This window comes from Enhydra lutris, unplaced genomic scaffold, assembly GCF_002288905.1.
Source record: "Enhydra lutris kenyoni isolate GAN:26980312 unplaced genomic scaffold, ASM228890v2 scaffoldscaffold60, whole genome shotgun sequence".
Lineage (NCBI taxonomy): Eukaryota > Metazoa > Chordata > Mammalia > Carnivora > Mustelidae > Enhydra > Enhydra lutris.
The window spans coordinates 243,904-388,082 of record NW_019154144.1 but is presented as its reverse complement, the minus strand read 5'-3'; the positions used below and the strand labels follow the sequence as shown (position 1 = coordinate 388,082).

The following is a 144,179-nucleotide window of genomic DNA, read 5'->3' as shown; positions in this document are numbered from 1 at the left end:
TCGGGTAGACTGTCGGGAAAGGTGTCTCGGGCAGAGAAATCACGTGAGCAAAGGCATGGAGCAAAAACAGCCTGGCCTCTGGGGGAGATGCAGGCAGTTCTGTAGGACTGGAGGACGGGGCTAAGGCTGGGGGAAAGGCGAGGCCAGAGAGATAAATGGGGTTTAGAAGAGTTCTGCTCAATTAAAATAGTATGTGGGCCACATATGTGATTTTAAGTTTCATAGTAGCCATATGTTAAAAATAAAGAAAAAATAAGTGAAAATCATTTTAATAATATATATTTGACAATCTAAAATATTATCATTTCAACATATGATCAGTATAAAATTATCAGTGAGATGTTTTATATTATGTTTTAAGTCATCAGAATCTGCTGGGTATTTTACACTCACCTGCATTGGAAGTGTTTTGTAGCCACGAGGGGGTGGTACCGGGCAGTGGGTGTCTGTATGAGGAGACTATTGGGCGGGATGGGGAGTTGATGTTGTCCTGGGAACAAAGAGGGTCACTTTTGGGTTCTAAGAAAAATCTCGGGCTAGAGTGGGAAGAAGAACCAATTGGGGCAGAATGGTGCTAGACCAGGCGAAAGGAAATGCCCAGAATAAGACACTGTGCAGAAGTATGTCTATGTGAGTGTGTGAGAAAGAGAGAAAGAGAGAGAGAGAGGAAAAGATGCATATGCACATATTTCTTGGGAAATGCACCTCATACCAGAATCAGCAAAATTTCTCATAACAAATGTGGCTGATTTAACCACGTGTGTTTTTTGGTGTTCCATGCAGACAACCTTCTAGTGTTGTGGTAGCAGGCCCCCCCTCCCCAGTCCAGGCAGATGCTCTCTGGGATCTAGCCCCTGGGGCTGCTGGGGGTGGGGTGCTCTGAGATGGGAGCCAGTGTGGGCAGGCAGGAGGTTGGCATGCACCCCCGCCTCTCCTGAGGGCACGGGAAGATCCCAGAACCTCAGGACAGGTGGAACTGTGTCTTCCCAGCCACTTGGGCTTTGCTCTGGGCACCTTCTCTGAGCCTTGGCTTCCTTTTCTCCAAGATGGACATCATAGCTCACCTGACAGGGCTATTTAGAGAAACACATGGGACAATATAGGAAAATGGCCTGGAGCAGAGCCACTGATGGCTGCCACCCAGGGAGTACTTGGGGCTGTCTAGGTCTCATTCTGTCACAGGCTCCTATGCTGTGTCCAGCAATCTTGCTGCCCCTTCTCCTTTTAGTTAATGAATAGTAGTTGGAGGTACTAAATGGACCAGGGACAGCCATCATGCACTTATTTGCAGGAACCCAGAAGTGGGAGTACCCTCCCCTCCCTTCCCTTCCCTCCCCTCCCCCCCTTTCTCCTCTCCTCCCCTTCCTTTCCCTTCCCTCCCCTCCTCCCTTCCCCTCCCCTTCACTTCCCTCTCCTCCCCTCCTCTCTCCTTTCCGTCCCTTCCCTTCCCTTCCCTTCCCTTCCCCTTCTTTTCCTTCCCTTCCTTTCCCAGGATTCTGACTCTCTGCCCCATCTCCCTGTTTCCAGAATCCAGATTCTCCTGCTTCTCAGCATACGCTGGCCTCAGTCTTCTCTGCAGGTGAGCATAATTATAGCCACCTCCTCTAGGGCTATTATGACACAAAATCAGGCCTGTGAAAGCTCTTCGTTGAGCTATCTCAGACCTGACATATCACCAGAGAAAATTACTCTCGGCCTATCCTGTCCTGCAGGGACATCCAGGGCATGATGTCTTGTCTCGGGAGGGCTGAGAGAGCTGCAGGGTGGGGGAGATTCAGAAGAGGGTAGAGAGGCTGCAGGTCTCAGGGAGAGAGCAAGGTGTTGGAATGGTAAGTGCACTTGCGTGTTTGTGGGTGTTGGTATGTTCTGGATGATCAGAAAGCTGCTTTGGTGCGTGCATGGCCATCTTCCTCTGTTCTCTCCTTGGGTTGGGTGGAGCCAGTGATCATTACAGTGCTTGTTGGAAGCATTGTTCTAATCAGGTCTTGGTGCCACACAGGTGCCCCAGACACTCAAGGTAAATAAGGGCCCAAGGAAGCCCTGTCTGAATACAAAATTCTGTCCAGAGAAGTCTTGGAGATGGTCTATTTACATATGTGCCTGTGAGTGTAGGCAGGAAGCAAATTGTAAATCTGCATCAGCTGGGGCCGTAACATGGAGCCCTTGGCCAAGTTGGGTCCTCGTTGCATCCCCAGCGGGCACGTGCATCTGCGGTCTGTTCTCAGGGTTGGCGCACGACCCAGGCTGACCTACTGATACGTAGACACAATCCTGAGAGCCCGTCTGGCTGAGCAGCAGTTCTCTGTGTGGGGAAGCCTGAGGCTTGCCATCCTTTGGGTCAGGGTCAGGTGCAGATTTCAGCACTATAAACAAGGTGACCTTGAGCAAGTCATTGACTTTCTCAACTGCAAAGCAAAGCTGAAAATACTTACTCGTTTTTCTACACAGAAGAGGTACAAAACACAAATGAAAGGATGTGTAAAGTGCTTAGTACACAAAATCTCTAGGTCAGTGTGTGGTACTATTATTATTATCTCTCCCATGAGGGCCTGTTCAAAATGCACTGCAGGACCCCCGAGGAGGAAGTCTGAGATGATTGTGAGAGGGTCATATGAGGGCTGTGCCCTGGCAGGGGTTTCCCATGGTGCACTGGGGCCCAGAGCACCACTTCTGCGTCATACTGGCACACCTGGCCCTAGTTGATGGCCCATGCATCAATCTCAAGCCTCTTGAGACCCCAGGCAAATCCAGGTCACTAAGGCCAAGGAGTCTGGACAACTTGGACTTCCTCCAGCTGCCAGTGGTCTCCAGAGGGCTCCAAGCTGGTGAGTGCAAGTGGTTCGAGATCAAAATGGGAAAGATCACTGATTCCCAAGAGGTGAACATCACCAGGGCAAGCCTACCAATGACCAGGGGCTGGTCCTCTGCCTTGCAGGACTTATATTTTCCTTCAAATTTAATTACACTTGGGAATTCTGACGCACCTTCCCAAGCTCACAATAGGCTAATGCATGAGGCTAGAATAACCGCTTATGGATTTTCAGTGAAAAACCTAATGGTCCAACTGACCAGGTCAACACATGGTTTCCTATTATTAGATGGGCTATGCAGAAAGCAGAATTGTCAGAATTAATAGTATTAGTACCAAAAGGTTATTTAGTGAGCTTAGAGTTGAAGCAAAGGGAGTTGTTTAGATGAATTCAATAATAATGTTAGGACAGATATACTCTTTTCCCTAGAAGATAACCCAGCCAAGGGAATAAGGCAGGGTCAGGTTCTTTCTTGGTCAAACTGCTCTATTTCCAGAGATCAGATTGACACTGCCAACACTGGTCTTGGGAGCATACCTATTCCTAACCTTCCATTATCCATTGGCATTTTGTTTTTTTAGCTCTGGATCACATCCAGTCAGAGTGGGATCCCATAGGCCCAGCATCCATTGATTTTCCGGGTCTCTGTCTGCCTCCATGTTGTGCTGATTGCAGTTTATCTCCACAGAGGTAAACTTTATTCCTTATTTCCAAATGCTTTGGAAAGAGAGGCAGGTGGAGACTAGCCTGGGCATTGGGGGGTGGAGTGTAATGATTCCAGGAGGTCTGTCTGACTTAGAGTGAGATGCCCACCACCTGGGCATGTGGAGGGGCAGTTGAGGGACACTGGGCTCAAGCCTTAGCCCCTGACCAGAGCTGAGTGATGGTGGGAGTGGTGGTCAGACAGATAGATGGGTCAGGTCTGCAGGACAGCAGAGCCACATGACTCACCCAGGAAAGCAAGGCAGAAACCTGGTCCTAAAGCCTGAGCAGGCCAGGCAGGTGGTGAAAGGAGAAAGCAGCAACAGGGTCTTGGCTCTCCTGTCAGCCCCCAGGGCTCACCAGTTACAGAGAGAGCCACAAAGCCAACACCAGGTACCCTGTGCTGTTGGGGACTGGGTCGGGTTGTTCAGGGACTGTGAGGGGTGGACTCTGCCTGCGGATGGGTCTGTGGCCTACAAGGCCCTGGTATGCTCAGCTACATGGTACCAAGGCTGGTAGAAAAGGTTTGGAGAGAGGGTGATGTTGGCAAATGTAGGGAGAACCAATGTGAATCTCGTGGGTCAAGTAAATATTCTCTGATGTGTTTTGGACAGCTATTTGCTAGGTCAAAGTGAGTTGGCGTCCTCCTGGGGATCTTCTCCTCCCTGCCCTAGGCTCCCTTCAGCAGCTTGCTTTAGGGACAGGCCTGTGGCATCTTTCTCAGACTATGAACCACCGCTTGCCACTGTTATCCACAGCACCGTGTCTAAGATTCTGTGCCAGGGCAAGTGGTTACAAGCATTGGCTTTAGAGAGAGATGTGGCTTGAATCCCAGCTCTGCCACCTGCTGGCTATGGAACATTGTGCAAATCAGTTAACCTCTATACCTCCTCAGGTCCTCCTGGGTAAAATAAGAGTATTCATTTTTACCGTATAAGGGCCAGTTCCTGGCCTGAGTCAACTCTCAATCAATCTTTGTTGACTGATAAGTTGAGGTGATGCTTTTAAGGTTCTTAGACAGTGAGTGACAGAGAGTGAATGTTCCACGCTGGGAAGTGGTATTAACATTGTCACGTGTAGGACTGCAGAACTCAGGGCCCAGCCACATAGGTCATGGGTGACCCAAGCCCCCAGACACAACGATTGAGAGGACAGTGCACATCTCCCAGTCCTGGGCCATGTGGCCATGGTGTCAGACCTCAGTCTGCACAAACAGAAGGGAATTTAATGTTGTGATGGTTTGTTGAAAGTGCTTCTGCGTGGTAAACCCCAGCCACCTGGGACAGTGCCTTCTTTCACACCACCCCTTGGATAAGCATGAGCATCTATGGAAGGGCGTGTGCCTTGACTCATTTTTCCCATGCAGCATCTGAATTTGCTCCTGCACAGAAGAGGCCGGAAAGGGTTCTTCTCCCTTGTGGCTAACAGGATAGAAGCATATGTTCTTCTCTTAATGCAGCATTGACAGCCTTAGGAGCATCTGTGACCAGCCATTTCATGTCCTGATGAGGCTTCATCTCTTCTAGGCATGGACATGCATGGAGTCCACACAGAACAGTTCCCAAGATAAAATAAATGGCTGCTGCTTGCCTCTTAAAAGATTTTATTTACTTATTTGATAGAGAGAGACACAGTGATAGAGAGAACACAAGCAGGGGGAGTAGGAGGGGGCAACCAGGCTTCCCCCTGAGCACGCAGCCCTATGTGGGGCTTGATCCCAGGACCCTGGGATCATGACCTGAGCCAAAGGCAGACACTTAATGACTGAGCCACCCAGGTGCCCCTAAAAATAAGTTTATTTATTTAAATAATCTTTACACCCAATGTGGGGCTCAAATTCACAACCCCGAGATCAAGAGATGCATAGTCTACTGACAGATAGACAGCCAGGTGCCCCAAGCTTTCAGTATTCCTACTGATCTTGTGTCTACTCAGTCTGTCAATGATCAACACAAACATAATTTTAGATTTTTCTATTTCTCCTTGCATTCTATCATTTTTTTTTCTCGGTGTAGTTTCAAAGTCTACTATCAGGTTCATACATTTTTAGGTTTGTTATATCCTAACAATGAATCAATTCCTATATCATTACATGGTTACTCTATCCTAGTAATATTCTTTGTTATGAAGTATACTTTGATATTAACATAACTACTCCAGCTTTCTTTTGATGGGTATTAGCATGGTATATCTTTTCTCATTATTTTACTTTTGATCTAATTGGATTTTTATATCTAAAATGGGCTTTCTGTATGTAAAAATTGACAATTAGATAAAAATCTCTGCCTTTCATTTGGGGTGTTAGGCCATTTACATTTAACGTGCATTGAAATGTATTACATTTAATGTGTATTAATATGATTTTGCTATTATTTGTTTTCTATTTTTCCCACCTGTTCTTTATTCTCTTTTTCCATTTTTCTACTTCATACATATATATAATATTTTCAAAGATTTAATTTATTTTTTTGACAAAGACACAGTGAGAGACAGAACACAAACAGGGGGAGTGGGAGAAGGAGAACTGGATTCCTGCAGAGCAGAGAGCCCAGTGTGGGGATCGATCCCAGGACCCTGGGTTCATGACCTGAGCTGAAGGCAGATGCTTAAAGACTGAGCCACCCAGGTGCCCCCTTACTTAACTTTTTGAATTATGGAATACAGTTATAATAATTGTCTTAATATTCTTTTTGGCTAATATTAATGTTTGTGTCAATTCTGGGTGGGTTTTGATTAATTGATTTTCCTTCTCACTGTGGATCATATTTTTCTGCTTTGCTGCATGCCTGGTAATCTCTGACCAGATGTCAGACATTGTAAATTTTTCCTTGTTGTGTGCTGGATATGTTTGTATTACTGTAAGTATTCTCAAGCGTTGTTTTGGAATGTAGTTAAGTTACTGGTAAACAGTTTGGTCCTTTTGAATCTTGCTTTTAAGATCCATTAGGCAGGGTTATGCCTAGTCAAAAGGCAACCATTTTCTCCTACTAAGCAAGACCCTTCAGAATAGTTCACCCAACACCCTGAGAATTGTGGGGTCTTCCAGCTCTGCTGGTGGGAGCAGGTACTACTCCCAGCCTTGTGTAGGTACTGAAAACTATAGTGCCATGAGATTAGTGCTGTTCTCTCTCATCCTTTTGGATAGTTCTTTCCCCAACTTCATGTAGTTTCCTTACATGTATATGTTGATCAATATTCTGAATAGTCAAGGGAATCCTCTGCAGATTTCTGGGTCTTTTCTCTATGAAATTTTCTTCTCTGTGAACTCCTGCAACTTTGGTTTCCCCAGACTTTTAGGTCTGTCTGCTCAACTCAGGAGTCCATAGGGCTCCACTTGGCTTCCCTTCCCTGGGCTATGGTCTCAATATCCTCTCATGGTAGTAATCTGGGGCAGTCATATAGTTTACCTCATTGTTTTTTTTTTCCTGTATTTTGAGGGTTACTGTCCTTTATTGCCCAATATCCGGTATCTTGAAAATTACTGTTTGAAACATTTTATCTTTTAATTTGGGGTAGTGGAAGCAGAAGAGTGGTTTTAGTTGAGAGGGTAGATCTGGTTCTATTCTTCCATCTTGGCTGGAAGCAGAAGTCCCAAGTCTATATTTTGATAAAATAAGTCCAACAAATAGAGATGCACAATAATGCAAGTGTTTTTTTTCTTATAGCCATTGTAATAGTCCTTTACCAGTTACAAATTTATTCAGATTTTATACTTCTCATAAAGTCAAAACTGAGTTTATTTCTGTGCTATCTATTGAAAAAGGATTAACTAGAATATAGTAATTCACACAGGAATTTGTAATATAAGTTATATCAGTCTTGGTTCATTTACTTTTTTTCATTCACTCATTTAACGAATATTGAAACAATTACTAGGTAACTATTGTGTGCCAGGTGCTGTGTAAGTCAAAGGAGATAACAAAACAGGCATGCTTATGGAAGTCACTGCTTTGAGGAAGACAGTCCTGAGAGAAAAATATGTATGATACAGTGAGATTGGTGCTGTGGTGGGCAGGTGAAGAGTGGTTTTGAAGCACATAGAAGGGGGTACAACACTCAGACTGCGTGTGTGTGTGTGTGTGTGTGTATGTGTGTGTGTGCATGTGCGCCCATGCATGTGTCTGTTGGGGGTGGGTGGAAAGGAGCTGGTCCTAAAGGCTACCTGGAGCAAGGGATGCTTGAACTGAGACCAGATCTAATAGTTTATAATCAGAATGATGATGCCCCAACCAGAGTTAGGGGCATGTGTGAAAATCAGGTGATGAGAAAGAATACATAGATTTTCTGGAGACTGCAGCACATTAGTTTGTCTGGAACACAGGGGTCCAAAGGGCTGGGGAGATGGTGGGGAGATGTGAGGCACTTCATGTCATTTACAAAGGAATAACCTTCATGGTGCTTCCTCAGAGAGCAAAAATGGGCTGCGAGAGCTATTGGGCTCATCTGTTTTATAACCTCAGTGTGTCAAATCAAGGAATTTTTAAAAAAATAAAACAGGGGCACCTGGGTGGCTCAGTGGGGTAAGCCTCTGCCTTTGGCTCAGGTCCTGGGATCAAGCCCTGCATCGGGCTCTCTGCTCGGCAGGGAGACCGCTTCCCCCCCGGCCCCCCGCCTGCCTCTCTGCCTACTTGTGATCTCTCTCTCTCTCTCTGTCAAATAAATAAATAAAATCTTAAAAAAAAACCACAACAGAAACCACTCAGAGTATGTCCTCTCCCTCTTACTGCCCCAAAGGAGAAGAACCATTATGATGGCAGAAGGCAGTGCCAAAAACAACACCTAGAGCCAGCTTCATGCTCAGAAGAGAACACTGCACTTCCGCCTTATGGTTTTGGGTTCTTGACATGATTAGAGAACCTTCTCTAGTAGCAAATTATAGAAACGATCCCTAATAGTATAGTCTTAAATCAGGGAATATTTTAACTGAGTCGTAGCTAGTTTCTTTCTGGTCTAGCAGTATCCAGTTGTCTTCTTAGCAAACCCTTGATCATGCTTCAGTGTCCATCCTAATACTAGAAGAAAACCTATGGGTGAATAATTCTGTGATCTTGCTGATGGAGAAAGTCTGTGGAACAAAAAGGTAAAAATATGCAATGACAGGAGTGGAGCTGATTTCACAAATATTCAATACTTCTGTATATGAAAAGTGCTTAAACTAAAATGAAAAGGTAAAAAACCTGATAACTTTTTGGAAGAAATCTTGGTGTTTTCTTTTCTTTTCTTTTTTTTTTTTTTAAAGATTTTATTTATTATTTTTTTGAGAGAAAGAGAGAGAGAGAGAAAGAGAGCATGCAAGCTGGAGGAGGGGCAGAGGAAGAGGGAATCCCAAGCAGACCCTGCACTGAGCACAGAGTTTGAAGAAGGACTTGATCCCATGACCTTGAGATCATGACCAGGAGATCACCACCCATGCTTAACTGACTAAGCCACTCAGGTGCCCCAATCTTGGTGTTTTCTATTATAATTTAAAATGTGTGACTCAGCAGTTGAACTTGTATTAAATTATTCTTCAGAAATACACAAACCAGTGCACCCAGATACACATATGAGTATATTAGCAATAGGACTGTTTGTAGTAGTGGTAGTCGTGGTGGTAGAGAAAACTGGAAACAACCTAAAAATTCCTCTGGAGAGAACTAGCTGAATAAGGTATGCTCCACTTAGATAATAGGATACCACACTGTTTATTTTAAAAAGGTAAATTTATATGCACAGACATAGATGTCAAAGATATAAACAGATATAGATACATATACAGCTATAGATATATAAACTTACACATAAATAGACTATACCCAAGATACACACATAGACATACTCATATTTAGTAAGATACATAGAAGGCAAAAAAAAAAAAAACCAGTCTGCTGGAATAAATGTCAATGATTCTATTAGTTTCCTTTTATTGCTATAACAAATTACTACAAACTTAGTGGCTTATAATGACACAGATTTACTCTCTTTTAGTTCTGGAGGTCAGAAGTCTGAAGTCAGTCTCCCTGGGGCTGAATCAAGGTGTTGGCAAGGCTGGTTCCTTCTGGAGGTTCTAGGGAAGAACACATTTCCTTACCTAACATTTACATTTTCTCCCAAATTCTCCCCCAAATCTATAGCTTCAATTTAATCCAATCCCAATCAAAATTGAAGCAGGAATTTTTAGCAGAGTGTGACAAGATTATTCTAAAATTTATACTGACACGAAAACAACCATGGACACCCAAAACAATGTTGTAAAACAAGAATAAAATCAGAAGGCTAACACTTTGTGATTTCAAGACTTACAAGGGTGTGGAATCAACACATCAACAGATAAAAAGATCAGTGACACAAAATGTAGAGTCAGCATTAGATCCACACAAATATGGACAATTGATTTTTGTCAAAAGTGCAGTGTCAAATCTGTGGAGAAAGGACAGTCTTTTCAATAAGTGTTGCTGGATCAATTGGATAGCCATATGCAAAATATGAACTTCCAACATACTTCTGTTGTATATAAAATTGACTCAAGATGGATCACAGATGTAAAAGCAAAACCTGAAATCTTAAAACTTCTTGGATAGATGAAGAAAATATTTGTCCCTTGGGTTAGGCAAATATTTCTTGATACTGAAGACATGATTCATAAAAGAAATCATTGAAAAATTGGGCTTTCCCAAAATGAAAAATGTCTGGTTTTTGGAAGATACTATTAAGAGAGTGAGAAGACAAGCCACTGACTGAGAGAAAATATTTTTAGAGTATATATGAAAATAGAAAATTTGTATCCAGACTATATAAAGAACCCTCAAAGTTCAATAATAAAGCCACACAATTTTTTAAAGGAATAATTTGAAGAGACACATCACCCAAGAAGACATCAGGTCAAATAAACCCATGAAAAGAAGCTCAATTTTGTTTAGTCAGGAGGGAAACACAAATTAAAATCACAATTAGGTACTACTATGCACTTATTAAGAGGGTAAAAAATTAAAAAAATACAGAATGTCAGGTTTGGAAGGGCCTTTGGGATCCTGGAACTGTATGTGGCAGATCCTTGTGATATATTTTCTCATGGACCCTCATAGCAAAAAAAAGGGGGCTATTAATATTCTTATTTGCAGATGCCAAAATCTAAGCACAGAGCAAATATCAATGGTGTTTCCAAGCTAGTTACCATCATGTCTTCACATTCCTGCTCTCCTACTGAGAACCTCATGCCCATAAAAACTAAAGACTGTTCTACAAGTGTCCCCACCTTGACATATTAAATGATCTTACTTGTTTCAGCCTTGTTCCCACATGCCCTAGTTCTTTAAATTTTTATTTTCCATCTTGCAGATCTTCTGTATTTCCCCACTATTTGAACAAAGATAATCACTGCTCTTATAAAGCCCTGATGAGATTTAGAAGGTGACACCTTTGTTTACACATCTGAGTGACTTGTATCACAGTTTTGAGTTATCATTCAGATGCTCTGGAAAGGAAGATTGATCCAACTACAGATTCCAGTCTCGGCCAAAAATCCCTCTAAAAATATAACAAAGAAAAAAGTAAAAGTACAACAAGGATCTGTTGATGTATAGAGATCTAAGGATGGGCAGTGTAGAAGGGGGGAGGTGAAGTGATCACATTTTAAGAACTAGAAAGCACAAGAATGAATGGTAAGTGATTTAGCAAGTGGAAGACATTTAAACCTGTTGGAGTTAATTGGGGGAGCCAAGAAACAGCCCACTTTACATTGCTGAGTCCCCAAATCTCAGGAACCAGTGGCACCTGCAAATGGGGGTGAAGAGGGAACCAAACCAATAAGGATTTGCTGAAAGCTGTTTGCAGAGCACTTGAGAGGTCGGTCACTTGATGAGCCAGAGGACTTCCCTGCCCCAGTCCTGGTGGAGACAGGAGGCTTATTATCTGACACATGTGTTGACTGGAGGCAATGGGTCAGCCCATAGTCGTGAGACGAGATGCCAGAGTACTTGTAGCCAAGATGTTACCCTCTAGTAGACTATTTGAAAAATCTTTTCTAGAGACTCTAACACACACACAGACATAAAGTTATTGATATTAGTGGCCCCACCAATAGAACAGCCCAATGTAGAAGACTTAGACTGTACAACCCTCAACTTTATGTTGAAAGGTTCTAATTGCTTTTCATCCTCTACTCATAAATACAAGCAAATTTCAATGTACAACTCTGGGTAGATCTTTCATGTTATAATAATGTTTTTTTAAAGCTTCTTAGATGGGTGGATTCATGTTTTTCTTCAGTTAGGAAATTTTTAGCTATCCTTTCTTCAAAAGCATTTCCCCATTTCCTTCTGGAATTCTATTAATTAATTAATTAATTAAGAGAGAGAATGAGCAGGGGGAAGGGCAAAGGGAGAGGGCCAGAGAATTCCAAGTAGACTCATGACCTGAGCCAAAATTAAGAGTTGGATGCTTAACCGACTGAGCCACCCAGACGCCCCTCCTTCTGGAATTCTGTGCAAGTGTTGTGATGCTTGATGGTTTCCCACAGGTCTCTGAGACTCTGATCATTTTTCTTTATTCTTTCTGTTTTCCAGATTGGATAATTTCTGTCATCTTATCTTCAAGTTTACTGATTCCTTCTTCTGCCCTTCATATTTTCTACTGAGGCTTTCATCTTCCAGTTTCAGTTATTTCAATTCTCAAGTCCAGATTTTCCACTTGTTTCTTTCTTTCTTCTTCTTTTTTTTTTAATGAGTTCTGCCTCTTACGTTGGTATTCTATCTTTGATGAATCATTGTAATTATACTTTATTCAATTCTTTAAGTATGACTTTCTTTCTTTGTTTGAATGTATTTATAGTAACTACTTTGTGGTCTTTGTGAAGTTCAACATCTGAACTCCCTCAGAGAAAATGTCTATGGACTGCTTTCCTCTCACCAACCCAAATCTTGTAAATGGCTTACCAGATTCCTTACTCTGCCATTCTGCCTTGTCATAACAATGCAAACACTAAGTTTTATAGCCAAAGTATTTAAAACATTATATTGGGAGGGTTGAAGAAAAGAGGTTGAAATCTATATTCTCAAGGGGGAGTTCAGATGCTAATACCTAAGACTGAAAAATTAAAAAGGAGCTACATGAATATGTTTTTTTAGTGATACAAATATACATATAATTCAGCTAAAAGAATTTAAAATTGTTATAGGGAAGGGGAAGTGGAGCAGGGGGGAATAGGGTATGTCTTCAGCCTCGAAGAAATATATTGATTTAATGAATGGTGTCTCTATCAACTTTGATAAAAATTTTAAAAGGTTTTAAAACTAATATGAAAAAAATTAAACACAATTGAGCCTTTAAGGTCATTCATACCTGAGTTTGAATTTGGCTCCACAACTTGCTAGCTGTGTGACTTTTGTCAAAAACTTAGTATTATTCAGCCTCAATTTCATCTTCTATCACATGTAGATGAGAATTGCTTCAAAGAGTTATGATAATAGCACATACTGTGAGACCAGGCATCAAGTAGTACAAAGGAGAAAACAGCCTCTGTTTTCCTGACTGCAGGTTGGGCTATATGTCCATCACCCTTCTCACTGCCATCCCAGAGCCTTGGAGAATGGATTTTTGTTATCTGTCTAACTAATAGTTAATGTAGGCCAAGTGTGTGAGGCACTGTCTGTCTCAATGACCAGCCTGACTCCATCTGCTTCTGTCTCTCTCTAGAATGTAATCTCCCAAAGGGCAGGGATTAGTCTGTCTTCTTCCAGAGTGCCTGACAATTTGTAGGTAACCAATAAAAGTTGTTGAATGAATCAATGAATCAGGCAGTCTGACAGGGGATTCTATTCTCCAAATAACAAATTTTTAAAAAAGTTTTATTTATTTATTTGACAGAGAGAGACACAGCAAGAGAAGGAACACAAGCAGGGGGAGTGGGAGAGGGAGAAGCAGGCTTCCCACTGAGGAGGGATCCCAATGTGGGGCTTGATCCCAGGACCCCGATCCCCGGATCCTGGGATCATGACCTGAGAGCCAAAGGCAGCCGGCTTAATGACTGAGCCACCCAGGAGCCCCATCTAAATAACAATGTTTTTGTCACCACAGCACAGGCTGCTCTCACCTGAATCTGTGCCACATATGAACAAATAACTTAAGGACAAGATAGCTTATAGGGAACATTCCAGAAGTCTGTCCAAGTACAGGATGCTAGCTTTGGCTTTTTTTTTTTTCTTTGTTACTTAATAGAATTGTATTACCTTCTCCTCAAAGGTTTCAGTTTCTATCCCTGAGACAGTTTTTTTGTTTTGTTTTGTTTTTTGTTTTAATTTTCATGACCCTCATCCTAGTGTTTTATTTTGTGTTGGGTTAGAGTCCAGCACTGAACTCAAGAAACTAACAAATACCTTGTGTTCAATTTAGAGAAAACTCAATATACTAAAATACAGGTTCATAAAAAACGTAAAAATAGGGGGAGGGTTATGAGCCCCTTAAAAAGGTCCTGAACTTGCAAAAGGAATCATCTCTGAATTCTGTTAAAAAGTCATCCCACTGGTATATTTAACCTATCATTCAACTTGTAAAATCTTGACCTGATCACGTGAGGCTATCTAAAGTGAGGTTCATGGAAAGTAGGATGTACTCACATAAATATTTTATGGGAGTATTATTGTTAGTGAACCAGTTGTATCACCCTGATTTCTGCAGCTCTTATTATACACCACTGGAAACTGCTGTTGTAACTTTGAACAGTGTCCTTTAGGTTAAAGAAAGAGAGAAAGGAATACAAGATGAATGGTTTGGGCTCAAGTTGGCTTTTTCCAGGCTGGAGTTTATTGTTTGTTTGCATGAAAATCCATTCTTGTTGGCCAAGAGTTCTCAAAGGCAACTGCCAGGCTGCTGGCACCATCAAAGGATTTTCCCCCCTGGAAGAAAGCCAAAGCATGTGGAATTCCTAAAGGGACCCCTCTCTGGTTGGGTGCCAGGGAGAGAGCCGATGAGAATCTGGCTTAGGTGACCAATCATCACCTGCCCCAGCATCTTCAAGGGGCAGGAAACACTTCTGACCTGCTACTGGTTCAGATCTGCTGGCAAAGATCCATCTACTTGTCCCGTTATCTATAATTTGATGGTGAGAACCCTTGGTCCTGGGTAATCATGGAACAGGGCAAAACCTATTGGCCTGGGGTGGGTGGGTGAGGAAGGGGTGCAAAGTTCTGGTCTTCTTCCAATCTCCACCCAAGAAGGATCAAGTGTAGACCAATCTGATAGCCCTAAAGCTAACTTGCTCCTGTCATCTGCTGGGTCACGGTCTGCCACATCAGCCAAGCTGCCTCCTCCAACCTCAGGACTTGGAGAGAATTACTTAGGTTCTCTGCTCTTCTGTTCCTCTTTGACACTAGAGATAATAATGCCATCCTTTTCTGAGGTTTTGTGGCCAGCGATCTGGGCAGCAGAGTGGCAGAAACTGCTGGCGAGGTCACCTCTGAGCAGGGCTATCTTTGACTTCCATGGGCCCTGGGAACTTTTGCTTTTGTGCGCAAAAAAATTTGGTATAAAGGTGAATATATTAACACATAGTAAAACATTTTTTTGTTCAACCTAGAAGTTCATTTTTTTTTCCTGATGTTAAAAACAATGAAAACATTTTTATGAGTTCCTAAAAGTACTGTGGGTCCTGGATACTGTACCTGCTGTGCTTAATGGAGAAGTTGGCCCTGCCTGTGAAGGGACTCTAAGACACCATATCCCTTTTAGTATATACACTGGAGGTAGCAGCTAAGACCTGGGACTTGGGAGTTAGATGTAGATTTGCAATATGGCTCTGTGGTATACTGGCTGTAGGGGCTTGGCTAAGATGTTTAACCTTACCGAGTCTCACTTCTGCCATCTTAAAATGGAAGAAATGATACTTTCTCTGTAGTTTTGATGTAAGGATTAAACACTTAACATAGTGTTTATCAACTGGGAAATGCTCCATAAATGGATGAAAGCAACGATAAAACACTCCAAATGAGCATTGCTCTTCAAAGTGGAACTCATCAGGGGTTCCTTCTATTCCCTAAAGAAGTGGAAGTGGAACTGAATCCACAGTTCAGGGGGTTATGGGACCATAGCAGAATATACAAGGAGTGGGAGGGCAGGGAGCAGGAAGACTATTAGAAAAGTCAAGAGTTCATCTCATTCCCCATCTTGCTAAATGCTGCCAAAGAAGTGGCCTCAGGTAGCCCCACTGGTTATTTGGGGGACTTTCTGTCTGATTCAGGCAAGGATGGAGCAAGGCAGGATGGACCTAGAACTCCCTGTCTAGTTCTAGATTTGCCAGGATCTCAACAGGTTGCTCTGCCCAAAGCAGGGCTCAGCATAGCATTAGGCATATGACTGTGAGAATAATATTGCAGGCCCATTGGATTAACTAATCCAGTGAAGTGATTATTATAAATAAGACCTAACATTTTATAGGACAGGTTCCAAGTTGATCCATGGTAAAACAAAACAAAGCAAACAAAATCTCTTCTTCCCTAGCTTGAAATTCACGTAAATAAAGATTCAGTTGGGTGCCTACGATCCTTTAAAATGCAAATAACTATAGGAGGTTTAGGGGCTATCAATTATTCACACCTTAAAGGGAATTAATTTAGTGAGCCTGATTTTTCTTCAGCACTTAACTGAGAAATTTGCATTGATACTGAACAGGAGTTTAGATGGGATGAGGAGAAAGAGAGCGAGCATATTTTGTTCCCTTAGCTACTTAGTGGAAGGAAGACTGGAGGTTTTCTGGATTGGGATCTTCCCGAGACCCCAATGTGGAAACACCAGGTAGTACTGGGAACTGAGAGGATATTGGGGTAAATAGTAGGACAGGGAGAAAGAAATAGAGAGAGAGAGGGGGTGGGGGGAAACTTTCTAACTTGTAATTTAAGCAAAATGGTGGAATCAGGGTCCTTAAGTGTTTTATGAAAGAATAAATTGTCATTTCCTTGGATGTAATGTACATTGCAGCCTGGATATTCTTTTCATATGCCGTGGCAAATGTCAGGAAGCAACCTTTTCTCATCTCTCCATCAAATTATATTTTAATAAGTTAGTTTGAAAATACTATACTTCTTAATTGCTTGGTAGAATTTCCATGAGACAGTGTTAAGGGTAGAAAGACACAGATGGCTTGGAATGTTTTTATGTGGCCTTAAAACATTTTCTTTCCAGATAAAAGCATAGTTACATATATGATTTGGACCCATTTTAAGTTTACTTTGCTGTGCTTGGCAGCTGAGTCAGTCTCATACAGAGTGGGAAGGTGTGGACTTTGATGTCAGGGAGATATGGGTTTGAGTCTCAGATCTGCTACTATTAGTGAGTGGCTCTGAGTCTAGTTTTTTTTCAATACTAGGTTTTTGGTTTTTTTTGAACTTGTAACAGAGAAATGGCAACAAAAATACCCATGTCGTAGGATTGTTGTTGAGATGTCTTGAGATAAATCCTACAGTGCACATTTGAAGTCACTCAAAAAATATTAGCTTCCCACTCTTGCTCAGATGTAGTTGGGTAAAAGCTTCGTTGTACTCATCAAGGCCTGAAAGAGATAAAGAACTTTAAAGAAGTTTTGGAAAACCTTTTTACCAGGCAAAAAGGAAACATAAATTCAAGAAGCTCCAAGTTTGGGGCACCTAGGTGGCTCAGTCAATTAAGTGTCCAACTCTTGATTTCGGCTCAGGTCATGATCTCAGGGTCCTGGGATTGAGCCCTGGGCTAGGCTCCCCACTCAGTGGGGAGTCTGCTTGAGAGTCTCTCTCTCCCTTTTCCTCCACTCCCCACCCCTGCCCTGCTCCTACTCACGTGGGTGCTCTCTCTCTCTCACAAATAAAAATAAATAAATCTTAAAAAAAAAAAAAAGAAGCAGCTCCAAGTTTGCTCAGAACTCATATGTGTATAGTATCATTTGAGTTAAAACTCTTGAGAAAAATTCTTCCTTTATCCTCTTATCCCAGCACTTCTTAAACTTTAAGGTGTATAGGAATCACTTGGGAAATACAGACTGAGATTTAGTAGGACTGGGGTTCTAGAAAAGATTCTACTTTTCTAGCAAGCTTCTCGTTGATCAGACCAGCTGTTTCTAGACCCAGTACCTATATCCTCTACTTTTTCATTCCACAAGACCGTTGTACAGTGTTGAGGAGAGTGCCTGGCATGTGGTCAATCTGTCGTTATTAGATAAATGGGAAAATGTATCCTCAATATAGTATTGCTTCCTATCATCCGAAATGGTACAACCACCGATTCTCACCGTCGAGGACATGACGAGTGATGGCTCTCACAGATCCATGATGGGGAGACAGGTCTCCTCAGAGTCAGCCGTGGTCATCTTCCACAGTGAGATGTGAGAGTGTGAGAGTAACAGAGCTGTGGCCTGGCCAGCTGGGTCCCTGGCATGGCCTGGCTTGCAGAGAAGAGCAGAGAAGCTGATCTATAGTTCTGAAGTCTTGGACCAGGCTACATGTCCCTACTGGGGGCACAGCAATCCTCGGCGGAAGTGGAGAAGACATCAAGGGGCCTTTATTCTTTCTTCTAGTGAACTACTGTTTGCTCTCTGCCTGGGTGGATGTCAAGTTAGGCAGCACAGACCGGGGCAGACAGCATCAAAGAGATATGCCCACGAGTTTGCTAAATGTGCAGCTCCCGTCATCCATGGTGTTACCTCTCTGAGGGGACACAGTTGCCCCACATTTCCACATTTGAACCAGAAAGGGGAAAGGTGTGGCATATGTGTTATGGAGAAGACAGGAAAGTGCATCAGAAAGATGATGGACTCTGGGGTCAGTGAGAAGCTGCTTCCAGCCTCAGCTTTGTGGCTGTGAATCCTTGCGTGGCTGTAGGCAGCACGGCAGCTGTCTGAGCTTCAGTCTTCTGATCTGTGAAATGGGGCAGTGCACACATAGCCAGCAGGGTCGTTGTGAGAAATAAAGGAGAGGATGTGTTGTCAGATGGCACCTGAATAAAATGCTGCCTTTAAACTACTATTTATTTATTTATTTAAAAAGGATTTTATTTGTTTATTTGACAGACAGAGATCACAAGTAGGCAGAGAGGGAGGCAGAGAGAGAGAAAGCAGGCTTCCTGCCGAGCAGAGAGCCCGATGCGGGGCCCGATCCCAGGACCCCGGGACCACGACCCGAGCCGAAGGCAGAGGCTCAACCCACTGAGCCACCCAGGTGCCCCTAAACTATTTTTTAAAAGATATATTTATCTGAGAGAGAGAGAGCATGCAGGGGATGAAGGGAGAGAGAGAGAGAGAGAGAGAGAGTCTTAAGCAGACTCTGCATTGAGCACAGAGCCCTAGGAGGGGCTTGATCTCACAACCCTGAGACCGTGACCTGAGCTGAAACTAAATCAGACACTTGACCGACTGAGCCACCCAGCTGCCCCTGAAATGGCACCTTTAATGTTATAGGTTCTGGCTAGTTTCTGGAAGGCAGCATGCACTCAGTCAGGCAAGCCCACTTGGGTTTTCCAGCCCATTTATAATCTGCAATTGCCCGTCAGACACTGCCTTGACTCTTCCACCTAACAGTCCTACACTGCGGCCTCAGGAAGGAGGTCTGGGCCGGACCAGCCCTTTCCTTCTATTGAACCTGCTGCTCTCTTTGCTCCTGGACAGTTACAAGCCTTACAGGATGCGTGAACATCTGTAGCTTAGCAAGCTGAGCCAGTTTGACAGCACTTCTCCATGGTCCTTACCGATGGTCCCTCAACCCTTGCTCTGTCCACACCCTCCTGTTGGCCCCCAAGAAGAGGAAACAAAATGTTTTCCTTCACAACCGGGGAAATCTGAGCCAACCCACCAAGTGACCAACGTGCTGAGTTATTCAACTAGAGAACAGTGTAGGAAAAGATTTTAATGGAAATTGTTGAATATGCTAACACTTAGCATAGAGCTTATGAGCATAAGATTAAGACAGTTTTGTAGACTGTAAATCATTGCGGCAAGTCTAGTAGTGTTTACTGGTTTAGAAGATGTTTTCTGGATTGCTGGTAGTCTCAGGCACGCACAAAAGGGCACCAACCCATTTACCCCGTAGAAATCCATGCACACCCAGGGCACTGGTTAAATGCTAACCAGAATCTGGAAAAAAAAAAAAAAGCTTCAGACTTTACCTTCATATAAAAAAAAGTCACGCATCACCCAGGTTATCCATTATGTTGGATTTCAAAGCCCTCTCCCTGGCTACAATCCTAACAGGGTCAGAGACGTAGGGTTTTGACCGTAATTTTTCATGCGGTGGGGACAACCAGAGAATCACAAGTAAAAATGACTTCTTCCCGCTCTCTTGAATTTCATCTCCTCTGCCTTCATTCTCAGTTTCCAAAGATAAATGTCCCTTATCTCCAGTGAAGCAGGGTAGATCTTCTGCAGACATTCAAATGCAAACGGGAGGAGGGTCACTCCGTCCTGAGGTGAGAACCCCACAGGACATGTAGGCTACTATCATGATATGTTTTCATATATGCTTGACAGACACAGGTAGTGGAAGGACCCAGACCTTCAAATGCTTTGAAAAAGAAGGAGATGTGATCGGGAAACCAGGCGCCTGGCCAGCGGTCTCTGCGAAGCCCGTGCGCAGAGAAGCGAGCTTTGCACGGACCTTGTGAGCAGTGGCAGGCTCAGGCTACAAGGTACCTCCAGATCTGGGAATCTTCCAGACCTCTAGCCTTCTCACACACCCTCACTGCCCAGCAGCCACAGAACTTGACTTTAGGAATTCCTCCCACGCTCACCCCTACCTCCCAATGCCCCTGAGCATTTGGAGGCTGGGGGAGGAGGACGGAGGGATACACACTTGTGAAATAAACATTTTTGGGAAACCTCCAAATTGTTTCAAAATCAGCAGGACACATGAGCCAGCCACAATAGGTTCACTTTCATGTGGATGCTGGAGCAGGCAAGACTTCCAAGTAAAAACTCTGAATGTGAATTTAGCTAGTTTTGGATAAAGACGCCTTTCAGCGTCAATAAACACCGTGAATGCAGCCGTGGTGCAGTTACAACTTAATGAGATGAGGGGAAGTGCACCGGGTCAGGCCTCATCTCCCAGCTTCTGTCATGCTAATCAGCTGGGCAGCCGGCAGCTGAAAAACTGCTGGAATTTTTATTTGCATTTCATTTACTTGGAAGGAAATTGACCCAGATGGTCCACAAAGGCCCTAGAAGGCTGGCAAGCAGTGTGGGGCTGCACACTTCTCAGAGGGCCTGCACTTGTCTGCCCATCCTTCTTTGAGTCTAGGGCATAAAAGATTAAAACAGCGTAAGGGAATTGATTTCATGATTTTTAGATAATTTCCCCAAGATTTCAGAAAGGACCTCAAAAACTAATTTAATCAGCCAGGAGCTCAATAGTAATTAAGAGGAAGAAAAGCCAAGATAATGAAAGAGGTGGTGAGGATTTTTGCTGTTGCTGGTGGGAACCTTTCTTAATTAGGGAAAGTCTAAAATCTAAATGATGTTAAATGGAGACAAGCCTAGGCACAGGGAGCCAGTGGCCGGCGCGACGGTCTGCCCATGATGGATGAACCACGCAGTTCGTCTTCTGCAAAGAGAGCAGTCGGCCCTAGAGGGGTCCGGCTTGGCATTTCAGTGGGTATTTGCCTGAATCGTGAAGGTTGGGACCTCTGGCGGGGTCCAGGGTTTGTCCCCACCCAGTCCCTTCTGAGGGGGCCTCATTCCGTCCGGTGAGACTCCCACCTCATCACGGCTCTGTGATAACGTGGGGTTTGGGAGGCTGTTGGGTCGGGCTGTCTGTGTCCAAATCCGGGCTTTGTTCGCAGCTAGCTGTGTGACTTTGAGGGAGTTAGCCTTTCATTCTGTACCTCGGTGATCTCGGATATAAGATGGAGATAACAGTGGCCTCTCTGTAGGGTCCCTATGCACTGAAACAATGTCAGGCACTGAAAGTGCTTAGCCCGGGGCCAGGAACAGAAGTACAGCTCTTACGATGGTTCCGTGGACATTCTCTTTAGGTCTTGCTTCCTGGATCAATGCAAAATGGGTTGATATAAAAAGACGGTCCCTCTCCATCTGATTTTGGTGCCTGTAGATACCTGGTACTTAGCCGACAGCCAGCAAGTGTTGGTTGGACAAATGCATGAAACATCCAGTGTCAAGGACTAAGTCTATGCTCTGGATGGCACAACAGAGAAGGGGGAAGGAACCAAGGGTTTGTTCCATGGAGCCATGCCCTCTGAACCCACCTACAAGTTCTCGCCCCTCCTTGATCCAGTCTGTCCCAGAACTCCCCACAAATCACAGGAATTCTCTCCCGACAACGGCTAGTCCTTCTCTCCAGTGAATCAGCTCAGGCTTACCCATGTTCTGATTTGATTTTCTGATCGACAGCAAGTAGAGAAAGGATACATGAAGAAATGAGTCGTGTCTTTGAGGATGTCGAACGCATGAACTGAAGTAGAGCGTCTGTCTGAGGGCCAGTGCTAACGCTTGCTTCCCTGACTGTATTTTGGATGTTGTCAGTCCTGGGGGCTCATTCCTAGACAGTTACAGCCATGTGCTTAGTAGCTTTCAAGTTTGCCACTTCCCTCCGATTCTCACCTCTCTATGACCTTCATGGTCACATGCTTTTCACCTCTACCATACCCCTTCCTGCAGGCCCCTGGGCAAGACCCCAGTCCTGGTCTCCCGAAGAGGTTAAGCCTGGTTTGCTTGTCAACTTTATCCCAGAGGTTTTTGGTTTTTTTTTTTTTTGCTTCTAGCTTCTCATCTGCTTCTACTGAAAAGGGCAAGAAAGAGTACCAGGCGTCAGCTCTCATGGAACACATCCTAACTTCTGTCTAAATCTTTATGTTTCGTGTAAATATAAGGGTCTCTTTATAGTGGCAATGAGAAACATTTATTCTACATGAGTGCCAATAAATGGCTCTTCTGGCTAGAAAGAATGTCTGTAGATTGGCTTTCAGTAGCAAACATTATCTCATTGTCTTTCAAACATAAACCAACTTAAACGATCTTATGCAAATCATGGGAGTTTGTTGCAAAGATCTGGGAATGGGCCAGTCATCTCCGGGCTTGGATGCATCTTGCCCTTGGGGATGTGCAGGCTGTTGGAGCTTGAACTTGAGGCCTCTCTCTGCCACTCACCTCTGCTTTTCTCCATTCTTCTCTTGCTCTCTGCACGCTGGCTTTTTCTGTTGTTTTGATGTACAGGATGGAAAATCGCCTCCAGTGGCTGCCAAGTTGATATGTTACAGGCACCCAGAAAGAACTGGAATCTCTTGATTCTAATTCCAAATTCAAGGGAAGGGAGTCTTGCATGGCTCATTTGGGGCAAGCACTCACCTCATCCTCTAGGGAAGGGGTGAGGTCAAAGTGGCTGCCAGAGTTAATGAGTTAATGTTTGCAAGTCACCCTTTAATTAGCACACAAGGAGCATTACAACTAATTGAAAATAAAGGTTCAATTGATTTTATTATTTTTTCAGGATTTTATTTATTTATTTATTTATTTGAGAGAGAGAGCAGAATGGGGGGCTGGAGGGGAAGGAGGGAAGGGCAGAGGGAGAGGGAAAAGCAGACTCCCCATTGAGCAGGGAGCTGGAAACCACAGGAGCTCAATTTCAGGACCATAAGATCATGACCTGAGCCGAAGGCAGATGCTTAACCGACTGAGCCATGCAGGTGCCCTGGAGATACATCCTTTTTCTTGGTGGCCTGCAAGACAAGAAACAGGAGGGTGGTAAGAGGACTTAGTCACTGCCTCCAAAGGACTGAAGGGTTCCAGCTGGGTTGGACATCAAGGCTGGTCAGTGAAGGCATCCTTGTGAGATAGGGACTCATTCAGATAGCAATCCAGGAGTAAGAAGGGACTGTTGGTAGCCCTTTACAATCTCCTCTGTATCTGCCTTCTCCCAGGGAAGTTTGAGGTACATTTGTGGAGCTCTCCTGCAGTTTGCCTTGAATTGGCCCCACACTTACCTAGTGAGCTGCCTAGATGACGTCTTAAGTGGGGTCAAGAGACTTCCCAGCCAGGCTGGGGATGTGGCTGGAGTACCACCAGGAAGTAGGAAGGAAAGTTGGAATGGCTTCTAGAACCACTGACAGAACCCATTTCTCAGTCGTAGGTGCACCAGACACCAAGTGCAGCATGCATGAACAAGTGTGGTACGGGTTTTTCAAGTGGTGAATTGTGGTAAGACCCCAAAGAAGATGTTAGAGGTTCTAAAAGGGACTCCATAGAACTTCATAAGCATTTCACATATCATGTTTCTAAAGAAAGTGGGATTTTTCTTCAAATAAGAGAAGGTCAGGAGGCCTGGTGGCTCAGTCAGTTAAGCATCTGCCTTCAGCTCCGGTCATGATCCCAGGGTCCTGGGATGGAGCCTGCATTGGGCTCTTTGGTCAGTGGGGAGCCTGCTTCTCCCTCCGCCTGCCTGTTCCCCTGCTTGTGATCTCTCTTTGTCAAAGAAATAAAAGTAAAATCTTGAAGAAGAAGAAGGAGAAGGGAAGAAGAAGAAGAAGAAGAAGAAGAAGAAGAAGAAGAAGAAGAAGAAGAAGGTCTACACTTGTTGACAGCCCCAGCCAGGACCTGCAGCTCTGGCAGAGGCCTTTGGAACAAGGGAGCAAAAGGCCAACAACTCAGCAGAGGTCCCCAGCTCTAGTGGAAGCTGCAAAGGATCAAGGTGTCAGGTCTTTTTCCAGAAGTACAAGGACAGCTCCCAGAGAGGAGGATTTGAACTGTGGCTAAAACATACCTCTGCATCGGTGAACTTTACAAAGTCCCAAGTCATCTGTGCTTTTAAAGTTGCCAGGGACCAGCAACTCCAAAAAGGTCTCGGTCAATGTGGAGAGCTGCAGAGACTTTCCTGTCATAGTTATGAAAGTGCATCTGAACATGGGTATGCATGTTGGGGTTAAGAAGCTGCTGAGGTCAGTGGAGGAAGATGTGTAAGGCAGTGAGTCTGGCAAATAGATCCAGATGTGGCAAATAACAGCTGTGTCTTTTACCATGAAAGGCCCTGGGTGGGGGTTGGACCACATGAGAAAACCAGGAGACCTCTTGGACTCTTTCTGTTAATAAAGCCAGTTCTGGGGGAGGAGGACACAAAAGAGGAGGAAAAAAAGGAGGTAGATTTCTTGTAGAAAGCTTGTAGAAAAATACAAGGCTTAGCCATTAGATCCCCACCTCTGGCTGTGGTGGCAGAGGCTACTGCACCAACACAACATCTGCTGGCCTTGAGATTGGGAAGGGCCAGGTCCTAACCGCTGAACAGTGTGTCTCTCAGCCAGTGCTGCAGGGACTAGCAGAGCCTGCCTGTCTGGTATTTTGCTCTGTCCTAGAAGATGGGCTGGGTCTCCAAGGGAGCACAAATTCCCCAAAATCAAGAGTTTGCATAAGGAAAGATGGGGAATGACCTTGGGTTTCAGGATGAGCCACCCTTTTCCTTGTAGAAATTGACTCCACTTAGATGGGCATTCTGACTGTCTTCACTGGGAGCAGTCAGGGCCTCAGACCAATGTGGTGGTTGATGTAGAAGGACGACATGCTTTGTGGTCGTAAAAGATGAAAACCAGGTCACTAAAGTGCAGTCAGGCTTTTCTGTTGTCACCATTGGTTCTTCTAGTAAATTCAAGACCTGGAAAGGCCAGCTGCCCAGAGCGCAGAGGTCTCACATGTTTCTGCGGTCAGCAGTGTATGTGCAGTTACCAGTAGAATTCCTTGGGAAGACTGTATGAGTGATAGATGAGGTATATCCTGATCTACCAGAAAGGGGGGAGATGGTGGCCCTTGCAAGGACTGACCCTAGCTTCTTCCAAGTTCTGTCCCTTTATTGCTGATAGGAGGCTGGCTAGAACTAGGTAGTTCACTGGGATCCCCAGTCGATTGGCCTAGAGACAGAGAAGCAAAAAAACTTCAGCCTACTCCTCTTTTCCAGTACTTTATTCTAGGCAACTCTGCTGCCTGAGCCCTAATTTTATTTACAGGAGTCTCAGTGACTTGAGAAGCAAAGGAGAGTTTTAGGAGAATCCAATCACTATGGCAACAGTGTTTTCTTTGCACGAGTGGGATGTCCTATTTGTTGATGGCATCATCCTTGAGTCTCTTTGTCCCCCACGCTTTTCTAGTTATAGTAGAGAGAAAAAACCAGCAAGATCCAAATGTACAGAGATTCCCACACCTAGCTGGACGAAGACTGAATAGGGTACAGTGTTACCGGAGTCATTTGTCCTGGATTATTTACAAGGGTTTAGTGTTTCAGTGTGTTAAATCCACGAAGTGTTGCCTGGTCACAATATTTGATATGGATAAAGGGGAAAAATTGAGTTTTGTCTGCTTGTTTTATCAGCTAGGAAGGATACCCCAGTTATCCCAGGAGGGGGGTGTGTTTTGGTGTCATGGAGATGGTATTCAGAGACCAGATTGCAATTTGGGTTCTTGGGTACCTTTGCCCCAAGATACTAGATGAGCAGCAGATGTGGTTAAATTGGGGACTTCCTATGGATCGAATGTTTATGTCCTCCTCCAAATTCATATGTTGAAGACTTACACCCCTTCCCTCCTCCCCCCGCCACAAGTGGGTTGGTACTGGGAGGTGAGGTCTTTGGGACATAATTAGAGTAGGTGAGGTCAAAAGGGTGGAGACCCCATGAGTGGGAGTCACTAGAGAGCTTGCTTCCTCTCTGTTCTCTGCCATGTGAGAATACAATGAGACATTGGTGTTCTGCAACTGGGAAGAGAGCTTTCACCAGATTCCTACCTTGCCGGCATCCTGGTCTTAGATTTCAAGCCTCTAGAACGAGGAGTAATAAATTTCTATTTTTTATAAGCCCCCTGCTCTTGTGGGCATTTTTTTTTTTTTATAGCAGCTTGAATGGACCAAGACAGGCCTCTCAAAGGGGTTTGCAGTAGGGGCTATTGGTCTTCTTAATTTATACTGATCAGCTGAAGGCTTAGGCATACCAGTACCCGTGGCACCCATCCTAAATATATCTCTTAACTCTTTGGTCCAGGCCTTCATTTTCTTGTGTATAAAATAAGGTTGCATGACTTTATGGAGGTATTGTTTTGAAGCTTTTACAAAAAAGATAGGGTAAAAAAAAAAAAAGCAGAAAGCACTGGTTTCAGAATCAGACCTGACCCTCAGTACATATTAGTTTTCTTCATTCAGTTCTTTTTTCTGCCTGTCTGCTGTATAGGCATCTTTCTTGCCTTCCTTCCTTCCTCTTTTCTTCCCTGTCTTCCTTCCATAAATATTGAGCTTCATAATATTAACTCTGCTTCCTTCCTCTTCAAATCACTCCTGATTTTCTGCCCTTTCTCCCTTAACTTATTTTATTTTGTCTTGTAGCCAGAAGCCTTTGAAGTTCTTAACATAAAACATAATGGCTCTAATATTCCAGGACCCATTCAGGACAAGGAATATCGAGCCCATGCCAGCTTGTAGAACCTTGTGTGGATTATCTGTAGGACTTTCTGCTTTTTATTGACTGGTGGCAAACTAGAACAAAGACAGGACACAATAGGGATTCTGTGCCTGGAGCGGTCACTATTTATTTATTTATTTATTTATTTATTTATTTATTTATTTATTTCACTTTTCATTTAAAAAGAAGCCACTCCTGCCCAAACGTCCTTATGCTTTAGAAGAAACCCAAGAATCACACTGGATGTGACCATTTTGAAAATACGGGTGATGTAAATAAGTATCTGGGCTTTTTCAATGCCTCTTCAATGTCTCATTTGATGTGGTGATCAGACCTCTTCTTGTTTCTTAACCAGCCCCATCAGATCACCCTTCCTGGGGTGTGTGCCTTTAGAAGCTCCTCTTTTTTTTCTTTTTTTAAAAAGATTTGTTTATTTTAGGGAGAGAAAGAGGATGTGCATGAGCTGGGGATGGGCAGAAGGAGAGGGAGAGAGACAATCCTCAAGCAGACTCCACTTGAGCACAGAGTATGAAATCAAGAGCAGAAATCAAGCATCAGGGGCACCTGGGTGGCTCAGTGGGTTAAGCCTCTGGCTTCAGCTCAGGTCATGATCTCAGGGTCCTGGGATCAAGCCCTGCATCGGGCTCTTTGCTCAGCGGGGAGCCTGCTTCCCCCCAACCCCACCTGCCTCTCTGCCAACTTGTGATCTGTCTCTCTCTGTCAAATAAATAAATAAAATCTTTAAATTAAAAAAAAAAAAAGGAAAGAAATCAAGTGTCAGTCACTTAATTTAAAGCACCCACGCGCCCCTTAGTGGTTCCTTTTTATGCACAAGGTTCAAGGTACTGCCCTTATATATTCCACTGTGGGTAGTGAACCTTGTCAACAGGAGAGGAGCTCTGCATTCTCACCGGGTGACCACCCTTACTTTGTGGGACTAGTATCATTTCCTCTTAGGTATAGCTTTTAAGCTGACCACATGAGGATGGATCTGATGCAAGGTATGTAGGTTTCAGCAAAGGTGCTCGTGATGTTCTTAAAGGCAAGATGACTGGTTAATAATTGCACTGTTAGGCAAATTCACAGCTGCATGACCAACTGTACCCAAAGACCATTAATTACTGGATCCATTCATTCATAATTATTTGTGGAGAATATTGTATTATTTAGGATTCTGTGCTTGCAAACTAGAGAAACTTACTATGGCTAGCTTAGCAAAAGAGGACTTTATTGGATGGCTAGTGAATTAAAGAAAGAATTGGAAAGTTAAACCTCAGGTAAGAAAGGAATCAGGAAAGTGCCAAGGATCTTGCAACAGGAACTAAAGGGCACTATCTTCAGGACTCAGTCCAGGAAATGACTCTGCTTTAACCATTTTCCATTCCATGTCCCTGCTCAGGATTCAGAATCCCCAGAAAGAAAGTCTCAGTTGCCAAGCTTAGATTAGAAAGGGGGCAGGGACAAGGTGATTAATACAGAGGACCACAGAGAATGAGGGAGGATAGTTCTCCTAAGAAAATGTGATGCTATTACCAAAACAACAGAGGGTAGAAAGAAGGCTTTCTAGGTAGGTAAAAACAAAGTCTGCATGGAAGGAAGTTTCCACTGACAAGCCATAAGGCTCTGTCCTTGACCATGACCTGTTCAACCCTACTAATCAGGGCCTTGGATGGAGACAGTAATGGTAGACCTAAAAAAATAGGACATGACCCAAAGCTGAAAGGAGAGCTAATGATACTAATGACTGTGTTGAATAGTGGAAGATATAGGCAAAGTCCTAGATGAATGTCAAACAACTATTCCATGCTGTCTCAAATGCCTATCAACAGTATCTTTATAGTCCCATCAAGACCAGGAATAGTAAGCAAAGGTATATTATTATTCAACACTGTTTTGAAATTTCTGGCCAACACTGTTGGAAAATTGGATACTGCCAACACACTACATTGTACAACTCCAAGGAATATGATTTGTATCAGTCTATGTGAATGGTGCTCTTGGAAATGTGTAATTGTGTCTATGTGTCTGTTCATGGCTGCCCTGGAAACAAAAACACAACTATTGGAAAGGAGAAGGAAAGTTATCATTAGATAGTGTAATTTCCACTTAGAAAATGCAAGAATTGAAAAAAACTATCAAAATTAATAAAATAATGCACCTAGGTGGCATTATAGGTTATATATAAAAAATGAAGTGGGTGGGGGGAGGGGTGAAATAGATGAAGAGGATTAAAAGCACACTTTCCATGAGAAGCTCTAAGTAATATATGGAATTGTTGGATCACTATATTGTACAGCTGAGGCTTATTTCATTAATTATACTAGACTTAAAAAAATAGACAAGTGAGCTGCTGATAGCTAAGGCACAGCATAGTGACTATAGTCAGCAATACTGTATTATATATTTCAGTGTTGCCAACAGACTAGATCTTGAATGTTCTCACCACAAAAAAAAAAAAAAAGAGAGATAATTATGTGGTATTATAGAAGTATTAGCTAATGCTATGGTGGGACTCATATTGCAAGATATGAATGTATTAAATTAACAACCTGTTAAATATCTTAATGTTATGGAGTGTTATATGTCCATCATATTTCAGTAAAAAATAATAAAAGGATTAAAATTGTTTTAATGAAGAGTATTTTTGTACCAAAAATGATAAGAGCATACAATGAGAACAAATCCATTTGTGTTAGAAACAACTTCCTCCCCAACATACACGCACGCACACCTGTAGGTGTAATCTTAACAAGAAACGTGTAGGATTAATCTGGCAAATGATTAACTACAAATCTTTCCCGAGAGATATAAAGGAGAACATGAGCAAATGATGAGAGGCTGTAGACAATATTTGTCTTCGCCCCCCATTCATTTGTTGAAACTTACCCCACCAGTGTGATGGTTTTGGAAGTGGGGACTTCAGGCTAATTAACAAAATTAATTGCTTTAAAGTGAACAATTCAGTGACAACTTGGTACATTTTGTGCAACCATCACTCATAATTCCAAGATGTTTTTCTCACCCCAAAAGAAAGCCCTGTGTCTCTTAAACATTTGCTCCTCATTCCTCCTTCCCTCTAGCCCGCAAAAATCACCAGTCCACTTGCTATCTCTATGGATTTACTTATTCTTGATATTTCATATGAATGGAGTCATACAGTAGATAGCCTCTTATGGCCAAATCACATCCTGTTGTCTGTGTGTGCCACAATTTGTTGATTGATCATCTGTTGGTGGACATCTAGACGGTTTCTCCCTTTGAGCTAGTGTGAATAGTGCTGCTTTGAACTTGTGTGTACATGCATTTGTTCTGAGTATCTGTTTTCTGTCCTTTGAGGTATATACCTAGGAATAGAATTGCTGGGTTATATGTTAATTATATGCTTTTTGAGAAACCACCAAACTGTCTTCCATAGCAGCTGAACCATTTTTTACATTCTCACCAGCAGTGTACAAGCGTTCTAATTTCTCCACATTCCCCCCAACATTTTTGTTATTTTCCACTGTTGTTGTTTTAATTGTAGGCGTCCTGGTGGGTGTGAAGTGGTATACCACTGTGAGTTTGATTTGTAGTTTCCTAATTACTAACGATGTTGAGCATTTTTCCAAATGCTGGTTGGCCATTCATGTATCTTTTTTGAAAAAATGTCTATTCAGAGGCTTTGCTCATATTTCAATCAGGTTGTTTATCTCTTTATTGTTGAATTGTAAGTGTTCTTTATATGTTCTGGATACAAGTCCCTTATCAGATATGTAATTTGTAAGTATTTTCTCCCATTATGTAGATTGTCTTTTTATTTTCTTGATAATGTCTTTTGATGTACAAAGTTTTTTTCATTTTGATGAAGTTCAATTCATTTTTTCTTTTGTTGCATGGACTTTTGTGTCATATCTAAGAATCCATTCCCAAATCCAAGGCCATGAAAGTCTTCTAAGAGTGATGGTTGTCTTTGACTACAGGACTCCACGACAGCTTTTTCAAACCTTCCTTAGGCTCCAAGGCAGTCTACGATGCTTCCATCCTGCCCTTCCCTCCTCTCTCCTTCACTCAGGATCAGATTTGCCTCATGGTCTGATAGCCCTTCCAGCCTTCCCTAACTAACTCCTCAGTGTCTCTCACTTCTTTTAATAATTTCTTGCACATTTAATCCTGTTTTGGTACTGGCTTCTCAGAGGATCCAGACTAAAACAAGATTGAAAGATTTTCCCACTGAAATACTGGGAAATATTGGAAAGTTTGTCAAAATTTACCAAGAGTATTATTCATTTAATTTCTAGGAGTCTGTCTTCAGCAAAACTGGTAATCAGAGATGCCAGCAAAATTTAAGCTAGTGTAGAAGACTGTTCCAAATAATCCTAAATTGTGGTTTAGAGTCTGGCATTCCACTGAACATCTAGCAGTGGCTGGTGTCCTAATCTCCCCCCACATATATTTTGTACACATTGATGTGGTGGGAGGGGTAGTAACTCTTGATGGATTGAGTGCTTTGGTGCCTGGGCCAGATGCTGATGACAGGGAATACGGAAAAAGACATGCTCTTCCTCTCTGCATGAAAGATAGATGCCCTGGCATTTCACAGTGAAGGCTGGACTGGACCATTGCCACCTCCCACTCGATGAGAGCAGGGGTCACCAGCAGCCTGTTGCAGGGGACACTGGCGGTGGTGGTCATGCTGACAACCCTCTCTTAAAGGATTTATGAGTAAACAGACATCCTTCAGGAAGATGAAAAAGGAAAGAATTGGTCCCAACAACGTGTACATCACACCTAGAGCCCCTGGGAGACTTTAAGTATTTTTTTTTAAAGTAATCTTTATACCCAACATGGGGCTCAAATGAACAATCCAGGAATTAAGAGTTGCATGCTCCAGCAACTGAGACAGCCAGGTGTCCCTCCCAGACTTTAAGAGGGGTGCGTGGTTGAGGACCAGTTGATAGGGGCTATGGAGACTCCAGAATGAAGTGATGCTATTAGTTGGCTGCAAATAACAGAAAGCCTGTTCTAGCTGGCTCTGACATCAAGGACACCCCTCACCCTCGAACCTCACCCTGGCCCTGACCCTGGCTTTTTCCTCTCACTTTCTCCCCTTGAAAATGGGTTAACTTGTCCCTAACTATCCGAAAGCTCCCAGCAACTTACCCAGTGCACCCACATAAATAAAGTGAGGAATGGATCACAGAACTGGATCCTGCATATGGTATCTCATTGACAAACTATAGGAAAATAAGCAAGTGGCTGCTCCTTGGCCCATCCAGATTAATAATATCTGCCTTTTCTTATTTAAAAAATATTTTATTTATTCACTTGAGAGAGAGAGAACACAAGCAGGGAGCGAGGCAGAGAGAGAGGCAGACTCCCCACAGAGCTGGGAGCCTGATATGGGGCTTGATCCCAGGACCTGGAGATCATGACCCGAGCCGAAGACAGATGCTTAACTATCTGAGATACCCAGATGCCCCTAATATCTGCCTTTTCTTAGAATGATTTGAGATTATGTGAATATCCAGAAATATTGTTGATAAGCTAACTAATACTATGGATACTACTGTTATACCGAATCTCTAAGTATAAAATGCAGAATTGTAACTATTGTAGGACAAGTCAAGAAAGGGAATAGAGCAGAGATATTTGGAAAATAATCTGCCTTTGGCCAACAGGCAAAGAATATGCTAAGAATCACTATTGTCTGATCCTTATTAAAGTTAGTACACAGCTGTACCCATATACTCATCGGTAGTCAGGAGGAGTGGATTGCCCCATGAGAGATGACTACAATCTTCAATACTTTGTGCTGGGGAAAGACACATACAAGTAAAGGATTCCTTGAGGGTGAAGACCTTCATGGGTCTTCATGGTACAACTGAGGGGAAATAGTTGCCTGGTCCCTTTTAGGTTTGGGGGAGGAGAAGCATTTGAAGGACCTCTATTCTTTCGCCCAGAGAAGTCCAGGGGTGACACAGCTCCCAGTGTGGTACTTACGGTCTTCAACTTTGGCTTCTTCACCATTCTTCTGGCTCTGCCTCCGTCTCTGGGCTATCTCCTCACTGGCTTGAGACTAAATGCCAGAAAGAGATGGGCCTCCCTTTTCTGGATGTTGTCATGCCTCGGATAAAAAAAAAAGAAGAAAGACAGTTTTTTTTCCCTAAGAGTAAAAAAACTCACTCCAGAAGCCCCAGCTGATGTTCCCCTATATTCTGTTGGCCAGAACCGTATCTCAAGGTGCAGTCCTACCCATTGGCTTGCTGAGGGTGGAATTTACTTTCACTTCATTATGTAGGAAAGGGGAGAATTATTGAATAAAAGCAGAGATCTTTTAGGTAAAGTGAAAAATGGATTTAGCATAGGCTATCAATAGAGTTTGATAAATGGCCATTTTTAATGCTACTTCATTTGGGGATTGAAAATATGGGTTCCATTCATGACAATCAGACACCCAAAATAACCTAGATGTATGCTGGGATGATCACATGCTTCTTTAAAATGGTCTGTTTACAGGGCGCCTGGGTGGCTCAGTGGGTTAAAGCCTCTGCCTTCAGCTCAGGTCATGATCCCAGAGTCCTGGGATTGATCCTGCTTCCTCCTCTCTCTCTGCCTGCCTCTCTGCCTACTTGTGATCTCTGTCTGTCAAATAAATAAATAAAACCTTAAAAAAAATGGTCTGTTTATCCCCCACAAAGTAACCAGAGTCACCCTTGCAAAATGTAAATGAGCTCTCATCCCTCCATTGCTCAAAACCTTCTGCTAGCTCTCCATCCATTAGGAATGATATCAATATTAAACATAGTACTGATGATAATTGCTAACATATTTTGCCCACCGGGCCTGCACCATCTGGCTCCGGCCTCCTATCTGAGCCACACTGTCCTCCCTCAATGGTCTTTTTGCTGTTCCCTGAAAATATTAAGCTCATTCCCACCTCGAGAAGTGTGCAATGTCTGTTCTTGCTGCCAGGAATGCTGCTCCTCGCCAAGTTACTTTGCATCGCTTGAACCTTCATGTTGTTCTGGACCATGTCCAGTTGTCCCTCCCTCAGAGGAGGCTTTCCTGACTACCTTCTCTCAAGCAGCCCTTCTCCATCACTCCTCAAACCCCAAACCCTACTTCACTTCTTTAAGTTTTTTTTTTTAATTCCTAAGTATTTTATTATTTTTGGTGAAGTTATAAGTGGGATTGTTTTCTCTTTAAGTATTTTTAATTGAGAAACATATCACATATACAGAAGTGGATGAATGTACGTCTACAATGAAAACAATGGTAAGTGGGTGTCCCTGTGCCCTTTGCAGAGATTAAGGAGTAGAAAATTGCCCAGTACCTCTCATGTTCTTTCTCAGTCACATGCTCCTCTTTCCTTCCCAGAATTATCCCTATCCTGATTTTCACACTAACCCTGCCCTTGCTTTTCTGATGTTTTAATGCCTGTATGTGCATCCCTAATTGTACATTGGATTAGTTTTAAAAAACCAAGTAACAGGTACAAAATTATTTCTTTAAGGAAAAGGCAATATTGTTGTTGTTGGATGAAGGCCCAAAGGAGAAGAAAGTGGTCTCAGATTCCCCGACTTTTCAAGAGCCCAAGCCTTTCTAGAGGGCATCTGGAAGGACTATAGTATGGACCAGGTATTGGGTATCCACGAGGAAAAGGGTCACAAGGACTGGACTGCTCTGTATTTTCTGCTTCTATGTTCACCATGGCCTACCTCCATCTCACTAGTAGATCAAAGCAGAATCCTTCCATCTGATGGAACGAATGTCCTCAGCTGATCCAGACAGCAGAGCACAAACAGACATAGAAGGAATGATGACTCCCCAATTTTTGTCTCTGGCCTGGACTTCTCCCTGAAACTCTAGACATACATATCCACTCACCTAATGACATTTCTGCCTGAATGTGTGATGGGCATGTCAAATTCTATCGGTCCTTGTGTTCCAGTCTTTCTTCTCTTGGAGTCAATCGTAACTCACCATTATTTCCTCTCTTTTATATACTATATCTAATTTTTCAACCAACCCTCTCAGCATTCCCCTAAACTTACAGCCAGAATCTGACCTCCTTTTACCACGTTTCCCACCCCCTCACCACTCAACCTGCCACTAAATCCCTCCTGGATTTTCTCAAAGGGCTTTTAACGTGTAAGTTCCATGAAGGCAAGAGTTGGTCAGCTTTGTTTATTATTTTATCCTCAGATAAATTTGCAGAATTCTTCTCGCTTCTTGGTATCTGTTTTATTGCAAACGACTTTCCTGACCTGGGCAGCTGTCTGGTGCCTGTTAACCCTTGATGTTCTGCTGATGATTGGAGTTAGGTCCATGAATGTGGGAGCTCTGGCTGTGTGCGTGGGCTAGTTGACTTTGAGTCTCGCTCTATAGAGTACTTGGTGGGTCTGTTGTTGAGGAGCCTCCATGGTCAGTATCTTTTTTTTTTTCTTTTTTAAGATTTTATTTATTTATTTGACAGACAGAGATCACAAGTAGGCAGAGAGAGGGGAGAGAGGAGGACGCAGGCTCCCTGCTGAGCAGAGAGCCCAACTTGGGGCTCAATCCCAGGACCCTGGGATCATGACCTGAGCTGAAGTCAGAGGCTTTAACCCACTGAGCCACCCAAGTGCCCCATGGTCAGTATCTTGAATTTTTTCCCTTGGGCTGAAAGATTTCCCAATCTTCTGTCTGGAGCTAAGAGTCTGGCTGCTCATGTTCTAAGAGCGAGATGGCAGAGAATAATTGGCAAGGATGAGGTGGGGAGTGGAGCAGGGCAGTCTCAGCATTCAGCAGGCACCGAGCACATGGTTACCCTCCTGTTTTTCTGATGGCACTGTCTCACATCCTCTTGTGCCAGGTACACTCTTTGGGTACAACCCCCACCCACCCCCATCTTCTTTTATGATTGGGAAGGGAAAATCCCCAGTGGAGTGGGATGATGTGGGGGTCTTGGGACAGCACTACTTCACACATGGTTTCACCTGGCCTCTTTCTTTTGATTCCTCTTCTTCACTCCCAGTCCCAGAGATCCTCGGTGCTTCCAGTCCCTGTGACTTTTGAGAGTTTCATGATATAAAATGAGTAGATTTGGGGACGTAGCTGGCTTAGTTTTTCAACATTTGTTTCTTATCTGTCTGTCCAGTTTACAACTTCTGAATCTTGTTTTTGCTCATTTCCTTTTCCAGATTCTCCAGGGTTATGTTTTAGAAAAATCACTTTACGTGGTTTTAGTGGTGCTTCCAGATTCAGCTGGATGCATGTGCTTACTCCATTGTATTAAACCTAGAACTCCCTCTTCATCTTTTCCATACAGCTGTCAAAACCTTGACATACTATTGTATATTTAAGTGCTCATTTTAAAAATTTTCTCCCTTTAGAGCGGTTACTCTCAAAGACTTGGGCAAAGACTTGGTCCATCATTTTTATTACTATATTGCTAATAACCAATATGTATCAGGGGCTCACTGAATATATTTGAATACTCAAAAGGGCAATTATTAATAGATATTATAGTACATACATGGGGTAGAAAATTATGTGGTTGTGAAAGATGCTTCTACTGAATTTTTAACAATGTGGAAAAACATTATAATAAAATGCTGAGTGATGATCACACTTTACAAATCCAAGTTATGGTATAACTCCAATTTGTTAGGTAGGTAGACGGATAGATGACATGGCTCAAATAGAGTGAATTTTAACAGTGGTTCAGTCTTCCAGGACTATAGCTAACTTTTATTTTCCCTGAAATATTTTCCCATATTAAAAATATTTTCTACAAAAGATATGTATAACTTTATGATCAGAGGAAAGTAAACAAGCAATATTTTTAAAAAATTAACTGCATAAATACTGGTTGGGGATATCTTGCCTTTCAGATTGTAGTACTGCAATCTAATTCTGATATTAACCACCCAGAGTTAGTGAAGACTCAAGGGTTCATCAACAAGACTGCCCTTATTTTAGATGCCAGCTGCAAGTTTGAGGTCCCCAGGCCACCCACGTTTCTGACCACAACTGGCTGTCAATTTGGGGGTTCCCACAATCCCCTCAAGTTTGTTTGATATTTCTCTAGAATAACGCTCAGAACTTGGGAAAGTCCTATGCTTACAATTACAGTTCTATTACAAAGGATACAAATCAGGACCAGTCAAAGATGGGTGAGGCCTTAGAGGGTCCTGAACACAGAGCTTCCATGCCCTCTCCCTGTGGAATCATGATACCTCACCTTCCTGGTGCACTGATGTTCACAAACCAAGAAGTGGTGTTCACCAACCAAGAAACTCACCCGGGCTTCAGTGCACAGAGATTTTATAATGTTCAAAGTTTTCATTGGGATTTCATTACATGAGGCATGATTGATGGAGACATGGGCTACAAGACTGAATTGAGTCTCCAGGCTCCTCGCTGCAGAGGTCCAGGTGGCTCAAGGTCTCAGTCCTCTAGTCATCTGATTGGTCTTTCTGGCAGGAACAGTCCCATCCTGACTTACCTCGTTAACATCAACTCACATGTGGTTGAGGGCCCACCATGAACAACAAGACACTTCTGTCACTGAGGAAATTCCAAGATTTAGAGGCTATCTCCTAGGAACCAGGGTCAATGGCCAAGTCCTTTATTCTACAGCATGAACACATTATGTAAAATCTCTTAGGGTTTTCAGGTCCTCAGTAGAAGTCTGCAACGTGTTATGGCCGCCAAAACCAATAAAAATAACAAAAACAAACTCATTTTTGACCTGCAACATTGGATCTGTCATGTGTTAGTTTGTCGGGGCTGCCATAACAAAGTGCCACAAACTTGGATGCTTAAACAACACACATTTATTTTCTCACAGTTGTGGAGGCTGGAAGCCTGAGATCAAGGTTTTGGCAGAGTTGCTGTCTTCTGAGGCCTCTTCCTGACTTGTAGATGGCCATCTTCTCTCTTGTGTCTTCATGTGGATTTCTCTGTGTCTGTGTCCAAACTTACCCTTCTTAAAAGGATACATATAACATTGGATTAAGGCCCACCTTAGTGGCCTCATTTTAACTAAATCATCTTTTAAAAGCTCTTGTATCTGAAATACGTGCACATTTGGAGGTACTGGGGGTTAAGACTTCAACACATGAACTGGAGGGGAGGGACACAGTTCAGCTCATAACACCCCACCTTCTAACACCTCAAAACTCCTGTCTTCCTCGCATGTAAAATACATTCACCCCATCCCAACAATCCCCAAAGTCAGCCCATTCCAGCATTAACTTGAAGTCCAAAATCTTACCCAAATATCATCTAAATCAGGTGTGGGTGAGACTCAAGAGATGATTCATCCTGAGCTAAAATTCCTCCCTATCTGTGAACTTGTGAAACCAGACAATAAGTTACCTGCTTCCAAAATGCAATGGGGGACAGGCATAAGATAGACATTTCTGTTCCAAGTGGGAAAAGTCAGAAAAAGAATGGGGTCATGGATCCCAAGTAAGTCCAAAACCTAGCAGGGCAAAAACTCCGTTAGATTTTAAGGCTCAGGGACTACCCTCTCTGGCTCCATGGTCTGTCCTCCAGGCCCATTCGGACCATCTTGCTTTTGGGTGGACAAGAGAAGGACAGTGGCCTGGCTCCTCTGGAACTGAATGGATAGTCCTTGCCCTGAGTTTTTTGAATTAAAGATTAATAAAAAAGGATGCCAACAAATCCAAAGATTCCCTCTGTGTTTTACTTCAGCTGCAAGAAGAGAAGAAATTGTCTTTTTATTACAAGGTCATATGACTACCTTGGAGAACAATAAACTAAGAGTCCCAGGTCTCTGAGCTCCAGATGCCCCATCTATGAAAAACTCAAAAGTATCCCAGGAAAAACTAGGGAAGGCAGTAACTTTCCAGAGATATCAATACAGGTTTTATCCCAAGAGGGGATAAAGAGACCACAGTTCTCAGGGAAGCAGAGCTTTTAAATACGGACATGGCCTTGAGGCCATGGTCATGCCCCTCCTGGCTCATCCTGACACCCTTCATCTGGTCATGGGGAGCACACCTGGGGACAGCACGATGAAGGGGCACGAAGCATGGGTGTGATTTCTGCAAGGGAGAGTACAGAGTTAACAGTTCACTTTCTTGGGCTACCTTCCTGACTTCTACTATTTACAGCTTTCCCCAGAGATATATTTTTATTCTATTTTAAAAGCTAGCCTCAGGAAAATAGCTCTGATCTCACAACAATAACCTGTAATGAGTGCTCACCAATAGTTAATTGAATGTGTTCTTCTGGACCGCATTCTCCGCCACATGCACAGAATCACAAGACTGGTGATTGGAAAGAGTTTCCACAAAGTTCCCGTCAGAGTGTGGGCTCCATGATCACACAGATCTCATTCCATTCCGCTGTGTGCTGTGTGACCTTAGAAAGCGACTTGACCTTTGAGTCTCAATTTCCTCACTACATAAATTGAGGCTAACAGTTCAACAAAGATGCTGTATTATTACACTGTCATAGTACCTAGCATCAGTTAGAAGTGAGCTTTCCAGGCACTGAGATACTGTTCTCTGACTTTGAGAACTCTGTTCTGGAAGTCTTGACATTTCTACAAGTCAAATGTAGAACCTCCAAGTGTTCCCTCAGTTCTGCCTTTCTGGGGTGGGGGGGCACTTCATTTTCGCTAACTTCAGACTCCTCAAGCACATCTCACCGGTATGTCTAGAATCTTCTGTCCTGGCTCATTGTGTTGACAGAATTAGTTGGGGGGAAAAATCATCAGAACTGTGTTATTTACGAAGTGGTTTTGACAGTTTGAGTCGTGCTGTCTTCCTATAAAGAAATGGATGGACGGTTTTCCTACTCTTTTTAATTGGAGACTAGAGGAGGATAACAAGGCTAAAGATGAGAGAGAGGAAGAGCAGGCTAAGGTAGATGTAGCTGGAGGCCACTTTTCTGGCTTTTTATTGACAATTCCTCTTTCTCCCTTGCCTCCCCAGCCCTTTAAATGAACACCGTTTGTGTCCATCTTTGCCATAAAAACCCTCACAAGAGAAAGATAGGGCTTTCAAAAGCTGACATTCCTCAATACGCCAAGAAGAAAATCTAAGCTTGTTCCAAGTCTGAAAGTGCATATTGACTAAAAGCAGGACAGTTCACCAGCAGACCTTTGTAAGCAAGAGCAAACACCCAGAGTGTGGAGCGGTGGGCTGGCCTCGGCCGCAGCGTGCAAGGCAGCTCTGTAAGGTGAACAAAACCATCTCTTCGGAAGAAAATTGAGTTCAAGGCGGTAGCTTCCCTCAACATTCATTTCCTCCTTGCATAAAGTTAAAAACAAGCCCCAGCTTCTCTCCAAAAAGCTTGTCTAGCTACGAGCCAGACTTCAAACAGCCCTTAAATGTCCTTTGCCTACACGCCAGATAGTTCAAGGAAGCCGAAAAGTGCCCAGGAGAAGATTTTGTATGGGAACGTTAACTTCCCATTCCATTTGACTTTTGGTCTTTAAAATACAGGTCAAATCAATGAATTTAATGAAGGCCGCGTAGCACAATGGCTTCGCCTTGCATTTTGACCCACATAAAGGGGAGGCAGTCCAGGTCACAAAGCTTTAGCAGAACTTTAAGTGGTTAGTACACAAATGTGACAGAACGTTTAGAATCTCAGAGACTTGCAAGGCCTATTGACAAGCAGTTAAAAGTATTTGAAATAGCTGCATGAATGAACTTTGATAAGGTAACACTATTGTCTTCCGCGGTCTCTTTCTCTTCATAAGAAAACTCCCCCAAAAGAACAAGAGTCCATGAATGTGAAATGTAGTGTCAGTTTTACCGGACTCTGGACGCCTTTCAGCACTGTGGACTTTTTGTGGTGAGTTCATGCTATTTAAAAGTATTCTTCCCTCAGAGTTTCAACTCTTGCAAAGGGTGACGTTTCAGTCAGCTACCCACCCAAGTCTTTTCCAACTGTTTTCATGCCGTGAATAGCTCTTGAAGTCAAGAGGTGAAGATTCATTTCGGTATTTTTGCCTCTTCCTGATGCTTGGATTTTTCGAGAAGGGATGCATCATCGCTCACCGTTTGGCTCGGTGGAGGGGGGTGGCGGGGTTAATAAGCCACGAGGGGGGAAGAGCCATGTTCTTCTGAAGCCCAGAGATGATTCCCTCACACCGAGGGCACAGGCAGGAAGCTCTGTTTTGGAAAACAGCCCATCACCTTTAAACTGGAGAGAGGAAAGTATGCAAAATCTAAGTGTTAAATTCTCAAGAAATGTGTAGGGAAATGGTGGGGGGTCTTTTCAATGATACCCTAGGAAACTGTGTGGGTCAGTCCTTCCATGCCCTTCCCTAGAGGATCCTTTCCAAGGATTCTCTAAACTTGTCCTTATATCTATGTATATTTATATTTTTGGAGATTTTATATATATATATATATATATATATCCAGAACGGATAAACGGATATATAGAGAGGTTTTTTTTTTTTTTAATGAGAAAACATCCATTTTTCCAAGCTGTGTCTGAAATATCAGCCCCCGGGGAGCCCCAGCATTGTGTGAGAGCCTCCTGGGCCCGTCAAGAAGTTGCGCGGAGACAGTGGTGGGACGCGGAAAGTCTACAAAGACCCCGTCTAAAGGGCCATGTGTTGGTTTCACAGGGTTTCATGGTTCTAAGATTGGCTAAATATGCTTTGGGGGGTTTTCTCAGTAAATCTCTATAGATAGATTTTATTGTATTTTACCCTTTTGTCTGTTTTTTTGTGCTTGAAATTTCTCCCTTATTCATTGACCAGTAACTTTCTGTCACCCATCTTTGACTTCTCTCCTTACATCTGCATTTAAGCTGTCATTTACTTCTGCTGTTCCCTCCTCTCAGTATCTGACAGCCAGAGCCTTCATGCGCTTTTATCCCTTTGTGTTTGCATTATGACATAACCTGTGCAAAGTGGCCCGGCTCCCCAATTCTTGTATGTAAAATTTGCAACATTTTTTGAGACGGGTCAGTGCCCATTTTGGGGATCCTTTTCTTTATCTGAGTACCGTGTTAAAACTTTTTGCAGATGTGGCCTATTGAGGAGCAGGCTGCGGCTGCATGCAGAGATGGGGAAAAGAAGAAAAGGCTTTCCTATTCTGCGATTGCCATAGTAACTCAAACATTGCCAGTGTGTTCGCTGGTCCGGCCGGCCGCAGCCTGTGAGCTGGATTTCCTATGCAATCAAGCCCTCTACTGGAGATCATGGCTCGGGCGACACGGGGCTACACAGAGGACAGTGTGCTTGTTAGGCCTGAAATTAAGCATTTCACTTTAAAATAATACCCATTTGTATCCATTTTGTTCAACATAACAACAGCTGCTGTCCCTGGAATGACAGACTTGCCTTTTTCACCAAAGCTTCATATGACATTTATGAATGAGGCCGGTTCCATTCACTTGCAGTTTGAATTCACAGTAGTTATTTTTTGCTGGTTTTTTTTTTCCTTCCCCAGCATATGGGTGAAATTCAACATGATTCAAGTAATTATATACACAGTTCATGAGGAGGAAAAAGCCTGCTTTGTTTGTATCATCTCTTTTAAACTAGTTAGTGGGCTTTAGTCTTTTTTTTTTTTTAAAGAAGGCAAAATATAGGAGATGAATTGGTGCCAACTTTAAAAAATGTTGAAAGCCTTGAAATAGTGAACGATAATGAAAGAAGAGGCGATGTTGTCACTGGGTTTTGTTTATTCGTTTTGGGGTAAACAGCTAAAAACATCAGTCTGAGTTTCTCAGTGGGAAAGGGGCAGAGAAATCCAGGACAGAGCCCTCCCGCTGAAGTCATTAAAAACAACGACAACAACAAAAACAAAAACAAAAAACAAAAAACAAAACCCGACAGCTCTGAATTCTTCTTTTGCTTGCCAAGTGCTGAGTCCAGAAAAATAAAACCGCAAGGTGAAAATGTCTGATTTGGCACAAAAGACCAATTGCCCATCCTTTTTCACAATGCTCCCCAGTTCCACAGTATCACTGGTTTTAAGAGAAAGAATCAGCGTTGTCGCCGCTGACCAGAAAATGCGGTGCGATGCAGACGCGTGAACAACAGCTCTGTCCAGCTCTTCTCCTCCCCCTCCTTCTCCTTCTCCCCCTTCGTTTCCATTCACCACTGGCAGCATCAGTTTTACTAAATCTGGCAGAACATGTCGTGTTTCCTGTCATATCACCGAAAGTCTCCCCTTCCCGGCTGAAAAACTGGCGAAACAATAGGAAATCAGCCGACTCTCAGTTTGCGAATCATTTGGTGAACAGGAACTTGACCCTCTGGGTTGAACCTCACTCAGCAGTGCTCCCTTAACCTGAAAATGAAAAGAACCAGCGAGGATGACTTTCACAGTTGGGGAGTTTCCGTGGCTCTTGACATGTGAAAACATTTAGGGCATTAAAATATTTTTCTCTGGGCACGGAGCTTGGACGAGTAGGTCTACCCTCCGCTCTTTACCCCAGCTGGCAGAAAGTAAGATTGAAAAGCATTCGTTGGTCTGATTTCAGTGGAAACCATCTTCCTTCAAGCCCCACGGTGTGTGTTTTCCAGTCCTTTCGAAGTTACCTGTTTCACAGAAAAGTCATCGTACAGTACAAGTTATAGATTTAGGCAGGAAAACTTTCCTTCCTGAACATGATGGTTTTGATTTTTTCTATCATATTATTAATATATTCGATTGTATATAGATATATACAATTGTATATAACAATTGATTATATAGTAATACATTTTGACAATGATAGGTAATCAAGACTCCACTCATCAGAAGGTAGGGGTGTGTGTGTGTGTGTGTGTGTGTGCGCGCACACACAATATATCCAGACTATAGTAAGTCAGGTAAAGAGTAGAAAATATTCTGTATCTAAAGTATTTAGAGATGAGTTTGACGCATGGTAAGCACCATCATGCACTAATTATTTTTATTATCCTAGTAATTTTATCCATACATATATTCAAAATTCACTTAAAACTAAAATGGATGGTCAACACTTATAAAAAGTAAACTCTCCAATAATTTCTTTACTTAAGAAACAATGGGATTCTGAAATTAATTTTTTAAAAGATTTTATTTATTTATTTGACACACACAGTGAGAGAGGGAATACAAGCAGGGAGAGTGGGAGAGGGAGAAGCAGGCTTCCCGCTGAGCAGGGAGCCAGATGCAGGGCTCCATCCCAGAACCCCAGGATCATGACCTGAGCTGAAGGCAGGCGCTTAATGACTGAGCCACCCAGGCGCCTCCTGAAATTAATTTTTAAACTGCACACACACCAACTGATAGCTATTTATTCAGTCACTCACCCATGTATGCAGAAACTTTATAGACTAATTGTAGCACAGTGCTAGGCAATGAGGCCAAAGATAAAAATAACCCAGAGGCTCCTGAAGCATACACTTCCACGAGGAGACAGTTAAACAAGAAGCCACTTCACAGCAACGTGGCACCAGTGAGTGGAGCGTGTTCAAGGGTAGAGGTAGTGTCTGACCTTGAAGGCAGGAAGAACATCACTCATCTACAACCAGAGCCTAATCACAGCATGGAATTTGGGTCATTGTGGAGGAAGAGAGGACAGCAATGATGGAGAAGAGTATTCTAGGTAGATGAAATCAAACATATGAAAGCATAGCAATCTAGGTCATTCGGAGGTTTTCTAGAAATGAAGTATTCATATAGTTGGAATATTCCTTAGTTTTCCCCCCAAAGTTTTCTGAGTAAGTAAATCATTCATTTAATTTATGTCACAAAGATTTATCAAATGCCTATTTTAAGCAAGTTACTTTGTTACTAGAATAAAAATATTAATCAAAGTATCTGCTCTCCAAAGACTCCCACTCTGCCCTTTTAAGTCCAGTAAGGAAAACATTACATTCTAAAACTAAACAGAAAATGTCTGTAGAATTTTGGTAGCCTGGCTTCCCGGCACTCATTTAAATGGCAGACGATGAACTATGGTCGCTCCTAACCACAGCCTCTCTTTTGCTATCTGCAGTTTGAAAATGTGTTGAGTCCCCAGTGAACCGTCTGCCTCATCTATGTGATTTGAGTATAGGAGTATACTATATACACTGTATATGATGTGTGTGTGTGTGTGTGTGTGTGTGTGTGTGTGTGTATTATACTCCGTGAGTATTAGAGCATCTCTTGGGTAGGGTTTGGGCAAGAGCTTTGGACAGGACCATATTTCTGCAGCTGTGGGGAAGCCTTGGGAACAGTGGTGGGACGGAGCAGTGTCAAAGCCAATGGCAGACTGCTGGCCGGGAGGGGAAGAGCAGCAAGTGATGGGGAGCCTTTCTCGTCCAATTAATTCATCTCTCTGTGTCTGCACTCCTCACATGTCCTGTCCTCCCAGTGTCCCACGCCATCCACTCCCCCACTCACCCATACACACACACACACACACACACACACACACACACACACACCTCATTTCCCTATCCAGATCCTCCTCGGTACTCATGGGTATAGCATAAGCAGTATTTTTGCCAAGCTATTATTGTGTTGTGCTGTGATAGCTTTTGTTAGTTCATACTTTCTTCTGTTAGCCCACCTGGATCAGTCCTGCTCTGCAAGACCCCGGCAGAAGACATCACTTCACACACTTTTAATATCCTATCACCGAAAGCCTTCTCTCCCAACTTGAGTACTGGAGAAGCAATAACTGATCAAACTATTTGAGTCTAATTCTTTCTTGGCAAATTCACTTTAGCTAACAACAAGAATTTGACCTCCTGAATTCAGTGTCATGTAGTGAGTCTTACTCTGTGCTCAGGATGAGTCCAGGCTGTGGGAGGGAGGACTGGACAGGGACTTAGAAAGGTGTAGACATGGTGACATGCTAGCTGACCAGCCTGTGTAGCTCTTACAGAAATTATCATTTATATAATTACTTAATTCCATAATTATCATTTATTTAAAAAATTATTCTTTATTTTTATTTTATTATTTCTTTTTGAGACAGAATGGCTGCACACCTGTGTGGGGTGGGGAGGGGCAGAGGAGAGAGAGAGGGAGGGAGAGAGAGGGAGGGAGGGAGGGAGAGAGAGACTCTTCAGCAGTCTCCATGCCTAGCACTGGGCTTGATCTCATGACCCTGAGCTCAGGACCTGAACCAAAATCCAGAGTCGGATGCTCAACTGATTGAACCACCTGGACGTCACCAGAAATGATCATTTAAATAATGATTTGGGTCGTTCCTTGTGTAATCTCTGTATCCCTCCCTAGAATGTAAGCTCCCTGAGGGAAGATTGTTCTCCAGGGCTGAGCAAAGTGCCAATAAGACCATAATCACTCAGCCAATGTTTGTTAAATGAACGGGTGAAAGGATACAGCAACACAGCAGCTTCAAACCCTCTGGGATCCTTCCAGCAGCCAGATGGCCGCCTCTTACATGCATTGAGATCATCTCTGGACATAACAGCTACTTGCCCAGGCCTTTCTTGGGCTCCCCACAACACCCACTGTAAGAGAAAGACGACGTCTGTATCCATTTCCTATTTGAAGGAGGAAAAATATGGTTTTCCCCACTCTGCCTAATTTCTCGACCCTCTGCAGCACTGTTGCCAGCTGTCCTAAATGGTGATGGGCCAGTGGCTGTGATGTCTGAGGTCGAAGCTCTTTAAAATTTTGACAATTCTGACTCATCTGCATTTTCTTTAGACCAGGGGTTCTCAGTCCTAGCAGCCCATTGCGGTCAACTGGGGGAGCTTTAATAAACTCCTGATACCCCAATTTCTCCCCAGTCTGATTAAATCAGAATCTCAGGCTGGACCCAGAACTCAATATTTTTTAATGTCCTCTAGATGATTCCGATATGTAACAAACTTTGAGAACCTGTTCTCTGGAGGGTTGTCATAAACTCTCCTTACTAGGTTTGAAATTCTAAGACTTTTGTGATCAGAAGAGGAATTTAGGGAGGGGTTTGTTCAGTTTGTACCTTTCCTCCCTGCCATCTCCCAAAGCAGCCATGAATGGGGTGTTGTCTCTCTGACTTGGATTGGCTTTGGGAAGCAAATGATCGTACCTTGTAAAGAGTGGAGCCACTCCTTTGGGATAGAAGCTGGAGGTTTCTGAAACCATGGTGGAGGAAGAAGCCAATGGGGAAGGTAGATGCAAAGGGTAAATTTGGGGGTTGAGGGATATAGCCAGGGAGGCAACAAGATAAGCAGCCACAAGAGAAAGGCTTGTGGGAGACCAGGACACAGAGCTCAGACCTGCCTGGTCTCTGTTGACCAGAGGCAGGTACAATTATAGCCCAGCATACCAGGACCCTCCAGGCTTTGGGTACTAATGAGGTCACTGCAAGAGGAAATGGCTCCTTGCTTCCTACTTGGTGGCATGGGTGTCTGGGCATCAAGGGCAGGAGAGTCTCACCTGGGCTTACAAGTGAGCTATTCTTTCTGAATAGAAACCCTGTCAGCTATCTCTCCCCTCACCCCCCATGCTGCAGACTCTCGACGGCGCCTTCATCAATATGCTGACCCTTGGGGTGCCTGGGTGGCTCAGTCTCTTAAGCGTCTGCCTTCGACTCAGGCCATGATCCCAGGGTCCTGGGATTGAGTCCCGTATGGAGCTCCTTGCTTGGTGGGGAGCCTGCTTCTTCCTCTGCCTGCTGCTTCCCCTGCTTGTGTTCTCTCTGTCAAATAAATGCATAAAAATCTTTTTTAAAAAATATGCTGGCCTTTCATGTGTCATAAAGGCAGGACAGACACAGCAAATGCCAGTGTGGGGACCTTAGCACAGGGTGGTGATTTTCAACCTTGCAGGGGATCTGAGGGTCCACTGCAGTTTGGGGGAACCCTTGCTGAGGGAGGGTTGAGTGGGGAGAGTCCCAGCTCTGTGATCAGGGTCTGGGTTAGATTTCACGTTTACAAGTCTTCCTCTGCCAAGCACAGTGTTGTAATTCCACAGTACCCATTCCACTTAATTGGAGCAAAGTCAAGACACAGACCTTTACTGTGGCTTTCAGGGACCTCCCCCTCCAGTCCCCAAATTCTCCTTTCCATCTCTACAAATTTTACTCTTCTAGGTATCTCATGTAAGTGGAATCGTAAGGTCTTTGTCCTTTTGTAACTGGCTACGTCACTTACACCACGTCCTCAAGGTTTATCCACGTTGTAGCACGTGTCAGACCTTCTTCCCTTTTTAAGGCTGAATCCTATTTGGTTGTATGGATAGACCACATTTTATTTGTTCCTTCCTCCCCAGACACGGGTTGCTTCCACCCTCTGGCTATGGTGAATAGGGCTGCTATGGACGTGGGTGTACCTGTCTTTAAAGTAACAACCTGGAGGAAGCCGGGCCTTCCTCTACTCATCTATGCTTGGTGCCCTGCACCCTACCTGTCCCAGGGCGCAGGGTCTGAGCTGTTACCTACTGTGCACAGCAGCAGGACCTTGAGCCTGGGCAGTCCTCTACTGGCTGCTCCCGGGCGTGGCTCAGCACTGCCTCTTCTCTGGCCTCAGCTCCCGGGTCACCAGGTAACCGGGCCACGGTGCAGAAAGATTGCAGCATTTGCTTGAGCCCCCGATAGACTCCCCAGGTGGGAGGATCCCATAGCAAATTCACACATAGAAGCAGAGGAAAAAAATTCACCCTAACATGATAACTAGATAAGGATGAGGATTCCCTTGTCTTTTTCTTCTTTGCTTCTGCAAAAAGGCACAAAAGGGTTAAACACTTTGCCACGAGATGGGATCAACTTCTCGAATCTGTGCGGGGCTTGATTGTCCTGCCCGCCGCTGTGTGAGGGATGCCCCTGCTCCTTTGTTGATTATAATGGCACATCTTCATTATTGGTCTAATACTTCTTAAAAAAAAAAAAAACAAAACACAAAAAACCCTAATCTTTTTCCCGGTGCCAATGACTGCCACAGTGCGGGGATGTTTTATTTCTCTCCCCTCTGCCCTTGCCTTCGCCCCTTATTGTTGCCATAGTCACGATGGGGCCAGGGCGCGGGTGCAGGGCCGTTTCTGTACTGTACCGCCCCAAGCTTATTGTTTAAATCTGTATTATTCCACTGTTCTGAAGATTTACATTTTTAATGGCTCATTTATGTAATCCCATAAATAAAGTAGCAAAAAAAGCATCCCACACAAATGAGTGAATCAGAGTTTGAAAAAGGCTCCTGAGGCAGGTCAGCGAGGGTCTCAGCTGTGGGGCCTTGATTGGTGTGGCCGGGCTAGCCAGGGTGGCAGTGGGCTTAAGACCACCCAGTCAGCCCCCAAATGGGGCATTACCAAGGAATAGCAGGGTGGTGCTGGAGTTCAATCTCCCCTATTTATCGGAGAACACAGTTCTACCGCAAAATCCATTTTAGTCCGAGACTCATTTACCTTATTGCTTTGACAGCTGCACCTCTCGGCAGAGAAGTTTCTCCGATTAGCTTTTTCCCTCCAAGCAGCTGATGCTGTGTGTTCCCCCCTCCCGCCCCTCCTTCCTTCTTCTGAACCAATATATTCCTGGGGCTGCTAAATTCTCTCTAAAGAGCCTGTGAATTCGAGCACCTGCTTCCAGAATGTATTTGACACACTGAACAGAGATACAGTTTGAACAATTCACTGTTAGGCTTCCCTCCACCGGTTCTCTCTTCCTACTCCCTCCCCTGCCAGTGAAAAGCCTCAGTGAACCTCAGCTCCTTTGGGCAAGTTTGTACTAATTAGGCACAGATGAAGAAAATGGCTCAGATGCACCCGAATGGGCGCACGCCCTACCGTCTTCCTAGTCCTCGCCCAGCTTAGATGCAAAACCGTAAATTAGTTGCTTTTCTCCCACTAGGTGAGCATCGGGGCTCTGGAATATGTGTATTAATCGTCACTATTTTATGCTGTCATGTGAAACGTTTTTGCCCTGGGATGTTATAGCAAAGCAGGACCATGAGTCGGGTCCTCCATCTTCCTCTGTCTATAGCTGCCCTCAGAGGCCCCTGCAAAGACTTGGAGGTCTACGTGCACGATTGTCAACTGTCCATAGCTGAAGGTTTGTAAGTGTCTGGGACTGAGGCTATATTAAAACAGAGGGACGGGTCAGTGCTCTAAATGCACGTGAATTGCAATATCGCCAAATTTAGTAAAAATATAATGGATGAAAACAGTACAGCAAGAAAGCATTCGAGTCCCATTCTCTCAATGACTTGTAAACTTTGCAAAATGGGGATTTTAATCTGCAATCCTCGTCTCGTTGTGGGCAAAAGAAAACCATTTATCTTTTGTATCTTCATAGGGGGAGAAGCACTATGTAAGTCAGAGAAGAATGCTGGGTTTTGCTGTCCATTTTCCCCAACATCGATGGGGAGGCTGGGAGGGAGGAGCCCTGGAACCAGAGCCAGAGGATGTGGCTCGGATCTGCCCTGATCATATTCTTGCCTGGAGCCTGGGGTGAGTCCTCCCATTCCAGCGTGTCCTGAGAAGGTCCAGAGAAGTTGGTGGCACTTCTTTCTGTTCACTGCTGAAACCCCACCACGCAGAATGATGCCTCATGTGTGACACGACACGTGATAGTCATACAGATTGAATGAGTGATGGATGACCCTCACCGAGTCTAACCTCAGTCATCCGTGAATTCTGTCTCTGAGCGCGGTCATGAAAACCTAAGGAACTGAGACACGTGAATACCCCGTACATATACACATTACAGCACACAGAGGACCATTGAGATGGGAAGTATTATTTTCAGTGATGAATGCTTCTGGTAGAATGGGTGGAAGCCAGCCTTTTCACTAGACTTTCTGTCTTTTAGCTCTAGGAAACCTCTAAGCATTACAAATGAGATTACTACCTTTCTTTCAAAGATAGAAGGAAATTCCGTAATGTTTTGACTTTCATAAATAAAGGTGATGCTAATTTTTTTTGGGGGGGGTAACTTCTTTATTGGGGATGGGTTTGCCCTGAATCATCCTCAAGTCCTGTTGGTCCTCTTTGTGACCAACAATGAACAGAGGCTACCATATCTAGAAGAGCTCTGGGCCAAGCTTCACAGTTGCGACACTTCTTAAAACCTTATATTTATGGGGATTGGATTCATGCTCACGATCTCTTTCCAGTGAGTTCTGACTAATAGAACTAAAATATCCAACTCATCCGTACAAGATTAGCATAAACTCAACCTCAAATATAATAGATTGGAAAAATGAATTAGTGCATTGAGGTTGCTGCTATTCCTGGGTATTTCTCTCTTTAATTAATCATGATGACATTGAACCAAGCATTTCTCAAGGATTCGGTGTTGTCAAGGCCACAAGATTATTTCACCTTCTGTTCTTGAGATCAGCTTTTCTCCATGAGGATTTCTTGGACGAAGCAAATCTGTACCAGCCTCATTCCACCTAAACACACCCTCTGGGCCATGGGTATGCCTCATGCTCCCAACACAGCTGCCTGAGCCGCAGAAGAAGCATTATCCACCCTGCAGAACCCACTAGACACCAGGAGCCACTCAATCAGATGTTAAAGCTGTCACATAAACTTGGGCCCAGGTGAGGAACAAACCCTGAGAAGTCACCAGAGCCTGGGGCTTTAGGACTCAGTTTTCCCCACAGATCAATGAAATTAACCCCATCATGCCTCACTTCCTCTCTTATTTCCAAACCAGCCAGGTCATCCATCACCATGAAGAGCCTTATCTCCATAGGGTTCTACAGTCACCTCATGCTGTAGGGCTTTTGACTTTTTTTGCTCCAACCTGCATGAAGGAATACATTTTATATCTATATCTAGTATACACACACACACACACACACACACACACACACACACAAATGAAACATACACAAATGAAAGAATTTACAGAACAATGCTTATCTAAAGTTCATGAGCTATGCTCTTATATTTTCCATTCTATTACATATATTCTCTTTCAATTTTGTTAAAGTTTAATCATGCTGCACTAAACTGATTCATAATTGAAGTCATCTTCTTGTTGTAACTGAAGGCCTGCTTTCTCCTAAGGACACTGCTTTCACTCTATCTCTTGAATGGAAACTTTCTCTTCCCACACTCCTTTTTTACTTTGTCTGGCTCTTTCCCCCCTTTTCCCTCCAACCTCCCAGTGGCTTTGACTTGCATAGGACCAGGCTTTACTTTCCCTTGTACCAGAAGTCCTATCCCTCTCACCTTTTAAGGTCTCAGCTCTGAAGCTTCCCTCTTTTATCTCATGCATCATTAATTTCTCCTTCTGGGCAATTCTCTTTAACGTACAAATATGTGCAGTATCATCGACCTTAAAAAGAAATGATTTGTCTCCATGTTTCTTCCAGCTATAGCCCAACATTTTGGCTTTCCTTTGCGGCGTCCTCAAGTGTTCAGTACTCACCGTCCTTACTTATTTTTGACTCATATTTTCTCCTGAAGTAGCCCCACTCAGCCTTTCCCCTTTACCTGTCCACTGACCGCTGCTCTCACCAAGCTTACTGGTGACCGCCACCATGCCCGAGTCCCCGGTCTAGTCTCCAGTCTCTGGAGAGCAGGCTTGTCACATAATAGGTAATCAAAAATTTCTGTTGGCCGACTGAATGAATGAATGAATGATTACAACTCCCATCCTGTTAGCTTACTGGACTCATGGTTGTGCCTTACAAAAATAGGTGAAATTCAGGCAACTGAACTTGCATGGAGTCATTCACTTCTTATAAGGTTTTGTGTATGCTTAATCCATGTTGGCTTTTTTTTTTTTTTAAGATTTTATTCATTTATTTGACAGACAGAGATCACAAGTAGGCAGAGAGGCAGGCAGAGAGAGGAGGAAGCAGGCTCCCTGCTGAGCAGAGAGCCCAATGTGGGGCTCGATCCTAGGACCCTGGGATCATGACCCCCCCGAGCTGAGGGCAGAGGCTTTAACCTACTGAGCCACCCAGGCGCCCCTCCATGTCGGCTTTTTATATGGAAATTCTTGGTGCTGTGATTTCCCAGCCTTGCAAAATTTGAAAAGCTTTCTTTTTTTCAACTTTTTAACATAAATGCTCAATTTTTCGGATGAAGAAGAACTGCCTGAACACATAACCATGTGTAATTTTATGTTGGGCATCAGGTACACAGATTTGTACTAATTATAATCCAGAGTTTAAGATACACTCATTATTATCCATGCACGGCCTCCTTTAATTGATTAATCAATCAAATTTTAATGATATAGCAATCACTCATGAACCTACCACCCAATGTGGAGGTTATTGCATGCTAATTTGACATATAAATTGTTCCAGTCATGGATTATAAGAGAATAGGAAAAAAGGAAGGAACTAATACTGCCTCTGTTCTTTGTATCACATTCTATGCTGAATACTTTATCTGCATTTTTTAATCCTTGCAGTAACTCCGAGGGGTAAACATTATCCGTATTTTCCAGATTAGAAAAGTGGCTCAGCAAGGTCATTTGTCCAAATTATCATGGGAAGTACTAAAGCTGGAATTCAGAACTAGGTTTGTCCAGCTTCGGTGTAGGCTCTTTTTCTGTCAGCATACTATCCCCTGGTATGGGTTGGTGGGGAGCCATACACAGAAGATGGTTGACATGGATGTCTGCGACCCAGTCTGTTCTATAGCAAAGCTTTGCTGGAGGGGCAGAGGGTAAGAGAGGGAGAAGCAGACTCCCTGCTGCAGGGAGCCCAACTTGGGGCTCAACACCAGGATCCTGAAATCATGACCTGAGCCAAAACAAGAGTTAGACACTTAACTGACTGAGCTACCCAGGTGGCCCCACGGGCCAACTATTTTGTCGAATGATTCCCCATTTGGATTTTTCTGATATTTCTTCATGATCAGATCCAGGTTGCATACTTACGGTAGGACTATTGCAGAAATGCTGTGTCCTCAGTGGGGAGGTACACTGTATTGATTTGTTCCCTGATTGGTAATGTTAACTTTACTTTAAAAAAAAATTATTTATTCATTTGAGAGAAAGAGACAAAGCACAAGCAGGGGGAGAGGCGGAGAAAGAGGGAGAAGCAGACTCTCCACTGAGCTGAGAGCCTGATGTGGGGTTTGATCCCAGGACCCCGAGTTTATGACCTGAGCCAAAGGCAGATGCTTAACTGACTGAGCCACCCAGGTGCCCAGTAATGTTAACTTTGACCTTCACTTCAGGTGGTGAGGCCAGGTTTATCCCCTAGAAATTTAACTGTTCCCTTTTGCACTTAAGCATCTGATGGGGAGATATTTGGAAGGGTGCAAATACACATCTTCTTCAACTTACAATGGGACTACATCCTGATAAACCCACTGGAAGTTGAAAATATTTAAGTGGAAAATGTATTTAATACGCCCAACCTACCGAACATCACAGCTTAGCCTAGTCCACCTTCAATGTGCTCAGAATGCCTACATCAGACAAAATCATCAAACAAAAGGTTATTTCATAATCAAGTACTAACTATCTCCTGTAATTGATTGAGTACTGTACTGAGAGTGGAAAACAGAACGATTGTCTAGGTAAAGAGTGGTGGTCAGTGTGTGGGTCACTGATCCTGGTGGTCACGTGACTGACTGGGGGCTTGGAGTGCTGCTGCCGCCCTCCATCCCAGAGAGGATCAGTGGCCAATCGCTAGCCTGGGAAAGCATCCAAATTCAGAATTCAAAGCATGCTTTTCACGGACTGCATATCGCTTTTGCACCATTAAAGTAAAAAGAAAAAAAAAATAATAATTTGAGCCATTTTAAGTCACGGACAGTTTGTGTCTTTTTTACTCCTGTGACTTTTGCCCACGATTTCAGAATCCACTGATGATTCTTAACCGAACTGCCAATTTGGGATTTTCTAACTCCAGCATTCTTCCTGTGTACTGACATTTTCCGAAGAGCATGGTATACGTATTTTTTAATCCAGTGTTTAAATGACAGAGGTAGTCGATTATTTTAATTCCTCCTGAGTATATCTGAGTACATCCAGCTCCCCCAGCCTCTTGTGAGCCGATTCAGCAACTGAAGGCCTCCCTGAGCCCACCTGGTCCCAAGCCCAACTAAGAAGGACCTTCTCACCCAGTCTCCCAGTTGTGTGATATTGTCATTGTTTGGGGAAGGGTTGCTGTTGAACGGGAACTACCAAATTAAAGGAACACTCCAACCTAATTTAGACTAAAGTGACTTTTATTCTTTCTGTAGTCCAAATATTAAACTCAATCAAAGAATGAAGTCATCACAAAGAATAAACTTCACAGAGTCAAAGAGTTTGTGAAAGGGACAGAATGCTGGGTCCAGAGTTTTTTCCCAACTTAAAAAAATGGGGCATTTATATTGTGAAGTCTATGACTTCGTATTAATTAGTAAGTCATTAGGTAGATGTCATTAATATTTTAAAAAGATGTTTTCCTTTCTCATCTTGCCCTGTTCTTTTCCTCTTCCTTGCGTGCAAAGAGACAATTACAAATACAATCTTGACAAAAGTTACAAGCAAGGAGTGAAATCTACATTTTCTTGCATAAAAGGGCTTCAGAAAATGCAATTGTATTTTTGACACACTTTCATTCCTATTCCAGACATTTCTCGTTCATTAAACAAATACTTTTTAAGAGGTTTGCACTGAGAAGTGGCTATTTAGATTCCCCTCTTTAAAATCGCCAGCCTCCTAAAGCTATTATTTAGCTGACCATGTAGCTAAGTCATTTGAATGATTACTGTAAAACAGGATTTAAGAGGAAAATAAATGAAAGGGGAAAAGTAATTTCGTGATCATTTCAAAGTTCTAAACACACAGGGCTGGGTGCCACGACACAATTATTCTCTCTTGCCTTTTAGACACAGGAAAAGTGGATGGATTTCCTTTGTAAAAGGAGCTCCTTCTAAATCAACAGTCACTGGTCAAAGTAAACACCCGGTTGAAGATTATGTTTGAGAAACTGCTTACAAGTACTGGGAAACATTTACAAAGCAAGGAGCGAGGCTGCAGAGGCAGCGGAAGGCATAAAGGAGTGCGGTGACAAATGTCCAATGTCCTGTTCGTTGCGCCATCGATGGCCGAATCCAGACTCTTCTGCAAGGATGTCCCGTACCTTACCTGTTTTGTGATTCTCCTGAAAAATAATTATTAGGAGCTACTCTGATGGAATCAAATAAGTGCTGTAATCAATAACTAGCAGACAAACACACACAAAACAACGATTCTATTTGTTGGGAAAAACGCAACCCCCTCCTGCTACATTATTCCATTGATGGAAAAACATTTACATCTCCTTTGTTCTGCACTTTTCTGCAGAAATTTTATAATCACTGGACAACTCTATTTCTCTCCTCTCTTAGAAGTGACTCTGAGTGGCTAGACCCCTGTTTTTATTTCATGGCCAAAAAGAAAAAAATCTTTTTCTGTTTTTTTTTTTTTTTTTTTTTGAAACGTTAGTCTATCATACATCAAACCTGTCAAGCTTTTTCATTAAAGTTCATGGTTTTTAAGTTCATTGTAAATAACTCAAATTGATTTTACAAAAGAGGGGAAAAAAAGTCTTGCCCTGATGTTGGGCATTACAAACTGTAATAATATCCCTGTCAAATGGGATTTTTCAAGTGGCTTTCTAAAGAGAGGGTGGAAAAATGGGAGACTAAGCTAAATAAAAATAATTTGAGATTAAAACCAATGTCATACTTTGATTGTGGGTTGACTTATTAGAAGTCTTGAGTTTTTGCAAAATCTGAAAAGAAAGTCCAGTAGCTACATTTATCCAGAGGTTAGATTTCACGGTTTGAGGTCCTTAGGGGTTATTTCGTGAGAGAAATAAGAGAAAAGAGACAAGAAACAAGAGAAAAGAACCGTTTACTTGCTGATAACACTGTAAATTTGTAAAGTAAGCAATCTCTTGGATATTTTTTCCCACAAAGTAGTGGAAAAGGCATCTTCTTTGTTTGTTTAATGGCAGCAATTCATGGCTCAGGATTCAGTTGGGAAGCAGAACCATGAGTTTCTGTTCTGGCATGTAAAGAGTTGGGAACTCATTACTCTTTATAAAAAGAGAAAAAGCTGGGGCACCTGGGTGGCTCAGTGGATTAAGCCGCTGCCTTCGGCTCAGGTCATGATCTCAGGGTCCTGGGATCAAGTCCCGCATCGGGCTCTCTGCTCAGCAGGGTGCCTGCTTCCCTCTCTCTCTCTCTCTCTCTCTGCCTGCCTCTCCATCTACTTGTGATCTCTCTCTGTCAAATAAATAAATAAAATCTTAAAAAAAAAAAAAGAGAAAAAGCTGAACAAACCGAAAATCAGCAATTAATTCTTCTTAGACCTGTTAGAGAACTGAGGTCATGGAGCAAACCATGGCCTCAAATTTGGAGAGAAGACAAGAAGACACAGAGAGTCTCAGCTTTACCACAGCAAAAGGCCAGGAGTAGAAACCTCTGTTAGGACCAATAGCAGAGTAGAAAAACTTAATGTGTTTTTGAAAAATTGCTAAAGACTCTGTGTGGGCACTTATGTGAGATTTAAAACTCAAGGACCCAGTCTTAGGGAAGTACTCATGTTTTTTAGTGTTTACCATCAGGCTATCACAGTGAAGACTGGAGAAAAATCTTGTGCTTCTGTCAGAAGGAGAGGAAAAGTAGCCCTTCCAAAAAATGTCCAGAGTATTTTGTTCTTCTTAAGAAGACCTGCCTCAAGAGTAACTACTTTACCAGAGTCTAACCCAACTGAAGTTTTTCCAGAACCTAACCAGACCGGGGAAAGGGAAATACCCAACTCTAAACTCCCTGGCTATCTGGTGTAACTTTTGAAAACAGAACAAACAAACAAACAAACAAAAAAAAATCCAGAACTAAGTAGCCCTTGTGAATGTCACAGCCCAGGGGCACAGGATCACTGAAAGTCTGAAACATAATCATACAACTATAGAAACTTCCTCTCCCTTCTTAGCTTATCACCACATCAATAGGGTTCCTGTATAATAACAAGAATACTACAGAAAGAATTACAAACCTCAAACCTTATTTAAGGAGTCTCTAGAGATATTCAAAGATAACAGAGGACACAGAAACGACACCAGGAAATTTTAGGAAATTTTAGCCCCAGACACCTACAAGTACAACAAACATGAAACACAATCTCACCCCTAGACAGATAAACGTAAAACCTCACATTAAAAGCCTCAGTTCCTTTTACCCAGTACATTGTGTCTGGCTTTTCAACAAAAAGTTACAAGGCATATTAAAAGATTAAAAGCATAGTTTGGAGAGACAGAGCACACATCTGAACAAGACTCAGCTATGGACAGACATGTTGGAATTACGAGACTGGAAATTTAGAACAACTATGATGAATATGCTTAGGGTGCCAATGGAAATAGTGAACAGTATGTAAGAATGGATGGGTAATATAAGCAGAGAGATCGGAACACTAAGAAGGAATAAAAAAGAAATGCTAGAAATAAAAAGAACACCAAACAGAAATGAAGGATGCCTTTGAAAGGCTCTCATCAGTAGCCTGGACACAGCCATGGAAAGCATAAGTGAGCTTGAAGAAATGTCAGTAGGAACTTTCAAAACTGAAATGTGAAGAGAAAAAAAAGAATAAAAAACATAAAACAGAATATCCAGGAACTGTGGGACAATTCCAAAAGGTGTCACATACTCATAATGGGAATACTAGAAGGAGAAGAGAGAAAGGAACAGAAGAAATATTTGAAGCAATAATGACTGAGAATATTCTGAAATTAATAATAGCACCAAACTGCAGATCCAGGAAACTTTAGAGATATTAGGGAGGATGAACACCAAAAAACCTACACCTAGGCATATCAGATTCAAACTGTGGAAAATCAAAGACAAAGAGAAAACTTCAAAAGAAACCAGAGAAAAAAAAACCTTAGTTTTACAGGTACAAGGATAAGAATTACACTAGACTTCTCTTCAGAAACCATGCAAGCAAGGAGAGAGTAGAGTGAAATATTCAAAGTATTGAAAGAAAGAAAACCCCTACCAACCTAGAATTCTGTATCCAGTAAAATTCTCCTTCAAAAGTGAAGGATGAAAACCTTCTCAAACAAACAAAACTTGAGGGAATTTGTCATCCATAGACCTGCCTTGCAAGATGTTAAAAGAAGTTCTTCAGAGAGAAGGAAAATGATGTAGGTCAGAAACTTGGATCTACATAAAGAAAAGAATGTTAGAGAAGGAATAAATGTGGTAAAATAAAATATTTTGTCTTTTTACTCTTAATTGAACTAACATGTAACAGTATGTTCAAAATACTAATAGCAGGGGCACCTGGGTGGCTCAGTGGGTTAAAGCCTCTGCCTTTGGCTCAGGTCATGATCTCAGGGTCCTGGGATCGAGCCCCACATCTGGCTCTCTGCTCAGCAGGGAGCCTGCTTCCCTTCCCCTCTCTCTACCTGCCTCTCTGCCTACTTGTGATCTCTGTCTGTCAAATGAATAAATAAAATCTTTAAAAAAATACTAATAGCAATAATGTATTCAGTGATTTTGGCTTATGGATTCCAGAAATAAATGACAGCAAAGTTATAAGGGGTGAGGAGAAATTGAGAATACTTTGTTATAATATACTTGCACTACCTTTGAAGTGATATGTTATTTGAAAGTGGATTTAGACTAGTTGTAAATGTATTTTGCAAATTCTAGGACAAACACATAAAAAGGTTAAAAGAAAAGAGGAGGGAGACAAAGATCTAAAATTACTAATATAAATTTCCACCTTAGGAAACTAGAAAAAAGTGGAATTCCACCATTGCAGGGCATTATCACCCAACTGGCACCATACGTGAAGCCACAATTCCTATTTATGCCTTAAAAAAGAAAAGAAAAGAAAAGAAAAGGAGAGAAGAGAAGAGAAGAGAAGAGAAGAGAAGAGAAGAGAAGAGAAACCCAACCAACCAAACAAAAAAACCTTGTAACCACTTTAGCCAAGAACCAGGGACCCCCCCCCCTAGACTTTAAAGATAGGACAGAGGTTAATGTATTTGTAGGAGAAGTAACCAGTGAAAAGATAGATGCAAGAGCAGCTGGCCTTGAGGAACCTGATGTTAATATAAATCTCAAATTTAACGTTTCAAAAACCTAGCTATTAATTGTCAACCCCAAACTCTTTCTGTTCTAGTCTTTTGGATCTCAGCAAATGGCACCACCATTCACCCAACTGCTCATGTTATAATCCTAGAAATCATTCTTGATACTCCTTTTCCCCTCACCTCATACCTAACACATCAGAAAATCTAGTGCTCCCTCCAAATCACATTCAGTCCATATCCATTGTATTATAATGTCGAATATCACTTTCCTCTAACCTTTGACAATCTCCTAACTGGTTTCTCTGTTTCCCCTCTTTATCCTATTGTCCATTCTGTACTTGGCAGACAACGTAGACTTTTAATCTGTAAACAACATAATTTCACTCTCCTATTTAAACCCTTCAATGGTTTCTGTACCCCAGGAGTGAAATACAAACTCCTTACAACTCTGACAAGGCTTGGTGTGATCCATTCGCTGTCTCCCCCTCTTACCTTACCTGCTTCTCTCTTCCCCTTGCTCACTCCATCCACACTGTCCATCCTTCTGTTCCTCCAGCTTCCAAGCACTTTCCTGTCCTGGGGTCTTTGCCCTTGCGTTACTTCTGCCTGGAACCTTCTTCCTTCAGATCTTCAGATGCTGGCTCCTTCTGCACAATCACATCTTAACAAAAACACCACCTTTGGGGGCTCCTGGATGGCTCAGGGTGGCTCCTGGGGCTCAGGGTGGCTCAGTCGGTTGAGCATCTGCTTTTGGCTCAAGTCATGAGGGTCATGGTCTTCAGGCTCCTTGCTCAGCAGGGAGACTGCTTCTCTCCCTCTCCCTCTGCTGCCTCTCCCCTCCCCCCACCTCGGCTGCTTGTGCTCTCTCTCTCTCTCTCTCTCAAATAAATAAATAAAATATATTTTTTAAAATGCCACAAAGATTTTCCCTGATCCTTCTTTCTAAAAATAGCCCTTATACATCCTGATGCTTTATTACTTGGATTTACTGCATTAAAAAAAAACTTATAATTATCTGACATAGTTTTGTTTATTTTTGTCTACTTATTTACAGACCATCTCTCTTTCCTAGAAAGTACATTTCATGAGGACACAGATTACATCTGTTTCGTTTACCATTCTGTCCCCAGCACTTGGAGTAATGACTGACACAGAGCAGTTGCTCTTTATGTTTGTTGAACAAGTGAATAAATGTATGCCATGAATTGATCAATAACCATTACACCTAAAAAATTAATGGAGGCGTTGTCTTCAAAGAGTATGGATAACTTTCTAGATTGTTTTCAGATTGACAGTTTGTTCCTTACTTCTGAGTAGAAGTCCATGGTATGGATATAACACAATATGTTTAACCATTCACTCATTGAAGGACATCTGGGTTCTTTCCTATTGTTGGCTATTATGAATAATGCCACTATAAATATTTTATGAGAATATATAGTCTTTATCTCTGTGGGACAAATGTCCAGAAGTGCAATCACTGGGTTGTATAGTAGTAGCATGTTTAGTGTTTTAAGAAACTGCTAAATTGGGGGGCCTGGGTGGTTCAGTTGATTAAGTGGCTGACTCTTGATTTTTGGCTCAGGTCATGATCTCAGGGTTCTGGGATCAAGCATGTGTCAGCTCTGTGCTCAGTGGGGAGTCTGCTTGAGAATTCTCTCCCTGTCCCTCTGCCCCTTCTTCCACTCACACTCTCTCTCTAAAGTAAATAAATAAATCTTTAAAAAACAAAAATAAAAACAAACAGAAATTGCCAAATTGTTTTCCAAAGTGGGATTTACGTTCCCACCAGCAATGTATTGGTTATCCTTCTATTTCATACCCTGACGGCATTTGGGGCTATTTTTAATTTTAACCATTCTGACAGGTGTACAGTGATATTTCATTGAGGCTTTAATTTGCATTTCCTGCATGGAATGATGTTGAACATTTTTTCATGTGCTTACTGGGCATCTGTCTGTCCCTTTCCTTGAAATGTCTGTTCATATCATTTGCCCATTTTCTAATTTGACTGTTTAGGCTTTTTCCACCTTTGAGTTTTGAGAATTCTTTATGTAATACGGATACTAATCTTTTTTTGGCTATGTGATTTGCAGATATTTTCTCCTAGTTATTAACTTGTGTTTTCAACCTTTAACACAGTCTTTTGTGCCATAAAAGTTTTTGATTTTGATGAAGCCTAACTTACCAATTTTTCATTTAATGGATTGTGCTATCATATAATGTATTTGTATGTTAAGGCTAAAGTCTTAGGATTTTTCATTTTCCATTTGGTCTGTTTTTCATTTCTCTTTGCTTTTAACTACCTCCCTGTGGGTTATTTGAGCATTTTTTAAAAATGCCATTTTGGGGCTGCCTGGGTGGCTCAGTCAATTAAGCATCTGCCTTTGGCTGTTTTTCATTTCTCTTTGCTTTTTACTATCTCCCTGTGGGTTATTTGAGCATTTTTTAAAAATGCCATTTTGGGGCTGCCTGGGTGGCTCAGTCAATTAAGCATCTGCCTTCGGCTCAGGCCATAATCCCAGGGTTCTGGGATCAAGCCCCACATTGGACTTTCTGCTTAGTGAAGAGCCTTTTTCCTCCTCTCCTTTTGCTGTTCCCCCTGCCTTTTCCTTCTCTCAATCTCTCTCTCTCTTTCTCTCACTATCACATAAACAAAATCTTAAAAAAATAATAAAATGCCATTTTGATTTATATAGTATATCTTTTTTGCATAACCTTTTTAGTAGTTGCTCTGGGTCTTACATTATGTATACATAATTTACCAGTCTTCCGATATCATTATTTTACCAGTTCCAGTGAAGTGTCATAACCTTACCTCCTTTACATCCCTTCATTTTTCTCCATTTATAACATAATTATAGTTCTTTTCAGATACTGGGTCCTCTTTCTTTCTTCTGAGTGTATTGGACCCAGTTTGCTTAGGATGAATGTAGACATTTGCTTAGGATGAATGTAGAATATATTGTCTTCAGTTTTCCCCAAAGGAATGATGGTGGAGGGGGAGAAATAGCTTCCCCTCAATGCACAAATGGTATGCTGCAGGGATAGAATCCATTTATAATATAATTGTTTTAAATATTTACTCCACTTGCCTTTAGAACCACATCAGGCAGTATTTAAATTTTTTCTTCAGTCATCACACATAATTTAGAAAACTCAAGAGGAGAGAGAAAATGTAATGTATTTACCCACAATGTTTACTTGTTATGTTATTCCTTGTTCTTATGAAACATTTATGAAGAACTATTCCTTCTTTTAAAATTTCCTTTCTATTTTGAGACCTTAAGTTATTGTTTTAGGGTAGATCTGTTAGCAAGAGATCCTCTTAGTTTTTTAGTTTTTGTTTTTGTCCCCCCTCTGAGAATACTGTGATTTTCCCTTCATTCCTGAAGGATATTTTTGCTGGATATAAGATTCTGGGTTGACTGTTATATTTTTTTTCTCCAGCATCTGAAATATGTGGAAATTCTTCTGGCCTCCACAGTTTCTGATAAGAAATCCACTGTCATTAATTGTTTTACCTTTATAGGGAAGGTGTTGTTTCTCTACAGTTGCTTCAAGGTTTTTTACTAGTCTTTAGATTTCAGAAGTTTGACTATCATGTGTCTGGGTATGGATTTTTTTGTTTTCTTATTTTGGATTCATTCAGCTTCTTGGATCTGTAAGTTTATATCTTTTGCCCAGTTGGGGTGTTTTCGGCCATTATTTCTTCAAGTACTTTTTCACCCCTATCATCTTTCTCCTCTCTTTGTGAAATTCCATTAATTAATTAATTAATTCCCTGAGGCTCTGTTCATTTTCTTTAGTGTTTTCTCTTTGGTGTTTGGATTGGGTGATTTGTATTGTTTTATCTTCCAGTTAGTGGCCTCTTTCTTCTGGCTCCTCTAATCTGCTGTAGAATCCATCTCTTAAGTTTTCAACTTTTTTTGATTTTAATGTATTTTTCTATTTGGTTCTTTATTTATACCTTCTAGTTCTTTGTTGAGATGTTTTATATTTTCATTTGTTATGAGAGTGTTTAAAATGATTTGTTGAAGCATTTTTACAATGATTGCTTTAAAATCTGTAGGATGGTTCTAACACCTATGTTTATCTTGATGTTGGCATCTATTGATTGTCTTTTTCTTTCAGTTTGAGATCTTCCTGGTTCTTGGTATAATGAGGAATTTTTTTTATCAAGAACTAGACATTTCTGGTATTATGAGATTCTGGAATTTATTTAAATCTCATGGTTTAGCTCAGATTGGTAGTTTCCTGGGGGTGGTGATAGTAAAGCAAGGGACAGATGTACTTGGACAAGGGAGAAGGAGGAAGTGTTAGGGGTAAGATACGTTCATTAACTTGACTGTCGTAATGATTTTACAGATGTTTACATAAGTAAAACTTAAAAAGTTTTATACTTTAAGTATATGAAGCTTGTTATATGCCAATTATACCTCAATATAGCTATTTAAAAATGTTATCATGGAACAAAAACTAAAATGAAATAGATACCAAAACTACTTCCTTTGATATTTCCTAGCTGAAAATTTTTCTAACAGGGAATTCTAAGGACTGAAATGCCAAGATTTTGCTTAAATATGATTTTTTTTTTTTTTTGCTTAAATATGATTTTTACTGCTTGTTAGAAAATTCTGCATGACAGTCAAGGTAATGAATATATCCATCACCTCTAACATTTCTGTATTCTGTCTTGTCCACATATATCTGTCCCTCACTTTACCGTCACTACCCCCAGGAAACCACTGATCTGCTTTCTGTCACTATAAGTGTTTACATTTTCTATAATTTTATGTAAATGGAAGCAAGAACTATGTACTCTTTTTTTTTTTTTGGCCTGACTTCTTTGACTTAGCACAATTTTTGAAATTCATTCATCCATGTGATTCATGTTCTAGTGTGAATCAATATTGACTTACTTTAATTGCTGAGTAGTATTCCATTGTGTAGGTCTATCATAATTTGATTATATGTTTATCTTTTGATCCACATTCGAGTTGTTTTTAGTTTCTAGCTAATGCAAACAGAGCTGCTAAGAACGTTCATGAGTAAGTCTTGGTATGGACAGATGACTTTATTTCTCCTGGGTAAAATACCTAAGAATGGAATGATTGGACCATATGGTAAGGGTATGTTTAACTTTTCAAGAACATGTCAAATTGTTTTACAGAGTGGTTGTACAATTTCATATTCCCATGATCAGTGTGTGGTTGCTGTAAGTGCTCCACATCCTCATTTATACTTAATATGGTCAATATTTTTAATTTTAGATTTTTTTAATGTATTGATATCTAATATTTCAGATCTGACCTGTTTGTTGGAAAGATTCTTTCTCCACTGAATTTGTTTTTAAATTCTTTTTTTTTTTTAATTTTATTTATTCATTTATCAGAAACAGAGAGAGGGCACAGCAGGGGGAGCAGCAGGCAGAGGGAAAGGGAGAAGTAGGTTTCCCACTAAGCAAGGAGCCTGATGTGGGGCTCCATCCCAGGACCCTGGGATCATGACCTGAGCCAAAGGCAGAGGCTTAACTGACTGAGCCACCAAGGCAACCCCCAGCAGAATTACTTTAAAAAAAAACAACCCAAAAAACCCAAACTCAGCTATTTTGAAAAAAAGAAAAAAATCATTTTAATTTGCATTTTTTTTTTTTTTTTACCTGTAAGTTGGACACTTTTCATGTGCTTATTGGATGTTTGTATTTTCTGGGAACATACCATCTACTCATAATTTTTTATCATGTTCTTAGTGCATTTCTAATAGTTTTACATTATCTGTTTATATATTACATATTTCCTTTTTGTGTTTATTTTTGAGATTCACACACATATTTTTAAGATTCACTAGATACACGCATATTTTTAGGACTCCTTGAAATGGAAAATTTTGACTTTAAAAAAATTGAAAATGAAAGTATCTGTTTTGTTTTTGTCTTGATGACCAACCACCAGTTGCTTCCCAAATATGGAAAACTGGAATACCAGGAGGCAGGGCAAAAAACATTTTTGAGAAGCAAGTATCATGCTACACGAATACTCTCTACCTTTAAATTTGGCGGACATGAACATGGCTTAGACGATTCTGAGGCCCGGAGTTTGATTGTTCCAATCTGGGCCCAGCATGTGCTTGTCACGTTGGCTTAGCTCTCATTAGAAAATTGTTAGAAATTTGTTAGAATGAGTGAGTGAGGGAATGGCTCATTCTTCATGTAGGATATAGGATAAAAACCAGTCTTGCAGTTTTTCGTTTGTAAATCAGCACCGAGCTTTGAAATACTACCCATCAGACTTACAGGGCTGTAACTTGGAGTAAATAGAGGCTTGTAACTGGGCAGCCTAGACTAGTTTGTCCTCAAGGAACTACACCCGGGGAAGTAATGAGAAAAAAGCATTTAGGAAGGATGCTGGACAACCATTGAGGATGCCTTATACATCTACCTGGTGGAGGAAAATGTCCCTCAGGCATTTCATAAGGATCTTATATGCAGAGTTCATGTTGCACATCGGGAATTCTCCTAAGTCATGAAAAGCAAAAGTGAAAGTTACAGGGCTAGATAGAGCGGAGAAGAGCTCAATTATTAATCATGCTCCCCAATCTGCTTACTATTGGCCTTTTTATGATTATGTCCGGGGCCTCCTGCTGGGATTTAGAGCACGATAACCCAGATCAAAATTACTTGTTTATAAAATTCCTCTGAATTCTGCTTACTATGTTATGTCGGCAGTTTAATGGAGACTAACTCATTTGCTTCCGTCTTTACACGTCCGCGTGGTGTGAGTTCGTGCTTCTTGGCAGTCTTTTCAAGCCTGAGAAGGTGGGCAAACTAGTCGCCTCATTATGGAGCCGCAGGCGAGGCCAGGGCTTATTCCAAGACCTGCTGACATGCCTTTCCAAGGTGGTTGGTGTGAGGGCAGCACGGTCTCCGTGGGTCATAGGATATTAATATATAAGGTACCAACGAGGCCTTGATGCTAAAATTTCTTAACTCCAAAATCTCACTCTTCTTGCAGATGGAAGGAAGGATAGGCTAAATATGAAGTAGCCTAAAATCTTTCCTTCACGTGGGGCTTAGTTTCCCTCCCGTATTCCATCAGCTGCCACTTAGGCATTTAACCAGAGAATTGTTCAGAGTTTCCTCTTGGATTTTGCTGGCTGTTGAAGCTGGCCCACAGGGAATCCCTGGCCAGGCCCGCATTCCTTTGGGTGAGCCTTGTGCAGTCTTCTTGCAGGGAGTACATTGTAACCAATAAAATGAATTAGTTGAATGAGTTCTTTATGCTCTTAAGTTGGGAATCCTTGGCCCATTCTACACCAGGACATCTCAGTCGTGTGTTTTGAAGGAGCTGAATTTGGATCTGGATTGGCAGAAAGTTTTGGAAAGAATATAGGTTTGTAGATTCAGACAGTTGTGGCTTCAGACAGCATTCCTGTCACCTCCCAGCTCTGAGATCTTGGGCAAACTGTCCTATTTCCTTATTTATAAAATGGGCATAATAGCACCTTCTTCATAGGGTTGAGGTGACTGTATGGACACAAGTAAAAGCCCATCTTAAATGTTCTCACTACTTACAAAAAAAGGGCAACTGTGAGGTAATGTGTTAGTTCACCTTATCATAATCATTTCATGATACATACTTAGATCAAATCATCACATTTTACATCTTAAACTGACACAGGGTTATAGTTACTTATGTCTCAGTAAGGCTGGAGGAAAAAAGGCCTAACACATTTGGCCCACAGGTGATACACAATAAGCATTATTGTCCACACAGTTTCAATACAGCCGACCTATCCCTTCTGGTGAGAATACTTTCTTTTTTTTTTTTTTTTTTAAAGATTTTATTTATTTATTCGACAGAGAGAGATCACAAGTAGGCAGAGAGGCAGGCAGAGAGAGAGAGGAGGAAGCAGGCTCCCCGCCAAGCAGAGAGCCCGACGCGGGGCTCGATCCCAGGACCCGGGGATCACGACCTGAGCTGAAGGCAGAGGCTTTAACACTCTGAGCCACCCAGGCGCCCCTGGTGAGAATACTTTCAAGTTTAACACTCCTTAAGGGGGTGTGAGGCTTCACTTCATCAGGAAATTACCTCATGTCATGTTTATTAAACAAGCACTGATTATGGACCAGATACTCTTTATGATCCAAAGACAATGACATGACCTTTAGCCGTGACAGAAATCCTGTAAATATAAAAATATGAGTGCCATGCTAAGTCCCATGGATAATCCATGAAGGAATGACAAATTCTACCAGGAAATCTGAGGCAAATCTGTACCACCTCACCCCACCGGGGCTGGGGGGCAGGGGAAGCACAGGCAAATTCAAAAATCAGACCTGAGGAAGTGTTCTTCAGTATTCAGCCTGCTCTAAGTAAAACCACCCACTCTGGCTCCCCACTGCCATGACGTGTGGGCCATTTGGAAAGACCAACACTGTCAGGTCACTGGCCACAGCCGAGACCATTGCTTTCAGTTCACGTTTCTCAGAGACCAGGCTTTCTGAAACAAGGTAAAACAGAAAATGAATTCTGCTAAGTTGCACTTGTGCTCAAGTCTTGTAGCTTCCTAATGGAAGCATGAGAAGCAGTTCCTAAGACTGAGGCCTAAGCATCTGGTACTTCCCTCTCTACTTACTGCTAAATTAGGGACTCAGTCCAAACAGCCTGGTTCCCAGGTGAGGAAGACATCCCCTGGAGAAGCCACCAGTGAGGGCCCCGGATTCAACTTCTCCACCACCTGTGCTGGTCTGTGGGAGCTCCACAGACCCTCATGCTGGAGGGCAGACAGGACTGAGGCCGAGGAAGCTCTCGGCAGGGCCTGCACGGGAACAGACTCGGGAGGTGGCCGGTGAGTGTCAGATCTCAGGACCAAGAACCTCCAGCAACGTGCACTGTCTGGATGGTGAAAGAACAGATCATTTGCTCCTGACATTTATAGACAGGAAACCACGGCTGCTCTTGATGAAAGTTTTAAAGATTCAAAGAGCTTTCAGAAGTGGAACAATTCCTTTTAAAGGCAAAGTGATTCTGCTGAACACTCGTCCTTGAACATGCTTAAATAAGAAAGGTTCAGCAGGAGTGGGAAGAGAGGTTTCCCTTAAGTATTAGAATGTACTCACTAAAATCATTTTCTTTTATAGAATAATGAACTTGGCAGTTTGCTCTAAACATGGAGAACAAAGACAATTGATACAATCCAACTTTATTTTACTTCATTATAACAAGACTTTTCAAAAACTCATGACTCTATGCTATTTCTAGCGTTTAAATACAAAACGTTCCAAATTTAGCACAAACAGCGTAAGCTAATGCATAAATGGATTTGGATGAAGTCCTGTGAACCAAATTATTCCTTTTTGTATGTTTGAAAGCAAAGTGTGTTGCCATATTGTTGAAAAGTCATAGGATGAGGCCCTGGGGTCTTTGGTGGGGAGGCCGGTGGGTCAAGTGAGAAACCCTGGGGTTTGTCCCTCCTGAGCTTTTAGCTCTGAGCGGACTGAGGGTGTGGCCAGCGGCTTGATGGGCAAAGCCAGTCCTTGGTCTATTCTAGTTTCTCTCATAAACACCCCGAAGCTAACTTTTCGGATGTGCTCTTTTCTAACATTGAGAAAGGGCTTTTCTTGGCTGCCAGGAAGCAGGGAGCAGGCTGTGATGAGTGATTATCTGGAAGCAGCCAGGCATAAGCTTAGATGCTTTGGAAAAATGGGGCGGGGTTGGGGGGGGGCAGAGAGACAGATTCTTCTTCCTTTTGTGGACTGGGGAAGAGGGTACTTGGTGACATTTTCCTGAGTCTGAAAGGAAGAATACAGGTTTGAAAGGTTTGGAATTGTACATTAAAACAGAGACACATCTATATTGGAAAAAAAAAAAGGCGTAAACACACTTTTATTTCAAATTAAGATTTCTGAAACTATACTAGTTGTATTATAGTCTGTAACTAAATAAGACATAGCACTAAAATAATTCAGTTAATTTTAACTTTTGAGGGTTTTAAAAAAAAGCACCACTTAAAACTTACATATTCCCCCCAAAAATTAAATATAGAAAAGTCGTTCTGTAGGAGTGAGTTTGAGAATGCACAAGGAAACAACAGGGCCAATTTTTCAACCTCTGGTTATTGATATGGAACACTAAATTCAAAGCCAGTTTGAGAATTTCCTACATTGCTCACTTACAGGAAAACAAAACAAAGAGTTTCATGGTAAATTTCTAGCCCTTGGAGGGCTAACCTGTTTTCCTGACTGTGGGTTACTGGCCAGATGACTTCTGAATTTTAACTTCATCATCCAAAAAGATAACATACAGGATTTCCAAGGGTTTTATTTTTTTGAGGAAAACTAAGAAATGACCACAATTGTAACACATAAAAAAAAAAAAAGTCGGAACTAGTCGTAACGATGTCTGAAAACTTTTAGTCTTAGATTTATTTTGAAACCAACTTCCAAACAAGAGGGAATGATGGAGCTGAAACTTGCTCCCACACCTTCCGAGCAAGTCCCTTTGGACTCATTTCCTTGTCACCGCAGCCAAGGACCGACTATGAAAGTCACTCCTGGGTGCTTGCTCAAGGCCTGTCCTCAAAGCCTCGCCCACACCTCCCCATCCCCCCAGTACCCCCCAGTCCCAGAGGAGACAGCGCTGGGGGCGGCGGCCGCCTCATCGCTTGGTGGAGCGCTTCTCATACTTCTCCTGGCCGCTGCGCTTCCTGTGCGGGGAGTGGCTGCCCGCGCCCCGGGCCTGGAAGCTGGGCTTGTAGGGGTGGCCTCTGTGCTGCTTCCGGTTCTCTTCTTTCTGGCTCTGGCTTTTCGAGGGTTCCTTGCTGCCCTCTTTTTGCTCAGGGTCTTGCTCTTTATGGGACGGCAGCGTGTTCTTGATTGTGTTAATCAGAAATCTCTTATTTGTACCAGCGAGAGGACACTTCATCCTGGGGAGGAAAAAGAGAGAACATTCTCAAACCGAATCACTTGCTCCAGAGCTGCACCCACCGGTCATGGGTTCCTGCCAAAGAATTCTGTGTCCACAGAATCAAGTTTCTGAATGCGTTCAGCTTTCCTTGCATGCCACCTAGTGTAAACTGTGAGTACAAGGGGGAAAAAGCAAGACACTTGGAATTCTCCAGTCCACCGAGCTGCCCCTTAGCTGAATACTTCACCCCTCTCTTCCTTATTGGGACTAACTTTCCCACCACTATGCCTGTGCAGGTCTTGGCCACAACGTGAAAGAACAGGATCCCTTCTATTTTCTCCCTGAATAATAGATGCCCGATTTGACTATAATCTGCATTTTTGAGCTAAATTGATCGTGGCTTGTTTTTAATTACCAAAGAGTGACAGTGAAGTCCCTCTCTGAGGAACAAAAAAAGTATCTGTTGCCATATCTTGGATGCTGGGGCTCAGTAGAGCAGAAAAAAAAATTATCCAAAGAATCTATGAAAATGCAATAATCACACTTTATCTTTAAAAGAATCTCACTTTCCATATCAGACTTATAGTTTGTGTTCTGTTGGGGGGGGGCACTTCAAGGAGGCCCATGCTCTGGGTCAGTTTCTGTGTAGTATATATTTAAGCAGCTGGTGATTCAAGTTTACCCAAGAGACAGGATGTAACTAATTAAATTATTATTTTGCATGCTTACGTATATACTACAGTATTATTTTTTCTTTTTCAAGTGCATAAAGCTTTCATTTGGGGGAAGAAAACCCCCCACACAGATGAGAACCTGCATATTTCTCTTGACCTTCGGCTGTCTGTTACACGATGGGCTATTTTAGGAGGATACTGACCCCCCCCAAATCATGTCACTCAGAGTGGCTGGCATTAAGCAAAGATGAATGTAGGATTCTAGAATCTCCATTTTTGTGTCAAACTTGGGATAAAAAAGAGAATCCCACACACTACTTTAAAATCAACCCAGCAGCGCCCCCACCAGGGCGATTTTATCGTCTAGGACCCTATCAGTGAAATGTGAGCAGATACTAGCTTCATGGCACTTACAGGGGTCAGACCTGCTCAAGCAATCAGAAATGGCATCGAACCTGGAAGTAAAATATGGAGAAAAAGAAGAGAAAATGTTTCCTGTAGCAAATAAGCAATTCTTGCGCCTCTAGGAACAGAGAAAATCACTGATTTGCACTCGATGTGCAAGCGTGCTTCGGGCTCAGGCCGGGAGAAGTGAGGAGAGAAGGAGCTAGAACAAGGAGAGAAAGGAATGGAGAGAGCAAGGGCAGAGGAGTGTAGTAGGAGCAGCGGGAACATTTAGAGGGGGTAGCGACCCTGGAGTTTTTGTTTTGTTTTTCTTTTAGTACTGGAGTTTAGAAGCCATGGTGAATGAGATGAGGAGTGAAGAAGAAAGGCAGTGACAAAGCTGTGATGTCGTGAGGGCACAACACCATGGAAGTCCCGGGAGCCCTATGGGGCTTCACTTAGCTTCTAGAGAGAGCAACCACTAGACCTAGATTCAGAAGAGTACGGCACACTGATGTCACCAAAGAGCATAATACGGCTGGCCGGTAGGACAGAAGTGCCCCTCTTTGCCAACTGTGGCCCCATGCTTAGCGCAGGAGCAGAATCGTTGGTACGAGTAAGTGGGCCACGTGTGTCTCTCGGCTCTGGGAGGCCGTGTCCAGCCAGCTCCACAAGTATTCTGCGATCTTTTCCCTGGAGTGGGCCAGCTCAGTGCTGGTGAAACTGGTCAGTCCTTCTCTGGATTAGACATATGAGGAAAGGCAAGTACTGCCAGATGGGACAATAATCAAAACAAAACCTTTGGTAACTCCTGGTGAATTCTGCTCTATTTTGCTCTCTTCCAAGGGAGATCACCTTTCCCACCATCCGCTCTCGTGCTGGATGAACAAAGCTCTTCCGCTAGAGACCTGCGGAGTTCCTGCTGAGAGTGGGGGAGTGGGGACCGCCCCGGAGACAGCAAGCGAAAGAGCTGTTCAGAGAATGAGAGGACTTTCTAGAATCAAGCCACAAGAAAAGTGGCCTTTTAACATTAGAGATGGGATTTTTAATGTTGGTTGTGCCTAAGAATCTATTCCAGGTGAGGAGTCAAGGGCAACTGGGAGAGAATTTGGTTCACCTGGCGGCGGTGGGGGCCGCTGAGAGTGACTGCTCCTGAACGTGCCAGGACATGCTTTCAAAATGACAGCGAGCGCGGACTTAACGCTTGTAATGAGTAAGGCAGGGCAGTGAGGTAGAGCGGCGGCTGCGAGCAGATATGGACGTACGAGTAGTTAATGAGTCCATATAGAGAAATTACGAAATCTGCAATGAAAGTATCACAGCGTAAGGAGTCTGACAGAGCTGCCAACATCTGTGGAAACCCGCTGGGAGGGAACTGCTCTAGCCTTCGGCTGGTAACTTATTTTGCTGAACCTCGCAGCTGGGTGTTCCATTGCTATAAACTCATACGACATGGTACTGGCCGAGCATACATGCTCTGAAGCCACACTATCTATCAGATTGAACCCTGAGCATGTTATATAGTCTCCCCATTGCCTCTTATCTGTTAAATGTGGGATCATAACAGTGACTATCTTCATGGAATGCTTGCCGACCAAATGAGTGAGTGCTTAGAATCATACTAATATATAACAAGCACTTGGTACACGTTAGCTCTGGTTTATATCCTGGCTCTCCTCATTAGCTGTGTGACCAAGGGCAAGTTACTTAACTCCCCTGTGCATCAGTTTTCCCCATTTTAAAACAAGGGTAATAGAAGTATCGGCCCAGTGGGAGGATTTATTGAGATAACGCTTAAAGCACTTAGCACAGGCCCCGGCCCATGGTAAATCCTCAGTACATGTTACCGATGGGTTCTACAGTTTCTTATCCACCATTCCAAAACGTTAAAACCTTTGAAAATCAAGTTCTCTATATGATGCTGAAACTCGTTTGGCAGCAAAACCTGGCCTAACCTGACACTGGGCTGTTTATGTCTAGTCTTTATCGCAGTTAGCATAAGCGTATGTGTGGGGGCAGAAATGATAATGTGTTGAACAAGAACCCCTGGGGGCATTCGTAGTACATACTGGGTGTGCTGATGTATCTTTCTAAAATGTGAAATTATCTCAACTTAGAAATTGGAGGGATTCAAGGGTTTTCAACAAGGGATTGTGGACCATTATTATTATATTATTATTCACTCTCTTCATGACAAAGAATATAGATAGCACATCAGTTAATACAGCGGGGACTTCTCCTTGAGAGCAACTCAAGATAACATACTAAAGTCTCAGACGACCTGAGAAAAGAAGCTAATCAAGAACAGAGCAGGCTAGCTGATGTTCCTCAATGAAAAAAATTAAAAACAAACAAAACCTGAGCCATCAGGAAAAAGTTAATGAGATTTTATAGAAATTTTCATAAAAATGGTTAAAATGAAAAAGTGTTAAAATGGTTAAAATTGTTAAAATGAAAAAGCCACCTGACTGGCTCAGTCGGTTAAGCTTCCGATTCTTGGTTTCGGCTCGGGTTCTAGTCTCACGACTGCTGGGATGGAGTCCAGTGGTGAGCTCGCACTCAGTGGGCTTCAGATATCCTCCCCATTTGCTCCCTCTCCTGCTCGCACACATGCGCACTCTCTCCCTCTTATAAATAAATCTTAAAAAAAAAAAAGTTTTGGTGGGATGCCTGGGTGGCTCGGTCATTAAGCATCTGCCTTGAGCTCAGGTCATGATCTCATCGGGCTCCCCACTCAGACAGGAGCCTGCTGCTCCCTTTCCCACTGCCTGCTACTCCCCCTACTTGTGCTTTCTCTCTCTCTGTCAAATAAATAAATAAATAAATTTGTTTAAAAAAAAAAGTTTTGCATTTCCTCATACTGTGTAAGCCCTGTAGATGCTCTTCAAATAGAACACTGAGGGCTGGGGTATGTAGGTGATTTCCGAAGTCTGTCCCAGTTTTAAAATTCTCTGCTTGTATTCTGCCTGTTAACCCTTTAGAAAATTACTCTCCTCTCATTCATCCCATAAGAAAATTCATTTCTGGGCCACCTGGGTAGCTCAGTTGGTTGAGCACCTGACTCTTGATTTCAGCTGGGATCACGGTCTTGGGGTTATAAGATCGAGCCCTGCTTTGGGCTCTGTGCTTGGCGTGCAGTCTGCTTGGGATTCTTTCTCCCTCTTCCTTTACCTCCCCAGCAATAAATAAATATATAAATACATAAAATCTTAAAAAGAAAAAAAAAAAACTCATTTCATCGATGTGTCTTGTTTCTCAGCTCTTTCTTGGTGCCATTTCCCCCCAGACTTGAGATGACATGATAAGCTCACGTTAGGTATGCACCACTCCAGAGCTTTTCATGTCTGCATGGAGGTAAAACCCAGGCCCTAGAGTGAGAGCACAGGCTGGGGCTGCTCAAGGTGCCTGCACTATATAACATCACTAGCTATGTCCCGAGACATGCTGCTGGGGTTGGGGACCCAAGAGGCCACCAGACGGAGCGGCTGCTTCCCTGTCTGCAGCTCTGACCCACACAATGTCAGCTTCCTCACCCTGGCCAGCTGTTTTTATTTTTGGTTTTAGAAAGGTATATTAGCTCATGTGGAAGGAACTGATTTAAGTATAAACAGATACAAAACTCTAAATATAATGAGACCGCTTACAGCTGCACTGGGAGTACTGAGGACAGCACTGTCAGACATAAGATCTGGCATCCTCACTCTGGTAAACTTTAAAAGGCAAGTGCTTTACTTCACTTCCAAAGCTGTCAGCCCAGCTATGGAGGCTTCTGCATGCCCCAGGAGAGGTAGACTTCTGGAGAATCTGCCATTAGAGAGACCTGCAGACTGATTGAGGCTGGGATTGTAAGCTTTTCATCTCTCTCTCTCTCTTTTTGAATGAGTACATGATATAACAGAATGTGTAAAAATAAGGCACTCCTCCTTGCAATTATCATATTTGACTTAGGAAAAACAGTAGACTATAAACAAACTTAGAGAACAGACAAGGAAGAGATATGTAATCTTTTTCTTTCTGGTTTTAATAGTTTTTATCTTTACTGCTGAAGGATAGAAGTAGTAATATCTAGCATGCTACACAGTCAGACCTGCCACTTTTTAAAAAGATGTTATTTATTTTAGAGAGAGAGGTGGGGAGGGGCAGACGGAGACAGAGCATCTCAAGCAGACCTGGCTGAGCTTGGAGCCTGACATGGGGCTCGATCTCAGGACCCTGAGGTCACCAGAGCCGAAACCAAGAGTTGGACACTTAACTGACTGAGCCATCCAGGTGCCCCAGACCTGCCACTTTTGGATTCTAAAATAGTTCCATGAACACGACCCATCAGCTATTGGTACGTGATCACTAGCCAGTGGGAATGATAACATTGCAGACACTGGCTTCCATGAAGTAATCGTCCCATGCCATCACGTTACTGACGTCACCTCGTTCCATTTCTCCAACCATCCAACACTTTATGGGCAGACAAGAGATGAAGAAAAGCAACGTATCTGAGATCCCAAGCTGGTAGGATTGGAATCAGAGGGTCTGATGCCGAGGTCCACCCTCCCAAATCGGGTTTGGAGAGCTGTGTGGAAGCTTGCTCCCACGATCCCTAGGCCTTTGTTTCCCTAACCACAAAAATAAGATTCCTAATTTCCCAAGGCCTGTTGTACTTCACAGATGTCCACACCAAGTACATTTAGAGTGCTTTCTGTCTCTGTCCTAGCCTTGCCCGTGTCAGTGACTCTCCACTTGACACGGCGTACAGATCTGCTTCTTGGTGCCCGTGCCGGGCAGAGCAGTGTTGGCCGCAGGCGTGCCAACAGTCTCTTCACCTGTGGTTTCTTTGCCTCACTGCTCTGGTGACCAGCCACCTGCTTATGCCGCAGCGGGTCTCTGTCTCTCTCTGCTCCTTCTTCCCGATCTAGGATGGTGTCGGGAGGGCATTAGGCTGGGTCCTGCAGTGAAGATAAATCCCAGGCTATCTGTCTACATATTTGTGCTCAGTAGCAGACCTCCAAGAGGAACAGAGAATGTGTGAGGATAAAGCTCAGAAGCAGGTATGTGAATGGTAGTGTCCAGAGAGAGACGACAAGGCCGCTGTCCTTGGCCGCCAGCTCCCTTAGCTGCACACATTATTTCCACGGCGATGTGATGGAGTGCTCACACACGCGGGGCCCTCTGGTTCACTTTCATAACTGGATCTGAAAGGCTGGGGGCAGCTGGGGGCAGCTGGGGGCAGGGAGCACTGACGAGCCTGCAGCCGTCGGACAGTAACACACGGGAGAGAGGTGGTGTGGTACAAGGAGCATTCATCTGGGGACGAGAAAGCAAACGATGATCCATTCAGCAGCAATTAGCTTGCTGGAGTCCTTTGGGGCCCATGTTCTTTAGCTGTAGAGTAAAGGCTTTGCATCTCTGTGGCCCTGAAATTATGCCAAGAGCCTCGTGAGTCAGTCTGAAACGGGAGCCCTTCCTTCCCCGCCTGCCAGTTCCAGCACGCTGTGCTGTGCTTACCTGCTCACTTGTCCATATCCACTGATGGATGAACAACTTGAAGGCCAGATCAGGGAGTCTTCCTTACTGCTGCCTGAGCCTGGCCTCTTAATATATCTACTGGCACTCAGTCAAATGAATTTAAGAAAAAAAAAACTGCATAAAAACTTGAGAAATAACCAACAGCTGATGAGATACAAAGGAAGAACCGCCTGGATGATTCTTCCCCTTTTCACCAGAATGACCACCAACACCAAACAGAAAAGCACCCAAAAAGGCCCTTCTCCTTAAAACTGGGTTTAAAAAAACCCGAAGACTCATTTTCTGTCAAACTTTGTAACTTTTAATACCGTATATAAGCCTTTCCATATATAAGTCTGAGGTTCTGCGAGCGCCGGACTCCAAACTTACATTGAGCTACAGGTCAGCTGGTGTGAGTGAGACTAGAATAAAAACAGCTTTGTGGACAACGAAGCTGGGTGCATTTCTGAAATTTGTGCTTATAAATTCCTTTGTGTTGACGAAAAAGAAGTCATATGGGCCCATACTTCAGCTCCCTTGAGGCCTCTGTCAAGAACAGCTTCTGAAGAGATTCTTTTGCTGAAATACATCCACGGAAGTACAGAGCACCAAATGGTCTCTTTCTTTATAAAATAAAAAATGGCATTCCGTGGCATTTTCTTTAGTTCAGCAATCTCTTTCTGGCAATGGCTCAACTACCTCACTGAGATCTTTTCATGGACTATCGAGGAGGGAAAAAAATGGCACTCTCGTTCTATTTTCAACTTTAAAGCAAATATAAAGTTCTTCTAGATGCTTAGAAAAACACACCGTGGCCCACAAGTAAGCAACAGATTGTCTCCTCCTTTAAGATCTGTCCCAGAAGATGTGTTGATGGGGATGGAACTTGGGACTCCCCTGTCTGAGCGCCCAGCTACCCAAGTACTATGGAGCCTCTGCCCATGGGAGAGGTGTGGGAATGCTTTCAATTCTGCAGAGCAGGCTGGTTCCATTCTTTACAATATGTAGGGACTGTTACGGTGGTTTTCAAATTTGTGTGCACTTTAGAATCACCTGGGTATCTTTTTAAAACCCCAAGCTCAGGCCACACCCCAACTGATAATCAGTGATGGTGGGACAGAGACATTAGTATTTTGGAAGCTTCTCAGATGATTTCAAAAGTGCAGATAAGTTTGGGAACCACTGGATTAGTAGTTACAAGTTTTCATTTATTTACACACGCACGCACACATGCATGCACACTGAAACAGATGGAAAACCAGTTATCTTCCCAGGACGAGCACGATGGGGAAGATGTCTTTGTCTCAGCACCAGGGAGCAGACGCTAGTCATGGCCGTCCTTCAGCCAGACCTGTTTGCGTAGCCCGCGTTGGTCAGGGTGTCCTGAACCAAGAGCTGCTTCAAGGAAGAGGACCTGTGCGAATGTTTGAATAGTAAGCGAACTGGCTGGTTATTCAGATGTGAGTGAGCCTGTCACTTCAAGGAAAACAATTCACAGTTTTTACTGGCAATGATAAAACTTGAATTTTCAAGTGCAAGAAAATTAGACTTTTGGAAAACTGTGCACTTGACCAGTTCCCAACATTTAAAAGGCTTTTCTGATGAGATTAATGGTGGTAGTTACAAATGTATTCCTTTAATATTATATAATGAAATGTGTTAACATTAGGAGGATGACTCCCTGAACCAGCATTTTTGAGATGACCAATGCATGATGTTACAAAATCATGTATGAGGAGAAGATCTGGTCAAAGTGTAAGGTAGATGAAGGGATTTTTATTATAACAGAACATGAAGCGTCTACATTACTAAAAAGAATGTTAAGAAACTACCACTCATTAAGGTTATTTGCAAAGTTTTGATGAAGGATTAAAGAATACCATAAATTTTCGGGAAAGGCTATTGAAATACTTCTTCCTTTTCCAAATATACATTGGTGTGAAGTTGGATTTTCTTCATATACTTTAATCAAAACAACAGGTTGTAGAAGCTTACATGAAACCCCAGGTGTCTTTTATAAGTGGGGATGAGGAGGTTTACAAAAATATTAAAGAGTATCACTTTAACGCAGTATTTTTCCCCCAAAATACAGTTATTTTTATAAAAGTATATCATTCCCTTTAACATGTAATAGGCTTATTATTTTTAAATACATTAATAAATAAATCCTTTAAAACTGCTCACTTTAAATTTCAAATACAGTAAATACTGATAATCCACATAAAAAAGGTTCTTTGTCATTGTCAATAGTTTTAAGTGTGTAAAGGACCCTAAAACCAAAAAGCCAGAGGACTGCCATTACAGGACAATTGAGAAAAATAGCCATGTCAGCAGGAATTCTTACCTGTAGACTAATGGGAACTTGGAAATTTCAGATCCTGTTTTCCCAGGATCCTCCTAAGTTTGGAATGCTTTACTTGGCCTGCCATCTCTTACTCCATCTTCAATAGGCTTCTTCTTCCTTCATGGGAAGAGCTGCCAGTTGTCCCCTAAATAGCCATTCTTCCTTTCTTCTACAGTAAAAGAACCCCCGATATTCATCTGGTACATGACTTCCTGGGGGAAAAAGACTGAATTCCTGACCTTGTAGCTGAGCAGGGTAAAGACATGAAATGAAATTCTGACCAATGGGGTATATGTAGAAATGGTGTAGGCAACTTCTGGGCAGTGCCTTTAAGTGGGAGGAGGGGGCACCTTCCTTCTTTTCTTCCCTTCTGCTGACTGAACTGGGGAAGGAATGGCTGCTACCGTAATAGACCATGTGGAAAAGCATCACACCCTATGGCTGGGAGATGTAGAAAACTGGAAGAGACAACTTTGTGGAACTGCTGACCTTACTGGTATAAAGCCCAATGCGCATATCAGTACTCCCACAAATGGCAAGATGACCTGTGCCCGTGGTAACTCTCTCCAGGGGAAACAGAGCTGACACTGATCAACTAGTTTTTTCACTAGCAGAAAGTTCTATTAAGCCACTAAGTGGCAGAAAGATTGTCAGGATAAATGACTTCCACCGGAGAAATGCCTAGAAGCCACTGATCTCCTTGAACACTCCTAACGCAGCAAGAACCCTGACTGACATGTTCTTATTCCTGGTCAAGCCATGAATTCATGATTTAGCTCCCCACGGATTCTTTCACACACGGTACTGGATTGGACCAGTGGCTATGGTCAACCTGGTCACAGTCCTGCCTTACACTGAACACCTAAGCAGCCTGCCCCTAACCAACTTTGTACCAATTTAATTCACCAGAGTAGAGGCACCTTTAACTCTGTAAAGGACAGAGGGGGACTAGAAAGAAGGTAAGAGCAGATCCAACTAACACTGGCTGCTGCATGACGGGAATCATGTGAATATTTCCAAACATCCTATCTCACCAAATCTGTATGACTATCCTTCCACGAGGAGAGCATTTTATTGAATCTAAGATGATTACATATGTTACATACAGATTGACTCACACTGGATTATTTCATTTTCTATCACTTCATCCATAAATACATCAGAATGAACTTCTGAAAGATAATAGCTTTAAAAAATGAAGTAACATCAAAACCATTATCACACCTAAAAAATCCACATTAATTCCTAAATACCATCAAATACCCCAACTGTTTCCTAAATGTCTTTTTATAGTTACTTTGGATAAGGATCCAAATAAAGTATACATTTTATTTGATGTGCCTCAAATCTATTAATTCATAGGATACCCCTCCTTTTCTCTGCAATTTATTTGTTAAAGAAACTCGGTTGTTTGTCCTGTAGAGTTCCCCACATACAGGATTTTTGTGATTTCATCCCCCTGGTGTCAGTTACCGTGTTCCTCCACCCTCGGTACTTCCTGCAAACTAGTAGTTCTAACTGGAGATCTGATCAGATTTGGGTTCAATCCTTTGACAAGGGTATCTCATAAATGGTGGTGTGTTCTTCCCTGCTGCATCTTTTCGTGGCATGGAGATGGGTCAGTGAGTTCAGATGTGGTCAGCCTGACCTGTCCCAGAACTGTCCCCAGCAACTCCTCATCTGGTCGGGTTAGTGGCCAGTGACCTTTGCCTAGGCCCAGTGTATCCTTAGGGACTGCAAATGAGGACTTTCTTTTTATTTTAAAAGGGATAATTCATACAGAATGGAATTTATCCTTTTAAAGTAACAGGTGCGAAGAGTTTTGACAACTGTACAAAGTCGTGTAATCATCACATTAGTCAAGATGTGAACTGTCTTCTGTCACCCACAGAGTTCTGCAGTAAATCCCTTCCTTCTGTCCCCATTTCCTGGCAACCAAGGATCTGCTTTCTGTCCCTACAGTTCTGGGTTTTCTAGAACACCACGTAAGTAGAAATCTCACACTGTGTAAGGTTTTGTGTCTGGCTTCTTTCCCTTAGCAGGGTGTCCCCGTGTCTACTTCTATTCCTCTTTGTTAAGGAGTAGCACTGAATGTACGGTTAGAACCTCAATTTGTTTATCCAGTCATCAGTTAGTGACATCTGGGTTGTTTCCAGTTTTGAGCTGTCATGAATAAAAGTGCTATGCATGTTACTGTGCAGATTTTTGTGTGGGCTTGTTTTCAATTCCCTGGTAATTGGTTAGAAGAGCTCTCTATGTATAAGAAACAGCCAGCTATTTTTCAAAATGGCTGTACAATTTTCATTTCTGCCAACAATGTGTGAAGGTTCTAATTGTTTTATGTCCTCAGCCTTATTCGGTAGTCAGTCTTTTTAAATTTTAGATATTTTAGTGCCGGTACAGTGGTAACTAACTATGGTTTTAATTTGCATTTTGCTGGTAACCAATGTTTTGAGCATCTCGTCATATGCTGATTGGCCAATCCTACATCATTTTCAGTGAAGTGTTTCTTCAAATCTTTTGTCTATTTTTACATCAGATTGTTTTCTTATTGAGTGGCTAAGAATTCAAATGATGCTCTTATTCTGTAATCCTTGTCCATTTAATAGATGCACTTTTTTTTTTTTATTTTATTTATTTATTTATTTGTCAAAGAGAGAGAGTGAGCGCACAAGCAGCCAGAGTGGCAGGCAGAGGCGGAGGGAGAAGCAGGCTCCCTTCTGAGCAAGGAGCCCAATGCAGGACTCGATCCCAGGACCCTGGGATCATGACTTGAGCCAAAGGCAGCGGCTTAACTGACTAAGCTACCCAGGCATCCTGATGTACTTCTACAACAAAGTTTTTTTCAATAATTATTTGGTAACTCTGAGGTATAATTTGTACAGGGAACAGAATAAATGTTTTATTCTTCTTTTCTATTTGCCAATTTTATAAATAATGATTTGGTTCCATAGCATTCTCCAAAAGGGACCATTAAGCTTCTGTTGAGATTATCATTATGACTTCATAGATTTTAAGTTTTCATGATAACTTTATTCTTCTTGGCAATCAAATTATCCCATCTAGTGGGAGACCTTTCAGGTTGTTTCTTGAGTCTTTCTGACATCAGTTTCTGGCTCCTTTTAACACATTTTCTGCCTGTGTAGGAAGAGTTTGGCCTTACGCACAGAGAGGTCGGGCCTCTAGGAGGTAATCTCAATTCTCAGAGGTAATATCACATCTGACAGACCTGTCTTTGTTCCGGATAGATCTTAAGATGGGTCAGGCCCCACTTGATGGTCTTAGGGTAAGAGCTGACCATGCCTCCTCCCCACTGCCCCCCCCACAAAAAAACCCCAAGCATGTGATTTAGGGTGGGAGCTTTGGGTCATGTGGTCCATGTCAAACTGGAGATTGAGATCAACCATGTGAGCAATTAATCAATTATGCCTAAGTAATGGAATCCCAATAAAAAACTTTGAATACCAAGGCCTGGGTGAGCTTCCCTGATAAGCTGGGTGGGTAATGTATCCTGACTCCACGGGGAGGAGACGACAGAATTTCACGTTTAGAACCCTCGCAGACAATGCCCTTCATGCCTTTACTGGGGCTGATTTTAATCTGTGCTTTCCCTGTAATAAACTGTAACTGTCAGTATCATAGCTTTCTGTGAATTGTATGAATTTGTCAGTGACTTACGGAAGCAGAGGGTACTTTGGGGAATTTCCTGAATTTGCAGCTGGTGTAAGAAGCTAGAGGGGCGCCTGGGTGGCTCAGTGGGTTAAGCCTCTGCCTTTGGCTCAGGTCATGGTCTCAGAGTCCTGGGATCAAGCCCTGCATCAGGCTCTCTGCTCAGCGGGGAGCTTCCCCCTCTTTCTCTGCCTGCCTCTCTGCCTACTTGTGATCTCTATCTCTCTGTCAAATAAATAAATAAAATCTTAAAAAAAAAAAAAAGAAAAGAAAAAGCGAGGGCAGTCTGGGGACTGTGACCTCTAACTTGCTGTCTGGTGAACTCCAGGCACTGCCTCGGATCCGCAATCAGTTATTTTTCTAAGGTTCTTGGTCTTCTTTTAGTGAGAAGTGGTATTTATATATCGCAATCTGGATGCCAGGGGCACTCACTGCTACCAAGTGGGCGGTCATCATTTCTAGCACTTTTCCATGAACAGAGCTGGAAAAAGCTTTCCTTTTTCTTTCTTTCCTTCCTTCCTTTCTTTCTTCCTTTTTTTTTTTTTTTAAGAGAAACTAGCATGGTTTTGTACTGATATTTCCAATTCAAATTTAGGATTATAGGTTTTTACTTTGATTTTATATCTGTGTCTCTTTGACACTGGAGATCAGGGTATTTTTAGCAAATAAACATTTACTTTGTGTTATCCTGTTATATAATAATTTCAGAAAAACATCAGTATTGTTGACAATATGATGACTGAAAACAATTTAGGATTTCTTGTTAGTTCTTTTGGGTACAGAGTCCGATTTCAGCTCACACGAAGAAGTTCCTTTATGTGCGGCTAAGCCATCCACTAAATGGCTTTTTAGGTCTATTTGTTTTGTTTTGCTTGATTTTTAAGGATTTCCTTTTCCCTCTATTTATTTAAGTTTGTTTTATATTTTATGTAAACCATATGCACAGTTCTAAGAGTCAAGTCTACAGAACGAGGTATATTCTGAAGTTACATCTAACTCTAATCACCCACAATCCTCCACCGTAGTAGGTTCTACATTCTAGAACCTACTACGGTGGAGGATTCTGAAGTCAGCATATTTATTGAATGCCTGTGTTATGGCTAAAGTGAATCTTAAAAATGCTTAAGATTAAATTCTTAAGGTTAAATTCCTCCTTTGTTTCTAAACTTTTAAGTCTTAGAGCTCTGTTGTGTGTGTAGAAACTGTAAAGGCAAACTTTAGTTCTACACAACTGAACTTGAAATACTTGCAAGTCGAATTTTAAAAAGAAATTTCCATTGACTAAGGACCATAATTAAAACAGAGATCCTCAAATAATGGACACTGATATCTCTCTCACATGGTGCCTCTGGGCAGTTGGTGCCTCTGGGCAGTTGTCTCCTGGGGTTCTGTGAACAAAGGCTTGACAGCGCTGCTGTAAGGGCTGCTCTCCTGTCCACACTCCCTGCCCTCTCCTTCAGGGTCTCAGAGCCCCCCCCCCAGTGCTGACCCTCAGCAGGGCTCCCACTCTCCTGCTCACCTCTGGGTGATTTCCTCCAAAGTCACAGTTTTATATTCCCTCCATCTGCTAAAGACTTACATATCCACATCTCCAGCCAAGACTTTCTCTTTAATACTGTTTTAAGAAAGATTACTCAAGAACTTACCAACCCATAGGTCCCATAGTTTCTGCTCTCGTTTTCCCACGTTTTGCCTCTTTAAGCAGTTCTTCAATTGCTTTCCTGATGGGGAGAAAAAGAGATTTGAGAGGCAGTCACTCCACCAAATTCTGAAAAATCAGTTCTTTCCACATATATGACCTAGCAGAATGACCAGCTTTTGAAGCATAAAACTTCAAAATTGGGGAGAAATTTTTAAAAGTTAAAACACATGGTTGATAGTTTTGAAATATAAATAACATTAAAAAGAAACTTTTTATATGAAGGGGAAAACACTGAAAATCAGACAAAATGACAAAGCACATCCATATTTAAAATGTTCAAATGCATTATTATTCTAAGAAATAATAATGAACCCAACAAGAATAAGAATGTTTCTGGCCCTTAGTGAGAGAGAAGTGCATACTATTTGCTCTGTTAACGGGGACTGCAGCTGATATAACATTTCCGGAGGACAGTTTGGCAACACGATAAAGAGCCTTCAAAATACCACATACCTGCTGACCTAGAAATTCTACTTTATCTACTTTATAGTGTGCATTGGGTAATTTTTTTAAAAAAGATTTTATTTATTTATTTGACAGAGAGACAGTGAGGGGGGAACACAAACAGGGGGAGTGGGAGAGGAAGAAGCAGGCTCCCTGCTGAGCAGGGAGCCGGATGCGGGGCTCAATCCCAGGACCCTGGGATCATGACCTGAGCTGAAGGCAGATGTTTAATGAATGAGCCACCCAGAAGCCCCGGATGATTTTTTTTTTTAAGATTTTATTTACTTATTTGAGACAGATTGAGAGAGAGAGAGAGAGAAAGAGAGCTGACTCCCTGCTGAGCAGGAAGCCTGATGCAGGACTTCACCCCAAGACCCCGAGATCATGACCTGAGCCAAAGGCTGACACTCAACTGCTCAATCAACTGACCCACCCAAGAGCCCTGGATAATTTTTATTTCAAATTTATTTGTATTATACAGGAAAACATTTGGAGGGGTATTATCAAGATGGTAAGATTTTCTGTGTGATTTTAAAGGTTTTTTTTTTTTTTTCCTGAATGCTTTTCTACATTTTCTATTTTTTCCAGAGTTAATCTGTGCTATTTGTGCCATTTTAAGAAAGATACTGGAAGAAAAAAAAAAAAAAAACTCCAGGAAATGTACTTATCAACCCTATTCTGAGATTTTACCATGTCCAAGGTACCGTGCAAGGTGCTATGGGTAATAGAATAGGAAGATGACCATTCCTGACTTTACTATCACTTATGCTATATAAGTACTAAAGTTAAGAAAAGAGAGGTATGGGGTGTCTGGGTGGCTCAGTGGGTTAAAGCTTCTGCCTTTGGCTCAGATCATGATCCCAGAGTCCTGGGATCGAGTCCCACATTGGGCTCTCTGCTCAGCGGGGAGCCTGATTCCCCCTTTCTCCCTCTCTGCCTGCCTCTCTGCCTACTTGTGATCTCTGTCAAATAAATAAATAAAATCTTAAAAAAAAAAGAAAGAAAAGAGAGGTATGAAGTTAGAAACAAATATAGTCCAAAGACAGAATTATATATCCAATCACAAAATTTTGGAACTGGTAATTATGCATTGATTCTATATAAAAACATTTAATTATGCTATTATAGCACTACTACAGATACAATTTACATAATCCTCCAATGATGTGAACATTCTATGAATATTTCATAATGATTCTCATTTTATCGAAGCAGATAGCTTAAAAAAGCAAGTATTATTTAAAGACTTATAATAAAATATAGCAGTTCTCTGCATCACCCTTCTCTACTCACCAAAAAAATTCAATCTCAACCCTTAAGAAAAATCTGCTTCTCCTGGTATTTACCTCTAATTTCTATTAGTATGCTGTCAAACTATTTCACCACCCTCTTGATCTTCAACAAATCTATTTTTGTATAATTTACACATTTTTCAATAAACTCCCACTAACAGTGAGATCTTAAAAAAAAAAAAAAAGTCTTTTCAGCTGACTCAGCAGCTGGACTCTCTCTGCTCCATCCTGGAGGGCCCACCCGACCATGTCAGCAAAGAACCAAACACTGACCACCTTAGGCACTGTCTGACGCCCTGGTCATGTTCAGTCAGACCGTGTTTCACAGCCCAACTTCCTGGTATCAGGAATAGGTAAGTGCATCTGCTTACCACAGATCATCAGTCCAGGAGGAAGACCCGGACTGCCCCACGGTCCCTCAAGCTGGACTTAGAATCAAACTGACATGAGACAGATTAACAGGAGAAAATCAAATTTAATAGTGTGCATAAGGGGAATCCATAGAGACAAGACATTTCAAAGACAGTGAGGCAATATGAATGAGCTAAGGAGACAGGAAGGACCTGAGGATACAAAGGGGAGGAAGGCATTTAGCAAGAAGATAAGAGGAGAAGTTTGGAAAAACAAGGTTGCTCTATTATGCAGATCAGTTTTGTAGGTAAAGGGGAGTCTTGGTTACCAGCTCTCTGCCTGGTACAGGCTCTTCTTTCCAAAGTAAATTTAGGCAGTTGAGGGGAAGGCAGGGAGTTTTTTCCTGGCATCTGTGAGGTTTTGATGAACTCAAAATGATTTTTACACCAAGTGGCCCATGTTGGGGCAGCCTGCCCTTGGCCTCCCCACATTCTTTCTCCCATCTCTTTACAATAATAATAATAATAATGATAATAAAATATCCTCTTGATGTGATCTGAGGGCCTTGTCTCATCCAGTATTTCATGAAAAATGCATCCTATCTAGTTCCAAAGATCCTTTTTCACCCTCACAGATGTAAGTTAAAAAATCAAAGGGTAAAAATATTCCCAAAACACCTCCTCCCCCTTCCCATCAGTAAGTGTGGTAGTTTCTAAATAAAAGCATGGACCCATCATACTTAGATCCGCCCATACTTAGATCTCTTCTCCTGACGGCAGAAAGTGAAAAAATCTTAAGGGAAAAAGCTTTTTGGGCAGCTCCCCAATTATGAACAAACTGTGTGTCAGTCACAAATAAACTAGAATGCATTTTCCCATAAAATCCATGGTAAAATGTTTCCCTAGCTCTCTTGGACCAGCCCACAAAAGCCCATTTGTGTCATAAGACAGCTGAAATGCTGCACATCTGCAGAAAACAATATTCAGTTTAAGACCTGGCAGAGATCACAAGCCCATATTCTAGGCACCTTCAAGACTTTCATGTTGATTCCCTTTTTTTTTTTTTTTAATTTGACAGAGAGAGAGAGAGAGAGAGAGAGCACAAGCAGGGGGAGTGACAGGGGGAGAGAGAGAGAAGCAGGCTCCCTACAGGCTCTATCCCAGGACCCTGGGACCATGACCCCAGCAGAAGGCAAACGCCCAACCAGCCCAGGCGCCCCAGAAGTTGATGTTTATATAGTTTTGATTTCATGTAAAACCATCTCCAGCACTGTCATTAGCTTTCTCTGCCATGATTTCAGAGATCCGATTTAATAACCACAGTCAAATAGAAGAGAAGGTATAGGTATGAGAAAGGGTGACAAGGTAGAAGGAATTCACTTGTGACAGAAGAGAGGGGCACGCTCAGTCCTTAGCAAGCATGGGAGGTGGGACCCCACTGCCCCACCTGGAGTGTAACCAAATTTGGTATTTGTGATTGGTTTAACACCAAGTAACGTTGGCATGGAGCTTTACTGTTGGCAAAGTGCCATCCTATCTGAACAGGACAACATAGTTATGGCGACTAGTTTACAGTTGAGGATAGTGGTACCCTGCCCAACTTGCCTAAGGCAGCACTGCTAGTGATCCTGGAGGAGGAGTAGGGGAGAGGGGACCAGGGAGGGAGAGAGGGGACAGGGAGAGGGAGGGGGCAGGGGAAAGGAGAGAGGGTGGAGGAGGGAGAAAAATCTGCCAAACAAAATGCCCCTGCACATGTTTAAAGGCTACACGTCCTCTGATCTTTTCCACAAACATTTGCACAGCAAGCCCTGAGGAATCGTTTCCCCTTAATCATTAAAGGCAAAAAATAAAATAAAGGGGGGGAAGGGAGGCCTAACAGAGCTGCCGCTGCGTCTGCACTCACTTGGGAGAACCGGAGAGGCGGAGGAAGGAAGGACTCTGCACTATTTTGTCCTAAGAATGTTGAGCATTTGCTACCACTTCCCACCCCAAATTCTCCTGCCCGAGCTCTGTCTGCAGGGCTTTACTTGCAAACAGGAAAAGAAAGATTCCTAGCAATCGTGCACTCGCTCAGCAATAACAACACCATCTTCAAAATTCAGGGGAGAAGAACGGAAAGTCAGGGAATTCTTTGGGGAACTTACTATGGCCCCTATTATTTCTCCTGGAAATCTGGCTCATGATTCTTGGGTAAGGAAGGAGCAAAGACAGCTTCTACTGCACATTGGCGTAGAGGCTTAAATCCTTAAAGATTATGAAACATCAACCCCAGGAAACAAGGTAGTTATTTAACAAGAGGATGAAATGCAAGTGTCAGCTGCATTAAAATACAGGAAAAGCAAACAGCAGGAGAATACAGAAGGGCTAAGTATTCAGAGAACTTGTGCAAGTAAACAATTATTGAGACACGGTTCAGTTCTGGGTAATTTTTATACTTAGGTTCTTCAACATCCTAAAGGTTTCTTTGTAAAACAAATTTGTTATATTAGGATATACAGTTGGATGCAAACAAGAAGTCCAAGAAAGCCAGCTCATTAAGCAGACTGTTTTCTGGGCACAGGAATCAAACGCAGTAAGTTTTCCACGACCCACGTGTGCCTTGTCTCCGCCCAGTTTTCTGCCCTTGCGGGGCTTCCTCAGCCTGCCTGTTCATTCCATTAGCCAGCTGGTAGGTGCTTAAGGAATGTGAACGGATGATAATAGCAGCTGAAATAGAAGCCAAGTGGGAAGGCAAATCTGGTGCAAAATCATCTTAAAATCCAAAGTCGAGCCAATTAGTTTGAGTTATCTGGGTCTGTGTTTCTTTTTACTCACATAAATCAACCGAGAGTTAACGAACACCATCGGTCTACAGCAAGGGGAGCGAGAAAACCAAGGCAACTGAAATCAAACAACAGAGATTTGAGAGTTGGCAAATTAAATAATGGAGAACAGGAGAAAATGAGATCTTTAAAGGAAGAAAATTGGAAAAGCTAAACATCAAGTAGTTGTTCAAGAAAGACACAGAGGGGGAAAGAAGGACAGAGAGGGTCCGAAGCGGCTTCCGTGGGGTTAACATTGTGCTGTGTGATTGAGGAGCTGGGGACATAGGTGCGTTCACTCTGACAATTTATCAGGCTGTCCACTTAGGATTTGTGCCCTTTTCTGTAGGTATAATTATAATTCCAAAAAAGAAAAAAATTACTAAAAACAAGTTACCTTTGATCAACCAAGAGTACAGTATCTGTCACATGACGGATGGGAAAAGCATCTGAAATAAGTCATGTAAGACAAATGAGGGTCTCGTGTTCAAAAAGCGTAACCTGGTAACAAGCACACAGACTTGGAAAATGGGCAGAAACCAGCGCGGTGGCCTCAGCTGCTGCTGACCAGAAGGCCCCCGCCAGGCCCAGCGTATGGTCAGTGAGGAAGGCCAGCAGCTCATGCCTGAGCTGTCCACATATAGCAAGGCACTAGGCAAAATTTAAAAGCAGCTTTATTAATAGCAACCTCAGTGTCTTCCCATGGAGTGGTAAGTTTTGAAGAAAAAAAAAAATGGAATGATTTACTTGATCTTCAATAAGGATTTGATGTCAGACCACAGAACACTGATAAAAAAAAAAAAAAATACAGGGCCAGATGCCTCAGCTCCCTGCTGGACATCTGCCTTCAGCTCATAATCAGTCAGCACTAACTAGCTGCTGAGTGGACTGGCAGAAACCACACGACAAAGTGTGGGTTCTGTACTGTTCAGTAATAGGTGAAGAAATTCAGGCCATTCTTAATTTCAGAAAACATCTAATTGTTTGGGTTCACCTATCGGCTGTACAGAAAGGTAAGAACATTCAAATTGTGGAGAAGGTTTTTGAAGGTAAAACTCAATAGGAGCACTGAGATCATTTGGGAAATGAAAAGAATTATTTCTGGTAAAAGATGGAAGCCCAAGAAGTTAATTCTGTAGATTATGTTAAGTTTGGCTAACCTCCATCAAGCACATGCTCTGTGACGTGACATGCACAGTGAGTGATGGTGTTCCCTGTGGAGGCTTAGAGTGGGGGCTGTACATCAAATAAAGACTGGTATGGGTACATCAGAAATAAATACTGGATTACCTAGGGAATGTGGGGAGGGAGCCTCAATATTTACTTATAACATATTTAAGATTTATTTATAACATAACAGGGAGAGTTACAAGAAAAGTTCCTTCATTTGTCAAAACAACTTATGCTGATAAAACACCAGAGGTCAATAGGGGAGCACGAATCTGAATCCAGGATTAACGAAACTTGATGGTTTCACGCCAACATTTACCAGAAAATAAGAAGCAGTTTTTTAAGCAATGCTGGAAAAATCAAACACGTGGATTGCTGTTTACTTTGATGATCATAACCCTACAAGGTTGTTATAAGGATGAAATATTTGGATCGAAGTATTCTGATAAGTAGCACAAGACACAGGATAGGTGTTTTTTACTTGACCAGACTCCTAGAGGTCAGGAGACTGGTCTTTTTCACTCTAGTTTTCCCTATGTCTGGCCCATGGTTGGTCCTCAGTTAAGATTTGCAGGATGAACGGGTCCGGGTGAGGATTTAAAGCAAGGATTTAAGAGGAAAAGTGCTGTATGTGTAGCCAAGGAGGAGATGCTGGGGGAGATGGGAGAGACAAGACGAGGATGAGGAAGGCACAGCAGTGAGACCATGTGTCGCAGGGCAAAGAAATGCAATGAAAGGAGCCCATGGCCATGGGCAACTTGAGCCATCTCTGGCGGCAGCCAGACGTGAATAGGAGCTCACCAGCACCGCGGCCGGGGAAGCACGGAGCATCAGGCCGAGGTGGAAAAGCCTAGATGCGGACCTGAGAAGCCGAATCTGCTAAGAATGAGGCACAGCTGGAATCTTTCCCATCAGGATAGACAGCCTCTAGGGCTGCTTGAACATCTCAGCAAGCTTTCCTATTTGGAAAACACTTTTCCCTTTGTGGGCTACCACAGACAAATGACCTTTGTTTGGCTTCCAATATTCTTTTGCGTCATTATGTGAATGGGCAAAGCCCACTTCATTCATCTCTGTTCACGTTCTCTAAACTCCATTTCTTAGCGGAGATGCTAACTGCTCTGAAATAGAAGTACTCAGTGTTGGGAGTCTGAGCAAGTTAACGGAGACCGTGGTGGGGGCTTACTGGCCTGTCTCCCCAAGGCCTTGCCAGGCGAGATGTGGCCGGTGGGATTACCACATTCCTGGGCCTTCGCTTTGTGGGTCCAGAGCCCATGTTGGCTGGGATACCCGGCCCAATGGCAGCCCTGTAGCTGCCACCATGCACACGGTGGAGCTTTGCTCAGGCCCCACACTCTGTCCCAGCCGCTCTGCATGCCAGCCACTTCCTTGTCAGTGGGCTTGTCACCAGCCATCTGGATTACGTGGTACCTTCTCTGCAAGACTCTCCTGATCTCCTGTTTGCTCCATACCAGTAGATGTTACTACCACTCCTTTCTCTTAGGCCCACCAAGGGACCCTATTTCAAAATATTTACAGGTTATAAAACAAGCTAAAAGCTATTAAATAAATATATTCATTCCTCCTACCATTTTAAACATACCTTCATTACAATTAAAATAAAAAAAACATGTGGGGGTGCCTGGGTGGCTCAGTCGTTAAGCGTCTGCCTTCTGCTCAGGTCATGAGCCCAGGGCCCTGGGATTGAGCACTGCCTCCGGCTCCCTGCTCAGCGCGAAGCCTGCTTCTCCCTCTCCCACTCCCCCTGCTTGTGTTCCCTTTCTCGCTGTGTCTCTGTCAAATAAATAAATAATTGTGAAAAGCTATGTTTTTCTAAATGGTTGAAAGTCAGAAAAATACCAGAGATGATAGTATTAACTTATTGCACACACTGATAATTCTGTTTACGAGTTGGTAATATTTGGATAAATACAGAAAGACACTGAAAGATATACATTCATATATTATGTATTTATTCCATAAAATTTATTTTCTTGCCTTGATTTCAGTAAAATCACTATACAGTTAAAATCAAGATTTTTACATAAATTACTTTCTTAAAAGATTTATTTGAGAGAGAGAGAAAGTAAGAGAGAGGGAGAGAGAGCAAGCGAGCACGAGCTGGGAAGGGAGAGTCAGAGGGAGGGGGAGAAGCAGACTCCCCCGGGGGAGCGGGGATGTGGGATTGATCCTAGGATGCCGAGATCATGACCTAAGCTGCAGGCAGCCATTCACGCAACTGAGCCACTCAGATGCCCCCATAAATTATGTTCCAGGAACATAAATTGTGTCCTATTCTGTTCTAATAATCTAAAGTATTAAAAAACAGTATGTAACTGCATTTAGTGTGGGTAACATTTTAATACATTTGCCAAAAGGTTAATTACCTTAAACGTAAAAAATTGAAAACCCAAGTTTTGAATGTTTTAAAATTTCCCTGCAAAATACTAAAATGATTAATGAATCAATATTGAGCTTCTTGTACGCTCTATATAAACCTACATATTTGCATATACAAGTCATATGGTTTAACATTGCAAATGTCATTCAGCCTCCACGTAGAAGCCTTCCTAACACTGCACTAAATCACGGGAACCTGCAGAGCCGTGACAAGCAGGGAAACGGAAGCACAGCACTGCTGGGAAACATCTTCTTACGGTACAGTGTATTGCATCCATGCTGGGGACATTCAACAAGCTAATGTGTCTTTTCTCTTCTAACCCCTTCTGCAGCCCAGATATTTCCTGTACGCCAAAGTCGTATTTGCCTCAGAGTCAACAGTGGCGCAACCCACCAATTTCCATTCAAGCGTCCAGGTCAAAACGCGAGGTGTGTGCTTCCTGGGTTATGAATGGCACTGAGTGCCAGATACCTAGTGACAGAGCGACCTCTGTGTGTTTGTGATATATGGGGCTACCTTCCTGCCCAGGTTCAAGGAAATCTCCTTTGAATATTGATATAATAAGCACGTAATATGCACCTCTGGGGTTACGATGAAATGTAATAGTGGCAGCAGTAACTACATACCATCTCTTACACTCAATCCTCACAGAGTCTCTGTGTAACAGCTAGTTTACTGAGAAAGAGGCCAGGAGAAAGTAAGTAAAAGAGCCCCAAGAGCCAGTAAGTGATGGGCCTGGGAAATGAACTCTGGGGCCCAGGATCTTCGTTAACTAGCTAACTCTTACACTACGCTATTAGAAGGGATGCTCCCAACCCTCAAGGAGCTCGAGAGAGAGGCATTTAAGGGAAGGTTGTAATATTTTACTGTTATTGATTTGTATTCAGTTGACAAGAACTGTTGTAGTGAAGGTTAACACTCCAGACCTTCTACCTCGACTTTGACATTCTTAAATCTCCACAGCTTCCATTATAGGGTGACTTCCGAGTGTGGGTTACTATTCTAGGGAGATGACCAATTCAGTTAACAGTTAATATGTGGGCTGATTCTTACTAGTTTAGCTCTTAGAGGAAAGCCTTATCGCTCAGGTTAATAAGATGCTTCACCATAGGAATGGCCTCAAAATGAAATGACCTCGGGGTGCCTGGGTGGCTCAGTCATTGGGTGTCTGCCTTCGGCTCGGGTCATGGTCCCGGGGTTCTGGGATCGGGCCCCGTGTTGGGCTCCCTGCTCGGTGGGAGGCCTGCTTCTCCCTTTCCCACTTTCCCTTGCTTGTGTTCCCTCTCTCACTGTGTCTCTCTGTCAGATAAATAAATAAAATCTTAAAAAAAAAAGAAAAAAATGAAATGACCTCATTTTCAAAGTAGTTAAGTATCTTTTACATATACCTAGTCTTCTTCTTCTTGGTTTTTTTTTTCCCCCTATTCTTAAATCCTGATTAAGGAGCCACCTGCAGAAAATACAGGGATTCATTTCAGTTTATATCATAAGACCTAATTATATGTGCCATGGTAAATTTTATGTTATAGAGAAAAATGAGATCTCTTACTAAAAAAACTTTGTAGACGTGGGTGGGGTGGGGATAGTGGAGGATGAACTTAGAAAACAGTGAACTCTAACTAGAAAAGCCCATGAATTCTACCATTGCAGGAACAGCAGCATATCTTTTTGGTAGGGCAAATGTTAAGTTAAAAACTCTACGCACACTGAAATATTAGTAGGGAGAAATAAATTGAAAGAATCTAAGGTCAAAATTATTACTGAACTCTTTTAATCAATGATAGCATTTTGTTATCTCCTTAAGAGAATGGATGCTTTGAAGAACAAAACTGATGAAAAGAAAACTGCAAAAGAGAAAATGTTCTAGAAAGATGGCCATGGAAGGGAGCCAACATGAGAGCAAAGAAAAACTAACACGGCCACTGCATGACTTTGGTAAAGGAGAGGAAAACCTGGTGGAAAGCTACAAAAACCCAAACATAACATAAAATTCTAACTCTCACCAAATAGTCATTCAAAATGCAAAAAGAAAGCAAGCCACAACAGTTGTACAAAAGAGGAAATTACAGTATAAAGCCTCTGAAGTGTGCCTGCGCAGCTTTCTTCAGGGAGGGCTGAGGTTGGCACGCCATCCTTCGATAATACGCTGCATACCAGAGAAGCCACCCCCCCACAAACGTGGTCTATAAATCACTGTCTTAATCCAAAGGAGCTCCATTTCACACAAGTGATCTGCAGTTCTCTGCAGACTGGCCCAGACAATGCTTCCTCAGCAGAAAGTCCGGTCGGCCGCTGAAGCTATCTCCTGCAGTTATGCAGGCAGGGCTGCGGTAATCTGCTGGAAAATCAGCTGCCCCCTCCTTGTAGGTTCTCAGTGTCTGATTCAGCACGTGACCATGAACTATACTTAGCGCCAAGAGCCAAGGGATGGAAAAAAATGAAGACAGAAAGTTCCAGAATGTGTAGGATTTCCTAATCATTTCATGATAAAAAGTGTTTTCATTTTAAAACACACCTGAGAAACTGCACAGCAAGATAAAAAATTTACCTGTCATCCATGGAATTAAGCAATTTTTAGGAATTAAACGGAAAGAAAACCTATTGATACCTCTAGTTCTTAGAAATGCAGCAATGCACAATGAGTTGAGAGGAGGAGAAAGCCTGCACTTCATGAGCACGGACACTGGCTTAGTGTGTCTCTCGCCCTGGGGCCTCGCGCTGCAAGGCAGAGTCCAGCCTAAAGGGCCAAGATTCCATGAAGAACCTGTGGCAGAGCAAGGAGCCCAGAGCAGTGTGCTTCCCTCATGCCTGCACACTGCGGGCCCTGGGCCTCCTCTTGACCGCCGTGTTCCCTTATCTTTCACACTAGGTATCAAAGAGTACTTTGAGAGATATAGTAGTTTCCCCTTCAAAACTGGCACACAGAGTTTCTGGGAGGAAAAAAAGTACATATACACACCGACACTGATATTTTCTACATCAGTAACTAAGTACATGAATCTACCATGTAAAAATAAATTCTTGAAACCGATCAGTATGTTCTAGACTCTTCACAAACCCTCCAGTGTTTCAAATTTCAAGTTGTCTTTCAGGTGCTAATTTATAGAACACTGAGTTTAAGTAAAACAGGGCAAATTCTAATCCCATTTTCCAATTTAAAAAATTCTTGGTTATTGTACACCCAAGTGCATTGGGGAAAAAAATTCCATTATTTCTATAATGTAGCAGTTAATGGAATTAGCGGTAGGCACACAGATGAACCTAACTTTGGCAGTAGTGTCCCTCTGAGGAATATCTTTTAAGAAGTTCTAAGTACTCAGATGGCTCCCCAAACAAGCCAGCCCAAACCGCAGAACTATGCAAGTAAGGTTTTACACTTCCTCCTAAAGCCCCCGGAGTGGCTTCCCCTGTAGCTGGGAGAAGGTGCTGAGCTCCGCCACCTCCCACCCCCAAACACATCCCTACAGATGGTGAGATGATGGTGAGATAAGCAACCCTGGAGAGGGCACCGGAAAGGCTGTGGAGGTACCCAAAGGGGAGGAGCCCACCAGCACGGGAGGGCTAGGAGCTACAGGAGAAAGGCCCAAAGCAGAAAAAATGCCACTGCTGGCTCGCCCAAGCTTTAGGTCCGTATGGTGCCATACAGACAAGAGATCAACAGCCTCAGGAAAGGCTCCGTTCAGAGTGATACCAGCTAGCGACAACACCCTCAAGACCCAGCCAACTATTGGAGGAGCGTTTCATTATTCAGACCTACAAAGTACTTGCTTGTGATGACCTTAACCAAGACAGGAACTAGGAAAGCATGTTCTGGAACAGATGTTTCACTACGCGTTTTACAAATCAGTGTTGTAAACGTGGTCCTGTCCCATTATTACTGCTATGCTTTTAAGGAGCTGCACCTACTAGAGTCCGTGTGTGTATTCCTGGCATGCAAGCCATCCTGGGGGATGGAGCAGCGGCTGACGGCTCACTGGCTGGAGTCATGCTAGTGAAGTTTAGGACTGAGCTATACACCGAATGGGTATCCCATTGAGGCTGCAGGGGAAAATTCTGAGAGAGAGACAGATCTCTCTGATTATCCAAACAGCATACTTTGGCCCAATCCCAATGTCTTGATGTACTCTCATGCTTACAGAAAAGGGCACTGTGTTTTCAATACAAAGGCTCAGAACCTAATTCCGCATCTCACTTGAAGTATCAAAGCCCCAAATTCACAATTCTCCCTTAGCATTCACTTGAGAGAAGTGGGGCCATGTACTAAAATTCCGTATTAGTTCCAGAGAGGCCTCAAATTCAGATAATTACAGGTTTTGTTTACTATAATGCGGAAGGAAAGAAACCAAAATGAAAAACTAAATAGTTATGTTTTTCTTTTTTGGGGGGAAAATTTACCTCAAAATTATCAGTATTTCTCTCCCCCGCCTCCCCAACCGAAGATGGCACTTCATCATCCTGGTAGGAGCTAGAAGGGGACAGACTCTACTTAGGATGTTTTCGCCCAGGATCATTGCCTTTAGAGACCAACACTGCAAAGAGCAGCACTAACCCCAGCCCAGTGCTACAGCATGTCTGGAGTCGTGTTCTGAAACACACGCAGGGAGCGAACCCCGCCCAGCAAAGCCTTATGGGAAACTTAGTCCTGCCGGGATTCAGGAGTGGTACAACTGGAACTCACTGTGTCTGGCAAATATTTCTTAAAGTAATTTACTATGATTGCTTAATCACATAAAAACGAAAACCTACACAAAATTACCTAAATTATTAACTTCAAAGCATGAGAGATCAAAACCTTTTAATATGCAAACCCCTGTTTTATGCTGGAAAACGGAGTGGAACAGAGGGCGCCAGCTCCACCAGCCAACTGGGTGTTCTAGGGCACGTTATGACCCTTCTGAGTGTGTTTCCTTCCGTCAAATGAGATTAAGGCCTGGCTCGCTCATGCATTGTGAGGAATGAAAAAGATGAGCGGTATAAAGGGCTTTCTTTGTACTGATGTTTCTTGGGAGGGACCATGTAGTTCGCTTCAGGATCTGAATTTGGCAAAACAAAACATTTTTTTTTTTTTAAAGATTTTATTTATTTATTTGACAGACAGAGATCACAAGTAGGCAGAGGCAGGCAGAGAGAGAGGAAGGAAAGCAGGCTCCCTGCTGAGCAGAGAGCCCGATGCGGGGCTCGATCCCAGGACCCCAGGATCATGACCTGAGCTGAAGGCAGAGGCTTTAACCCACTGAGCCACCCAGGTGCCCCACAAAACATTTTTTTAATCTCAGTATCTTTTTTCATTTTTATTCCGTAAAGAAAAGCTTCCAGAATATTCATTTTTATCCCTTGGATTATTCTGTTTTGATGAAAAGTGGAAGGATTACATTGGTCCAGATAACATAAAGGAAATTCCATCTTCCTATGTATAGCCAGAGGAAATTTCCTGTATACCATGTACTTGATATCAAAATAATCAGCCTGTTCGACAGAGCTAACCAAGCCCTCTGGTGAAACTGGGAGAGATTTTAAAGGGCTAACAGGAGACAGCAAAGAACCAGTTGGAAGAGAACTACCTCAAACAGCAAGGACCTGTGAAACCCATAATCAGAAACAAATTATATAAAAGCCCCCTATCCTATGTATAAAAAGAAGGCCAGCGGTCGGGTTCTTGAGCTTTGCAAACAGTTCATTGCTTTCATTCTTGAACTAGGTCTTCTCCAGGCAACAGGGGCAGGTGGGTAACTTCCCAGTGAGTGTGTACACCACAAAAACAACATTCTGGATAGCTCAGGCTTTACAGTGGGTTTCTTACCAGAAGGACCCAGACTGAATGGAATTTCCAGGTAACTGTTCTATCTTTATACCTTCCCTACTCCATCTGTTGATGCTTTCAGAGAGGAAATATGCAGTTCTTCCTTTCTAGATCTGAATCAAGGACATGTTCAAGTCTTCCTAAGAAAATGGCAAAGCAGCTACCACAGAGTGGAAAAAAGGATGTGTCCTAGTCCTGACACTTACTAGCTCAGTGATCCTGTGAGCTTGGTTACATATCTGTAAAATAAAGATATGTCCATTGTGCTTTCGGAGTTCTTATGGGGATCAAATAAAACCACACACGTAATTACTTTGTAACTATAAAGCACTAAACAAATGTAAGGTATTATTTTAAGAAATTAAAAAAAAATGGTTATATAGTATTGATAATTGTGTGTTAACTAAAACACACATATATTATCTAAGAGTATCTATCATGTGCATAATGATTAATAGCCTAATACTTTATCTCAGTGACCCTCAGAAGAACCCTTGAAGTTACTGTTCCCTTTTTGTTAGGCAACTAGGGCTGACTGTCCAAGGACACTGTTAAAGGATACACCTGATTCTCCTCCAGACCTTTCTGACTCTACATCCGCAGTCCTTTCAGTTAACACACACCCTTAATTCACTTGATCTGTGAAGATGTTTTCTACATTTTCAGGATGGTGAAGTGCTGCTTTGGTAAAACATGGATTAAACAGTTAAAATGATAATGCCAATGAAATGTAACAATATGGAAAATGATATTTTCACAAACCAAGTATTAGTCAATCGTATCTGATTTCCCAACCAGATACTCTCTAACTCATTGATTTTTTCCCATGGTTAAGATATATGAAGAGCTGGGTGCCTGGGTGGCTCAGTGGATTAGAGCCTTTGCCTTTGGCTCAGGTCATGATCCCAGGGTCCTGGGATCGAGCCCCACATCAGCTCTCTGCTTACCAGGGAGCCTGCTTCCTCCTCTCTGCCTGCCTCTCTGCCTACTTGTGATCTCTCTGTGTCAAATAAATAAATAAATAAATAAATAAAATCTTAAAAAAAAAAAAAAGATATATGAAGAGCAGCCTCATTTCCATCAGGTTTTCACCTGAACTTGGAAATAAACACGAATTACTGGTCCACAGTTTTTCTCTGAAATGGAACTCTTTGTAGCATATGCTGATGAAGCTTTGTTATTTTCAAATGTACCCAAGGGAGGTAACATAGGCATCATCACAGACATGAGCAGCTGGGCCTCAGGAACCGGGCTGTCTTAGGTCATACCCACATACTAGCCGCATACCCTTAGCCTGGTTACTTCTCCGGGCCTCAGTTTCCTTCCCTGTAAATGGGAAAAACACTACCTTGAAGGAAGAGTAAACTGGTTTTCCCACGTGGCTAGGCCAATCAATCATCTTACTTTACAGTCACGGTTACGTGTCTGCTTGGCTGTCTGCTTTTGGCTAGGGATAAGCCCAGTTGGCTTCCACCTGTCCTGGCTTGTTCTGAAGCACATTGCTCTCAGATGGGGACCAATTTATTAGAACAAGAAACTAGAAGGGAACCCTTGGCATGCTTGCTGCAAGTCTGGGCAGCAGGCGGTGACACACCTGTAGGCTGACACTTCAAAAGACAGACATTTTGAGCAGAATGGTGTCTAATCAGACACTCCAGTTTTCTCCATCCATTTGAGAACAAAGTACGATCTTTGCCATGTAAATAAAGAAACGAACAGGAATAAATTTGTATAACCCAGTCCAGAAGACTGAGATTATAAGATCTGATGCACAACATAAATCCATTGCATTTACTTTGACACATAAAGAACGGGATGATTATACTCTTTATTCTTCATTTTCAGGGACTGAAATGGTAATTGATGCTTACATTTTATATTTTATATTAAACACTTCAGAATAAAAGTTCTGTTAAGTATTCCAAGCCCCAGGATTTATGCATAAGTATGCAGAATAGAGTAAGCAAGCAAACCAGGATCTGAAATAATTTTAGTTACGGAATCTTAATGACATGTGATCCTTAACTCACTGAATTCCAGTTAAAATTGATTCTGAGATCCCATATATAACTCAGCAAGTATGGTGGTGAGAAATTTAGAGCTGGTTATGAGGATCCAAGGGAAAACTCTAAGAGTCTGCTCATCTTATGGAGGAGCTACTGTGGTAAAAAAATGGCACACCAGACATCAAATTATAGAATGGTCCACTTATTCCTTGTTTGGGCCTTGTGACATTGTGATTTATAAGAAATAAATATTTGGTCTTTATCTGTTCCTGGCATAGTGTGCTTAAAACTCTGCAATTTCCTAAATGAAGAGAGCAAAAAAGGGGTCTTTGGTTATGGAAATGACTTTTAGAAAGCCCCTAGGTCACCTAAAGATGAAGGCTGGGTGTCCTACCCCTCCTGACTTCTGGGGCAGGGAGAGGAGCTAGAAATTAAGCTGTCACCAAAGGCCAAGGATTTGATCAACTATGCCTAAGGAAGTCTCCTCGAATACCCAAAGGACAGGGTTCAGAGAGCTTCAGATTGGTGAACAGGTGGAGATGCAATGGAGAGAGAGGATATGGAAACTGCACACCGGACCCACATACCTTACACTACGTACCTCTTCATCTAGCTGTTCTTCTGTATCCTTTGTAAAAAACCAATAAACCGAAGTACATGTTTCTCTGAGTTCTGTGAGCTGCTCTAGCAAACTGAGTAGGGAGTTGCAGGGACCTCCAATTTATAGCCAGCAGGTCAGAAGCACAGGCGATCATTTGGACTCAGGCTTGGCATTACAAGTGGGGTGAGGCAAGGGGGCACAGTCTGTGGGACTAAGTCCCAAACCAGGGATCTCTGATTCAGGGAGAAAGTGTCAAAACGGAATTGAGTTCATTGCTTGGCGGTACTGGTAGGCACACCCTGGAAGCCTTCATGGGCTCTCAGGCCATACAGAGACTGAGATTCCTGACAATTTTCCCATCAAAGTGAGGGAAAGTCCATTTTCAATGGCAAAATAAAACCTAAGCAATCCTACAGAGTTCACCTGATAGATTTTATTTTGGGAAATATTACTGATCTGTGAACTCCCCAAATCTGAAACCATGCGGTAGGTATGTACTTGCAAAGCCAACAGTGGCTGCCTTGGGAGTCGGTTCTCACGAATGTTAAGACGTACTCACTTGCCAATTTGGCCTTCCAGATCCAAAGCCTTACCTTCTTAGATGTGTCTAAATAACACGACCAGCTCTTTTTAGCGTAGGTGACCTTTATGGACCCACCTACCACCTGGTAGATTCATCCATAAGAGCCACTTGGTTCCTACTGTGCAGGCCACCCCTTAATCTTTGCCTGTTTTACTCAGGAGCATCTTTTGCCTAAATGAATTCCTAGGTTTGTCTGTCTCCTCCTGACAATCCCAAAGCTTACAGATTATTTTAACCTTTCAAATTAAAATTAAGCTCTTAGAATATTCAATGAAAAAAAATACGGAGTCGGTCTTCTACTTATTCATCTGATAAATATTTTTGGAGCATCCACTAGGGGCCAAGGTCTCCAGATACAGCGGTGAGCATTCAGACAAAACTTCTGTCCTCGTGGAGCCTATGCGATGGTGGTGGTGACTAGGGAAGGCGGTGGGATGTGTAAGTGTGTGTGTGTGTGTGTGTGTGTGTGTGTGTGTGTGTGTGTGTGTAAGAATAGACAGTATATAGAATAGACACAGTAAACAGGTAAATTCTATAGATGTCATAAGGCATTAAGTGCTATATAAAGAAAATGCTGAGGGTAAGAGTGTTGGAGGAGGGAACACAATTTTAAGGAAGGTGGAAGAGTTAGAAGAAATGATACCTTTCCTTCAGCAGTTCAGTAATACTTGGCTCAGGAACCAAATGAGATACATTTTGCATCCCTAGGACCTAGGACATAGCAGGACTTAAAACAGTTGCTGGAAAAAATGCCCATACTCTGTATTTTGCCAAAGCAATGCTATTTATAATAAAGGGATAGGTTTATCAGACAGCCAATCAGGAAACAGATATAGTATCTGGTATCAACAAAACAGCATACCTTAAAAGCAAACCCTTAGAATTCTATCTCACAGTACCCAAAACAATAATCCTACAACTCTGGCCCCACTAGAATTCTGTGGACACAAGCTCTCCAGGATAATCAGGACCATCCTTCCAATATTCCTGTCACTGTGAAATAAAAATGTCCTTTGATCACCTTCAAGTGGTAAATATGCTACCTCTTCCTTTAGACCAATAGAAGAAAGAGAAATGTAGCGTGGGAAAGGTGGTAAGGGTTGGCAATCTCAAAAACTCTTAGGGATAGGGAGAAGACGTAAATAAAACAGATTATAAAGTATAACCACCCTTATTTAGGCTAAGATGTTAATCACTGCAGCTCTTCCTCCCATCGAAGTCACAGGACAGTCATGCTTCCTTGCCTCACTCAAGAATCAATCTTTGTTTTCTTTCCTTTCTTCCTTCCCTTTCCTCTTCTCTTTTTTTCTTTCTTTTCCTTCCTTTTTTTTCTTTCTTTTCCCTCCTTTCCTTTTCTTTCTCTCCTTCTCTTCTTTCCTTTCTTCTTTTTTTAAGTAATCTCTCCGCCTAATGTAAGGCTTGAACTCAAGACCCTGAAATCAAGAGTTGCATGCTCTACTGACTGAGCCAGCCAGGCAGGTGCCCTAAGAATTTTTTTTCTTAAAGTCTTGTTACTTTAGTGGCTCTCTATGTGCACGTCAGCTGATGAGTGTACAATATAATATCATTAAAAATCCTCAGGCTTTCTCTGCAGTTTTTCCTCCCTGTGTGGCAGTCACACCGACATTGACATTCAATCATACACAGTCATTCATTTACTGAATAAATATTAATGGATGCCTATATGTGCCTGAATGATTTCAAGTGCTGGGAATACAAAGGCAGACAAGGACAAAGCCGTTGCCCTCAGGGAGCCTATATTCAAGTGGAGTTAGACAACAAACAGATAAACACAGAATACAGTGTCAGTTCGGAATGAAGCAAGTTCTGGATAGAAAATGATGGAGGTGTATGCAGGTGTACAGGCCGTTTTAGGGAAGGCAGTTGTGGTTAAGTAGTCTCCAGGATGGCCCTAAGTATCCTCAACTCCTGATAGTCACCCCTTGTATAATACCCCTTCAGTGTGGGCTGGACTTCATTAACTCACTTCCAACAAACAGAATAGGGCAGAAATGAATGACAGATGTCACTTCTGAGATTAAGGTATAAAAAGACTGCGGCTTCCATCTTGAGTTTTCCACTTCCTGGATCACTTGCTCTGGGGGAAGCTGGATCCGATGGCAGGAGGCAGTCCCAAGTGAGTGAGCTTGGGAGCAATCATCCACCCATCCCAGCCTTAAGAGGACTGCAGCCCAGATGAGACGTTGATTGCATCCTGCGAGTCGGATTTTTCCAGCTAAGCTCCAACCAGATTCCTGACCCACAGAAACTGTAAGAAATGTTTTTGTTTGTTTTGTTTTGTTTTGAGCACTAAGTTCTAGGACATTTTGTTATACAGTAATGGATAAGTAATACAGTGGTCAAGGATGTTTCCCTGCGTAAATGACCTTGAAAAGAGACAGGCCATGTGAAGATTTAGGGGAGGAGAGTCTAGGGAAGTATAGGACAGGTGCCAAGGCTCTGAAAGGGGCACCAGCTAGGCAGATATGAAAGAACTGAGAAGGCCACTGGGGCAGACGGTCACAGGTGATGATGTGGGAAGACAGACCAGTTGGTACAAGCCAGCTTTGAGGTCTCCCACGGATAATGAGACAGAACCAATACTATGAAAGCCACTATTCTAATCACCACTAATTGGCTTAAGCAATAATCAATATAACAATAGTGATAGATAATATTTAAGTATTTATAGTAGGAATTGTGCTAAGTGCTTTATTTCACTCATTCTTCACAATAACCCTATAAAGCTCGTATTTTATAGATAAAGAAACTGAGGGTCAGAACTGTTAAGACACTGTCTTGTATTTACAAGTTAGAAAGTGGTGGAGACAAGATTTAAACCAGGCCTCTGACTTTAGAGTCCCTATCCTTCACTTCTATATAGTACTATCTTGAAAGAGAGGCCCCAGAAAGAAAGCCACTTTCACCCTTGAAAAAGAAAAAAAAGGCAAACTCCAAACCCTCAACTGTTGTTTAAGCCACGGGTACAGTCTCCATCTGCTACATGCTCTAGGAGTTTGATTTTCTTGTGGAATCCTTCTAATAGAACTGGTTGAGGCATTACCTACAATGTTGAGGTTTGATCCAAGTCAGCATGGTAGCCTTAGAAAAACACACAGGCAGCTCTTCTTTTTGAAATATATTAAATGTCTTGTGTAACAAATACTGGAATCTACTGAGGATTAGTATTATTAGGTACAATACCAATATATTCTATTGTATGCAATTTTATGCTTAGCCTGGCTTCCTGTCAATATTTGTATACGCAGTACCCAAACAGGGGGCCATCTGCTCTAGTACTTGTTTTCCCTCCTGCTTAACCTTTGTCTTGAAGCTTAGGAAAGATTATGAATGTTCCATCTTAATTTCTTTGTGAAAAGAGGAGAAACACAATTTCTCTTTGATTTTTACCTATACTCTATAAGTAGGAATGCTATTTTAAAATATCATTCTTGAAAGCAATGGATGTAGCAGACTGATAACCTTTCATATAGGGGTCCACAAATTGTATTTGTCCTAGGCTAGGGGAAACAAAAATAACAGAGGAGTTTTGCTTTCCAGTTTTCACTTGGAAGAAATATGAATGAAACCAGCCTGTTTGACACAATTCATATTATAATAACATTAATAACATTGATTAAGAACATACTCAATGGGCCAGATACTGTTCTATGAACTTTGAAAATATTATCCAAATTAATAGCTATAGTATCTCTCTATCTGACCAGTATTACTGTTATCTCAATTCTACAGATGAGGAAGCCTAGGCACAAAGAGGTCAAACAGCTTGTCCAAGGTCACATAGCTAAAAACTCTACAGCCAATACCAAGACCCAGGTAGTGTGATTCCAACACCACAACCTCTTAACTCATATGCTGAAGTATTCAGGATCCCAAGCACATCAACTTCCACTCCCAAGATAGACTTTTCTTAAAAAAACAAAAACAAAAACAAAAACAAAAACAAAAAAGAAAGGAAAAAGAAAAAAGGGCCCATAAAAATCAACTCCCCTATGTATATTACCCAACTAAAACTCTTACAATATCCTACTGTCCCAGTAACTTGGTATTTTTTACTATATTCTTTACCATATATTACAAATGCACATACAGATTAAAGATTGCACCCTCCTTACATCACACCTGGACTGTTACAAATGTCGCCCAATGCACTGCTGTCTTACAACGTTTCCTTCCACTTATCCATTCTGCACCGGCAAGGGATTAAAAAAAAAAATTAAAAACCTTGGGGCATTCCACGGCTCAGGAATCTTTACTGGCTCCTTTACATTGGGAAAGAGAAAACGATTTATCCTGGAATACTCTATTTATTTTACTAGTCTGCCAACTTTAATACTCAGTGAGTTGCTGAAAGGCAGACTACACCCATCTTATTTGCTCTCTACAGTGCCTAGGACAGTGGCTGGCAGAGTAGGTGCTCATGGAATAGTCCTTGTTTCACAAGCATCTCTCACCCAACCTGGTGAGATATATATAACATATATATTAACAAATGCATATACAGATTAAAAAGATAAATGATATAATTTTAGGCACAGATTAAGAACTACACACACACAAACACATACACACAGCACTGAAAGTTCATTCCTTTAAAACGGTTTGTAATTTTGCTTTTTCATTGTTGAATAATCTGTTTTTAGAAAATTCTGAGTATAGTCTCCCATGTCCTTGGTCTCTTTTATTTCTCTGCTCAAATGTCACCTTCTCTGAAAGGCCTTCCCTAACTACTCAATGTCTCACCCTTCCTATCGCCATCCTTCTTTTACTTCCCATTTATACCACCACCTTAGATCCCATCATGTATTTATGTATTTTATATAATTGCTATTAGAAAATAAACTGCTTGTGGGCCAGTTTGTTCTCGGGTATATTCCTACTACCTAAACAGTGCTTGCAGTACTATTTATGTAATGAGTATGACTGACTGAAACGTTCCCTTTGAGGAGAGCAACTTGGTTGAGGGCAGACAGCAGCAAGATCAAGATCCAGCTCAGTGTCCCAACCCTCAACCTTCCCACTTGTAGCCCTGGATTCCCAGCCTTGTTAATGATGTGAATTCTGACATGGGTGAGGGAAGTAGAGGAGGGTGGCTGCATGCATGGACACCCAGAAGCAAGGACAGGTTGGGGAGGAGAGGAGATGGTAAATCCTGCCATACTGGTTTTGGTTGTGAGGGAGTGGTAGAAAAACAAAGGGGTAAAAGACAAGGATATGGGACCATTTTCAATGCTTCCTTTACCTTTCCTCCTACACAGACTCTGTCTCCAAGTATTGTAATTCTCATTTAGCAATTTCTGTGTATCTCCACTCCTACACTTGCATCCTCCTTACATCACACCTGGGCTGTTAGAAATGTCGCCAAATGTACTGCTGTCTTAACAGTTTCCTTCCACTTACCCATTCTGCACCAGCAAGGGATTAAAAAATAAAAAAAAAAATTAAAAAATAAATTAAAAACCTTGGGGCATTTCCTAGCTCAGAAATCTTTACTGGCTCCTTTACATTGGGAAAGAGAAAGCAATTTACCCTGGAATACTCTTTTTATTTTACAAGTCTGCCAACTTTAGTACTCAATGAGTTGCTGAAAGGCAGACTATGCCCATCTTATTTGCTCTCTACAGTGCCTAGGGCAGTGGCTGGCAGAGTAGGTGCTCATGGAACAGTCCTTGTTTCACAAGCATCTCTCACCCATTCCGGTCTGTGTTTAGCACGATACTTACTCAACACTGTATGTTAGGGCACTTTATCATAAATACAAACAATGTGTTTTCTTTGTCATGTGTATACCTGTTGTCTGCCCTCGCTCTCTTCTACTTCTCAGGGCTAGTGCCCGTACTAGGATCACATTTGCTGTACAGAGATCCAATAATCTAGGTACGGAAGGAAGTCATTAAAAAAAACTGCAGACCACACAGTAATTGTACTAAGACAATTTATAAAGTTTCAAAAAGAGAAGGAAAAAAAAAAACAAAATCAAAAACCCCAAGAATCTGAGGACAAAAGGGCTGGGCTTCGGGTCTTTGTAAGTACCTGAAAGCAGACTGGTGGATTTGGGCCCACTTCCTAGGAGCCCAGTCTGAGGGATGTTACAGAGATGGTCTCTGACTTTAAGTTATGCTTACTGAAAAGATGACTCTTTTCTAGTGATCTGGGGACTATCTACAATCTTAATGCTTCGAGGAGACAAAAAGAAGGGTGGGGAATGGTGTGCCATAGAACTTGATATGCTTTATTTCTTGAAATGCAAGACAATCTTTGATCAGAATGGTACTAAATGATCTACTTTTTATGTAGACATTTTTTTTTAAATCACTACAGATACTTTGTAGGCACCTGTGTTATACCAACTAATTAGAGCACTTACATGTTATAGCTATATGCAATTTATAAATAATTAGTTTGTAAAGTGCTCTGAAAATAGAAAGTGCTGCGCAAGTACTCAGTATATATTAAAAGCCTTTGGTATGTAATCATTTTATTTAATGATTGGCTCTTTAAAAGGCATAGTGCTTTATAGCTGAACGAGATTCCTGATTTTAAATCATTAATATTAGTTTATTTAGAGTGAAAAGCTATTAGAGAGCAAATCAGAGGTACTGATCAAGTTATTTTTTCACAGTTTATGTAAATACATTTGACTCCTACTTATGTCCCTCATCCTTTTACAGAGCAATTCAGTCTTCCTCAGGTTTCGCAGACTTTATGCAGGTTCCCCCCACTCACACCTGGCTCTTGGGTTATCCTGCCTATCCTGCCTGTCTTGCCCTCAGTTTTTTCCTTTCCCCCTCTGCCTTCTGAAGTTGTTCTGTCTGAACCTGTGAGTTTATGGCTACCCTAAACAGAACCGAGCCAGCAAGCCACATTATCAGTGATGAGAAATCCTCTTAAGAGCAATGAAGCCATGAGCTGGGGAAGCAGTCACTGATGGGTGCGTTTCCCACACGTACTGCTGGTAATTACTTCAGTCTACTATCATCATCCTATGTCCACTAATTAAGCTTTGCTTTCATCTCCTGAAGGTCTTGGTTTAGAAGTATTAAACTTCATTTAAATAATCCTGCTTACCATCCCCACAGGGATATTCAGAGGCAAAATTTTAGATGAGGCAAAGAAATTTTTGATCCTTTCCCACCTATCCCCTTAGATCTTCCTTACATCTTCAAGTGTGAACTTCCTTACAATGACCCTGGCTTTCCAGAATCTCTTTCTAGAATACTCCCTACCCTAGAACTATGACTTAGACCTTCCCTCTTCCCTGCTCCCACTAACATTTAGCTCTCCAGTGTATCTTCTTGATTGGAAAACCCAAACTAAGCCCCTTTTCTATACAATGAGTGCTAATGTTTAGCCTTCTCAGGCACTAAACTAACATGTCCAGTGCCCAACAACCTCCTTGTTAATGCCAATCACCACTTTTCTGTCCTGTGTCTCATTCAACATTTTTTCCGTCTCGGAAAGCACTGGCTTTTCCACAAGTCTTCTCACTGGTTGCTACTTTCATACCCAGCCTTTAATGCTGACGTTGCCCAGGACTTAGTCTTGGGCCAACTTCATTTATCACACTCATTTTTATGGATTTACATCATCTTGATGGCAAGAACTCACGAAGTTTCTCTGTAGCTTAGATGTTTTTCATGGCCTCCAATTCACATATCCACTGTCTACCACATTCAGAATGGAATTTTGAGTCCAGTTACCTTTTCCACTTTTCAACTTATTTTTCCCCTTAAGCTTCCCATTGTAGTACTTTGACCCCAAACCTAAGTGGGAATATTTCCCCATTACCCACATCCAATTCCTGAGGTCTGCCAGTTCTATACCAATTCAGTTCTAAAATATATTTCAAATCAACCTTCTTTTGCCCATCACTAGCTTGCTGCCCTTCCAGGCTTATGACACTCTTACAGTTCTCTCAAATCATCCCTCCACAGCACTGTCCTGCCCTCAGTTTTTTCCTTTCCTCCTCTGCCTTCTGGGTATCAGGTATCAGGTATTCAGGTATCATTACCATTGTACTTAAAATCCAAACCCCTTACCACCCTAACTCTTCTTCCCACCGAATCCATAGCCTATGCCCTTCTTCTTGCTTACCATGCTACAGATAAGCAAATCTCTCAGTATCTTTAAATCCTCAGACTACCAGTTTTCTGCCTCAAGACCTTTGCACAGCTAGCCCACCAAAACACGTTCTCCTGGGGCGCCTGGGTGGCTCAGTGGGTTAAAGCCTCTGCCTTCGGCTCAGGTCATGATCCCAGGTTCCTGGGATCGAGCCCCATGTCGGGCTCTCTGCTCCGCAGGGAGCCTGCTTCCCTTCCTCTCTCTCTGCCTGCCTCTCTGCCTAATTGTGATCTCTGTCTGTCAAATAAATAAATAAAATCTTAAAAACAAAACAAAACAAAACACGTTCTCCTTTTTGCAGTTAGCTCCTTCTCTTCCTGTAATCTTCGGAAGAACATCCCTGACTTCCATACCAAAAGGTGATTTGCTTTTCATGTTTTCTATCTTGACCCTATATTTGTTTTCACAGACTTCCAAGTTAAAAAAAAAAAAAAATTCACTCCTATTATAATGTTTGCTCTAGGAGAAGAGGTCTGTGTCTCATCCAATACTGTTCCATCCCAGGGCCTGGTATATACCAGGTGCTCAATAAATACAGAAATATATTTATCTGAAGAAGTTGAGTGTAGGAATGTAGGTTCTAGGCCAGACTGGTAGAAAGAGGTCTGAATGAAGTGAATAAAAGGTTACATCCCTTAACAACCGACATGGATTTAGCTACTATTTTCTAATTATCTAGTACCTATCAGGCACTGTGCTGCAAGTCAGTAGAGTGGATAGACAATATAAGCACTAACAATAGCATAGTGAATCTAAGACCAGAAACGCAGGAGTAAAATGAAATCACATACAAGTGTCCAAACTAGGGTGGGAGTCTGACCTAGGAGTTCTTACCTACCCTAGGGCATAGCAGAGTAAGGGTGTTCCAGGAATATGGAACAGCAAAAACAAAGGCCCCAGAGCACAGAGTGCTGGGGGTGCGATGCTCAGGTTCAAAGGCTAACAAGAGATTTAGGGTGAAGTAAGAGTCAAGTTGGGGTAGAATAGATATGAGACAAGGTTGATGAGATTAACAGGGCAGTTCAGAGCCGGTTCACTAATATTTTAAGTTTAAAAAAAAAAATCATTTTCCCAACATGGAAATTTCCTTCTCCCCATCCTTATTGGAACTCTGAGCTATACTTAGATACCCACGTAAGGACTGAAGATGTTACCTGGTCATGCCAGTTTTCTCTTTTATAATATAAACTCTTGACCTACTTAGGTCCTTTCTGGCAAAATATTTTGTTAGTGTCCTGAAATTAAAGCAGCAAACTGGCATCTATCCTATAATATGCTACCACAAAGATGGAGCTAGATCCTACCTAACTCTCCTGTGAAACGAGAATTCTCACAAGTTTTTCAAGTTATTCCCCACCTTTGCCCAACCTACCAGTCAGAGCAAAAGATGCAATTCTCTCATGATTTACTAAAAATAATCTAGCAAGAAGCTAAGTCCTCCTCCCACTTCCACCTTTCTTTCTTTCTTTTTTAAGCTAACCACAGTCTGTCTGGAGCCATGCTCTACTGCATCTCTCCCTCTCCCCCAATCACAGCCATGAATGCATATTCTTTTGAATTCCCTTGATCAAAGCCCTTGTCTAGGCCTCTAATTTTCTTCTAGCTTTCTTACTTTCACTTTTGGCTCAATGAAAAGAAAAAAAAAACAAAAAACAAAAACAAAACCAAAAACCAAAAACCAAAAAAACCAAACAAACCCCTGGCACAGTCAATCTTCCAGATGAAGCAACAGAAACCACTCAAATTAGTTTAAATAAAAGAGGGAATTTATTAGATAAGTACAAAGGTTCTTGCGGGGATTCCAACAGCTGTAATGGGTCATAGCTAGAAGCACGCCTTTCTGAAGGACAGATCGTGTTGTGATTGCAAACTTCTACTTCTGGGTTTTGCAAGATCACGAAGAGAATATCCTAGAGGATGTCCTCCCCGTATAGTGCATAAGAGACTAGAATGTGGATTCATTTCTGCTTGCTTTTTGATCCTTATATTCCTTTATGCTGGCCTCAAACTTGTCCAGCACATGTTGGCAGACATTCATGAGCTCATTCAAGCCTCTCTGAAATGGCTCAACAGCTGGAAGAGCACCTCGAGTCTGAATGCGTAAATTAATTTTGCTCTCTGAAGGATGGGTTGTAGTGTAACCACAAAATTCCACTTCCGGGTTCTTCATGATCATGTAACGGAGAGAATTTCCTAGGGTATGGTCCTCCTCGTGCAATACAAATGTCACACAGTGTCTATCTGTTCCAGCTGCCTGGACCATTTCCAGGGCTGTCTTCCTCTCGCCTTCAGCCATTGAGGTCTTCAATCCAGATATTTTTCTACACACATATTTTTTATAAAAATGAGATCATACTGAATATGGTTTTGTAACTAGCTTTTTTTTCATTTACTGTATCACAATTGCAACAAATCACTCTAATGCACTCCAATTACATAGATTTATTTATTTGTATTAGCCCCTTATAATTCCTGCCTCCACAGACTCTATCAATAAATATTTAAGGATTGCCTCCAGTTTCGCCCTACTCCATCTGACAGTCCACATGGCCACAAGGGCACAAACATAAATGTTTGCTAAAATATTCTTTTGGCAGAATCACAAGAAAGGGACAGAACTGGGATAGGGTGGGCTCTGCTAGAGAATGAAAGGGTATTTAAAGGTATACAAAAACACAGATCTTCTTAAAAATTGGGGCTGCAGATCATCACCGTGCAGGCCCCACTATGGTTTCCATTTGCAGGAGATAAACTAGAATGGAAATTCTGCAAAGTGTCAATCAAGCAGGAGGGAGAAAGAGCTGAGCGCACGGAGGAGTGGCTTTATTAGCACTCTACACAGTAAGTTGGGCCACAGTTACAGGGGCTTAGGCCTGACGGAACGCACCAATACCAGCACTCGGCGAACGGAGGCCTGGTGCGTGGCCTTACGTTAGTTTTATTTACTCCTGCTGTTCTAATTCGGGTGGGCGGTTTAGAGACTTAACTCCGGCCTCATAACTTGTGCTCCCTCCAGGACACCTAGTTGTACCGAGGCGCCTCTACTCAAACACGTCCGTATGTCCTCCCCTCCCATCCCAGGCGGGGCCCCCTTCTCCCGCTCAAGCGCCCACTTCTCTCTCCTGTCCTTCCAGCCCGGCCCTCGTTGCCGGGCCGTGGAGGCTGAGGCCCCGCTCGGCCACCTGCCCCCCAGCCACCCGCTCCCGACGCAGGGCGCGGCCTGCTCCTCCCGCCCGCCCCCACCGCCCACCCGCCTCCACGGCCGTTACCTCTCCAACTCCTGGTCCTCTTCCATCGCGAGGACGGCTTCCGGGATCCTCAGGTGGTGCTGGCGGATCGGAGGCGCTAACCCATACCGTGAAACGTGCGGGCGAAGCAGGAAGGAAGGAAGGAACAACAGACGGAAGGAGCCGAGGACGGAAGGAGGGAGGAGGAGCCACAGCGGCGCGGCGAGGCCCAGCCGCTGGGCGGGGCGTGTACGTTCCGCCGGGAGGCCCCGCCCACAGGCCGGGCTCCGGGCGCGAGGAGGGCGTTGGCCGGGCGGGACTTGCTCACCTGGAGCTCTCGGAGCCAGTCAGTCCGCTGAGCTAGCGGGGATAGATGGGGTCGGTCTCCTGTCCCACCTCAAGGCCGAGACCCGCCTGTGGGCGTTTGGGTTCAGCCCTTGGCACCTCCGGCCAGGTGATGGCGAAGGGGGCGGGGCCTTACCTGCCGCCCCCAAATCACCTTTCTTCTTAGGGAGGAATCGGGCCTCTTTCAGACAAGCTTCTTGACCCTTCGGGCACTGTGTTACTCCCTGGAGGGACCCCCAAGCCTGGCAGGGGTGGGTGGTGGTGGTCAGGAGATGACAGGTTTAAACTATAGTTGATCAATACACTTTGATGAATTTCACAACAGAAAAGGTTTAATTTCAGATTGTGTTTGTCATCCGGGATCTTGTAGCTGCACACCTCAAATGGGTCAAAATAAGCCTTCGTTTTTATCTTCGTAGGGAGGAGCGAGAGTTTGGAAGTAAAGTGCTCTTCTCTCTCCTGCCCCCCGTCCTTTTTCTCCTAGAATTTTTTCTACACCTGTAATACGTACGTCCTCCCTTGCTCTGGACTTCCTTTGCCTTTTACCCTTTCGGCTTAAACCTCCTCACCTGCGGAGCCTCCCTCTCACCTTTGTTCCCAGGTGCCCCTGTCCCCGCCTTGGCAACCTTTCACCACCCGGACTCGCTACCCGCCCTCCTTTTTCCTTCCTACACCTCCTCTCTGCGTCGCCCCAGGTGTTCTTCACTAAAACCCTCCTTCATCCTTCCTCAATCTCCTACTCCCCTCGTCCTTCACAGCCCGATCAGTCCCCGTCCCTCGCACCTTACCCCAGAGTCCCCTCGCCCCAGCACACCTTTATTTCGGCTTTCCTGCGCCACCTGTTCTCTTACCCCCCACCCGATTCCCCTAGATGTTCACTGCCTCCCCCAGCTGTTCCACGCTCCTCGCCGCGGTCCGCGGTCTGCGGTGAGCGCAGATCCACTTCTTGAGCGCGTCTTCGGCGGGGGAATCAGGCGGGCGGCAGGGAGAGCCGAGACCGGGTGGGGGAGGGCCGGCGGCGAGGGGCGGAGTGGGCTCACTCTAACCCGGGAGTGACGGCCGCGGCCTGGCCCACCCCCTGAGCTCTCGGATAGGTGAAGCCGCTCTCTGGCCCGCCTCCTTCCCGCCCTGTGCTGCAGCTGGTTGGCCCAGGTGCGTGTCGGGTTGGGCGGCTCGGCCCCGGCGCTCGCCCCCGGGAAGGCAGCAGGGGCGGTTGAGAAGTGAAGTCTTGGCCAGAGTTTGCTTCTTGCCAGGAAATCCGCGGTGGTGGCAGCGGCTGCGGCGGTTCTCGGCGGAGCGGAGGCCGGCCGGCTCCCCGCTCCCTCAGCGGGCCGCGGAGAGCGGACCTGGCGCTGGGCTGCGGCGCCGCGAGCCGGTGCGCGCCCCGGGCGGCCGCGCTTTCCCAGTGAGTAACTTTATCCTGCCCGCCTGGCCCCGCGCCCTTGTCGCGGGTCCCGAGCAGCCGCCTCAGGTGCGGGCGTCGGCGGGGTGTAGGGCAGCGCCGTGCCGGGGGAGGCGGCCGACGTCTACGGCTTTGCTCTTCGCTCGCCCGGGCTGTAGGGGAACGTAGACCCGGACCCGCTGTGGGGCCGGCCGCGCTGGTGCGGGGAGGGAGGGACGGGCTGTCCTGAGCCGGGTGCCCGCCGCCGGCCAGGCGCCTGGGAGAGGCGGGAGGCCCCCGGCTGTTACCATTTGGTGGTTCCGGCCACTGTGTTGCTGCCCTCTGCGTCGTACGCTTTTTCCAGGAGGGGAGAGGTGGGGATGAGTTTCTTATTTCCTGTGTGTGTGTGAGAGGGGCACTAGCTGCCTTCCACTGGATCTTGTTCTCCAGGAAAGGAAGAGGGAGATACCCACCGTCCCAGCCTGTTGCCTCTGAATTCTCACCTTTCCCTGGAGGCTGGAGGGAAGGGAGAGCTCACATCTTCAAGGGGGTGATTTGAAAATATGGATCTCGATTTGGAAGCAGTTGCACACAAAGCACCATCCAGGAAAGACCTCAGTCGCTTCCAAAGCTTTTATGCCATATGTTCAGACAAGGACTTCTGACATAGGTAGTGTTTCTTCTGATGTTACAGTTTGCAGTTCAGGTCGGGAATCAAGACGTTCTTCTCTACGAGGAGCTACAGTACACGGAGGCATGGGCTCTTTAAATCACAGAAACCAGAAACGAAGTTGAGTGTAAAGCTGTGGCAGGAGACAGTTGCGAGCTCTGGTTTATAGGAACTGCCTTCACTTTAAGAATTTCACGTTCTTGCAGCAGTAGTACTTATTTGTCAATTGGCCTTCCTCCCAGGACAGATTTTTTTGTTTTTAATTTTTTCCTTGAGTGGAGTGTGACACAGCGCTGATGAAGTTGGATCTCAGTAGATCAATTTTATTTTCTTTGACAGATTTGATTCCATCTCCACAACCCTTTAGAAAATGGACTTTGATCTAGTATCCTTTTTGGCCCGTCAGAGCTTTGTTGGGCCATGAAAAACAAAGTTTGCCTTTTTAGCTTGTCCAAGTCTCACATGTGAGTTTTCCCAGAGGGGTAAAATGTAGGCCAAATCAGAACCAAAGTACAATAACACTACTTTTAATTTGGCCCACTTGTGTGTTAACATTCCTAATTCTGTATCTTTTTTCTCTCTTCTTCTCATCAAGTTAGAAAATTTTCATTATTTATTTATTCAGCATGCACTAGAGTGCCTACTGCCTGCTGTGTGCCAGACATGGATGGCCAGGATCAGTTCTTTCCCCACCGGTGATCACAGTCTTCCTTGGAAGCTGATCCACACCTGTTCCATTAGCTACCAGAAAGTAATTTGAATAAAGTGCTGTGGGGACTTAGAAAAGGGAGCATTTCTGCCTGGAGTTTGCTAGGGAGGACCTCAATTAGGCACTTCAGATGGATGTGGAGTTTTCGCAGTACATTCTAGGCAAAGGGACTAACAAGTAGGGTGTTGCATTATGAGATCCACATGTAGTTACTCTGGCTGAGGGGCGCATTGTTTGGGGTTGGAATAGCACTCAGGCGTTTGTGTATTATTCATTTCAGAGCACTTAGCACTTTGCCTTGATTACAATAGGCACTCAAATACTTATTGAACTGACCTGAACAGAAACATGGTGGATTTTGTGTGCCAAATGAAGAAATTTGGACTTTATCTACTTATGATGCAAAGCTGCTAATTTTATTTTTTTTAAAGATTTTATTAATTTATTTTAGAACGGGAGAGGGTGGGGGAGGCAGGTGGGGAAGGGGGAGAGAGAGGATCCCAAACCCACCTGAAGCAGAGCAGGGAGGCTTGCGCTGGGCTATATTGCGTGACTCTGAGATCATGACCTGAGCCAAAACCAAGAGCCAGATGCTCAACTGACTGTGCCACCGAGGTACCCCCAAAGCTCCTAACTTTAAATAGAATGTCATGGGGCACCCTGGGTGGCTCGGTTAAGCATCGACTCAGTTTCTGCTCAGGGTCCTGGGATGGAGCCCAGAGGCAGGATCTGTGCTCAGCGGGGAGTCTGCTTGAGGATTCTCTCTCCCTTTGCAAACCCTCTCCCAACTTGCTCATGTGAGCACTCTGTCTCTCTTTCTCAGATAAATATTTTTAAAAAAAGAATAGTACTTGGCATATAGTGAGGATTTGCTAGATGCTAGTTGTTACTCTGTGTGAAGGCAGGGGAGGTAGAGCTGATGTGGCATTGAGGAAGTATATTTGGTTAGACTAGGTAAGTGACTAGCTATGATTAATGAGAGGATGATTCCTAAGTTTTTTGACTTAAGGCGTTGGAGTGTACTGGTTAAACTGGCTGTGAAGTCAGTACAAAAGTTGAATTCCATTGCTTACCTGTAGAATTACCATCCTGAACTTTGGTTTCCTAACATTTAGGAAATAATCATAGTACCTGCCTAGTAGGGTTTGAGGATCAAATGAAATTACGCATAAAATGCCCTTGGCAGAGTACCTAGCATGTTACAAGTACTCGGTAAATATTGGTTGTTCCTTTAGTGATGATGACATTAATGAGCTAGTAGAATGTTGTAAGATATGGAAAGGAGTGGTTAAAAGTAACTGAAGGTGGAAATGGGGAAGAGAAGATAATTAGTTTCAATCAATCCAGTGAAGCGCTTCTGTGGAGACTTCTGTGATGAAAATGTTGGATAGATGTGCTGGGCAGGAGCTAGGAAAGAATGGAAAAAAGAAAATAAAGACTTTGCATAAAGCTTTTGTGAGTGTGGTTAGCTTTTTTTTTTTCTTTTTAAGATTTTATTTATTTATTTGAGAGAGAGAGAGAGTGAGAGAGAGAATGAGAGTACGCATGCACACACAAGCAGGGAACGGACAGGGGCCTGGGGAGAAGAGGGAGCCGGATGTGGGACTCTATCCCAGGTCCCTGGGTCATGACCCAAGCCAAAGGCAGACATTTAACCAACCCACATGCCCCTGTGGTTAGCTTTTTGGAAGATTAGAGGAAAGGGGAGGCAAAGGAGAGGTTTATAATATAGGAGTGGTAGGAGTGTTCATGTTGAATATTAGACATTTCTCCTTAAAATGCATTTTGGCCACCATCAGAGGGGAGCTCCGGGTTCATAATTTGGTTGGCTCTGTGCCCATCTCCTCCTCCTTTTTTTTTCTTTCTGATTGCCCCCCAAATAAAATTATTTTTTATTACGCAGTGCCATTTAACTTATCCGTGCTTATGGGGTTAAAATTCACTCCAGGCCCACCTTCCTGTATCAAAATCCAATAAGGTTTCTAGAAGAAATGAAGGTCTTATTTTGAAGGTTCCACTCAGGAAGCAGTGTTGGTTGAAAAAAAAGATACATGTATGTATATATGTGTGTGTTAAATATATATGATTTGACATGCAAGATATATGTACATATACATACATATGTGTGTATGTATATACACATGTATTCGTGTGTGTGTACACAAATCTTGCATGTTGAATTATGGTTGTAGAAGACTCAGCCAGACCTAACATGATCCTGTTATGGGGCCTGGGGGATTTACAAAGAAAATCCCTTTTAGTTTTCCTCTCCTATGACTCTTCCTCAGAAAGTACAGAACAGTAGAAAAATCTGTGATTATGCAAGTTTTTGGTTGGTTGGAGTTAAAAGAAGTGGGTATTTTGTGTATTAGTCTAATGAAAATTTGAGGGAAATGTCTTAAAAAGCAAGTGCTCTGATACACATCATGATAAGAAATTGTCATCTGATTAGTATGCTTTTAAAGAGGTAGGTATCGTAGGATCTGTTCTTTAAAATGTATGCTTCAGGTGAGCAGGGATCATAGCAGTTTTGCTCACTGAACAATCCCCAGGTGCTTAGAATCAGAAATAGTAATGTATGCGTGCATGAATGAAATGGATCTCTTGGCTTTGATCTGTCTTGGCTCACAGATTTCTCTGAATTTTTGAAATAATCATTAGTCAGAGGGAAAACAAAAGAGAATTGAGCCAGCAAGGAAGCTTAAAGCACTTCATGTACCCACAGGAAGATATAGCGACTGTAATAGAATTTATGCCTCTTCTAATTCAGTGACTGTAGTACCTACTGCTATAATTATTTACATGATACCCTCCTTTTTCACATTTTCCTTTGATAGTTGTGAGGGGTGTGGTAGGGAGGAACAGACTTACATAGGGTTCAGAGTTGAACAGACAATAGCTGTGTCATAACTTTGTCCTCTCTTGGTTATTAGCAAAACTCTGGAAGTCTTGCTTGATTAGAAAAACTGAAAAATTAATAGAAGTCTTTTGGGCAGAGAGGGTTTAAGCATAGCTTACACCTTTATCTTTCCAGCCTTGAGGTTTAGTACTGTGACTTCTGACAATCAGAATCCCTCAAGAGAGAAATTATTTGGGGGAACAATTATTTTTTCTCAAAACTGGACTGGGAATGAGTAATAGAAAAAAAATGCAGGAAATAGGCAACGGGCAAGTAAAACTATATACAATATACACACAAGTATATACGTACATATATATGTTTATGTCATAACATATATATATAAATATGCTGTAAACAATCATATGCCACTTAAAAAGCATACCACTTCCATATGTAAAACAAATGAGGTTTTAATTTTTTCTCTTTATTGAAAGAGTAATCTTAGAGTTCCTTTAAATAACAAATTGCCCTAAAGTGTATAGTAGGAGCCATTGTAAAAAATGTTTATAACCAAGTTATGAGGACCTGTATCTGTCGCAAAAATAAGGTATACCTGGTCATAATAAAAAATTACTTTGTTATGTAGATAAAGGTAGAATAAGTCTGAGAAATATTTATACCCTTTCCTCTACCTGCCCATTCCCCCCCTCCCAAATTAAGAGTTTGGCTAATAATCTAAAAAATTAATGCATCATTCAGAGTTCAATCAAACTACATAAATATTGAACAAATAAATTGGAGTCCTTCACTTATACCTTAAGTCACTATTGTGACCATTCCTACTTTTGTTCCACATGATTTTAATGTTTGAACTTTGACTTTGAGTTGTATTCATGTAAGCGTACTTTCTGTGATCAACACTGGGCTCTATGGCCCACGAAAGATTGTTCCTGCCTTTGTTCAGCTTAAAATCTTAAAAAGCATTCAGTCAAGGAGTTAGTTATTCTAAGCAGGGTGACTAATGCCTTTCACTTATAGAACCTTTGCTCACCTCCAGTGATCTTCACTTCTGGTATATTTTAACATTCCTCCAAATTTTTCACACCAGAAATCCTAAATTTATGTATCTAGTTCTCTGAACACAGCTTCCTATCCTGTCCTTCCCGCTTTCTCACACCCACGCGTTCTATTACAGTGCCCTTCCTCTTGACAGAGACAGCTTGCCGATCTCTTAATTCCGCCCCACCTCCCCTTTCCTGTCATATTAACATCTGTTGGCCTGGAGGTCTTCTTCCCTGTCCAGTTTGGAAGCCATTGTTAAGTACCTGGAGTATGCTTTCACTGGCCCCTCTGCCTCTCTTGAACTTACTTTTGTGCTGTGTCTGCCAGATAATGCCCCTGTGCTGATTAACTCTGCCTTCTCTCCCAAAGTTGCTTTGGTAACACCAAGGAAAGGCCAGATCCACAGACTTTTTTTAAGATTTTAAAAAGTCTGTGGATCTTTGGGTGGGTAATTGTCTCTCAAACAACCCCTCCCTCCCATTTCCCCTAGTCAGTTTTGTTTATTTGGCACCTCCTGAGTGCTGACACTGAGCTAGGAACACTGGGGTATCCTCATGGAGCTTATATTTCCGGGGGAGATAGACATTGATCAAGTAATAGCCCACGCTAGAGTAACAAAGTCCACTGGAAAAATAGTACAGGGTTATGTTGTCCAATACTGTAGTCACACATGTGGCTATTGAAAAGAGGCTAGTCTTTTTTGTTTTGTTTTGTTTTTTAAAGATCTTATTGATCTATTTATTTGAGAGAGAGAGAATGCATACAGCGAATGAAGGGAGGGGCAGAAGAAGAAGGAGAGGGAGAGGGAAAGAATCTCAAGCAGCCACCATGCTGAGCAGGGAGTCCTACTCAGGGCTGGTTGGGGGCTCGACTTGGGTCTCAATCCCATGACCCTGAGACCATGACCTGAGCTGAAACCAGGAGTCAGACACTTCATTGACTGAGCCACCCAACTGCCCAGAAATGAGGCTAGTTTGAATTGAGATGTGCTCTAAGTGTGAAGTACACACCAGATTCTGAAGATTTAGTATCAGTATAAGGTAAAATAGCTCAATAATTTTTATATTTGTTTACATGCTGAAATAAGATGATAAATTCTGGGTATATTGGGTTAAATGGAATATTAAAAATAACTCATTCACTTTTTTTTTTTTTTAATGTGGCTTTAAGAACATTTAAGATGACCTATGTGATGCATACCCTATTATTTTCAGATGACCTAGGTAGCACTGGTGAAGGGAACTAGTCTCTTGGGCAGCTAACTGTGTTCCTGAAACCTTCCCTGAGGAAGTTGTCTTTGAACAGATACCTGGCTAAGTAGGTGTTACACAGGTAAACTCTCCTCAAAAGAAAAAGTTGGGGGCGGGGGGCACGCCTGGGTGGCACTATTAAGCATCTGCCTTCCGCTTGGGTCATGATCCCAGGGCCCACGTCAGGCTTCCTGCTCTGCAGGGGGCCTGCTTCTCCCTCTCCCTCTGCCTGCCACTTGCTCCCCGGGCTTATGTGCTCTCTCTCTGTCAAATAAATAAACTTTTTTTTTTTTTTTTTTTTTAAGATGGCCCTTTGAAGGAGGGTGAGAAGATCGATAAGGGAACTGGGAGAGAGAGAGGCTTGAGATGAGGCCAGGGAGGAAGGCAGGGCCAGATCATATAGGCCTTACTGGCATTGTATAAGGAACTTGGTCTTCATCACTCATGGGTTATTGCAGACCTTCATTACGAACAAACCCTTTTGTCCAAGCCCCATTTCTACTGTCTGTTAAGTAATCTGGCCACTTAATGATGATCTGGTTTGTTTTCTCAGATTTCTGTCCCTGCCTTTCCCCACTTGTAAGTTTCAGATCCGTGGAAGGCTAGCTTTTCCACATGGTGCTCTTGATCCCCATCCTTCAAAGTCTCTCTCAGGAAAGGCTTTTGTTAGTTAACTCCCATCTGTGTTTAATCTCTTTCCCCTGGCTGGCTTTTCTGTACCAGCCTAAATATGCTCCAGTCTTAAACCTTTAAAACAAAGCTCCACTGACTCTACATTCCCCTCTAGTTATTCTTCTTACAGAGTAACACAATAGTTTTTTAGTTTAACACTATATTTTATTTAAAGCAATATATTAAAAATGGATTAACATGTAACATGTAGTCAACATAAGAGTAAGGTATTTGACATTTTTTTCTTATTAAGTATTTGGAATCTGGTTATACTTTACACTTAGAGCGTATCTCGATGCAGACACTAAATATTCAGTGGTTAAAGTAAAAAGAACCTCATCAAAATAACTTAACAAAAATATTTTACACTGCTTCAATTTTACTACAATTTTATTGTAGTAAAAAATATATAACATAAAATTTATCATCTTAACCATTTTAAAGAGTGCAGTTGAGTAGTGTTAAGTGTATTCATATTGTACAATATATGTCCAGAACTTTTTCATCTTGCAGAACAAAGGCTATATCCACTAAATCTCCCGTTTCCCCCTTCCCTTAGGGCCTGGTTTCGATGGATTTGATTACTTCAGATACCTCATATAAGGAGAATCATGCAACATTTGTCTTTTTGTAACTGGTTTATTTCACTAGTATAATGACCTGAAGGTTCATCCATGTTATACTATGTGACAGGATTTCTTCCTTTTTAAGGCTCAATAATATTCCATTGGACGTATTTCCTCATTTGCTTATTCCTTCATCTTTTGATGGGCATTTGGGTTGCCTCTACCTCTTGGCTGTTACAAATAGTGCTGCAATGAACATGGATGTGCAAATATCTTTTCGACACCCTGCTTTCAACTTTTTTGGATTCTAGTTTTTTAAATACCAAAAGTGGGATTGCTGGATCATATGGCCATTCTGTTTTTAATTTCTTTAGAACCCATATACTGTTTTCTGTAGAGGCTGCACCATTTTACCATCTCCCCAGTGGTATACAAGGGTTCCAATTTCTCCACATCCTCACCCACACTTGTTATTCTGCTTTTTTGATTATAGCTTTTGATTGCAGCCATCCTAATGGATATGATATGAGAACTCATTATGCTTTTGATTTGCATTTCTCTGATGATTAGTAATGTTGAGCATCTTATTATGTTTGTTGGCCATTTGTAGATCATCTTTGGAGAAATGTCTATTTAAGTCCTGGCCCATTTTTTTCGTTGCTATTTGATTTTTGTTGTTGATTAGTAAAAGTTCTTTATATATTCTAGTTCTTCACCATTTATCAGGTATATTATTTGCAGATATTTCACTTCTTTAATTGTGTCCTTTGATGTGATATATTTGATTGTGTGTTCTGTTGTCTATTTTTTTGTTTGTTTTTTTAAAGATTTTATTTGTTTATTTGACAGACAGAGATCACAAGTAGGCAGAGAGGCAGGTGGGGGTGGAGGGGGGAAGTAGGCTCCCTGCTGAGCAGAGAGCCCAATGAGAGCTCGATCCCAGGACCCTGGGATCATGACCTGGGCCTAAGGCAGAGGTTTAACCCACTGAGCCACCCAGGCGCCCCTTCTGTTGTCCGTTTTTGATGCTTATAATTTGGGTGTTGTGTTCAAGAAATCCTTCCCCAAAACAAACAAAATCCTCACCAGATCCATTGTCATGAAGCTTACCCCTTATTTCCTTCTAGAAGTTTTACAGTTTCAGTTCTTTAATCTACCTAAGTCAGTGTTTGAATATGGTATAAGACAAGGATCCAAACAAAATATTTTGAACATATTTCTGAGACTTTGCTTTTGGAAATAAGAGGAAAAGGTCTGAAATATATGAATAGTTTTAATTTAGGGGGACTGATGACAGTAATTAGCTAGGACACAGTTCTCAAATGGTACTTACTAATATATTCTAGTGTGAGTTTCTCTGTTCTTTTGTTTCTTATAGTTGTGAGACACTGATATGGAAACAATCAGTAGTCTAGGGCTAGCTCAAGCTAAAACATAAAATGATTGGGAAGAAGCCAAGTATCAGAGTGCAGGTGATTGCATTCTGTGCCTCTTTATTACAGATAGGTAATGCATGTGGTCAGTTGCTGAGCATACCTTTTAAATCTCTTCTGTCAGGGCCATTTAATAAGAATTCAAAAGTATCTATAGCAATTAGATCTCATATGAAATATTTATTAACCTCATTAATTTCTCTAATTTTAGGCTTTGTGCATTCATTATAGATGAGATACATTAATTGAGACTTGAACAGACTAATTTCAGAGTTTGTTAAAAAATTAAAAATAATTTTTCTAGGTTTTGACCTTTTCTTTTTCCTGGTATATTGAGTACATTTGTCAACACATTTGAATGATTTTTCTACCTTTGAAAGACATATAATAACATTAAGAAAGCCTTCAAGATTTATTCTCTGAATCTGGATTTTTTTAAATAGTATGGTAGCTATTTACAGAAAGGACTAAGATTTTAGTAAATCCATTTTGTAGGATACAGAAGGATGATAAAATCTATTAACTATCAAAATTAACTTTCAACTAATTTATATTGTGTTGGTTTTTTTTTTATTGTAAAGGTTTTTGTGTTATGAAGTTGTTTGGTATGATTTTAGTCTTTCTCTCTCTCTCTCTCTTTTTTTTTTTTAAGATTTTTATTTATTTATTTGACAGAGAGAAACACAACAAGAGATGGAACAGAAGCAGGGGGAGTGGGAGAGGGAGAAGGGAGGCTTCCCACTGAGCAGAGAGCCTGATGGGCTCAATGCAGGGCTTAATCCCAGGACTCTAGGATCATGACCTGAGCTTAAGACAGACACTTAGCACCTGACCTACCCAGGCACCCCTGATTTTAGTCTTTCTAAATGTGACAGTGTGACTGAATTTTCTCTATGTATAGTTTGGGTTCTCCAGAGGCATAATAAATCAAACTTAGTCCTGGAGAAAGCAAAGTAGATTATTAAGTAGTTCTTAAAATGTTTATTCATAGTACACCATTCCTTATATCTCCATAAAAAAAAATTACTCTTTTGGTTATTTAAACCAAAAGAAAATGATTCTGTTAATAAAAAAAACAAAGAAATTACTCTTGAAGTATACTGGGGTTTGTGAAAGGAAATCTTTCTGGAAGATAAAGCTTAATGTTCTTAAAAATAATATTTCTAATTCATTTTTAAAATAGTAATATTTCTTTTTTAAAGAATATTTTTCTATCTGATAACTCCTAGGAAGCAAATGGTATATCTGTTTGATTTGCCTTGTTGCATACATTATCAAGAACATTGGGGTATAAGAGTACATTAGTTTCCTTTTTTCTTCTAACACTGTATTTTTTTTTTTTATTATAGGAATGCTAGGTGTAGAAAATTTAGGAAATACTAAATTATGCAAAGAAAATAGAAAATGCCTAATAATGCCACCAGTTAAAATTCTTTTAAAATCATTTATTCAAATATTTGAATATCTCTGTACTTGTGTACCTTTCTAGATATTTGGGATATGAAAGTGAATCATAAAAGTTCTTGTTGTCAGAAATTGAGATGAATCAGGTAATCATTTTATCATAATTACTATATTTTGATACAAATATGATATTTAAATAGTAAAACTTAGGCATAGAATCTCATGGCAAGGTGTTAGTGTAATTATTATTTTACATTATAGGTAAAGAGTAGTCTCTAGTGAAAAATAATAGTCTATTTGTGATTGTGCCGGGCCTGAGATAGTTAAGTAATGATTATGTACTGGGCTGCCCCCAACACTGGCTACTTATTGAATGTCTATTATGTGCCAGGCACTATTCTAGATGGCAACAATATAGCAAAGAACAAGATAGGGGGTGGGGGTGGGTGGGGTGGGGGGGGGTGGTGGTGGGGATCCCTGTTCCTAAGGAGTTTACATGCTGTGGGGGCTGGGAAGAGAGAGAAACAATGAACAGGTAAGCAGATTAATGTAAAGGATAATGACATGCCCAGAAGAAAATAAGATGATAAGGTCAGATCTTAATAGCCTCTTACACTGGTGACTGAAATCTACAGCTGGTCTTCACATTTCCTTTCAGCCATTAGTTTGTCTTCCTCACCAGGAAAACTTTTAATTAATACTGCCACAGAGAAACAAATAGTGGCATCTCTGGTTCCTGCCCTTTGCCTTATTCTTTCCTGGAGGTTTCGTCCTCAGTGAAAAAACAGCAAAAGTAGGAAGGAATTTAGAGGAGAAGCAAGGCATCTGGCAAGTCATTTCTCAGATAATGTCTTTTTTCATGAAGCTGAGAGTTTGTTGAGTTTGTACCTGTCAGTATCTCAGCGGAAATTACTATTCGTATGTTCTGAGTCAACAAAAACAAACCCTACCAGTTATTAGGAGGGAACAAGCGCAAATGATTTTATCAATCCTTACAGAATTTGCAGCTTTATTGTCAAGTTTCTCATATTTCTTCCAAAAACTATCATCTGTGTCACCTTATAAAGAACTCTTCATTTGTAACTTAGCTGATTAAACATCTTTACGATGTCTAGGACTTTTGTGCCCTGCTTTCTTTGGTACATAAGACTTTGGAGTGTGACTCATGACTCATCAGTTGACGTTGTGGTGCATTTTTAGAAACAAAGAATGCAACAGCAGATTTCCCTTAAGCAGCAGGAGTGGAAGTGAATACAAGAAAATTCAGATGCGCCTATCTTTGTGGGTGTTATTACAGTTGTATGTTATCTTGATTCTTGGAAGTGTGTTACAACACCGGACATTTCAATGAGTTTGAATAGAATAGGTATAAACTGTGTATGTGTCTTGCAACAGAATTCTTACATTTTTATTATGTGGTAACTGCATTTCTCCCATTTTTACGGTATGCACTCACTTTGCAGATAATACAATACTTAATATTTAGGCTTGTGTTTTACTTATTTTTGAAACGAGACCATGAGGAAAAAGCATCTTGGGCACACCACTTCATTTTTAGTACTCCATAATATTGTTATTTCTGATGACAGTGTCTTGTTGGCTTACTTTGCTTTTTAATTTTAGCCGTGTATAATCATAGCCAAGCTGGCTATGTTCTACTTTATTTCCTTTAGTACATGCTCCTGCCATGGTATACTTCAATACACTTTAAAGTCAGTCTGTACAGGGGCGCCTGGGGGGCTTAGTTGGAAGAGCATGTCACTCTTGATCTCTGGTTAGTTTGAGCTCTACACCGGGTGTAGAGATCACTTAAAAATAAATTAACAAACTTAAAAAAAAAAAATCTGCACAAATAGATATTTTATGAAAAACAAGCCTCACTCCCATTCCCATGTCCCAGTCACAGTTCCTTCAGAGTTGACTACTGTCGGTTTTTGGTATATCCCTCTAGACATATTTTGTGCATATAATAAATTCATGTGTATCTATACAGACTGATGTTTTAAAACACATACTGTTCTTGGGGTGCATTCGTGACTTATTCTGTTAATGTCTGACTCTTGATTTCAGCTCAGGTCTCAATCTCAGATTCCTGAGTTCAAGCCCCTTGGACTAAAAATACTAATAAATATGGGGCGCCTCGGTGGCTCAGTGTTTGGTTAAAGCCTCTGCCTTCAGCTCGGGTCATGGTCTCAGGGTCCTGGGATCGAGCCCCATATCGGGCTCTCTGCTCGGCGGGGAGCCTGCTTCCCCTTCTCTCTCTGCCTGCTTGTGATCTCTCTCTTTCAAAATAAATAAATAAAATATTTTTTAAAAATACTAGTAAATAAATACATATATACTCTTCTGTACCTTGATTTCCATTAGCTCAAAATTTGTTTTAATTTGGTCTTCTTTTTGAAATTCAGTTTTTAATTTGGTTGCTGATTTCACTAAGGTAATCTTATTACCTTAAAAAAGTGTTTATCTCTTGAAGAACATGTATTACCACATACGTTTTCTCAGCTGGTTACAATTATAGAAAAAAGGATTATCTGACTTTTTTTTAAACTATAAATCATGACCCTGTTGTTTTTCCTTTTTTAAAGGGATAGCTAAACATAATAAAAATTTAGTCATCTCGATAACTTTTTTACTAGGTTCCTGTGATCTGGCAAATACAGTACAACCATGGAAGAGTATCTATTTAGTTCATTTTAAATTTTGCTAAACAGCTTGATTATAGGGAATATTGTAGTACAAATTACACAGAATTAATAATTGTTTAACAAATCTGCTTGCTAGTCAGAAATGTCTTGGTGGGGGTGCCTGGGTGACTCAGTTGGTTGGGCATCTGCCTTCAGCTCAGCTCATGATCTCAGGGTCCTGGGGTCAGGACCTGTGTCCGGTTCCCTGCTTAGCAGGGAGCCTGCCTGTGCCTGCTGCTCTGCCTATTTGTGTTCTCTATTTCTCTGTTAAATAAATAAATAAAATCTTAAAAAAAAAAAAAAAAAGGAATGTCTTGGTGCATTTTACGGTGTTCCTCAATTCTGCAGATTGTACCTTTACCATATTCGTGTTTGCAGTGGGCACTCTTAGAATAGTTTTCATTTTGAGAAGTGTTGAGTGTATCCATTTTATTCTAAAAAAGGGAAAGGGAAAGGTGGTCTTTTCCTGTTCCATTAGAATATATTATTAGGGCGCCAGGGTGGCTCAGTCAGTCGGTTGAGCCTCTGCCTTTGGCTCAGATCATGATCTCAGGGTCCTGGGATTGAGCCCTGCATTGGGCTCCTTACTCAGTAGGGAGTCTGCTCTTCCCTCTCCTAGAATATAATGATCTGGAGGGGCAAAAAAGTAAACTATTTTCAGTAATTTAAGTGTATCATCCTAGAGGCTTTAATTTTTTCACTGTTAAAACTGCCTTCCATTTGGCTGTGAAACATAACGGGCAGAAGAGTAGAACTGCCAATATTAATCATTATAATAACTACCATTTGAGTGACTACTCTGGCTGTCACTTTGCTAGGAGCTTTAAGCTTTTATTCAGCTGTTAATTATGACAGTAATCCCATGAGGTCACCACTTTGCATTCAAGAAACTGGAGTTCAGAAAGTTTCAGAGATAATATATACAATTCGGATAAGGGAATTGTATATATGTATATATGTATGTATGGCTGGAAATCATACTTATATGATCTAAAAGCCATTAGTCTTTACTAAGTTGTTTCTCTGAAAAGATAAAGTTCTGATAGAACCATAATTGTTTTTTCCTTCTTGTGAAGAGCATTTCATTGATCATTTTTGTTTAAACCATACAGTTGACAAAAGAAGAGGTAGGTTTCACGTATAAAAGGTCATAGTCCTAGGACTTATAATAAGATGATTTTTCAAAAGAAACTCAATAGGATTGTTTTGTTATAATGCAGTTGAATGATTTTAGAGAAATCATGGTTTTAATTCTAAAACATGAGAGAAGCTGATTGCTGACTTATAAGTGAGATCATACAGTATTTGTCTTTGTCTGACTTAATTCACTTATCATAATACCCTCAGGGTCCATCCATGTTGTTGCAAATGGCAAGATTTCATTTTTATGGCTGAATAGTATTCGTGTGTGTGTGTGCGTATGTGTGTGTGTGTGTGTGCATGTACACACATTTTCTTTATCCATCATTCTTAAATGAATACTTAGATTATTTCCATACCTTGGCTATCATAAACAATACTGCAGTGAACATGGGTGCATATATGTTTTTGGATTAGTATTTTTATTTTCTTCAGATAAATACTCAGAGGTAGAATTGCTGGATCATACAGTATTTCTATGTTTAATTTTTTGAGGAACCTCCATATTGTTTTCCACCGTGGCTGCACCAATTTACATTGCCACCAACAGTGCACAGGGGTTCCCTTTTCTTTTCTCCACATTCTTGCCAATACTTGTTATTTCTTATCTTTTTGATACTAGCCATTCCAGCAGGCGTAAAGTAATATCTCTTTGTGTTTTTTATTTGCATTTCCCCAATGATTAGTGATGTTGAGCATCTTTTCATGTGTCTGTGGCCATCTGTATGTCATCTTTGGAAAAATTTCTCTTCAGATCCTCCACCTATTTTTAAATTGGATTGTTTGGGGTTTTTTGCTATTGAGTTGTTAGGAGTTCTTTGTATAATTTTAGATATTAACTGCTTATCAGATACATGATTTACAAATATTTTCTCCTATTCCATCAGTTATGTTTTCATTCTGTTGGTGGTTTCTTTTGCTGTACAGAAGCTTTTTAGTTTGATATAATCCCACTTGTTTATTTTTGCTTTTGTTGCCATTACTTTTGGTGTCAGATCCAAAAAATCATCACCAAGACAAATGTCAGGGAGCTTATCACCTATGTTTTCTTCTAAGAGTTGTGGAATTTCAGATCTTACGTTCCAGTCTTTAATTCATTTCGAGTTAATTTTTGTGTGTGCTGTAAGACAGAGGTTCATTTGCATTCTTTCACATTTGGCTGTCTATAGTTTTTCCAACAGCATTTATTGAAGAGACTGTATTTTCCCCATTATATATATACTTGGCTTCTTTGTTGTAAAGTAATTGACCATATATGCGTGGGTTTTTTCTGGGTGCCATATTTTGTTGCATTCATTTACCCATCTCTTTTTATGCCAGTACCGTACTGTTATGATTACAGTAGCCTTGTAATATAGCTTAAAATCAGGAAGTATGATGTGTCCAGCTTTTTCCTTCTTTCTCAAGATTGCTCTGGCTATTAAGAATTTTTTGTGGTTACAAATTTTAGGAAAATTTGTTCTATTTCTGTGAAAAAATAGGCACTAGAATTTCAATAGGGATTACATTGAATCTGTATGTTGGTTTGAGTCATATGGTTATTTTAACAATATTCTTCTAATCTAAAGCATTGAGTATTTTTTCATTTATTTGTGTGTTTGTTTCGTCAATTTCTATAGTTTTATCTGGGCTTTCATTTTCTTGGTTGAATTTATTCCTAGGTATTTTATTTTTTCTGATACTGTTATAAATGGGATTGTTTTCTTTATGTCTCCTTGATAGTTCATTATTAATATATACAGATTTTTGTATATGATTTTATATCCTGTCACTTTACTGATTTTACTTATTCTAACAGTTTTCTGGTGGAGTCTTTAAGGTTCTATATATAAAATACCATGTCATCTGCATTTAGTGATAGTTTTATTTCTTCACTTCCAATGTAAGTGCCTTTTTTCTTCTCTTCCCTAATTGCTCTTGCCAGGACTTCAATACTCTGTTGGTTAAAAGTGTCAAGAATGGGGACGCCTGGGTGGCTCAGTTGGTTGGGCAGCTGCCTTTGGCTTAGGTCATGATCCCAGCGTCCTGGGATCGAGTCCCGTATCGGGCTCCTTGCTCGGCAGGGAGCCTGCTTCTCCCTCTGCCTCTGCCTGCCATTCTGTCTGCCTGTGCTCGCTCGCTCTCCCTCTCTCTCTGACAAATAAATAAAATCTTTAAAAAAAAAAAAAAGTGTCAAGAATGGGCATCTTTGTTTTGTTCCTGATTTTAGAGGAAAAAGCTTTCAGCTTTTCATTGTTGAGTGTGATGTTAGCTGTGGACTTGTCATGTCTGGCCTTTATTACATGGAGGGTACATTCTTTCTGTATTGCCTTTGTTGAGAGTTTTTATCATAAATGGATATTGAACTTTGCCACATGGGATTTCTGTATCTTTTGAGATGATCAGGTGATTTTTACCCTTCATTCTGTTTATATGGTTTATCACATCGATTGGTTTGTGGAGTTGAACCATCCTGACATACCTGAAATGAATCCCATTTGATCATGATCTATAATTTTTTTAACATGTTATTTAATTAGGTTTGCTAATGTTTTACTGAGGATTTTTGCATCCATGTTTATTGGGGATGTTGTCCTCTAATTTTTTTCTTGTGGTGTCCTTGTCTGGTTTTGGTATCAGGGTAATACCAGCCTCATAAAATGAGTTTGGAATTGTTCTATCCTCTTCTATTTTTTGGAAGAGTTGAGGAGATTGGTATTAATTTTTCTTCAAATGTTCAGTAGAATTTACCAGTGATACCATCTCGTCCTGGACTTTTGTTTTTTTGGGAGATAGTAATTGCTTCTTCACAGAGATTGGCACCTAAAAAGTACAGTTACCTTGATTTTGGTAATGAGCTATCAGTAAAAGGACTCTGATTTTATTTTATCAAATCTTTTTTGTAATGATGGTTACTTAGTGAGATGTTTACCTGCATGGTTTGTGTGTTTATTTTGTATGATGTTTTTGGACAAGGAATTGTACTCCCCCCACACACATCTCCACAGTTTAGGTGCAAGCATAAGAAAATGGGTTACTACAAAGAAGAGTAACATTGTCATAGCTTAAATGTTCTTCTTAGTGATTCTTTAAGTGTTAGGTTTTCTTTTTCTTTTTTAAAAAAGTTTTATTTGCGGAATAACAGTTTTTTACTTTTATATTATTAAAATACTTAAATGGTAGAACAGTAGATAATAGAAATTTAGAAAATCTGGAAAACAGGCAAGCAAGAGTAAGAAAAATATGTATTCCCTTCTACTAGGTATATACCTGTTTGTTCTTGTCCCCATTAATAATTGTTAGACAGTTTTCCTAATCTATAGTGAAACTTATGGTGGATTAATTTTTCATAACTATGATGGATCATTTTTCATACTCTCCAAGGATGTCCCCTAATTCCTCCTTACCCACTTGTTTCTTAATCTTTACCTACTGTTTCCTTGAAATTGCCTCAGCCTATATAGTAAAGGTTTCATTTAAAGTTAGAGAGATACTTTCCTTCATTTTCAGCACTATCATACCCATACCTTTTGTAGCCATATGGGTGACAGCTGTTGAAATGAAGAGCAGACAGACCAAAGTTGAGGAAACAACTCGTTTTGCGGAAGACATTCAGTTTCGGGTGGCTCTATAGAGTAGTCATTAGCTGAATAGCATTTGCAGCGTGTGTGCAGTTGACTTAGCCCATGTACGACTCCCCTGGCCCTGCTTGCTCTCCTTGCTGGTACCACAGCACAGCATGCCAAAAATAGTTAATTGTGTGCTGTGGGGTTTTTTTTTCCTTTTTATATAAATATGTATGTTTTTAGTAAGGAAAACATTTTAGAAAACATAAGAGAAACCTGTGCTTTGCAGAATGGTATTAATAAGATATATGTATATTAAAATTACAGTTGGACATCTAGTGTCTGGTGGAAGGATACTTGAGGATCCTTTTCTTTCACTGAACGAAAGCTTATTTATTTATCACTGTATGGTATAGTGACATTGGGCTACTTCGGAAGCATTTCTTAAAACTTTGTGCCCCGCTGCTGGCATTTGTGTAGGAGGAAAATAAAAAACAGCTGTGTAGGCCCTGGCTGCTGCTAGGCACATATGTGCAGGTACAAGTACGTGAAAAGAGAGATCTGGCCATTTCTGAAGCTGGTTGCCTGTTCAAGCACTGCTGGTGGATTCCACAAGCTGCTCTTGTTAGTATTTGTCATCGGCAGATGGCAGTTTACTGACTGGGATAATCATGGGCTGAGTTCTCTAATGGCATCACTTACGTAGGCATACCTGATGGGAAATGGTCCTAATATATCCAAGTAATGATTTACTCTTGCTTCTAGGATAGCCATGCAGCTTTTACAAGCTAATTCAGAATATGTAATTGTACCAAGGTGTGTTTTTGTTTGTATTTTAAAGGGTGGCATCAGATGCTGTTCTTGTCCCCTTAGAACTGAATTAAAAGATGTTAACTACAATTCCAAAATGGAATTATGTTGGGAAAGGTGAAGACATTCTTTTAGTAATAGAAAATAGGAGTTACGTTTTAAAGGGAGACTTCCACAGTATTCTGTTTAACAAACGTGTTTCAATTCATATTATTAATCCTGAATTACGGATTGTTAGGTTAGCCATGAGTTGTTGAAGTTATTAAGTAATAAGAGATGAACAGAAGGAAAAGTTAGTATTTTGACATCAGTTTCCTAAGTAAAAGTGCTAATATATGACGGCATAATTGTTTCCTAAGGCAACTAAATGGAAGTATATTTTCTAGTGAGTATTTACCCAAAGAATTAAAAAACACTAATTTGAAAAGATATGTAGACCCCTTTGTTTATTACAGCATTATTTACAATGGCCAAATTATAGAAGCAGCTCAAATGTCCATCGATAGATGAATGGATAAAGAAGATGTGGTATATATGTGTGTATGTACACAAACACACAGAAATATTACTCAACCAAGAAAAAGAACAAAATCTTGTAAAATGCAACAACATGGATGGATCTAGAGGATATATTGCTAAGTGGAATATGTCTATCAGAGAAAGACAAATATATGATTTCATCCTGTGGAATTTAAGAAACAAAACGGAAGAAAAGACAAACTAAAAAACAAACTCTTAAATATAGAGAACAAACTCAGTTACTAAAGGGGAGGTGGGTAGAGGAATGGGTGAAATGGGTGAAGGGAATTAAGAGTACCCTATCACAATGAGCACTGAGTAATGTATAGAATTGTTGAACCATTGTATTGTATACCTAAAGCTAATTTAACACTGTATGTTAACTACTAGAATTAAATAAAATAAATTAATTTTAATTAATTAAAATAAAATACATTAAAATTAAAATTTATAAAAAGAAGTATACTTTCAATCATGTGACTTCTAGAAAGTGGGAAAAGGCTTATATAAAAATTCTATATAAAATTTATAATATTGTAATTTTTCTTAATATTGTCTTTTATTTTATGTACCTCTTAGTTATTCTTGTGCTATAATAATCTCATTAATCATTGCAACTCAGAAGTGTTAATTAATCACCTACAACACAATGGCTAACACTAAAAAGGCTGACAATATCAAATGTTGGCAAGGATATGGAGCAACCACTCATATATTCTTGGTGGGAGCCTAAAATGGTACGACCACTTTGAGAAAGATCTGGCAGTTTGTGTGCGCGCGCGCGCGCGCGTGTGTGTGTGTGTGTGTGTTTTATTTTTTTAAAAAATATTTTATTTATTTATTTATTTATTTGAGACAGTGAGTGTGAGTGGGAGAGAGAGGGAGAGAGAATCTGAAGCAGACTCTATGCTGAGCACAGAGATTGACATTGGGGTCTATCCCATTACCAGGAGATCATGACCTGAACTAAAACCAAGAGTCAGACGCTTAACTGCTGAGCCACCCAGGCGCCGCACTGTGTGTTTATTAATTAATTTATTTTTTTAAGATTTTATTTATTTATTTGACAGACAGAGATCACAAGTAGGCAGAGAGGCAGGCAGAGAGAGAGGAGGAAGCCGACTCCCTGCCGAGCAGAGAGCCTGATGCGGGGCTTGATCCCAGGACCCTGGGATCATGATCTGGGCTGAAGGCAGAGGCTTTAACCCACTGAGCCACCCAGGCGCACCCCCCCCAACTGTGTGTTTAAATAAAACCAAGCATATCTGTATCTTGAGTCCCAAGCCTTCCACTCTCAAGTATTTACCCAATAATATGCTCGTAGAAAGATTTGTACAAGAATATTCATAGAAGCTTTTATTCATAATCACCAAAAGCTGGACACAGCGCAGTTGTCCACCAATAAGCAGCATGATAAAGTGAGGTACTGCTGAGGGATGAAAAGAACAGACTGCTAAAATATACCCCAACTTGGATGCTGAGTAAAAGAAGCCTTACACGAGAGTATGTACTCCATGTTCCCATATATATGATATTCTTGAATAAGCAAAACTAATCTGTTATGGTAAAAAAAATCAGGGTTGTGGTTAGGAAGGGACATGAGGGAACTTTCTGAGGTGATGATTATGTCCCACATCTTAATAGAGGTTTGTGTTATGTAGATTTATGCATTGGTTAGAAACTCAATGAATATATACTTTAAACAATGCACAAATATTAATTTTACCTCTAAAGAAAAAATACAAACAAATAGCAAACTTCAGTTAATGATATGCATGCTGTAATATTTAGAAAAAGGTATACTGATTCTGCATTATACTCTGAGGTACCTAAAAAGCTATGATGGAGGGAAGGATGGGTAGGTATGGGATAAAGCAAATACATCAAATGTTAATGGTGTATTTGTAAGATAGAGGCATTCACTGTAAAAAATGTTAAATTTAGAAAATTTTCATAATAAATTGTTGGAAAAATATTAATTGATAATGGAACTTTTTATGGCCTGTTTTTTCATGCATGATTTATTATATAAACCTTATTTTGGGGCGCCTGGGTGGCTCAGTTGGTTAAGCGACTGCCTTCAGCTCAGGTCATGATCTTGGAGTCCCGGGATCGAGTCCGGCATCAGGCTCCCAGCTCCATGGGGAGTCTGCGGCTCCCTCTGACCTTCTCCTTGCTCATGTTGTCTCTCACTGTCTCTCTCAAACAAATAAATAAAATCTTTAAAACAAAAACAAAAAAACCTTATTTTGTTTCTCTTTGCTTCAGTGATATTTATCTACATTTTTAATTATACTAAATCATAGCCTTATTTGAGGAGTCAGGGTACAGAGAGGTAATTGTAGCTCATTAATACAGTTGTCTTTCTTTGGGATTATTGGCACAGTTTTCCTTTTTTTTTTTTTTTAAACAAAAAGTAGGGAGCACCTGGGTGATTCAGTTGGTTAAGATTCTGACTCTTGGTGTCGGGCCGGTCATGATCTTGGGGTTGTGGGATTGAGACCCACTTCGGGCCCCACGCAGGGCATGGAACCTCTTCTGGATTCTCTTTCTCCCTCTGCCCACCCCCCACCTCTGCCACAAAAAAAAAGAAAAGACTGGGACTAAGTGGCAATGTCTTTGGATAGATTATTATAAATTGTATGGTTTCTCTGGGAGTGTATTGCATGTTGCTTATATAATGCCTTTTTGGTTTTTTCTTTAATTGACGGGGTAGAGGGAAGGAGTGGCAAAAAGTTTCCCAAGTTCAGGTTCATACAGCCTGTGTGTCCAGAGGAAGCAAGAGAGAGAGAGAGAGTACCGAGTCCAGTCACTTGACTTTTTTTTTTTTTTTTTAAGCCAATTTCAGTCAGATTTTCTGTCAGTTGCAGCTGGAAGAATCCTACAGAAATGACCATTCAGTTTGTATATACAAGCAGTGTTGCTTAGGGTTTCTTTATGTAGTGAATGATCCTGCCGTTAGGCTTCTCTGTCTCTATGCATATTTTGCTTGTGTGATGGTTGTCTGCTGGTTAGATTGGAAGTTATTTGAGGGAAAAGACTGTCTTACTCCTGTTAAATACATTTTCCATTCTCATATAGATATGTAAACCTAGCCTAAATTGTTTCTCTCCTTTATATATCCTGGGTAATTTATCAGTAATTTTGAATTAATGATTGATTTTTTAAAATTATTGATCTTATCCTGTGTGCTAGTTGGTGTGTTTGGTGCTAAGGCTGTAATGCTGAACAGAACACGAGCCCAGCGCTCACAGAGCTTCCATTCTGTGGGGGAGACATATAAAATAATCATACAGATAAATAATTACTGTGATAAGTACTAAGAGGGAAACACAAGGGTGTTACAAGACCAGGTAATAGGGGTCTATCCTAGTCTTGGGTGCCACATGAAACATTTTTTGTTTGTTTGTTTTAGACATCACATTTTAAAAAACAAGGAGTTGGGGCACCTGGGTTAAAGCCTCTGCCTTCGGCTCAGGTCATGATCCCAGGGTCCCGGGATCGAGCCCCGCATCGGGCTCTCTGCTCAGCAGGGAGCCTGCTTCCTCCTCTCTCTCTGCCTGCTTCTCTGCCTGCTTGTGATCTCCGTCTGTCAAATAAATAAATAAAATCTTAAAAAACAAACAAGGAGTTATCTAGGAGAGGATAGTGGGACAGAGTATTACATACTACAGGCAGATGGAAGATTTGCAAATTCCTTGCGTCAAAACAGGGCATGACACTTTAAAAGAACAAATAGAGAATCTGTGGAATAGAGAAGTGAAATCCATGAGGACTGTGCTAAGAAATAAAAGCTGGAGAGTGAAGTCCAGAGCGGAATTATGCAGAGTATAACTGGTAGGCCTTTATACTGGGTTAGGTGTGGGGGGTAAAGGAGAGGGCAGTATCAAAGGTTCCTTTGCGTTTCTGGCTTAAGTGCTATATGGTGAGCCCATTCTCCAGTGGAGGACCAAATTTTGGTGGAAATGATCGCGGGTTTGATTCTGGGTCTGTTATGGTGTCTTTGAAACAACCAGGTATATATTTTGTTATCATGCTATGAAGGATGTCACCTCCCCCAGATACTTTTCCTTTTGTGGCTCTTTATCTTATAGGTATAATATAATGTGGGAGTCTCTTCAGTCCTTACCTGCCTGATAATCATTCTTGCTCTATACTGCTAGCATCTTAATTCAAGTTTTCTTTTTTCTCTCAGACTACTCTCATGGTTTTTTTTAACTGGACTCCCTCCATTCTTTCAGACTTCCCCTTAATTCTTGTTTCACAATATATCCAGAATAAGTTTTTGAAGTTACAGATCTCATCTCATCATTGTCCTTCTTAGAACCCTTCAATACCTTCTTTTTGTTTATAGAACAAACATCCAAATCCTTAACATTGTCCCCGGCACCTTGTGAATTACTCTTACCCCTGCAGATTTCCCAGGTTTTTCCTCATGCTCTCTAAGGACTTTTCAGTTGACCTTCCTCAAATATCAGCTAAAACATCACATTCTCAGGGAAGCCTTACTTTGAACTTCCTTGTTGGGCTCCTCTAAAGATAGATCTTGTATTTTTATTGTTTTATACATATTTGTGCCACTGGCTAATTAAGACCTTTGTACTAGATTAAGATCTGTGAGGGCAAGGACTGTCTGTTTAGCTCTCCACAGTAACCTTCTCCCCACCACAGTGCCTGGCATGCAGCCTATGACTAGCAAATGTTTGTTGAATGAATCATGAACTTTCTAGTGCTTAATTTATGTACCTGTTATGTGCCATGTTAGTTAACTGATAGGGAAAAACAACGTAATGTGTTTTGCTTTTTTAAATACCTTATGTTTTACTGTTAGGTTTTCTTAATTTGGACTGTTCCCATGGAAACAGCAACCAAGGTTGTTGGGATTACTATAATACTCTGTAGGTGATATTTGCTGCTGCCATTGTTAACCAAGACACAGAAATTTAAATTTTTAGATGGAGGTGTATTGGGTTTGAGAACCAAAGTATAAAAATTTAATTTGAGGGAGAGTTGTTAAATATTCACTTTTCCAGTACTCTTTTGAAGGTCTTCCTTTCCATTAAAATAGTTTGCTGCAGAGCTCTAGGAGTTGGGAAAGCATGAATGCTGTTGTTTCTGCTAGATAACTTTGTTGTTTGTTTTCATTCTACTGTCTATCACTTACTGATTTTCTTTCTTAATGAATGCTTTGTTAATAAGTAATACTAATAACCTTTCATAGTTAGAACATAATTATATTGTCTGTAACATAAGTGAACCTCTCTTACTAGGCATCGTAAGTTAGGATTGTTGGGGTGCCTGGGTGGCTCAGTCAATTAGATGTCCACCTTGGACTCAGGGCCTGATCCCAGGATCCTGGAATTAGGACCTGAGCTGGGCTCCCTGCTCAGCAGGGAGTCTGTTTCTCCCTCTCACTCTGCCCCTCTGCCCACTTGTGCACGCTCTCTCTCTCTCAAATAGTTAAAATCTTTGAAAAAAAATTAAAATAACATGAAGTTTCCTTTAATACCTTAAAGGCCCAGAAGAAAGCTGCAAGCATAGTTAAAACATTTCTTTATACACCCTTTCATATATGAAGGTTGCAGTCAGAACTTTGTAAAAATTTTATGCCCCATGGCAAATATGAGTAAATGTTTTCCAAGAAACTTTTAGAGATTGAGGAACATCTCAAAAATTGAGATGCTGTACAGTTTTATGTTGATTTTTATATTGAATGCAGAAGCAAAAAGTTATTTGGATTTTGTGAATTAGAAAGGAATGTTGATTTTGAGGGACCCATTTTATCATAGTAAATATAAAAATGAAAATGCAAAATTGTGGGAAATTCCCTTGAAACTAAAAATACGAGGCCTCCCTAGTATTTTGGCCCTTATATACAAATAGCAATATACTATTTTCTTCTGGAAGTTAGCCTCTACAATGCTAACTAACAACAGAAAATAAATAATTTCCCTCCAGGTCTATCATCCATTTATTTGTATGAACATATATGAGTTTGTGCATATTTTGGCTGGTAGAACCTCTGCATATTTACTTTAAGTGTACGTACTTAAAAAATTATGGATCTGGAATCAGATTGCCTGATTTGAATCATGTTCAATCAATTACTAGCTTTGGCATCTTGGGCAAGTTACTTAATGTTTCTTACTTTCAGCTTCCTTATCTGAAAAATGAGGTTGCTGCTGCTAACCATATCAAATTCATGAGGATTAAATCTGTTAATTTCCCATCTCAGTTAATAACATGCCTGATATTTAGTAAGCCCTTAGTAAATATCGGCTATTGTAACTATCTCCTCGGTCATTCCTTTTATATGTTAAAATTGCTCTCATGAGTTAAACCCTGTTTAATTTACATGGTTTGTCTCTTCATGGCATCAGTCATGTGGCTGTTGTCTAACAACAAAAATCCTAATATTTTGTCCTCTCCTCATGGTCTTGTTGTTTTCACTTGTTCTCATTTTAGTTGTCTGCATCTCAAATCTTTTTCTGGCTACACTATGTTTTTCCTTAGCTTACTGGGCATCGGTATTTCAGACAGGGTGGGCCATATGTGTTGACCATAGCTGTGTTTTACTTTTAAACGGTGATGAGACTTCCTTCCTCCAAACTACCCACCCGCCCTGTCCCGTGCTGTGCTGGAATGATTGAGCTGGAAGAAGTTTTGCTGGTTGTTTAGCCCAATGCCTTTGTTCTTCAAAGCAGAAGGTTAGAGTCTGAGACTACAACTCTTCCAGATGATGGACATTTTTTTGTAAATCTTGCAAGATATTTTATTTCTCCACAGAGGATAAATCGCAGAGTACAATAATAAATGGGTTACTAAATTTATTATATCAGGAAAATATCAGGAAATTCTTGTATTTATGACTGAGAAGCTAATCTTGAATTATAGGGTATGTAGTTGTATTTTGTTGGGAAATGTGAGGAAAATTCATGTGTAGCTTTTTTTTTCCCATATATCTGTGCTGGTTTTGATATGCTGACCCCTCGCCCTCTTGTTTCTCTCTTTTTATTATTTGAACATCCTACAGTGTTGCTCAAATCCACCCCTCATTTGATTGTTCCTACTCATTACATTAGTTCAAGTTCTCATTACCATTTATCTTTACCATTGCAGGAACTTCCTGTTTTGCCTTCCTGCATTATTGCCATACCCCCTAACCTGTACCAAATCTGCTGCCATAGATAATCCTATCCCCCCGCATGCAGACCTGTTCACATCATTTTCCTCTAGCTATAATCTATCTAATGATAGAGAGTTGTACTATTGATAATGGAAAAAACAGGAAGGCTGATGGATGCCTGATCATTTTTGAGGGAAAAAAATGTGTATTTTGTTAGGGGAGGAAGGTCGAATCCCTCTGTTAGAGACTCTCATGCCAGCAGGTTAAACTCTACAAAGAGGCATCTATCCATGCCTTATAATACTGGGAGTATGGGAAATTCTCCTTGTTAGGTCTGGTCCACTCAGATATCTTTCTTTGGCAGTATCTTAAATTAATTAAAGATTTGTTCCTTTAATATTTCATTTTGTCTTCTGTTATATACAGATGTCCTTAGAATAAGATAGTATATTAATTTTCATAAATCTTCTACAAACCAGTTTATTGAGATTTATTTCCTTAGATTTAGTTTAAAAAAGAAAAGGCAGGTAAGGGTAGAGAATGTAATATTGAAATATGAGAAAGGAAAAGGGACATAGATGAGGAGAGGAAAGATTAAGAAAATAAAATTTATGACCTAGCATTGATCTAAGGGCTGGCCTCACCTCTAACTTTAATATCCTTTCAGTGGGCCCATTCCTTTTCCCCATCTTTTCTATTAGAATTTGTTTTTAGAAATAAAGTTCATCTAGTTAAATAATGAATCTATAAATTCTGTGAACTGGATACTTCAGTATTCATGTAGATTAAAAGTCATCCTCACAATTTATAAGTACAAATAATTATATAAGTCATATTTAATTGAAAATATTTCTGATACTTTTATTTATTTTTTAATATAAATAAAATAATTAGTATAAAATAAGATTTTATTTACTTGACAGAGATCACAAGTAGGCAGAGAGGCAGGCAGAGAGAGAGAGAGGAGGAAGCAAGCTCCCTGCTGAGCAGAGAGCTCTATGCGGGGCTCAATCCCAGGACTCTGGGATCATGACCTGAGCCAAAGGCAGAGGCTTTAACCCACTGAACCACCCAGGTGCCCTGAAAATATTTATTTTTGTGTAATGGATTTCTGGCCTGCTTTATGATTGTTCTCTAAACCAAAGGATTTCCTTTTATGGATATTTACCCTACATCTCTATCTGCTTTTTACATTCCAGTGAAATAAATTAAAATGAAGAGAATGGGGACGCCTGGGTGGCTCAGTTGGTTAAGCAGCTGCCTTCGGCTCGGGTCATGATCCCAGCGTCCTGGGATCGAGTCCCACATGGGGCTCCTTGCTCGGCGGGGAGCCTGCTTCTCCCTCTGCCTCTGCCTACCACTCTGTCTGCCTGTGCTCATGCTCTCTCTCTCTCTCTCACAAATAAATAAATAAAATCTTTTAAAAAATAAAATAAAATGAAGAGAATGTACATTGAAAACATTTTATCTGCCAAGAGCCACAAATTAAAAAGAATTTTTCTTTTATTACTTCCAGTCTTGATCAAATTTGTTCTTTTAAAAACTGATCAAATTTGTTCTTTTAAAAACTGTTGTTGTAAAAAAATATATATATATATACAGGTTGAAAATGGTGATGTAAATGTATTCAATTAGTAGAATTGTGGATTAGATACTCAATTTTATTTGCCTGGTTCCCAGCCTAGCACATACTGGGCACTCAGTAAATATTTATGGGGTATAATTTAATACATTAAAGATGCATGTAATTAATGTAATTAAAATTACATTAAAGGCTACAGTATAATATCTATGGCCATGAAATTCTAAATCCATTCAGAAGCCATATCCTGACATAATATTTTGAAAAGATGAATAAATTTCTCAAAAGCCATTAATTTCCTTGTTTTCTGTATATTGGTAGAATTATTTATTTAACTCAATAAAATAGGCAACCACCATTTTAACACCTCTACGTTTGAAAATCTGGCTCTCGTGCTTAACTGAAGCTCTCAGTTTTATATATGTGTGTATTTTATTATTAAGAGTAGTTACATAGTCAAAATTACAGGTATCCCCGCTTTTCAAAAATTCGTGTTCTGCCTGTCTGCTTTTTCAAAGGACCTACCTGTTTTCACTAATTGAAAGAAATCCAAAGAGGATTTTTGCTTTTACAAAAGAAGGAAAAAAAAACCCCAAAAGCAAAAATAGCAGCCAGGATTTGTTGTGCGTTGAGCAGAGGCCGTGCACATCCGGACAGGCCAGAATGGCCCCACAGCCCTTCCTGGGGAGCTG

At 41.7% G+C, this 144,179-nt stretch overlaps 2 protein-coding genes across 2 annotated transcripts; both read right to left on the bottom strand.

The window, feature by feature from the left end:
* Positions 1-70,116: 70,116 nt before the first annotated feature.
* On the bottom strand, positions 70,117-113,839 carry LOC111158550. The gene is made up of 3 exons (XM_022520647.1): positions 113,787-113,839; positions 84,872-84,946; positions 70,117-70,674 (listed from the first exon to the last, which is right to left on the bottom strand). The coding sequence occupies exons 1-3, from the start codon at positions 113,810-113,812 to the stop codon at positions 70,407-70,409; spliced, it is 369 nt and encodes a 122-aa protein (XP_022376355.1). The 5' UTR covers positions 113,813-113,839; the 3' UTR covers positions 70,117-70,406.
* LOC111158549 (RNA polymerase I subunit D) lies at positions 112,265-113,977 on the bottom strand. Its single transcript, XM_022520646.1, has 2 exons — positions 113,787-113,977; positions 112,265-112,838 (listed from the first exon to the last, which is right to left on the bottom strand). Exons 1-2 carry the CDS (start codon positions 113,810-113,812, stop codon positions 112,463-112,465), a joined length of 402 nt encoding a protein of 133 aa, XP_022376354.1. The 5' UTR covers positions 113,813-113,977; the 3' UTR covers positions 112,265-112,462.
* Between the last annotated feature and the right edge of the window lie 30,202 nt (positions 113,978-144,179).

Bases quoted from the DNA above. Each gene is read 5' to 3' on its own strand.
- LOC111158549 (XM_022520646.1), bottom strand. From the start codon at position 113,812: ATGGAAGAGGACCAGGAGTTGGAGAG. The intron at 112,839-113,786 runs GTAACGGCCGTG...ATATGTGTGTAG, and splicing joins GAGGACCAGGAGTTGGAGAG to AAAAATATCTGGATTGAAGA.
- LOC111158550 (XM_022520647.1), bottom strand. From the start codon at position 113,812: ATGGAAGAGGACCAGGAGTTGGAGAG. The intron at 84,947-113,786 runs GTAACGGCCGTG...TCTCCCCATCAG, and splicing joins GAGGACCAGGAGTTGGAGAG to GAAAGCAATTGAAGAACTGC. The intron at 70,675-84,871 runs GTAAGTTCTTGA...TTTCCTCCCCAG, and splicing joins ACTATGGGACCTATGGGTTG to GATGAAGTGTCCTCTCGCTG.